Source organism: Xiphophorus couchianus, chromosome 23, assembly GCF_001444195.1.
Source record: "Xiphophorus couchianus chromosome 23, X_couchianus-1.0, whole genome shotgun sequence".
Classification (NCBI taxonomy): domain Eukaryota; kingdom Metazoa; phylum Chordata; class Actinopteri; order Cyprinodontiformes; family Poeciliidae; genus Xiphophorus; species Xiphophorus couchianus.
In genome coordinates this window covers 11,268,333-11,371,714 of record NC_040250.1, presented here as the reverse complement: position 1 = coordinate 11,371,714, position 103,382 = coordinate 11,268,333, and the positions used below count along the sequence as shown (strand labels likewise).

Here is a 103,382-nt window from a genome sequence, read left to right as displayed (position 1 = left end):
ATTGGACCTCTGAGTGATTGAGTAATGTTAGAATATGCACTTACAGCGTTTTCTCTTGTAGTGTTGTTTACCTGCTACAGAGGCAAACTCGCAGTATAATCATCATTAAATCAAACTGTGTTTTCTTATTTGTTGGACCAGACTTGCAAATGAATCAATATTAAGTGAGTATGATTGTTATATCTGTGATCTGTGATGATTTAAAATGTATCATGTACGAGTCTACATTGTAACTAAGGCAGTTTGGTACCTCAAAGAGGGAACATTAAGACAAGGACTGAGGCAGGCAGGCACTCCTATCAGTTGTAGACAGACACTGAGGAGACTATGTCCATAATGAGGTAAACGGTTTCCATAGCAACAAGGTGTCATCACCCTTGAATAGCAAGGATGGACAATACAACAAAAAAAATTCACCAATCCAAAACTATATAGCCAAGACCATTTGTCCAAAAGTTTCCAAGTCCTATGGCTTGGTGTGAAGATTTCTGAAGCTTTTGTTCCATCAAGTCAAGAAAAGTCTGGCCAAACATTCTGCAGCTCTGCTTAAGTTATGGGGTAATGGCGCAGTACTCAGCGATTGTGACTTAACAATAGAGAGGTTTTTGAAACGGCTCATTTTTCAGACACCAAAAAACATTAACTTGTTGCCAAAAAACATCTGGGTGTTGTTTAAGCGTTTGGCCTGTTAATAGAATCTGTTTAGACCCGAATGGAAGTATAAAAACATGCAAAAAGTGGATTTTACTTGAAAGGTCCCCTTTAAAACAAGATCCCTGTGTGATGGTGAAAGAGCAGATATTTAATGAATGTCCTCTATTTATGATCTGGTTACTTAGTCTGGTTAACCTACGGAAGGAAGCAGGATGGGGCTTTCAGATGCAGGTTGTGAGAATCCTCTTTGATAAATTCTCTAGGAATTGGTGGTTTATACTTTGCAGATTTAGGGATCTATGTGCTGAAGAGGTAAATATACCTAGTTAGATGTTAACTCCTCATAGCGTATATTGGGGGAAGCTTTTGAGAGGAAAAGTGATAGCCTCTCAGTTAAAGGGAACTAGAAGAGGAGGGCCGCAGCACCTCACATAATGTCATATCTATGTTATATATGACCTTAAAAGCGAAACAAGTAAGTAAAGCTCATCAGTCTGTCTGTGTGAAGATGTGGACCTACACCTTTCCAGGCAAAGGACTTGGATGTGACTGATACACTTAGCCCAGACTTTTGCAACAGCTTACCAGTGCAATAGCCTGGAGTTCTGTGGGTTTTGGTTTTGTACAGTAATATTATGTTGAATTGTAGAAACCAGCCTTAAATGTAATTGAATTCATACAATTAGTCATTTCTATGAGTAATGTGGCCAATAGCTTCCTAAATCAGGCCCGGATCTACATAGTTTTAGTCATTTGCTACTACATATATACAGTAAGTGTCAATATTATACACACTACAAACTTACCTTTGTGACTTTCACGAAGTTGCCTTGGCTTTCTTCTTTGGAAAATCAAAGTGATGTTCACAAGTACAGAACAAGCCAAAAGTCCTCCGAGCAGCACAATAAAATACAGGAACAATTCTTCTCCTAAAAATAATAACAAATACTTTACATATACTTTACATCTTATGTAACACATGTAATACTATTTAAGAGGTTAACCTGAATCTAATCTTCAGCTTAGATTCGGCTTTTTTTTTTATATATCAGTGTGTACCATTACTCTGTAGTTGCAAAGTAGAAAATGAATGTTAATCCTGAAATATTTTCATTAGTATTTGGGCATGGGTTGTCTTGAGAAAACAATGCCTGAAACTCTGTCTCTTAAAGTCACTCTATGGTAACTGTTTTCACTTTTACAAATCCATTTAATTTACAAGGCAAGAGAAGTAGTGCCATACGTCTTGCACTACGTAACATAACGTCTTTGACACAAGTTTTTGTAATTTGTGAAAATCTGTAAATTACACTGGTTGCAAAGCAATTATTATTTGTTTATTGTAAATACAACATTTCTACTTCTAGACTCTTCAGGCATGTGTGAATTAATTGCAAAGTCAAGAAAAAAGATAAAGATGTACCTAAAAGCTTGCTTGTCTCCACTTTGGTTCCTTCTCCAAACAGGATCTCCCCACAAGTGACCACAGCACAGTAGTAAGTCCCAGCGTCCGAGGAGTTTCGTATAGTTTTAGACAGACGGTATTCACAGCTGCTTCCTGCTTGTTTTCCGCAGTGTGTTTTATCAGCATAAATGAATCCTGGATTTGATTCTGACTCTGCTCTGAACCAGAACACATCATGTTCAGCTGCACACTGGTCTGTGCTTTCTTTTTCTTTTTTCTCTGAGTGAAGTGAACACTGTAGAGTCACACTGGTTCCAAGCAAACTCGACTTCATGTCTGAAGTTTGTTTCACACGAAAAGACTTCTTATTTTGAGAATCTGAGTTTGCAAAAGCAAATAAAAAAGTTTTTTTTAATAATGTAATTTTATTAGGCATGAACCCAAAAATAGCAAGAAACTAAAAATGAAGTGATCTTACTATTCACAATCAAATTTGTGCCACTAACAAATGCCAGGTTGTATGCCGCTCCTGTCTGACATAAATATGTTGCTTCATCCTCTTTGTTGACGTTTCTGATGATGAGCGAATTTATGTCTCCCACATTTTCAACTTGAAACCTTGAGTTTGAAAAGTCCTTCTCACGTTTTAAGTCACTAAAAGTGCCTCTAACGACTGTTTGGACCATATGTCCATAATTCATCTTATACCAGAAAAACAACCCATCATCATGGCCAGATGTATCACATGTCAGATTCACAGTTTGACCGAGTTCAGCTTCAGTCAGAGGGATTTTGTCAGGAACCTTTAGCATTTCAATCACAACTAAAACAAAGAAAGAACAAAATTGTTAAAACCACAGAACAGCTAAAAGGACACTAACATAGTCTACAAACGAAACAAAAACTTTACACATTTGAATAATTATCTTCTTTGAACTCACTCATTGTTCTTAGAAGAATTAACACTGACAGTCCTCTGAACATCGCCATTGTGTCTCCGTTGTCCTGCGCGAATGACGATTTTAGATGGAAGATTTAGGTTATCATCATCAACAAGATTGAAATCACGCTGATTGGTTAAAACGCAGAAGATGCACACTCCACAAATCTCATGAAAATGACCCATTTTCATCTGCAATAAAAAGTAATACATTTCACACATTACTGTAAGGAAGTACTTCAGACTTGCTTTTTTGTTTTGTTGTTCAATTTTGTGGTTTTGTAAAACAATCGTTCAAATACAAGTTTAAATTTTTTCAAATAAAGATATATTGCCAAAGGTTTGGTTAACTCACCATATACACAACATATGTTTATTTAGTAAATGTTCAGGTTAGAGAAGTCTTCTTTGAACTTGGTAAAGATGAACAATATCTATCCATTTTAAAACAGAGAAGAAAACATTATTTTCACAGTACAATGCGGTATTATATTAAAATTAATTGCTAGTGACAAATGGCTTTTAATAGATTTCAATGTCTTGAGCCACATGTCCCTGTTATGTTACTTTATTTATATGTTTGTGGTAAGATAAAACAACTGTTTCCTTTTTGAAGTTAGAAAAAAAACTACTGTATATTTCAAAGTTCAATCATCAATTTGTAGTAAAGAGAGTGACAAAGGTAATATTAAAAGTAACAGTGTCCTCCCTTAAGGTTGTTTAACATGTTTACTCAGTGCTATAATTAAAGTTAGCTAAATTCTATTCAGAACAGTTTTACTATTAAAACTATCAAAAAAGAATTTATAACAATACTTATGATTTAGGAGCTTTTTTCTTTGTTTTTAGCTGATATTAAAACATTTACCAACAATCTGAAACATTCCCAAACACGTAATAAAGTATGTTAGGTGTAGTCAGGTTGCTATAATGAAACCTGTTTGGTTTTCAGCATCGTTCATCCATATTGAAGGCACTGCATCACTGTTTGTGCAGACGTATTTCTGTTTCCCCTATCCTGAACCTATCGGAGACTATTACAGGCACAGGTAACGCCAGTGAGAAACAGTTAAATGTATATTTTTTAAAACTGAACAATATTTCAGGGGAAAAGTAGTGAGTGCAACAAAAGAGGTCACCAGAATTAAACAAAGGTTTTTGAAGTAGATTCTCTGCAACCTGACAGAAATCAAGTCTTTTACATTTGGACATTAGATTTCTTAAGTCATCAAGATGTAGCAATTCTCACCTCAACATTACATAGGTCTTGCAAATATACTGAATCCAAATGTCTGAAGAAAAAAAAATCAAAAAGACATCCCACATGTTTAGATAATGTATTGCCAAAAAAAATAAAGAGGAAATTTTAAATCAAAATAATCTCTGCTGATGACACAGATATGTATACATATTTACAATAAAACACTACGCAGTGCTGCAACACAGTTTAAAAGGGGCAGATATTGTGTTTTTCGCCCAACTTCTATGTATGTTCATACCCATTTTAGGTTTATCATAAAAGCAGCTTCATTCATGCAAACTGTACTTTGACATTTAAGAACACTGAAGGTTTTTCTTTATTACTTCTATACTAATCTGATTAAGTAATTAACAGGATATTTATTTTATTTTTTCTTATCTAAACAATCAGATCATAACTTCGTGCTATAGATCTTTCATAGATCCATCATCATTAGCTGACACCAGTCATAACAGATATTAAAGAGGATTCTATTAGAAAACATTTTTTAACTGAATCTGACACAGATTCACTTTTTTTATTTTACTTTGTTCTTGAATTTTATTTCTGAATTTTCCTCTAAGATCTAAGTTTACAGTTGCCCTTGGTCCAATTCATTCAAGATTGTCCCGAAAACCACAGGATGACTTTTTACTTCTGGTTTCTGTACTGTTGCAAGGTTAACTCATCTACTCACCTATGTTTCTGCCATGCAGAGATAGGTCCAGTCTTCCACTATTCTGAAGATCTATTTACTTTTCTACATGCTTTTGATAGTGTCGCATCTGTCTACTACAGGTAAGGGAAGCATAACAGATTCACAGAACCTCATTGCCACAATTCGTCAAAACCCATTAAGACACAGTTTCATGATATGTTCAGTTATTTTGAGAAGTATCGAAACCCTGTTCAAAGTAAGTTGGGTTTTTCCATTTACCAGTGACGCAAATTTGAAAGGAATCTTGAAAAACTATTAAAAAGAAGTGAAACCTAGCCACCTGAAATGTAGATGCTTGAATCAAATAAACTGCATATTCTCACCACACTGGGTTACATAAGTTACATTTCTTGTTTGCTTTCTAAATAGTGCATCTTCAAAGTGTCAGGTACACTGTGTTGATGAAACGGTGTGCAGAAAGCAAATCAGGTTAACAGACCTGTGCTTTGATGAAAGGTTGCTGTCAGCATGTAAGCTTGTTAGCCCCACCACTTCAGAACGGGTGTGAGGTCCTCTTATCTCTGAATCTGAGCTCTGCTGCTTATGTTAGGCAGACTTTAACAACACATGCAAAGACTGTGCCACGCCGGTAATTTGTAATGGAGCAGCTACTTAACTCATTTATGAAATGTACACCACATGTACACCATAAATGACAAAACATACTTATAAGATTACCAGAAGCACTCAGGAAAAGGAAGTGCAATTCCTGTAGTCAGAGGGTTAAATCTTGTGTCTGCTAAATACACCAAAAAAAAATCATATAATTAGCAACTATGATAGGCAGAATACTTAACTATGCCTTTCCAAGAGATAACTGAGTCATGTACTCAAAAGAGAAGTGAAACAGCAATTGCTTTCACCACAAATGTCTATTCTGTTGTTACTTAACCACTAACAACCTCCTCTGAGTACTAACACAGCCCCATCATGGGGGACTGGGGTGTTACTCCACTACAATTGCAACCCACTCTTGGCAAAACAGTAATCAAGCCTGAAAAAAGCTACTTCAGATTTGCCTCAGTTGCCACAGTAAAGGATCTGGGGTGTTTACTTGGCCTTCAAACTCCCCAAATGTCCCTCTGAAGGAAGCTCCACCCCAAAACTCACACAGTCCAAAAGATATATGAACATGTTACAGACGCGTTCCTCATTTATATCATATGTTCTTTCTGTATTGTCTGATGGACGGAAGTTCTTTTGCTGAATGAGTAAGAAGGAGGCGGTGTGACATTATGACCGATTAGTTTAAATGCATGTGTGATTGACACCCACCAAATTTGTCAACAAATGTTTATTTCAAATAAATACAATTAATACAAAGAAATAAAAAGACATGGACGGCTGACTCAATTGTTGATCTAATGCAGTTGCAGACAAAGAAAATATCACTATGGTTCCACCTCTACGTTCATATTTGAGTCACCCACTGGGGACTTTCTGGAACTGAAGGTAGGTTGACTGGACTATCAAGCTGATCTTTTCATGTCAATATACTCAAATAGCAACAAAAAAACACAATGTTTAACCGCATTTTGTCTATTGCTTTGTACTTTCTCTGAACATTGCCGAAGAGGATGCAAAACAGGTCAACTACAAGTAGATCATGCAGCGGATTGCAGAATGATTGTCTCGATGGTTGTAGGTGGAAAATAAATAATGAAAAGGACAGCTCTGGTGAAGACAATTTGCTGACGCAGGCCATGCATTATCTAAAGAAACAATTGTTTTTCACAGGGACTGCAACAATGATCCACCATATAACTTTTAAAATATGAAAGTTTGTTAAAGTTTTTTAAAAAATTGCCTTTGCTTGTTTTGTTTTTTTTCTTTTGTGCTGACCCCAAAATGAGAAAATGTATGTCAGATGGAAATTCTTTATCTTGAGGGGTTTAAATTCAAATGCAAATATGAAAAAAAAAAAATTGTTTGCATGAACCAAGGGTTTGCACTTACCTACCTGTGAAACAAGAAGCAAAGCCACATGTGGTGGCTAAGCTGCAAGATGTAGGTTGTGGCTGGCCATTTCTATGCGTCTGGCAGACCGCACAGCATGTTTACTCAGAATGTGCAACGTTCTGTGCGTCAACAGGATATGCAGCCAAAGTGCACTAGAAGTTTCGTTGAGCTAAATTTAGCAGAAACTATTGACCTGATGGCACTCTTTCCTGCAAAATGATTTTATATTATTAAAATCAATAAAACAAAATATCAACTTAACCTGTACAACTACGAAAACTGCAATTAGTTAAATATTAATTGGCATTTTTACCAAGCTTAACGAACATGTCAGTTTTGAGATTGCTCAGTTAAGGCAGGGTGCGTGTGTGTGTGTGTGTGTTCAGAGTGATAAGGTGGGTTTCAGATCAACCATGACAATGTGGCAAAACCAGTAGAGGAAGGTGGAGTATCCAAAAATTGTACTCAAGAGTACCACTAATTCAGCATGTTTTTACTCAAGTAAAGGTTGAATGGAGTTATCCAATAAATCAATCAAGTAATAGTAAAAAATTATTTTATTTTGAGGCTACTTAAGTATAGAGTAAATGATGGTAATATCTCATTTAATATTAAAAGATCACGTCATCAGAAAAACAAACATCTAAAGTAACATGTAAACCCTGGTATTTTGGAGATCAAAATGAAAAAAATACAAATATAATTACAAAATAACACATTTATGTAGATTTGGAAAAGAAATAAACATATTTTTTCATTATAAAACTTATGAAAATAATACCAATACTGACTGCAGGTGATGGATGTGTCTGACCCTAACATAATCTGAAGTTTTAAGCGTGCGTCTGGTGAATTCATGGTTAAAGCATCTTTGTTCTTCATTTAGGGAAGTTAGTCATGGTGGTCAAGCATCCAAAAATGTCATTCATGCGAAAGTAGTACTGCTTCATAATATTACTGAAGCAAAAGTATAAAGCACAGTGTGGTAAACTACCCCTCATATTATATTTTTTCCAAAAAGTAAAGTAAATGTAACTAGTTACTTTCCATCTCTGAAAACCTGTGATGACAACCCACTCCCGAATTTATTGTCTGCATTGTCAGAAGGTGAGCATCATCAGGTTAGACTGATTACACTAAAATGAAGAAAAATCTTGAGGCATTGCTATAATACGTTTTTCAAAAGATAAATGACATGGAACAGGAAGACTACCTAATAATATTGACCGTCTTATGTGAGTTTAATCAAGAAAACAAAAACCGCCATGCATGGGGTGCAGCTGTGTTGCATCAAGCAGGGCTTTGATTTGAATTATCTTTCTGTGAGGTTGCATATTTCACTTATTTATGGTAGTGGTAGATTTAGGATGGGTTTTTTTCTAAACTGACAATGCATGGAAGGCCGTTCAGAAAGCCTCGCCCCACCTGTTTAAAAGCTCGGGTGCGCACTGGTGCACAATGCAGACTAGACGAGGAACAGAAAATGGGTGGCAGAGTTTCTCAGCTCCATGGCAATCACATCCCACGTGAGCCTTTGGCTTTGTCTGCAAAAGGTCTAAGGGGGTCATTTCAAGATTGAAACTCCTGACTGAGACTGATCAACAAAATGATTAGCAACTCAGCTCTTTGCACCTTTTAAAACATGTGGGTCGGAATAGTGACTAAGCAGCATGTCTAAGTAACGACTGAAGAACAGACCCACAGCCGAATTTACCGCAATGGAAACTTCAGCTTGCAACTGTCATAGCACATGCATTGGGAGTGGTTATTTTAGTACATTCTGGCGCTACAAAAACAAAACAGCATATAAAAGCTATATTTGTTATGGCTGAAATGTAGACTTAAAAAAAACCTGATGTGAATTCACACCTCATCTTGACCACGCGACCACACTGAGGCAAACTTTTCCGTCATTGCCGTTTGTTTGCCACTGTGCTGTACTGTGACGGGTGTGAAAATCAGCTCAAGCACCATAAATTAAGTACATCAAGCTAGTCAGATTCCTCTTGAGTTGTTGTGTTGATTTGTTTGTTTTCTAGCATGAGTTTTAATAAATGGGAGACATTAGGATGCAGATCAAGGTATCTAATTAGAGTCTAAACTAAACACATTAAGTTGCAAATAACAAAGCAGTTTAACATCTTAAAATATTTAAAGTCATTGGATTTAATACATTCTTTTATGTCTGAATTTAAAATGATGTTTTATATTCTTATCAGTACCATAAAACAATAATTTAATTATAATTACCAAATTCATTTCATAATAATAATTTTAAAAGATTATCTTCTGGATGAAACTGCATTGTTCCTGTTGCATCATATTTTGGAGGCTCTGTAAGCCCAATATGCTGACTTGGTGCTGAAAAAACCTTTTGTGCCCCCTAAAGGTACATTTTATTTCTTTGTTTAGTCATTTGGAAAATTGACATCCTTTTGAGTAGTTGCTGTTGCATTTATTTTTGACGGCCTTGGGCCTAAGACGCTGAATTAGTGTTGAAAAATCCGTTAGTGCCCCCTGCTGGTAGATTTTATTTGATTGCTCCTGTCACCCTTGTGAAACTGTTGCAACCTTTTGTAGTTGGTGTCGCATTAATTTTTGGCCCCAGATGCTGAATTGATGTTCAAAAATCCTTTGGTGCCCTCTGGTGGTAGTTTATTTTTCTAAGTCTGCTGAATTATTCACATCTATTTCAGTGGTTGGTTGTTCTGTGCTGAATTGCTGTGAGCATAAATGTTTTTTGTTTATTTTAATTGCTCGTAATTAAAGTTAAATTGTTACATTTTCTATAGGTTAAACTGACTGCACATCCTTCTTCTAATCAATTTATTGCACACAGTGTTAACACAAAAGTTTGGACCTTTTCTTGCTTCTCATATTTTTTGACAAAGACATTCAGAGTTTGTTTTTCTCATAAAACAACACATTACTTCCCATGAATTGGCAGATTTGTAGATTGTGTAAGCAGCTAACTGTGGTTAGTATATGCAATAGCATATTGCATATACCCTCTTCTATAGCGTAATGACACAAAAATAAGATTTTATACCTCAGTATAAATGTTTAAATGTCAAGAATGCCGATTTTAACTGTGCTTTCATGTATTTTGTGAAATAAGAAAAGGAACAAAAATTTTCCTTCAGGTTTTTATTGAAGCTGAAAATATCACTGGTTTGATACCAAAAAACAGTTACAACATGAAAAAAAGTTGTGCCATATTTTCACCTTGACAGGAATGTTTGCAGAAGTTATCAGAGAAAGAGTTCCTGAAGTTTAACATATACAACGGATGCTGCCACTCAATTATCTGGCTGCTGATCATCAAAAGCACATCATTAAAACACTTTCATTCATTTGTTGTGTAATTTAATACTGTGTGTGGTGAAACAATGCAGATGAATGCCCCTGTTTCTACTGGAAGGCTTTTTTTCTGAACTGACAATAACTTCTGACTTGCTGGTGTTATTCGATGAAAAAGTTTGGCTCAGAATGAACATTTTTAAAGCAGAGCAAATAAATGCTTGATTTTTTTTTTTACTACAGTGGCTGTTTTGTATAATGGAGCATTTCTTTTTCTGTCAAAACCAGATTTTCCAGTGTCCGTTTGCAGCATTTATACATTCTTTTCGAGTCTCAGTGCCTCTTTTCTCTTCAAAAGACCAACCAACAGACTTCAGTAACTTTGTGTTTTATGTTGACATTTTGGGAAATGTTCTTAGTGCATGGGTCTTTAAATGAGCAAACAGTTGATTAGTAGTTTTACCTCAAAATAAAATTCAAAAACATAGAAACATCTAGAGTTTGTTGGCAGCAAATTAAAATCCAAATTTTCAGTTGGTAAATATGGTGCACAGCATTTAAAACTTAATACCATGCACATCCATTATATGAACTGACTCAACATATGTAATTTTTGCAACAATTTGATAGCCAAGCAATACAACACAATCAGAAAATTATTATTCAATAATCTCCCACAAGTTAAGCTTTTTGTCCACAGTGTCAAACGGCAAGCTTTCTGAATATCATTCAAACATGTTTTCTTTGAAACCAACTGTTTTGGGATTTTTCTAATAACTCAAAATCACGTTAGAGTTAAAGATCGTTCTTTGTTATTTTTGGAAGAAGAAAGTAGAAAAATTTCCAAACAGCCAGAAAAAGTCACTCATGAGATGGGATCATCATATTTGTTTAGATCTGACTAAACCATAGAAGAATACTTCAACTAATGGAAACTGTTTTACAATAGTGACTATATTCTCAGATCATGATTATAAATGCACCTTTACTGTTCTCTTTTTTTCCAGTTACACAAATCAGTGCCTTCAAACTCATGTACGTATATCAACAAAACATTTTACAAATAAGTTTAAAAAATTGTTTAATACTTTACATTCAAACTCAGCCCCTGGTTTGGTTTTCAGAGTAAAATGTTTGTTTTTATTTCTAGGATCAAGTTAGACATGTAAGTTAAAGCCCTCTCTTAGACAAGGCAAAAAAAAGTAAAAGGCTCAAAGTCAATCGAGAAAAAGCAAGTAGCAAACAGATGTCCTTAGTGTGAATTAACTTTTTGCTGAAACATAATAATAATAATTGGGACCACTAACCTCTACTTCACAGATGAGACTATTCACTGTCTTAAACACTCAAAAAAGGTGCTAATTCACTTGATGTTAAATAATAATACAAAAATCTTTTTCAACTTTCATCAAAAAAGTACACCATTTAGTAACAAACTCCAATAGGTCAAAATCTCGCAAGTGGCACTTAAAACATAGCTCTACTTGTCTTGTTTGTTTTTTTACCTCAAAATTGGGGAATGTTTGCTTTTGATAATTGGGGAGAGAGAATTTTATTCTGATTTCTTCAGTGTAGTGTAAAAAAAGTGTTTTCTTTATTGCTAATTTAGCCTGGGTTTGTCCTTGCAATGGAATTGCTTTTTTAAAATCTTCAGAATGTGCTTAAGACGGCAGCATGACAGAAAACTCCCCACGATACCTCCAGATTGCAATAACCAGCTATCTCCACAAGGGGGAAACCATGATCACAAACTGCAAGGACAACAAGGGAACAAGGGAGGAAATGTGCAGATGAGGAGAGGTGGCAGAGGCTTTGATGCGCCCCTGGCCATGGTTTCTGCTCCACTTGGACCCGTTTCTCTCCCGGCCTCGCGTAGGCTTTGCCGGATTGGAGACGGGGTTACGTGGGGTTTTGCTGTACGGAGGAGAGTGAGGGCCATAACCTGGCCAATCATCACTGTACCTTTCATCATGATCTCCACCCCCTGAGCCACTGCCCTCCTCACCTGAAATAATAATAAAAACAGATGCATTTATATTCAATCTGGAGGCAATAAGAAGATGTATGCCAGTAAATATGGATTTCACAACAAAACGGAATCCTTTGGAGATTTACAGTTTCCTTTAGATTTTTCCACAGGTAATGTTACGACATGATACATAATATTTTCTTGAGATTTTATGTGATCAACACAAAATAGTACATAATTGTGAAGTGGAAGGCAGAAGTTAAATGGTTTTTTAAAATGCTTTAACAATTGGGAATTATTAAAGAATCTCCCGCTCTCTTCTTCCCTCATTCGTGAATGAAGGAAGAAATGTGGTGTGCTCTTGTATTTCCCTTTTACTCTGATACTCCTCCTTTTCAATGGAGAAAAAAAATCTACAAAGATCCACCTTATTCACCTAATCTAATAGGCTTGACAAAGAGTTCATTTATAGAGGTGCTGCAGTGATCATGGCTCACTTAAATAATTTGTTCAATTTTGCAGAGGTTCACCTTCCAGCAGAACAACACTAAAAAAAAAGCTTCAATCCAGAGGTTTGATCAAAGTATACCCATGTGATAGAATGGCCCAGTCAAAGTTCAGTCCTTAATCTAATTTTAAATCTGTGGCGAGTCTTAAAAATGTCAATGGATGATGTTCATTGATGTTCTTCATCCATTTTGACTGAATTGAAAATAAGAATGGTCTAAATGTTCAATCTCTAGATGAGCAAACTCTAATGGCAGAAAATGGAGGTCTCGTGAGGAATTGAGCCAGGAAGGGTGATTACAGCTATTCTTTGTACTGATTTATTACACAAAATCCCAATAAAAACAAAAATGTGACAAAAACGTTGAATACTTCAGAAAGGTAACTAAAGGTAAACTCACTGTCTATGAAATTTATATCCTGTCCGCGTTCAGCATGCTTCAGTTTGTTGGTCACCACCTTCAGATCCACGATTAGCTGTTTGACCTTCACATCTGGACGGGCAATGTCCACCTCCACCTCTGGGTTGTTTATTTGGCTGGCGAGTCCGTTGCCTGTAACATCCGGCAGGTACCTGCACACACAAAGTCATTCACATACTTCCCATCCAGAAACCATAAATTTTGTGATTTTGAGCAGATTATTTCCTGTCTTAATCACAGCAGTGAAAGAGAAGTTTTAGCTCTCAAAGTCCAGGCTGTTGTAACTGCTGCATCATGAGAAACTACCAGATGACCATGTTTTGTTTGAGACTGAGTCATTGATGTGGCAAATAAGCTTCAATTCAAATCAAACTAACATATAATGTTACAGAAAGATTTCCATGTACATTTATTTATTTATTTTTTCACCTTGTTTATCTCAGGCTGTCAGGCAGGTTCTCAAATATTTCTTGATTCTATAGATAGTAAAGGTGTTAAATTGAACCTGAAAGGTGAATAATCAAAATTAATTCATGAATTACCAAGGGGTACATTTATATTTTTACATAGGGTCAGGTTGGTTTGGAGATTCCTTTAATAAAAGAAAGCCTAATTTTAACATTGCTATTTGAATATTTTTATTAAATGTTTTTTGTTAGAATAATTATGTTTTGTTATCATTCTTACATAAGTAGTTACCAGTTTGCTTTTCGTTCATAGGTTTAGTATTCACACCCCAGAGAGGAGGAATTTGTTAAACCGTGTGAAAGACAAAACTTTGCTTTTTCCCTAAACCTTGAAGCTGCAGCTGCTTTCTAATCTTCTAATCTCCTTAAAGGACCTGTGTGTTAGTTCATGTGTTCTTCCTTGTTTCAGAATAGCCATTATTTGATTTATCACTCTCCCACATTTCACTCTCGACTCCCTTCTTTCTCCTGCTTAATAAAAAGATAGGCTCTGCTGCAGGGAGCCAGAACGCATGGCAAACACCTTGGAGAAGTGGTTTGCTATGCTTCCTCATTCTGCAGAAGCTTGGTTGAAAACTCATAAACGTTGTCTGTGGTTCTTTCTTTGTATTTAGGTAAACAAAATACCTATCCTTTTTCCTTTGTTGTGTGATGGAAAACATACAGCTCAATCAAGCAAAAATTGAAGAAATAATAAAAACAAAGTTATTGCAATCTTTAAATAATATAGTTGGCTTTAGCAATGAATGAAACTTGATGGCAGTAAATCTGGCTGCTATTCCAGTTCTGATTAGCGTGTCTAATTTCAGTGTAGTTATAGTCTCACTGTCGCTTAATGCAGCAGTATTACTAGACTTCATTCTCCTCTCACCAATCCAAATGGACTTGTGTCATACCGTGTCTTATAATGTCAAACCTGCTATCTTGGCTGGATCTGTGAGCATAAAATCAAGCTTCCTGCAGAGAGCATGTGGGTGACTGGTGGAGGCTAAATAAAATACATTCCCTCACTCTCTCCTCCTCTGTCTATTCCTGAAAGCTTCTCCTACCTTCCCCACATTCATCACCTCCAGTCACTTTCCTCTGATCTGGCTCACCTCCCCCGGGTCTGCCCGTTCCAGCAGCGGTCCTCATTAGTGACGTCGGCAGCCATCCTCTCATCGTTGCAGATGGTGTGTGGGAGGGACACCCAGAAGCCTCGCATAGGCCTCAGTCGCTCCTTCAGCTCAGTAACCTGTGTGGAGGTGGAAGGATACCGGGAATGATTCAGACTTCGTTTTGAAGTTTCAGTCTTTGTTCGGCTGGGTGAAAGAACCATGTACGGTCCTGATGGTGGGCAATGTGAAAAGCAGACATGACACTGTTTACTGATTACACCACACGTCCTTTGTTGGACATATAATTAATACACTAACACATCAATGCTCATCCTTATCTTGTAGGTCTAAGTGAGCTCTTCTGCTTTGAAAGACCAATATGTTTTCAAAACATCAACCTTTGTTTGACTTTGCCCTCTTTTTGATTTATTGAATTTTCTGGAAGCATTTTTGATTTAATATGTTCACAGATAAAGCATGTACTGTACATTGTACATAGTTTTACTAAATGACCTAACATGCAGTACCTTACACAAGTGTTTATTCACTTGAATATCTGACTTTACAACTGCAAACATTAATGTATTTTTGGGGGATTTTACTAGATGAACCAACACAAAATTGTGCATAGTTATGAAGTCAAAACACAAGGATACCTGGTCTTAATTTCTTTTTTTTTTATTTTATTTTTTTACAAATGACAAAAGCTGAAAAGGGGTGTACATTTGTACTTTGATACCTGGTCTTCCATCTTCCCATCAATTCAGCTTCCATATTCCTGCATAACGCTCCCAATAACATGTTTAACCATTGAAATGTTTTGGATTATGTGAAGTCCTACATACCACCCGTAGTGTTCTGCATGTATACCCAACTTTTAGTGTCATTTGACCAGTACCTTCCTTCACATCTACTGAGTTTGTCCAAAATCTGAAAATAGGACTTTTTAGTGCACTCTTTCATCAATGACTTTCTACTTGCAACTATTTCATAAAGTCCAGATTTGTGTAGTGCATGACTAAGAACATCCTGTTGACAGATTTCACACCTGAGCTGTGATTTGTTTTTTGGAGCTACTCCAGAGTTACCCTGGAACTCTTGGCTGCTTTCCTGATTAATGCTCTTCTTATTTTGCCTGATAATTTTGCACTGTTTGGGTAGGTATAAAGTTTTGCCCCTGCAATTTATGTTTTTCTATGACAGATTGGACGGCGCTTGATGAGACATTGAAAGGGATGCGGTTTTATAACTTAACAAGATCTGCCTGCTGCATTCTTTCATCTCCGTGGTGCTGTTTGTACTAATGTTCTCTAACAAACCTCTGAGGTGTTCAAAGAGCAGCTGGATTTATACGGAGATGAATTAAATTACAAACAGGTGGACTCTCATTACCAAGTAGACAACTTCTGAAGGCAGATGACTATACTGGATTGTATTGGACTAAATGGAACTGAAAAAATATGGACACCAGAATGTTAAGTTTGTATGTACAAAATAATCGAAAACCATGTTTTTTCTTCTGGCTCACACTCATGTGTTACTTGGTGTCGATCTATATCAATAGCCAATAAAATACATTAATATCTCTGGTTTGAATGTGGCAAAATATAAAAACTGTTCCAGGTGTACAAACTGAAGGCTCCAATTGTTTGAAATAACAGTAGTGTGACTAAATAATACAATACAGATATTAGCATATTAATTAGAGTGCTAAGTCTAGTATTTTGCTTTAAAGTTTCTAATAATGAAAGGCTATGGATGTCCAAAGGATTCTCAGCTGCCTACAGCTGGACTAAAGCTACAATTAGTCTCTGCTGTCATTTTTTCCCCACTCACCAGCCGGTCCAGGTTGGTGCCTGCAGCTGTGGTGGGTTTCTCCTCGGGGGTGTAGGTGCGAAAGGGCTTCCTGTTCCCTCCTGACTCGCTGGGAGAACGTTTGTTCCTTGCTGGAGATGGATTCCCACAGCCTTGGAAGACCTACAAGGACAAATTTATCAGACACGTGTATGTGCAATGAGAATTTTCAGATTTCCTACTGCTACAAAGTCATACAACATTTCTGTATTTATGCAGTTACTATGCAGCTTCCTACATCATTTCAAAAGTTGACCATAAGCTTTTAACACAAGATTCTTCAACTTCAAAACTGAAGCAACTTAATGTTTGAAAATCTTAAGAGGAAAAACAGTGTGGGCTCTTGCATCCAAAAACTGATTTCCAAAGCATCAATTTAATCAAGATGCAACATTGGTCCTTCAACTACACCCACATACAGCAAAGAACCGAAATGCTCATTTTTAAGCATGGTGAAACCCAAAAGTGAAAGAGAGTAGTGAAGCTTTGCAGTCTTATCTGAGATTCAAAACAAAAACACACAAACAAAACCGATAGTAATGAAACATATTTAAATGGCACCAAATTTTCAGAGATATAAATTATAAATTAAAGGAGAAAATCTTAAGATATCACAAAAGATGGTTGTTTTCTGGAATGAAAACAGAAAATGAGGCGCTCATTTACTGCTTCTAAATCCCCTTTTCCCGATATCCATTTGGAAGATTAGACAATTAAACAAGATAAAAGTTGAACCTGGAATACTGAGAACACAGGATAATTATGTTTATGGACTCTGAAAATGTGCACTTGTTTTATTTTTGTGCAAGAGTTCCATGTATGAATTTGCAGAAAGCAGTAATCACTGCACCTGAGTTTATTAGGAATCAAAGCTCATTGAGGTCAGGGGTCACAGTATCTCTGCTGGGCGCACTGAGCAATGTTGGAACTTCCTAAGGCTTTTCTAAAAAAACATACACTGAAGCCTGAAGCAGGAAAAACAAATGGATAGTTCCCTTGAAATTTTATCACTAAAGCTAACTTTGCAATTCAGTTTGTCATATTGATGTCATTTCAGATACTAGCTTTGTTTATTTGGAAAACAAAGGAGGACCCCTCTTGCTAAGAAGGCCCGGGACCCTTCCCATAAATGACTTCAGTTCTGTTTTAATTAATCTCTATATGTAATCAACTGTTGAGATATCTTCTTCTTACCTTTCTGGAGATGCTCACACTGTTCTCCTGCATGTGCATAATGGCCTCAGAGACTTTTACAGAAATGGAGTCGGCTGCAAGCTCAAAGTTAAATGGCCCCTCCAGCTTCTCAGATACCACATAAAGAGCATCTGGCAGAAAGAGTGAGAAAAGGTTTGCGGTGAGACAACAGCAAATGTTCAGAATATGTTAACGCGCGCTAAAAATAGGTTTTCTGTAACTCATATTGTAAGAGCAAATAAATGTTAAGACAAAGGCTTGCTGTGCCTGGATGGAAACCAAAAGTACATTTTACTGGCCAAAAGGTTCACTTTACATATCTTTTAGAGACTTTTTATTAAACTGTAATAATACAAAGAGGAGAATATAAAATACAAGGTTGGTGATTGTGTGCGGTGATTTAGAATACCTAAAATGAGTGTGAGTGGTTTTTAATAAGAATAAGGGATGAAAGCTAATGTATAGGCTTGATGAAAGAGAAAAGAAAACGCAACAGCACAGATCAGTTGTGACAGACCAGAAAGGCATGAATGATTAATGGAGGAACTTATTAGGGAGAAAAGAAAGTGAAAATAAATGAGTGACAAGGGTGTAATAAAAGACCTCTAGCTTTTGGTCTGTCCAGTATAATTATGTTAATGAATTGAAAAGCTGCCGAAAGTAATTTGGCAGCTGACATTTTCTATTGTAAGAACGTTAAGTTGTGAGCGATTTAGCTGAAATCCATAACCTCCTTCACCTAGAAACTAAAATGTAGCTGAGGCCAGCATCAGCAAACCAAACAGTTCAGCAGAGCACGGCTTGCATAATGACATGAATTCCTGGAATAAAAACATTATGGCAGCACCAATATACCAAATACTGAAGATCACAAAATAAAAGAACGAGAGCTACTGCCTTTAATCAGCTTTCAATCTAATAACGACACTAAGAGTAAATTAAACACAATTAAATAAGTTCTAGCTTTAAGAAAAAAATTCTCTAAGCTGCAGTTTACTAATATGTTGCTATACAATCAGTCTGGGCTATTTGTAATTTCAACCCTTTACTAAAGCTTATATTTAATTTGAGATATTTAAGTATAGTTCTCTTTTTTCAGATCAATACAAATACTAACTAACTTTCTATAAGTTTATGTTCAAAATAAATCAGGTACATGATTTACCCATTATGATGATGCACAAAGGTATATCTGATCTCCACTTATCACCTATGAGACACTAAACTATCAGCTGGATTTGAATCCTCCTCTTGTCAGTTTAGTTTATCGAACATGACTAAAATAAACTAGTCCATGGTCTTACAGCTGACCATGCAAATCACAGCAGAAACCAATGCAACCGAAGGAACCGTCTATAGACCTCCAAGAGTGGATTGTGGGAAGGTTGAAATCTGGGGATGAATAATTTGTCAGCACTGAACATCCCAAAGAGCACTTTGGTCTATATTATTTGGAAATGAAAGAAATCAAGGTTTGGAGCCACTAGAACCTTCCACAGATCTGTCCACTCAACCAAGCTGAATTTTGATGAAGGGCTTTGCTCTTTAAATATGGTACCATAGGAGTCATCTGGTCCAAATGGAGATAAGTACTACAACATTATAAAAATAGGGTTTAATGAAGTTTCCAGAAAATAATGTGCATCCAAAATAGGTCATCTTTTAGCATTTTTATTACTATTTTTCAACACAATCCATGAAAATATTATACTAAAAAGAAAAATAAAATGAAATGCAATGATGTAAGTTTATGGGTAAAATCTGCAAAATGTAGAATGACGTTGGATCCTTGAAACCTTTTCACAAATATGTCCCATTTATATATTTGTATTGGAAAAATACCAGGACATCATGTTGCGTGGATTGTTTTTTATCCCCAGATTCACCTATGAAATTGTTCCACTCTGTGTCCAGCTCTGCCTGATTGGCTAAGCAGCCCTTCATCACGTTAAGGCACAGCGAGTGGCAGGGCCGGAGAAAGGGCAAGCCTCGACACAGGGGGCAGTACCACTGACGCATAAGGCCACGCACACACTCTGAATCGGCTGTCAACTGGAAAACAGACAAAAAACAACACAAAAACACGCCATGTCAACAGTGCAAGCTAAAACAAGGCAGGTTTGCATCAGCATAGGGAGTCTTGTGTTAGAAAATAATTAATAAAAGTCAGTCTTCCGTCATTCAGCAAACAGTTGGCATTGCTGAAAGCCAAATAATTGGCATTCAGCAATCAGTTGGCATTCAGCAACTGAATATTGCCAACCGAATATTGCCAAATGAATATTATTCAGATGGCATTGAATATTGATTGTTGAAATCAATATACAAGAGTATTCAATAATGTTGAATACTGGCACTTGCTGAAATATTGATACGTGCTCTTATGATTTAAATTAAACAAAAATAACTAGGTTAAATGTTCTTGAGAGAGCAGACCTTTTTAGTTTAAACAGCATTTAAAGAAGCTATTTCAGAAAGTGGCTATTATTAGAAATAAAATAAATTTTTTGCTTAAGGGTGAGATTAAGATTACTTGTCTTCATTACATAGTGCCACTGTACTTGCCGAGAGAAGAGAAAACTAATCTGGGATTATCACTCACCTTTGTGGCCGTATTTACCATATCCCGACCAAAAGCTAGGCCCTGAGATAGAGCTCTAGCAGCTATGAAAGCTCTGGACACCTGAAAACCAAACCAAATATTGTAATCAGAACCCAACTTTTATTTTCTTAAGACAGGGGTCTGATTTTGGGGGGGCTACCAGTACTTCATACACACACACACTCGCACGCACACCCCCACACACACCTGCACTCGAAGTTTGCGAGGAACATCTCCAAACGGCTGTAGCTGCTCAGTGTGTTTGCTGACACACTCCAGGTAGTCATCACTGAACTGATATTGAGGGTTGACCAATGAGAAGACTCGCTCCACAAGTCCGGACCAGAAGTCTGAGAAGACCTCTGTCAGACTCACACTGCCCCCTGAGGACAAAAAGGGTAATGGAAAATTGGGGGGAAATACATCACTAGATGAAAAGGTCACGTATAGGAAACATGTTCACAAATGTTTTTTAATTCTTTATTTTGCATTTAACATCTTAAGTCTGTGTACTAAAGGTCATCATACATTTGAAGTTACATAACACAACACTGAGAATAAGGAATATCACATGAGATTAATTTGGTCGAGGAGGCACACTAATTGACTGTCAGCAACTTGTGACTGAAATAACACACTAATTTAGACCTGAATTAGCTCTTCGGGAGTTCAGAAGACTGGAACACATTGTTGCTCTCATGGTGATGGAAAAGGAAATCAACCATAATTTAAACAGAGCTCAACATATGACACATAAATGCTAAAACATTATAAATATTTGCTGCCATAATGCTAGACTATAATATGGCATGACATGCTGTCTGCCTGTGAAACTTATCGGTCTCCTCACAGAGTGAGTCTGCGATTGTACAATCTGCAGTCGGGGATACGGCCTCAAATTAGCCAAACATGCTGCCTGGCAGACAAAGACGAGTTGACTAAGCAAGGGACAGCCTGCAGACGGACTTGCCAGCAAACGGCTGTCGTGCCAAAACAGAGCGATATGGCACAGAATTAGAAACAGTCTGGCATCTGTGGGAATTTTTCTCTCTTTCTTTTCCTCTGAATTCCACTCGGCATGCCAGCACTCTTCAAAAAAAAGACAAATCTGGTTCTTTACTGCTGCCCACAGAGACTGACGATTTAATAAAACAGCAGTTCAGCAATGAATTATTTCAGATGCCTGGCAGATTGCTCTTACTATCTTTAGTAAGCCTATAGCCAACATTAACATCTCTCTGCTGCTATTTTTTTTTTAATTACTTCTGAATATATATGAGACTGGGGTCAGGTGGATAGAGGAGGGAATAAACCAACCGGAATAATATCTCCGAAGCTCCACGAACAGCTCCTGGAAGACATGTGTGTTCTGAGTGAAGAGGCGGCCGTAGGTCTTGGTAAACATCTGGTTCATAGACTTCTCAGAAAGGTCTATAAGCTCCCTGAAGAACTCTGCACAGACATAGAAAGATTAACTATGATGAAAACCTCATTCACCTTTTATTTTAATACATTATAGTTGTGTATCTGTGTAGGCGGTCCATCACCTCCTCTCCATGTCACAAGATTATCAGCTTACAGGGACATCAGATCCTGAACTGCAGTAAATAACAGCGCGTACTCTATTAAAAATCTGCCTTTAAGACTCATATCCAGTCTCCCACTCCTTAAGCATCTTTATATGACTCAGACATTATATAAAAGCATGAAGGCTTAAAAAAAAAGGTGATAACAGTCCATGGCAGGTAGGAGGAGAAGTGTAAATTCAGCTGGTGAGCAGGCTGAAACAGAAACCTGCTGCACTGAAATGTTAATTCACCACAATGCTAAATTGCCTTCAGAGTAGAAACTCATTGAAACCACTTCCAGATGCATAAAAGGGGCAAGTAACAAATTTTAATCATGAAGGTCAGTTTACAGGCTGTGGTTAGGAGTACTCTGACTAAGACTAGCTAGATAGCACATGTTATAGTGAAGTCATTGTGGTTCATTTAAAATAGTTTAAGTTTACAACAGGAAATCTGCAGTGGAGGTGGAAAAAATCATTTTCATTAGCGGTAAGAAAGGGTCCGATCCAAACCAGTTCTGTTTAGTTTGGATGAATTCTGTTAGGTCTATGTAAAACCTAAACACATACAGCAACTAAACTAGGATTTGTTTATTGCTTAAGTTCATATTGAAGTCCAGATAGTTTTAAATGCGAGCGGAAGAAGAAAATAAATTCTAACTGGGTTTTCTAGTTGTAAAGAAATCCAACATTTTAGGAAATTATTTGACAATCACCGATCGCAGGAAAATCGGCACATGGTGATCTTTGACCAGACCTGACTGGTGCAGCTCTAAAATCTTTCAAATTATGTAGATTTTTGATAATGTGCTGCTGCCACTGTGTTACAGAAAATATGTTACTTTATCACATAATAGTTGTAAAATTTAAGACCTTAAGCATACTTAGAGGCCTTTAAACATTTAAACATACTTAAAGGTGTACAAATAATTAGTCTTACTACAAACATCCTAAGGTATTTAAAATGTTATATACTTAGTGAAAGTTTTTTTTTTTTTCTAGAGCAATACATTAGACTACATCAGACTAGATGGTATAGTGTTTTCTATTTTCATGATGTTTTCTAAACAAATAAAAACTATGTTTTTTTTATTTTCTACTTGTTCAAAATGTAAAAAAAAATCATATGGTAGGTACTATAAAGGTAAATAGTTTAAATGGAAATAAATGTACTTTTTACTTTTTGGTAATACAACAATTAACAGGGATATAAAACGTAATATACTTGACCACTTCAGAGTAGACAATAATAGTTGTAGTGGGATTACGAGCATATGTTAACTAAGAAAAATAGTTCCTATACCTTTAAAGCACTTTAAAAAACTAAACTGTACTTTACTTATACAAAGCCAGTGAAGTAAAAAGGATTGATGATAAAATAACTGGATCCTCTAGAGATCATGGTGCAAAGAAGGACTTTTTATAAAATAGACTCTTTATCAAACTATTATGCAACAGCACAGTGTGTTCAGTCCATGGGCGTAGGTTTGGGTATGGGCGGTCGTGACATGTCACGACCAATATTCAAGGAATATAAAATAGTCCCGACCAATTTTTGCCATATAAATAAAATTAAAAAAACATATGTATTTTTTAACAAAAACAAAATAAATAAACAAAAATCTACATTGATTAGTTTAATATTTCAATATACTACGCAGTGGTAGCATTCATTTTAAATGCTGGTGAGTTGGTGAGTAAGTTGTAAGGTCCCACCAAAACTTAGACCAAACCTACGCCCTTGGTTCAGTCAGATGACTCTTCAGTATCACTGTAATACAAACTGCTACAGGAGATCCTCTCTACATACAGCCATCAGTTTCTAAAACAACTTTAAAGAAACTTGGGTAATGAGCTACAAGAACATTTAATTTCCCTTTGGGATTAATAAAGTATTTTTGACGTGAATTGAATTGGGATGCCCTCTGGGTTTAAGAAGGTTTTTTTCTTGATTAAAGGTACAATTAAACTTACTAATCTATTATAAAAGCAGAAGTACCGCATATTGCTTAATATTATATCGTATTAGCCTCTCACCATCAAACCGGCGGTGTCTCTGTGTGAAGGTAGTCAAGAGGAATTGGCTGTTGTCTTCGGTGGCTTTCAAGAAGTCCCTCTCACTCTGAAGTGACAGAGTCTCCTCCATCTGACTGGAGCAGCAGGTATAATCCTGAGGACAAAGTCGCAGGTGCTCACCTACAACAAAAACATCCGAAGGACCACAAGGTTTGAGGACTGATGTACCTCTATTTAAAGAAAAAAAACATTAGTAAAACAGAAAATGATGTGTTCCATCTGTAATTACAATTTCATTATAGTGACCTTGCTGGTGTAAGGAAAAAGTCTATTTGTTTACTTTTTATTTAAAGAAAAAAGATTAGTGAAATATAAAATTATATGTTCCTGCTTTCCATCAATAATTACAACCACATGACCTTGCTGGTGTCAGAATAAAGTACATTTGTTTAGAGAAAAGGTCGACTCTACTTGCCATTAATAGGTTATTTAATAGGGAAATCTAATTAAAGATAATGCTGTGGAAGGAAATTGCAATTTATCTGTATGAATTATTCAAATTCAATTTTTCTTTCTTTGTCAAATGAGGTTCAATCATCTTCCTTTAGGTAATAACATGTGCAAACAACAGCTAAGAGGAGGTGGGGATAACACAACGCTCAAAGGGTACAAATCTTTGTTTATGCAGCATAATTACACCTGGCATGAATATCTGGTTGTTAATACATTGGAAAGTGTCTATCCCAAATCCTCCCTGCCTGACGTGCCTCTCGGTTTCTTTTGTTCTCTGTGTGTCTCACCATCAATCCATTCTCATCCCCGTATTTCCATTTCTAAACTGCCTCCCTTCATCCCTCACCCTCTCTCTCTCTCCTGGCCATCTGCTCCCCTGGCCCACGGGACAGCCAGCAGAGAATCAGGCAGTGATAGCCCAACACACAAAAATCAATCAATTCTACGGTTGCTTTACACCAAGTTGATTTGCCATGAAATATATGCAATGCAAGAAAACATTTTTACCCACCATTAATTATAAAAATACCTCAGTGTCTGCGTGGGAGGATTGCCAAGTAGTAATTTACATGTACAAGGCTATACCTTCAAAAAGCAGTCCATGAAGCATTTCCCCCTGTTTTTTATTTTAATCTAAAAGGCATATTTCCTTATAACCTTCTGCCAAAACTTTATATTATTCCCAAATGCAAATGCTTGTAATCCACATCAGATCTGCATCGTTTCCCGCTGATTACCTCTAGTGAACAGAGCCTGTATATGTAACTTGCATGCATGGATTTAACTGTAGGTTAGTGCAAAGACTAATTAGGGGCGAGGTTCTTTGTTGCACCGGTGTTGGCAATTTGCTCATCCCCTTAATCATCCTATTTAAACCGCGCAGAGGGAAGGAAGGGGCGGGTGTGATTTGTTTTAAACAGCATTGCTTTATGTCTCTTGAGGAAAACTTTCATCAACACATTGCGTTTTGATGATTTTTTTTATTTTTTTTTTTACCGTTTTATATTTTAAAGCCAATATATAAAACGTTTTTACACACATTGTAACTTTATTTGGGTAATTATGTGAGGCTTAGTCATGTTATATATGACTTTCATGAACACAAATTCAACTTTATTCATTCTAAGACATGCTAAGGAAAGCTGCACCCAAGTTGAGCAAAGCAGGCAGTGGGACTGTTGTCTTACCGGAGATCTGAGTCACAGGCGCGGTGCTGGTGCTGTACCCCTTCTCTGAGTACACCTGCCGGGTGTCAGCGCAGCTTCTCCCCGCAGCAGCCGCGGGGCTCCGGGTCCCCGACAGGGCAGCGATGGTGCAGAGCCAAACCAGCAACCGGGTGTCCATCCTCACAGCGGGACTCGAAATCAAATGAAGCAAACCCCAGTAGGCTGACTGGTGGGTTTATGTAAGACCAGCGTGGATCGCAGAATGAATGACTGACCCGGATAGATGCAGGTAAAAGTATAAAATAGTGACAAGATCAAAAATCATTAGTCCTTTAAAGCAGTCATGGTGCTCCTGATCAACATCCGGTCTGGATTTTTTTTTTATTATTATTATTTTTTTGACATCACTTGTGTTTCCATGGTGTCCTCCTTTTTTTTCCTTTCCTGGGATACCCGCCGCTGCGCGTAAACACAGGAGGAGAATGAATGAGGAACTCCTTGCGCTGCTTAACCATCATTTGACGCACCACCGCTGTCAAACCCACGGGATTTAACTATGGTGAGACCGGAAAAGGAATTCCTTTCAAAATAATCGTCCAAATCTTTCAAGTGATTTAATATTTTAAAATGTCATCACACAGATGAATAATGGTAATACAAATAACATAATTACAAAATAAACAATTTTCCAAATTGTTTTTCAGCATTAAACTTAGACTGATACATTAGTTGGTACATACTAGAATGGATCAAAAATTTCCAGTAACAATATTGTTATATTTTCTTGACCTCGTCATACCTCAGGAGGTAGAAAATAACATAACAGTACAAACCAGATGTCTCATATAAGCATACACAATAGGTAACTATTTTTGTTAAAATTATCTTTGGTTTTCATTCAATGAAGTTACTCAAAGTGGGCAGAGTAACCAGGCATTTTACTCAAGAGTAGCACTTCATAATGTGAAATCTCAAAAGTAGAAAGCATAGTGTAATAAAACTACTTCTAAAAGTACTTACACCTCTGGATTGAATATGCAGACTTTTGCCACATCCCAACCACAAGCATTTTTAAGAGATAAAACAATACAAAGTACAATATAATTTTGGCCTTGTAGAACAACCTGCAAAGACTCCAAGTCTTTTTGGAGTCTTTTTGGTTTTTCTACTTGGCAGCTTTAAATATCTAATCTTGGATTCAAATTGGATGGAGAGTGTCTATGAATAGCAGTTTTCAAGTCTTGCCATAGATTCTCACTTTGATTTTATGGACATTCAAAAAATTATCTTAACACACAATTATAGTTTGATCTAAAACATTACACTGTAGCTCTGGATGTATGTTTAGGGTTTGTTTTCCTTCTGCAAGACTTATGTTTTATGTTTTTATGTTTTAGGTTTTCTTTCAGGATAGGTCCGTGTTGGCTTCATCCATCTTCCCAGTGTATCCATGAACCTGCTGCTTCTCTGTTACATGGACTCGGTGTACTTATTAAATGACTTCTACAGGCGTTTGGGTTTGATGGATTGTATTCAGGGGTTTCTTAGTAAAGTTGGCTGATAGCAATGCAAACCACAGTTTTCATATTTTGTGCATGTTGGTAAGAAAGATCAAATCCCAATGAAATGCACACTCAAGGTTATTGGTTGTACCTTGACAAAATGTGAAAGTTAAAAGCATAATGTGGGTATTATTTTTGCAAGACACTGGTAATTTGAGCAGAGCTAAAATAAAGCAACTGTCTGCTACAGTTTGACACAACATATTATTTCTGTAACTATACATATTCATTGTTGCATAGCATGTAGCAAGCAAAAATGAACAATAGACGTCATATTTAGAACCGGTTTCGGTTTAATTTTATACGCATTTAAATTTAAATGCAGGTGATTTATTTTGAAATTGAAACCGGAAGCTGCCTTTCAGTGTACTTTATTTGACACTAATATGACTTCAGAACAATGGAAATTGAGAGAGAAGAGGATTCACAGCATCTGAACACCAGACTGAACAGAATATCAAATCCAAATTATTAAACAAAGAGCCCATAGTGAATATAAGGACAGAAGCTACCAAATACACGTGATACAGCCGAGTTTCCAAGAAATTGTTTGTTTAACATACAGTAACGGGAGGCTATACTAAACTAGAGTTTTACTGCACACTACCAGTAACCAATAACTGACATTTCAGACAGACCAATCAGGCTCGAGTATAAGAAAGCGCTGGCCAATCCGCAACGAGAATCTGTTCGCGGCGAATCTTCTTGCCAGCATAGTAGCGAGAAGAAAAAAGTTATCTAAGATTAAGGTATTGCTTAACTAAATATATTTTTGTAACTTATTCACTTTTACGTCGTGTGTACCTATGAGTTTTTGTTAGCTGTCCGCGTAGTGGTTAGTAATGTTGTGTCTTATACATTTTTACATTGTCAAAGCGTCATTTACCGACACTTCTGTTAGCAATTAGCTCCGCTATTGAGCTGGATTTTCTGTGGCTAGTTGTGAAATATATTATATATCTTTTTATGTTTGAGGTCGAAAAGACCAGATTGTACTTTTTTTTTTTTTTTTTTTTTAAAAACATTTAACGCCAAAAATTTACTGATTTTGTTATCTACGATCAATTTCCCGTTTTATGATATTTAAAAATACGCTAACCAGTCAATCCAAAATCTGTCGCGTTCTCTTTCAGCTAAAATGGAAACTGGAAGCTCGGCTTTGGACAGGTAAAGTTACCCGAGCCTATGCTTCAAATCTTCTGTTCTTCTAGAATATAAATTCTATAAATTTGATTATTGTTCTTAATAGGATTTCTAATTGTTTTTTATTCTTGTTGAGATTTGTCTTAATTCTGTCTTTTTTTTGTTAGTTTTGAAGAGTTGGATCGGTCCTCAGAATCTGGTAGTATCTATGAATCTCAGACAAAAGCCAGAAAGCGAAGTAAACAGTCACTTCCGGCACCCCAGGTAAATGTTTTTGTTTTGTAATATTTAATTCCTCATTAAGATTATCAGGGAAATGGTTTCTGTCCTGTCTGGAAAAGTGAATTAGGGATTTAATGGTATTTTCCAGGTCTGGAAAAGTAAAATTAGAGTATGGAAACATATTTGTACTTCCTTTTTCTGTACACCCATTAATTCATCATTATTTGGCCATCAAACTCTTCATTTTCTTACAATCTTGGTTGTTTGCAGGTTTTGTATTCAAGATCCAACCCATAAAAATATGCCTGCCTTATGTCCTGTCAAGTTTTCTATTTAAAAACTGTCTACAAAAAGAACAAAGAGATTATAATAAATTTAAAATGGAGAAAAAGTAAGGACTTTTCACACTGTGAAAATTGTTTAGGTTTCCTGTTTCAACTTTGGTATTTTTAATTTACCCAATGGAGCTATCATTTTCAGTTGTTATTAAAGGTCAAAATTGTGGACTCCTGCTGTTGTAGATGCCTAGAATAGGACACAGTTGCTCCCAGTTCACAACATATTCCTAAATAATTCTCTTTCATGTAAAGCCACCAAAGAGACCCAGGCGTAATGCGGCATTGAGAGTGACATCCAGTACCAGTAGCAGCCCCATCCCGGACCCTCCTGACCCCTCTCAGCAGCCATCACCATCCCAAGGGACATCCAGAAAGCCTTCCACTAGACGTGTGACGAGAGAGGACAGCCAGGGGATCAGCGCGAAGGATATCTATGATGCTGTGTGCTCTGGAAAGAGTGCCATGGTGGTGAGTACGAGGTTGTGAGGAAGCAAAAAGCTCACGGAGGAGGGGGAAGGTAATGATACGGACTTCAACATGAAGGGGGGGCGGTGCTAAAGGAGACATGTATAATGAAAAGTGAAACAAGCTGACAAAAAGAGAGGTGATTATGTGCTGTCAGTGGCTGACTAATGTGGCCTTAAAGAATTGCCTTTGATAAGCAAAGAGGGAGGGAGAATCTCGTTGGGTCACAGAGCCAATGATTGACAACACTGACCATCCCCACTATTGTTCTGCTATTGTCTGTTTTGGGTGAAGACTAACAGGTTAGATCCACATAACAAAAAGAAAGGAACTAAATCTGCATAGAAAGTAAATAGTTTGATACATATATGTATAAAGTTACAGTTAAGTAAAAAAAATGATACTGAGTGAATGAATCTGAAATCTATGCTGTTATTGTAAATTACTTCTGTCTGATTTGATGTGTGTGCGGCTTCCTGTCGATTCAAAGACGGTGGTGGAGGAGTGGTTGTGCAGCTACAAACAGAGCCGAGAGGAAGGCTTGCTGGTGCTCATCAACTTCATTGTTCAGTCCTGCGGATGCAAAGGTCAGAGGTTAAATGGGAGGCCAGGGAGATGCTAGTTTCTATGTTGGGGGGTCAAAGTCATAGAGATTTTTTTCTCCATTTGCAGCTCAGGTTGTCATCTGTGGTATTGATCTCTGTAACATTGACAAGATTAGATTTAAGCTAAGGGAACATGAAAATGAACGTTCTAAAATGTATCTTCTAGTCATGGATTTTATTTAGATTCTAATGTAGACCTTTTTGCTCAGGTGTGGTGAGCAGAGAGATGTATGAAAGTATGGAAAATGCTGAAATTATCAGCACACTAACAAAGGAGTTCAATGAGGTAAGAAGGAAAACAAATGCTCTGTTTATGAGTTAGATTTTGGCTAAATATAAAAACTGTTTATACATCTTTGCAAGTGAATCTTTTTCTGCCTTCTCTGCTTAATTGAAGCTGGAATTAGATTCAGAAATCTAGTCATCTCTCTGTCCCATGAGATTATGATCCAAAAGATGGCGCACAGCGTGTTTGAAAAAGCTAATTACAATCTAATGTTGATAAATGAACTCATTAATTAGTTAATCATTACTGTTTTTGTCATTAGCAGAATAAACCACAGACTCCATATTATTATACAAAACAGATTGCAGAATATTGGATGTTTCATTTGTCTGCAGCTGATTGGTTTGTGGTTTGTTTTCATCTTTGGCCAGGATTCTGTGAACTACCCACTGATCACCTCTGGTTCTCAGTTTAAGCGTTTCAAAGCCGGTCTGTCCGAGTTTGTTCGGGTCCTGGTCCACTCGTGTCGCAATAGTCTCGTTTACGACGAATTTCTCTTCCCTTCCCTGCTGGCTCTGCTCACCGGTTTGTCTGACTCCCAGGTCAGAGCCTTCAGACACACCAGTACCTTACTAGGTAAGCACACCAGTCCATCACAGGTAAAAAAAAAAAAAGTAAGAATCAGGTGAGGTACCACTTTTTTTTTTTACATTAACAAAGTAGCAGATTATAGTGAAGTGTAATTAGAAGTATGCCTAATTGGGTCTAAATATATATAATCCCCTTTAATTTGATTTGTCTTAATAAAAGTCAGTGAAAATAACATAGCCTTCAGATCTAGACAGTCTCAGAACTAAATCCAATTGGTACTTTTGGCGTTCACATACTCTCCATCCAATCTAACTGAGCTTGAGGTATTTTGTAACAAAAAACTGGGTAAAAATTTCAAGATGTACAAACCCAGCTGGGACTGCAGTGAAGATTCATTCTAAAAAAAAACTTTGGGTGCTCAATACCAAATCCCACCTTTTATACACCAATTTATGTCGGTCCATAAAAAATCCTATAAAGTAAATTGTTTTCAATTGTCAAAATGTGACTGACTTCAAGGTGTGTGAATATTTTTCACATTTTAGATTTTTAGATATAATTTTTCTGTGTTCTGTTTTAGCCATGAAGCTGATGACGGGGTTGGTGGACGTGGCTGTGGCTGTATCGGTTCAGCTGCAGACCACACAGCGGCGATGCGACATCGAGAACAGCAAGAGTCCACGTGACCAAGACTCAGGCCGACTGGAGGAACTGAAGACCGCCATCAGAGAGGTAAAACACTCAAAACGCTGACTTAGCTGTAGCATAAGACATTGTTAGATTATGAAGACTTTGAAATCAGTAATGATTTACCACAGAAATCAAGTTCTGATATGGCTAATACTCTGTGCTGTTGCACAGACTTATCTGCTTAATAAACTCAGCTTCTATGTAGCAAAATGAAATTGACCTGAGTGCTGTTTTCATCGTTCTTCAGAGAACCTTCAAAAATTACCCAAACTGATTAAAATTTGTTCAGAAATACTGTTTAATCTAACTGCACCACTGGAGTCATGTCATCAAATTAGACCATAACCTGTTTGCTTTGAATACTTAACATTAATTTTAATATAATTTAGAGCTCAAGTGGTATAAATAACAAAATTCTAAAAATTCATCACAGGATCTGCAGCAGATTTCTGCTGATGTTCATATGAATGTGAATGCCTGACCAATCAGAAAGAGGCTGCACTAGTTTAAGTTTTAGAGGAGCGAATCAAGAAGGAAACCTCTTCTCTATGATTTTTTTTTATTATTTCAAACATGAATAAAAGACAAAACTAGATATCAATTTGTCAATATCAACTGTTGAGGACTTTTAATGCAGAGGGAAATGTGATAACATTGTGATGGTAATCTTACTGTAAAATGTGACGATGCTCTAGCTTTGAAATTCATATCTTAAAGATAAATAACAATAAAAGGTAATTGTCTTTATAGTATTTGTGTTAAACAAAACGTTTTCAAACATTTCCCCCCCTATTAAAACAACTCAAGATTTGTTGAAATGATAATCTATGGAAACAACATGTTCATCTTTCTCACTTTTTCTTTGTCAGTGTTCATATCTGTGTTTTATGTTTTTGATGTAGCTGCAGGAGAACCGAGAAGAACTCTCATTCATGATGAACTCCATCTTCCGTGGCGTCTTTGTTCACCGCTACCGCGACCGACTGGCAGACATTCGTGCGACGTGTATTGAGGAGTTGGGACTTTGGCTGAAAATGGATCCTGATAACTTCCTCAATGACAGATGCTTGAAATATTTGGGATGGACTTTGTATGACAAGGTAAACACAGATGTGGTGAAACAGAAGGTGGAATACGGTTTTGTCTTTGCTCCAGAAGCATTTTAGATGATCAGGCATTGAAGATGTTTGTCTGGACCTCCCTAATGGCCAAAAAGCAGAAGAAATAAAAAATATTTTGTTCAACGTTTGACTGCAGATAAGCAGAGACGACACAAGGCCGGTTCTTTGTTTCAAAATAATCTTTATCCACACTTCAGTTACTTTTCCTTGGAGTTTTGTTTGGCAGTGTTAAATCTATTCATTAAAATTTCTTTTTTAGCCTATTTTGTGTCATGTATAAAAAGAGAAACAGCCTTTCAGAACAAGCTTCCCTGAGTATGTGCGCAGGATGCAGAAAAGCATGTTACTGTACTTTTGTTTTCTATTTTCCTGCAGCAAAGTCCAGTGCGTCTGCAGTGTGTGCGTGCCCTGCAGGGTCTGTACCAGGAGAAGGAGTTCATTGGCCGCCTGGAGCTTTTCACCAACAGATTTAAAGTGAGCCCTCCCTCTGGATTGGACTCGCGCCTCATTTAATGCCTGTTTTCTTCCTCTATTTTTCCCCCCCAGTCTGCATCTGTCTTTTCTGTCTGCTTCTTTTCTCAACATCTGTCTCCCATCTATTGTTTGCGCTTTTTGTTTTGTCTCTACTTTGTTGCCTGTCTGTGTTTCTCCACCCATTTTTTGGTGCCTTCTCTCTGTATTTTAATGCCTATTCATTTTTTTTTTGTCTTTGCACCACTTCTGTTTGTTGGTATGGTCCCATCCTTTGTCTGGGCTTGTGCCTGGTTGTGTTAATTGCCGCCAATTACCCATAGATAATAAGCCCTTCTCAAATACATGAAAACCCTCTTAAGCCACATGTGCTGCTGCAGATAAATGGTCTTTTTTCTGTCATGGCTTACATCCTAATCAGCGAGTAAGCGTGTGTGTGTGGGTGCATTTATGCATATTATTTATCAGTTTGTTTGGCTGCTGGCACGATTGTACATTTATCTCTGTGTGTGTGTGTTGCGGTGCATAACTGAATTTCTGTGTGCTCAGGAAAGGATTCTCAGCATGGTGCTGGACAAAGACCCAGACGTGGCAGTGGAAGTGGTCAATCTGTTGCTGATGATCCAACAGTGAGGGCTTTCTCTGTCTCTGAGGGTTTCTTTGTTGATGTAATGCAGGAATATTTTTAGTAGACTTTTAAAAAGACAGAATATGCCATCTTCATTTAAATTGTTTAGAGTTTTAATTCTGATCTTCAATAAAAATTACAATGATCTTCTTTTTACAGAGGATTAATAGAAATTTTACATTTGCTGCCCATAGTTTTTTTTTTTTTTTTTTTCATCTGATTTTGGAGGCAAGCCAAGTCCCCCACATCCCACTTTATAATCCATAACAACTAAAGAATTTGTTATCAGAATCTGATGTCTTTGTCCAGGAAATACACAATCAGAGCTTTGCAGGTGCATATAAGGGTGATGGCTATATAATGTCCTCTCAAAAACAAAATTCTTAGCAGTCATAGCAAGATTTCTAGCTATTTATAAAAATGTTTGATAGATTATTTCTAATGAAAAGATGAGCACCTTTTAGGTTTATAGTTGTTGCCTTTATTTTATGTACAGTCCCTCACAAATAGAAAAGAATAGAAATAGCCTTTATTGTTGCACAGTGAGGAAATTCAGGTGTAATATCAGTGAAGTGACAGGTGTTTGAGTCACACAGATATAAAAGCATAAAATATGCAAAGAAAATATGTACAGTAAGGCAAAATTATAATATAAAAAATTGAAATTGTGTAATACAATCCAAGAAATATGCAACTGAGTAGAGTTGGATGGTATTTTAAAAAAGAAAAAAAATGTGCATGTCTATTTATTTGTGCATTAAAAACAGACTACTTACAATTTGTGAAAAATAAAACCACCAACAGAAATGTTGTTTAAATGAGTAAAACTGCAAATACCAGTAGGGATGTAAACACAGGCTCTCCAATAATGCTCCTTTGTGCACTTAGGATGCAGATTGTGGGAAGGTGAATCTGAAGAGCACATAGGAGGGTTGGACTCTTGGCTGCTTCTGTGATTAGTCATCTTGTCCAGCCTGTCAGCTCAGGTGGACTGCCATGTTTTGGTATCTTCAATTTTGGGATGATTAAACAATTCTTCTTGGGATGTTTTAGAGGTTTTGAATCTATTTTGGACTCTAACCCTGCTTGAAACTTTTCCACAGTTTAATTTCTAACCTATCTGATGTGCTCCTATTTACTATTTTGTCGACTTCTGCTGGGAGTTGCTTGCACTGGTTTTTATTTAGGGGCATTAAAATAAATGGAGATAAAATTAAAAGCATATGAATTATATTTGAAAAAATTTAAACAATGTCTCTGTCCACTTCCACTTTATAAATATTAACCATTTTATGTTATCCTATCACATAGAGTACGTTAAAGTGTGACATTCTAACATGTAAATACTTTTCTAAGGCAAAGTTTTTATTTTAAGAGTTTAGACGTTTATCTTACATTGTACATTTTGAATGGCATTTCTTTTGACTCATTAATTAAATGGTTTGGAGTTGACTGCGTTGCCCATTTGTTTTGACACTTACAGCAGCACAGAAGACGACTTGATGGAGGAGGAGTCTGGCCACATCTACCCCCTGGTTTACGCTTTGCACCGAGGCCTGGCGTCTGCAGCCGGAGCCTTCCTCTGCCACAAGTATGTTCGATGTTGTAAGACTCATTAACTCCTGCTGATCCACAATATTAGCATTGATAGTAGCTCCTTTTTTTAAGCAGTTCATGTTTGAATAAGGTCTTTATTTTCCTCTGAATAAATACCATTTACTAGTTTGTTTATGTGTGACAGGCTGAAACGTGTGGTTACTACTCAAAGCCAGGATGACAATGATAAAAGCAACAATGCAGCGTTTTTTCAAATACTCATCTCTTTCTACATCCAGAGTGAGGTAGCCATTTTGTTTTTGTGATCTCTTAATTTCTGTCTCTTGCTTCTCCTGAACTGATGTTCTCAGGGTGGTTTTTAGTTCCTTTTTCCCCCTCATAGATCCCATATTTTCTTATTTTTGTAATTGAAGTCACTATGTTGTATTTTAAAAGATGGAAGCAGTTTAATCTGAATTGTTTATGCAACAGTTCCATGAGCATGGTGCGTACCTGGTGGACAGTCTGTGGACTGTGGCCGGCTCTGAGCTTAGAGACTGGGACACCATGACGGCTTTACTGCTGCAGGATTCTGGTGAGGAGTGTTAAGGGTGTGAGTGACTCGAGCTGTATGTGCAAAGTTGTATTTAACTCCATCCATTATTTCTACTTTGATATAACATTCTTTTTTTTATAGTTGCCAATGATAATATCTGTTCCGGGAGGTCATTTCTTTTCATCTCTTTGTCTTTGCCTTCTTGTTGCCAGGTCTGATGTATGAGGAGGAGGGGGCGCTCCTGGAGATCATGATTTGTGCCATCAGACAGGCAGCTGAGGCAACGCCACCAGCTGGGAGAAGTCAGGGCAAAAAGGTGTGAATAAATGTTTGCAATAGCTTTATTATTTTGTTTTCACAATCTAGTTTTGAAGCTAACTAAAATCTCATTTTGTCAAACACAAACAAAAATTGTGGTTACATTTTGTCTCCTCTGAACCTTTTTGACACATATTAGATCCTGAGCATAAAGTTGAAGAAGATTCAGGAACAAGACAGGACTCGCGTTACCACACATTTCATCCCTGTACTCCCACAGCTGCTTTCCAAGGTGCACAGCTGAACTCATTTATGATACTTCATTTGTATGTACCGTAATAGAACATTGCTTTAATGTAAAACTTTAATCTGCCTGTAGTACTCAGCTGATGCAGAGAAGGCGAGCCTTCTCCTCAGAGCTCCTCTTTACTTTGATCTGGACATGTACAGCAACACTCAGTGGCTTGAAAAGGTAAGAAAGCGGTCATAAATGGCCTCACCAGATTTGTGAAGCCATAGAAATGAATGTTTCATTTTCTTGATCCATCCTTGTTTCTCTCAGCATCTGGACCTGCTGCTGTCCCAGATTTGCACCATCATTAAGAAGCATACAGACGCTGCTGTGCTGCAGGCCTGCGCCCTGCTGGTCAGCACCCTCTGCTCAGAGAGCCACACCTTCTCCTCCCGTGCACACCTGGTTTTCGGTCAGCTAATGGACGAGCTGACAGAGTGCTTCAACTCCTACCTGAGCGACTTACTGCAGGTTCGAAAATCTCTCTGAGAAGCCCGCATACCATGAGATACAGCTTTATAAGCACCTCTATGTTTTGAAAAAGTGAAGATAATTAAGAAGAGCAGACTGGCTCTTATTTCCTCTTTCAGCCTTTCAGTCGGTGTGTTTTATTACTTAGGGTGCAGCAGATGAGGATGGAGTATACAATGCAGCTTCAGCCTTGAAAAGGATTGCTGCCTTGTGCAGGTGAGCTCATATAATAGATAAGCTTTGTATTGACGATGCTTTTCATTAGAGATGCGTTTGACTCTAAGCTTTGTGTGTTTTCAGTGCCAAGGACCCGACTAGATGGGAGCTGCTTGATTCCTGCATGGAGTTGCTGAAAAACAGGATAGAATCCTTGGATTTTGACACTGAGGTTTAAAGCAACATTTTATGTGATAATATAAAGGTTGTTCAGCTTGATTAGGATTTTACCTCATGAGAATGATGAGAGTAATGCAGTGTAATGAAATGTCAGATATGGCATGTACTGTATGTCATAGCTTCAAAGCACTACAATCGGATTTAGCTAGAATAATAATAAAGTTGACTATTGTTTTTTCCTTCGTGTTCCATTTGAGATGTGTTCATTCAAGTCTGAAGGAGTTGCAGGAAGTCTTTTTTTCATTTAAACAAATATCCAAAGAAGTTATTTTCGACTTGTTTCTGTGTGATTTCAGCTCTTGGTTGCGGCTCTGAAGTGTGCAGCTTTTCACCTCATGTGGGCAAAATTGAATGCAGTCAACCTGAATCCAGCTGAGGTGCTTGTTTCTATTTTTAAATCGAATTTACTCTGATTTAAGTGTAGTATTTTTCCTTTAACAAGCAGCCTTTATTCCGACAGCATCTGCATTAATTTAAGCCAAATAACATGGTGCAGATTACGTCTCAGCCAGTTTATCAGTCTGTCAGTGGAGAGCTTGACTGTTTGTAGAGCCATTGTGTGTCAAGCAATTCACCAGATATTTTACCAGCAAGCAAATCATGCAAAAAATCTTTAAGTCTGAAATCACAGGATCATTTTATATACCCTGACTATGCATTAATTCATTCATTATTGCATAATTCAACTCGTGTTTCATCTCTAATCTTCATGTCTTATCGCTCGTTAAAGACAAAAGCATTCAATATTATTCACCTTAGTTAATTGTCCAAGCTAACGTTCTCTGATATTGCTCAAATATGCAAGTTTTTCTCACTTGAAATACTCCCTCAAAAATACATCAATCATTAATTAATTGTTACTCACAAGCAAATATCTTTGAATTACCGCCTCCTACTTTGACTTTACTAATGCCGAAGATAGAGAGTCCAATGACGGAGACATTTATGTTTAACAATCATTTCACTGTTTAACTATAATGTTTTATATTTACAGTCTTTCTCTCTGTTGTTATACTTCTATTTCTCAACTTTTTTCCCAGGGTGACTTAAAGCATCTTAGGAAAGAGGTGCGTTTGTTTTGCAGAATCTGCCAGACTTGTTTGTCTCTGGACCAGACTGAGATAAGGGATCAGGTAAAAGCTTGATGAAAATGAGCATCATTCTTTGTGCTAACTGCACAGCACAGAAAATAAAATTAAAACATTTAAACTTTAATAGAAATTGCCAATAAAAGGTATTGACTATTGAATCAGAATCAGCTGGCCATTTAAATCTAAATCAACTGCCAATTCCGATCTACTGACATTAGAGTGTTTGTGGATCTTGAATTTTAATTGATAAAACTAGAACCTAAAAAAGTCAATTTTCTGTTTATCTTCCCATTCTTAGGCATTTGAGCTGCTGTGTGACCTGCTGCTGCTGTATGGAGCGGTTTCTGTCCGCGGTGAGCCTGTCCTCCGAGCGCTGGTTCACCTGCCGTCCGACTCTCTGCGCGCCGAGTTGGCATCTTTTCTCCTGGACTACGTCTTCAACGGCAGTGAAAATATCGAACTCGATGGTACTTTTATACCAACTCGTATCACGGGGCCAGCTCGGACCTGTGAAAAAGTTTACGTGAAAAAGAAGACTGTTTTCTCAGATCGGCCTTTGCACATTTTTCACTTTTTCATGTTTTCTTTCTGAGAATGTTTAATCATATTCCTCCCAACACCAGCAGATTCTAGTGTGGAATATATTTATGGGCTGTTTGCTTCTGCCTTATAAGCATCTGAATCCTCTAATCAGAAAATGGCCTCAATTAATCTTATATGCCTTATTTTTTAATTTTATGTAACCCTTGCTCTCGTATTTTTAGATGAAGATTTGGAAAAGAAGGTGGCTCTTCTTCACAAGAAACGCAACCAGCTGGGTGGCTACTGTAAGCTGGTCCTCTATGGCGTTCTGGACCTGTCTGCTGCCACCAATGTCTTCAAGCACTACAGCAAGGTGGAGTAATAATCTTTATTATTTGTGCTCAGCTGAGTGCTTTGCCTTCTTAGTCCTGAATCATTCTTGGATGAATTAGCTAGATTTGGAAAGGCTACTAAAACTAATTAATATCGAAGAGGATGTGTGGAAAGTGGAGGAAGGTGATAAAATTTGTTTTGGAACAAGCGAGGTGCAGAAGATGAGTCATGGCTAAAACAAGCATCCATGACGTGAACGGCGTGGATTATTTGCACCGTCAGACACTTACAATTAAAGTGCATTGACATTTTGTCATATCTGGTTTCTTGCAGTATTTTAAAAACTTTGGTGACATCATAAAGGAGACGGTGAGCAAGAGCAAGCTCATCAACCCCATACAGAGCGCCAAGATCGTGTGCCTCAGCCTGCAGCAGGTGTGCGCCTCATTTCACTGCTATATAGGGTGGGAGTGCGTGGCAGCAGATTTACAGAAAGAAAAAAGTCAAACAAAGATTGTGTGTGAAGAAAGATGTGCATACTGTACTGATTTGTACGCATTTAGGAAACTAAAACAGTTGATACTGAACATATAGTATTGTTTCTATTACAGAAAATCTCTTTTCTTTGCAGACTAATATCTAACACCTTAATGTATGAAAATGTGGTAGAAATGTGAGTTTAGATGCACCAATCAGATGTTCAGAGGCAGGTCTCCAGTCACCATTTTCATAAAGCTCTGACCTGCCTTTACTATTCTGAATCCTCTTGATGGGCTATAAATAACAATTCAATATGTTTTTTGCACCTTCTCTATAAACTGTAAATTAACTTCTTTTTAAGATGTTGTTTATTGCTAAATAAAATAATGATTTTACATTATTTAGATGATTTTTCTCTGCAACATGGGTAATCTATAAATACAGTAAAATCTTCCAGGTTATGGGACAGAGGTATTTATACTGGTAAAAAATAATTGTAGCACATCTCATATATAAGAAGCATTTTAGTTCACCAATGTCTTTTTTTTTTTTTTTGTTTATTGTTTCAAAATAAATAACAGGTGTCAGACGTAATATTTGAGAGGAAAAGCTCTTATTTACGCTTATGTGAATTGTTAAATAATTTATTTGGTTACTGTAATTGTACAGGAGTGTGAGTAAAGCTTTTATTTTGTAATAGGTTAGAATATTCTTTAGCAACTTCACACAGAGTAAGAGAGAGCAGTCTGTTACACAGCTCTGCAGCCAAACAGAATATCACTATTGTTTCAAACAGAAGATGATTAATGGGTTGACATTTGTACTATCATAATTAGCAATTAGTGTGATTAGACCGGTTAGCATTATTGTTAGAGGTCCATGTGTGCTTTTACAATAGAGTCAACGGATAATTAACTATAATAATCCAAAAATTGTCAACATCTCCTAATCCAATTTGTTCCTCAGGAGAAATAATTAAGTCTCTTCAAAACAAAATTCAAACCTCTTGTTTAGTAGAATTACAACCATTTTTTGAATCACACTTGGTATTCAGCCAACCTGAGAGCCGGTGCACCGTGTCTGTGTATGCCTGCAGACACATTAAAGGTTTCACTATAGAGCATGTTTATGTAAAGTCATGACTGTGTGTGCTCAGCTGTTCTCTGAGATGCTTACGGAGAGCCACGACCAGCAGGATTTCGCCGAGATTAGAGAGTTGGCTCGAAAGCTGGCCATGAGCTTTGGCGTCGATCTGCATCGTTCCCGCAAACAACTGGTGGCCCTGCACCTGTTAGTAACACATTTCTCCAACACACTATGTCTCTTAGCTTTATAATGCTCTAATGCAGATGGCAACATGTTAACTTGAATATTTTAACAATTTTAAGTTTGGTATCCTGAGGAGTATATTTTTATAGAGTTGCTTTTTAGTTTGTGCAATAATCTCTAAAATGTTTTTCCTGTCAGGGACGGGATCCGCTTTGCATTTCGTGTGCCGCAGGAAGGAGAGGAGTGCCCAAACATGGCGTTCCTAGAAGTCCTCAGCGAGTTCAGCTTCAAGTTGCTTCCACAGGACTGCGCCCAGCTGTGAGAACCCCAATGACAACTCATCTGCATTCATACACACTTAATTACTCTCACATCTAACAAAGTCTGTCTGCGTGTCATTCTATGCTGTTAATTGGGAGTTTCAGCTATTTGAAATGTTGCCTGGGCTGATTCAGCTCATTCTTCAAAAATGTTTTGTTCTATACAGCCTTCCTGCTGAGAACAGTTATTTATATTAGGAACAACAGGTGAATTCATGCAGTGTGTGTGAGACAGCATGTGTTGTAAAACAAGGTTTTATTGATTTAAAAAGGCTAAATGTCATGTCAACCTGTGTGAGTTTTCCCTGAATAACAACGTCCACACCAAAGAGTGATGTTTTCAGAGTGACCTGGTAGTGGTCGGGAATGATGCATCCACTTAAAAGAAAATTATTTGTTTTTTGTTTTACCAGTTTTACACTAATCGGGATGGGAAAAGCTGAAATGTCTGCTTATAAGTCAATAACAAAATAAAACACTTTTTCTCACCTAAACTCCAGCGTTCCAGGGATGCCTCCATTGGTCTCAGGTTTAGATTTACTGCTCCTCTTGTTTCTCTTCAATCTGCATTCTTACCAAAATCACATCAGACATTCAACAAAGAGTCTTCTAGTCTTTGTCCTTGAATCCTGTCGCTCTTTCATTCCCTCCCAGAACCCAGTTTCTGAAATCTGAGTGTCCCAGTGCTGCCCTCTCCTGGCCGTCAGTTGAACTGTATCGCCGTTCTTTGGTGTCTCGCACCTCCAAGTACAAAGATCCAGCTGAGGGAGGCAAAGCCGACTCCTCCCTTGACACACCTGTGACCAAACGCAAAAGGATAACAGCTCAGGGTGGCACTGACTTATTATTTTAACAGTAGTATTTAAAGAGCAAACGTTTTGTAATAAAGTAGTCATAAAATGCTTGTTGGTAGACTCTTTTACTTGTCGTTTGTCTTGTCCAGGTTCAGCGTCTAGCACTGCCAGAGGTTCACTGTTGGAGAGCAGCAGCATCCAGAGCCACCTTCACACTCCTGCCCTCACTTCGACCGTCCTGAAACAGAGAACCAAGCGGGCGGCTGCCAAGAAGCACAACGCCACAGTGTTGGACAGTGGGAGCATCCTGACTGAGCTGGAATCGGAGGATGAGTTCTCCTGCGGGTGAGTTGGATTTTATTATCACAACATCTGCAGCGTTCACCACATCTGTGTCAGACTGCTGGGAGTTACAGTTGGGCGTCTGCCAAAAGCAGCAATTTGGTTTCAGTAAATGACTACCAGGCTTTTTTCCGACCAACAGCAGGCTAGTCTGCGCTCCTTTCTAATTTAATAATAATGTTTCCAGGCAAAAAGGAAAGTGGATATTGAAATAAACTGAGCTGTATGGAATATAGAAATTAGGTTACGAATTCCAGTTGTTTTTTTGTTGCTCCTGCAGGTCCAACATGCGAAAAGTAAAGCCAACCAAACGTGGAAAAGCTTCTTCTGTGCAGACGTCTACACAGCAAGAAGATCTGGATTCTCACCTCAATTTGTAAGGCTGACGTTTGTTTATTTTGGAAAATTCTGTTTGTAGCCAATGAAAAAAATAATGACTCCCATTATTGTTACCCAGGCTTTCACTGATTGAGGATGACATTTCAAAAAGGGCTGGGAGCGACATTTCAGGAGAAGAGGAGCCTGAGATAGAAGATTACGAAAGTGACAAAGGATCTGAATTTACACTGGTAAAAACATCAATGTTTTGTAAATAAGTCAAACTTATGTTTTTATGTGTATCTCTAAGGGTCTTTTCGCACCTGAAGTCTGGTGCACTCGGTTAGATTGGAGTCCAAAACTAACATTTGCTACATTTTCAGCTGGTGTAGTTCGCTTTCACACTGCCTTGTGTCAAACGAACCAAATCCTTCAAAAGTGGCGTCAAATTTTAGCAGTTGTAAGTTTTCTCTTTTGTTTTTGGTACAAGACCACAAGCCATTTATCCCTCTAGCACTAGACTCACACATTTGTTTTGATTGTATTTACCCAGAATGCTATGCACTGTAGTCTGCTTCTTACATTCGAACTACACCAAAGTTCACTTCAATCAAACCGATACCTTGGTTTATAAGCGGACCATATTTTGCTTTTTTTTTTGGTCCACATCAGAGTTTGAATATGCATTCACACATCCCCAAATGAACTGGACTTTCTAGGAAAATGCACCAGAGTTTGACTGTAGTGGAGTAAACAGGGCTGGTGTTGCTGCACTTTAAGAATATGTAAGTAGAATGGAAGATAGTCGGTTTGAGCTAAACGCCATGGTGCTGCCCTCAAACTTAATACAACACAGATTAAAGTACCGTTTTTCAGGAGGGTCTGCGTCTCTTTCTAATGTTCAGAATCATGATGTAGAATTTTCCCGTGAGGTTTGAACTCTTCTTCTAGCACCGTATTACGGCAACTTGTTTTTGCTGCTTTGGTTTGTGTAGAGGTGGAGAAAAGGGCATGCACCTCAAAATTTCATCCAGACTCAGTGACGCTGGTTGCCTGGAAACCGAAAAGAAGCAGCACATCTTTTCAAGCTGCAGTGTGAACAAAGAGTAAAGCTTTCTGCTAAAGAAAAGCCCTTATATTAACTGATGTAGAGGAAGAGTGGAAGTGGCGGTGAGCAATATTATTGTAAATGCACAAGATTTGAGGCGCTTTCAGCTCTTTTGTCTAAATAAATGAAGAGCAGTGTCAGATGCCTGTGGCACTTCTCCTAAAAAATAGAATAAAAAAAAACAACTTCAGCCAACAGAAATCAGATCTGCAGAGCTATCTTTCCAGCTAGAGCTGTGCTAAACCTAAAATTATTATGACTTGGACACAGGATTGGATTCCTTGCAGTGTGTGGAATATTGTTTGCTTGGAAATGAGGAGAATCTGCGTCTGATAACTTATTTTTTCCCCCCTCCAGCCATCAACACGTCACACCTCGGCCAGCTTCCTTGATGAGCTCTTTGACTGAGAGCTCATCTGAGAGTTCATCTCAGCATTTCTGCATGTTCTGAGTTTGCACCAATCATTTCTGTGAAAAGAAGAAGAAAAAAAACATACATTTTCCAAAATTTGTTAATCATACCTGCTAAAGTTTGATTCTGATTACTATTTTTACAATTTAGAAAAAGTTCAGAGTACATTTTTAGTTAGATCACTGTCTGCCAACAGTAAGCTAAAAGTTTTCACCTATTTTGTCGGTTCTGCCACTTCTTTGTTCAGCACTTTTGTTAAATAAAATGATTAATGTTACAAACTTGTGCTGAATGTTTCTGAAAATTTCCTTGACAGGTGATGCAAATGTATTTCCAGACATTATTTCAAAAATGTCGCTGCTGTTTTTTTTTCCAACATTAAACATTCATATTATAGTTTTGTATTCAACTGAGGACAATTCAGTCGAATTGTCCAAAAGTTGTTGAATTCACCTAAATTAACCTCTCACATTTTGTTGATTTAGTTTAGATATTAAAAAAAAAACAAGGAGACAGTTTAATATTTTATTATAAACTATATTTTGGCAAAAATCACAGATGAATGCAAAAGAAAAGTATGAATTTATTAAGTTCAGCCTATATTTCCTCCAAACATATAACCCAGTTTTCAAGATTAGTTGTCCTACTGGAGTCATATTTGTGTATCAAATCCTATTATCACATTTCGCGCCCGTTCCTGTGGTCATGTGACACTCTGCCTCCTGCAACTTTCGCGCCATTGCTAAAGCCCGCCTCCTACCGCCGAAAGACTCGACGCGATTGGCTGCTGTGGATGTCAGAGTGGCGCCAGTTCTTGCACAGCGACCGGGGAGAAGTGCTGGCTGCATGTGAATGAATTCAGGGCTGTCGTGTTAGAAAAGCAGTCAACTTAATACATAAAACTGCACTTTTACTCTTTACAACTGAAGGGTATTGGAGTCTCATTTCACTTGACGCTCAACGCTACAAGACATGGCTCGTAAGGATTATGAGGCAGAGAAAGGTAAATATGTGCAGGTCTTACAGCAACAAGTTGGCCCATGAGGACTAACTCCTTATAAGATGTTTAAAAATGTAAAATAAATGTATGACTGCGCGACATGGAAAGATATTGTTTAAGTTAGTTCGAGGTGTAAACGTTATAATTTTGAAATAACGTTTACAGCAGGGTTCTTATCAAATACTGTTGGTTTGTATAAATGTGTATGAATCTGGTTTTATAACAGGCGCAGTAAGAGAATGGTGTTTTTTAAGTTTTTCCATAAACTTTTCGGAGCTTTTTTTCCCCCAGCGCTATTGTAAGTAAGCAGTAAGCATTGTCTGTAAGCTTGTGACTGCTCGGTGACCCGGATGGATCCTTAAACAAAGGAGCAGGCGCCACTGAGCAGCACATGTCCGACCCATGCTTTCAACGGAGTTTAGTCCGACGACAGTCGGTGTTCGTGGACAGCTTGCCATCTTATTTGGGGAATTCTTCCATGGTTTCGTCTGAAAACACAAATTATGTGCAAGGGCACGTGAATAAAAGTGCTGCAACGTTTGTGAATCAAACACACGCGTTGACTTTACAAATAGGAAGGATTTAAATCTGCGAGTCAACAGGCCTGTGGTTTATAAGCGACACTAAACAGGATTTTCGGGGATTTTTAGGAGCCCACAGTACGTTTCCCTGAACAAACATTGATAACTGGATGTTTTCCCTGCTTGGCTAACCATTGAGCTAGCTCTTGTTCTGATGGTCAATGAGCCATTTTGTATTTAGCGCTGCGTTCGCTGACGGCCTGGTTTGAATCAGCTGCTGAGTTTTACGCTGACTTATAAGGTCGATTCATGGTTGTGTTTAGCTTCGGAAATATTGTGGGGGGTTTTTGTTCTTTTTTCTTTGCTCTTTATTTGTGTGTGTGTGTGAAACAAAACGCACAACCTTTTTTTGCTAAACCTCAAAAAAACGACAACGACTCTAAAGTTGGCGTCTGATTCGATTCTTCCGGTTTTGCAGAACTTTAAAGGGCTATTTCACAGTTTTCACGCAAGTGTCACATCTCAAAAGCTAATAATGATCAATCCTGGACTGAATCTTTCTATACAACCTGCACTTTCTTCATAGATTATGAAAACGATGACCCTTAAATGTTATCAGCATCACATTGGTCAGCTTACTAGTTATGTGTGAGGAAATGTGATTCAGATATCCGTTTACTTAACAATTGCACTGGTTTATTTCTCTTAGAAGTTGAGCATTTAAAACGTTCCAGTCTCCAAATGTAGTTGAAGGAAATGGTTTTATTATGGTGGTGGTGTCTGTTTTGCCAGCTGACCCTTATGAAATATAAGATTGTCTGATCAAATCAAAAATCACTGGGATGTTGGATAATGGTTTATTTGAGTCACATAACATTTCCTTTACATTGGATCATGAGAGGATTATAAAAAGGTACTTGAACTCGCCAGCTACCAAGTGAACTACAAAACCTCCCCAAATGAACTGATATCCCATGGAAGTCTCCTTCTTTTCATAGCCAAAATTGTAAAAGTACAGAATTGTGAAATGACCAGCACAAAGTGAGTCACCTGAAATGGCTTTCTGAATACACAAAAGGACAAAAGATCCTGCTAACTTAAGTTTTGCTAATAATAATTGGCCTGGAAGGCGATCTCTTGTCCACCTTGGTTTATTTATGACTTTGGCAATAGAAAGTGTTTTTTTTGGTCCACCTTTATTCCAAGCTACTTACTGATTCCTTAAAGATGCATTTTTGCATGTGAAACCGTGAATGTATGTGACAAAAATCAAGAAACTAATTTTGAACTTAATTATTTATATTCTTTTCACTTTACATTTAAGTTACCTTATTAAACTGGACTCTTATTGAATATTGCACATCTGAGGCAAACCCAACATAGACCAAATAATGCAATACAAATTTTAAATCAGTTGCTTTGTGAAATAAAACTTTTTTTTAAAATGCCAATTTTATTTTTAAATTGACTCGCTTTGTTAAATAGGGTCCAGCTTCAAAATTACAACTCTTAGGTGATTCATAAATGGAGGAATTGTTCTAAAAATATTCTATATTATAAATATATTTATATTCATAAATATATTTTATTTATATTATTTATCTATATTATAAATTATATTATAACATTCTAAAAATATAAAAATATTTTAGTTTAGGTTTTGGACTACAACTGATCACTCAACCCAAAAATAGTGGAATAGCCCTTTTATTACTGACTTCAGCGACGTAAACTACCTTGTTAGTAATTCAAATTAAGCTTCGACTTAAATTAATAGCCTAGAGAGACTCCCCTTGGTGCCTAAACCGAAGAGTACAGGAGTCGTCAAGTGTCTGAATTAAGCAGCAACATCTAACTGCAGTAACGCAGGTTAAACTTTAAGCCAACGGTCAGAAAGCTCCGGCGTTAAATATTAAATCGGCGCCTCCTCGCTGTTTGGTGCGGTGCTTTGTAACAGCAGCGCGGCTCTGCTTCTGGGTCCAACCCGCAGCTAACCTCGGCTAACATTAGAAGATGGCTGGCCGAGGTCTGAAAACAACAAGCGGGACTGTTTTCATGTGCGGAGGAATCGCGGAGGGATACCCCAGTGACGGGGCACAAAAAGCCATGTGCTGCTTTGTTTACAATAACATCCTCGAACATGGAAATTAACCAGCAGCGTTGCGAATTTTCTCCCGCGGCGTCAAAGTAAGTGGAGTATATTTAAGTGCTATTCTAATAGGAGTTTGGTTCCTCCTGACGCGGAAATGAATATTGTTTTTAGTTGTGGCTCTTTTGAGAAGTGAGGGGATATTTCCTAAGAGAAAGGGACACCGAACTGAGCGCGCTTGTTGTTGTTGTATTTACCTACTGGCCCTGGAGCGATTTGCTGCGCAGCGCCAGTTTATTTCACTCTGAAACTGTGATAGGAGATCCATCCAGGTGAATTATGCTTCACACTGAGCCCCAGCAGCAGTTTATGCTGTACTGTAGCAGTAGTGACTCATCGAGATTACAGGATGCCATGTTACTCAACAAAAGGGGGGGGGTCGGCGCAGGACAACAAATTAGCTCCCAGCATGTAGGCCCTCTGCTGTTGTTGGGAATCAAGTATTTCTCCTGTTTTCAACTCAAAACATCTGATTTTTTTTTTTCTGTGTCTTTAAATAAAGCTCAGTTGAAAAGATCTTTCTTTGCAGGATGTGGTGGATTTTTTTGTAAGTAAATTAAAGCTTGTGTGTGATCTGTTTTGCAGAGAAGTGCAAAAGGTTCCTGCAGGAGTTTTACACAGAGGATGACAATGGGAAGAAGGTGTTTAAATATGGAGTACAGCTGGTGAGTATAGTGTTGTATACAGAATGTAGACCTAATTTTTGTCCATTTCTCACAATAAATGGTATTATACTTTGTTCCAAGACTTTGTTTTTTGTCCTAAGAGATTTTAATTTTCCATTATATTTCTTTTTCTTCAGTTCCTAAACCAAAGTCTTCCAATTTTTAGATGAAACAGTGGTCCCATAATTTAAAAAACATATAAAAGGTAAAACATAAACCAAAATATCACCTGAAAAAAATGTATTGTTCTATTGGGGAAATCATGAAATCTTTTAATCACCAGGTCAGACCATGCGGAAAACTGTAAATTGCCTATGATAAAGTCCTTTGGGGGATTTCAGGAAAATAATTTTTGATGAAAAACTTACGCAAGTCTAATAAAACACTTAAAGGAATAACTTCCATTTAATTTTTTTTAGCGGTTAGATATTTTAGTAATGGTTTGCTTCCAACTTGCTGATTTTGAACAATTAAGGTTGTTTTGTTTTATTATTATTATTCTGTATAAATGATCAAATGAGGTTGTAGTTTGGATTCCCAGAGAAAATTAAGAATCCCTTATCTGTTTTATTCTTTTTATTTTTTATTATATATTCAAGATTTTTAAAAAAAGAAATTGCGTCAGTTGTGTTTTATCATCTTTGTTATTCGTCACTTATTGTGAGAAGTTTGTCGACTACGATTTTCCTGGACTATTTCACAGTTTAAAGTCTACTGTGATGTAAATAGTAACTCCTTTTTATGTTTTGTTGACATCACAATCTCGGTGTAGCATGAATGCAGGGGAGGTTGAATGCAGCTCCCTTTAGGTTATAAAGTTGGAATTTTCTTGCAATTGTATGATAATATTGGGTTATTTTTAATTCAACAGTAATTGAATCAATTTTAATAGGAACGATATTTAACAACTTTTTGCAAGACAGAAACGGCATGTTTGAGTAGACAAGCTGCTTAGATGTTGTCTGAGGAAGTCTGGTTCTGTTGGAGGCGGTGATGAGGGTTTAAAAAGTGGGTGTAACTGTGTTTATCGACTCATCTAATTGCTTGTCTGCTCAGGTGGCTTTGGCCCACCGGGAGCAGGTGTCTCTCTCTATTGAGCTGGACGATGTGGCAGAGGAAGACCCTGAGCTGGTGGAGAGCGTCTGCGAGAACGCCAAGCGCTACACGGCTTTGTTTGCTGACGCCGTCCATGAGCTGCTGCCAGAATACAAAGAACGAGAAGTATGCCGTTTTTAAGAAAAACACTTTATAAATAAAAGCTTTGCCTTTCAAATTGACTTTATTAAGTGGGTGATATTAATTTTGTTTTTCCTGCATGTATGTAGGTGGTGGCCAAAGACTCTCTGGATGTGTATATCGAGCACAGGTTGATAATGGAACAAAGAGGTCGGGACCCCGCTGACACCAGAGACTCCCGTAACCAGTACCCACCTGAGCTCATGAGGAGATTGTAAGTAGGACCACATTAGGCTTTATTTTATATTTTGAGCTCTTCCTCATGAGCTCTGATCTTTTTTTCTACAGTGAGCTCTACTTTAAAGCTCCCAGCACGTCTAAGCCCAAGGTGGTGCGTGATATTCGGGCTGACAGCATCGGTCATCTGGTCGCAGTTCGAGGCATCGTGACCCGGGCTACTGAGGTGAAGCCGATGATGGCTGTGGCGACGTACACGTGTGACCAATGTGGTGCTGAAACTTACCAACCGGTAAGGTTTGGTTTATTGCTCTTAACACCAAAATCTAGCAGCGACATTATCACAAAACTGCCACTGTAACGACTTCTTTGTGTTCATCAGATCCAGTCTCCCTCCTTCATGCCCCTCATCATGTGTCCCAGCCAAGAGTGCGTCACCAACAAGTCTGGAGGTCGGCTTTACCTGCAGACCAGAGGCTCCAAATTCATCAAATTCCAGGAACTGCGTATTCAGGAGCATGTAAGGAGTTTCAGAAAGTTGATTTAGAATTGGTTAAAAAAAAATAAAATAAATAAACGGCAGCAGATATCTTAAAACCTGCAAAAAAGGGTCTGAAAGGATACACTAGACTGAGACAAATCATGTTTCATATACAATCATCAAACATAGTTCTATATTTTTAACATCTAAACTTTTCGATAATTTGTCTTAAACATGGTTTTTCAAACCTTTGCAGTTTAATTACCCATTGACCCCTTTATTTATAGGTTGGTACTCCACGTATAATTGCAAGGGAAATTTCAACACTGTAATTTGTGTATAATATCATATATTTATACATTTCTGTAACAAAATGTATTTTGGTCGAGCACTGAGCCTTGTTGTACGCCATGGGCAACCTTCAATAAATCAGGCTGCGTTAAATACTGTTATCTTTTAGTATTTTAACAATTTCACAAGAATGTGATTTTGCTTCATTGTGATAGCAACTTTTTCACCAACAGCATCATCTCAGAGTCAAATGATTCCACAACCAACCCAAATTATTGTTTCAATTACTGCCATTACTCCTGTTATGGTGGAGCTGTTAGAGGAAACTGTATTCTTCCAGAACAGGATTTGGTCTTTAAATAAAACATCTTCAGTAATCTCCTCTTTTGACCTACGAAAGAGGAGATTGGTCCATAATTGGATGTGTCGCAGCGTCACCAAAAAGTGATTTTGTGCTGTCTGATATCCTACAGAGTGACCAGGTTCCTGTTGGCAATATCCCCAGAAGCATGACGGTGTACGCCCGCGGTGAAAACACACGTCTTGCTCAGCCTGGAGACCATGTGGCCATCACAGGGATCTTCCTCCCTCTCCTGCGTACAGGATACAGCCAGGCTGTGCAGGTAAAACCAATGGTAAAATCACTTCAGTTTGTCTTCATGCAGATGCATTTTATTAAATATGTCCCAAAATGGCCGCTGTAGGGACTTCTGTCAGAAACCTACCTTGAGGCTCACAGCATCACGCTCATGAACAAAACGGAAGATGACGAGCTCGGTAACGAAGAGCTGACCGACGAGGAGCTTCGCAACATCACAGGTTGGGATCTGGTCACCTGGTGCAACATTTGTTCCTCTCCCTGTAACTAACGCACCTGCTTTGTGTTTTAGAGGAAGGATTTTATGAAAAGCTCGCTGGCTCGATTGCACCGGAGATCTACGGGCATGAAGATGTGAAGAAGGCTCTGCTCCTCCTGCTAGTTGGAGGAGTGGAACAAGCTCCAAAAGGCATGAAAATCAGAGGTTAGCAGAAATCAGCCCACTCAGAAGGAATGTTGTTTGAATCTAATATAGGTTTGCGCTTCAGTTATCCCCATAAAAAGTCGTAATAATGGCACCGTTGTTGTGTTTGACTCATTTCCCCTGAAGGCTGCATAAATATCTGCCTGATGGGCGATCCAGGAGTCGCCAAGTCCCAGCTGCTGTCCTACATCGACCGATTGGCTCCTAGAAGTAAGTCCCATCTCCTGTTTAATATTTTATCTACTGAGGAATTTTCTCTCTATTAAGGCTTTCATGGTGAAATATTAACTTTCCATGTGGCGTAGAGCCTGTTCCTGCTAATCTTCTACCACTAATGAGCAGCCACAGCCCAAGATTCTCATGGTAAAACCTTGAGTGAATTTATTACAGTATTCACACAAATTTAAAATGGATGTATACCATTAAATTACATTTTATATAATGAAATGACAACGTTATAGTTGCCTGCTATTTTTTCCTTTTTCTTGGTATATATATATTTTTAGCTTGGTTGGATATTTAGAAAGTGTCTCAACCAGGGAGGGGCAGTCTTGATTTACTTTACCAAGCAACTTTCTAGGGCTGAAATGATTAATCATGATGAATCGATTATTGGAATAACGGTCAAACAATTTAGTAATTGATTAATTGTTAACTAGATTATACACTTAAAAGGTCATTTGCTTAATGAAGGATACAGTCAGAGCAGAAATTAAACCAAAAATGTATACATTTTGCATTTAAAAAAAAAACAACTTTGTAAATGTTTATTTTATTATTTAGAAAATAAATTTAATTGTTTGCATTTTTTAATATATTACTAATATTGTATAAAAATAGGTTGAACTAGTTAAATGTAAAATCTGCAAACTGATTATTAAAATGATCTTTAGTTGCAGCTCTATATGGTTTCTAAGTTTTATTTGGTTAATTCAGCCCAGATTTAGTTCCAGTTCTGTCTGTTACTTCATTGCTGCTTCTTCTGGTTTTCAGGTCAGTATACGACGGGTCGGGGGTCATCTGGTGTCGGTTTGACCGCCGCCGTCATGAAGGACCCTCTGACTGGTGAAATGACTCTGGAGGGCGGCGCCTTGGTGCTTGCTGACCTGGGCGTCTGCTGCATTGATGAGTTTGACAAGATGGCCGACGCCGACCGCACGGCCATCCATGAGGTCATGGAACAGCAGACCATCTCCATCGCTAAGGTTCTACTGACGCTAACCAAACTTCAATCTGAAGATGAAACCGGCCTCGTTTCTAACAGCTGCTCTTCTGTCCAGGCCGGCATCATGACCTCCCTGAACGCCCGCTGCTCCATCCTTGCCGCCGCTAACCCCGCCTACGGCCGCTACAACCCACGGAAGAGCATCGAGCAGAACATTCAGCTGCCGGCGGCGCTGCTGTCGCGTTTCGATCTGCTGTGGCTCATCCAGGACAAACCGGACGCCGACGCCGATCTGCGGCTGGCGCAGCATATCACATACGTCCACCAGCACTCCCGCCAGCCGCCGACTCACTTCACCCCCATCGACATGAAACTCATGAGGTGAGCAAAACAAGTATGGATAAGATCCCCATCTGATCCAGGATTTAGTAAAGAGTTAAAAGTGATTATTATTCCTCTCAGGCGCTACATCGCTCTGTGTAAGAAGCGTCAGCCAGTCGTGCCGGAGGTGCTGGCGGATTACATCACCGCCGCTTACGTAGAAATGAGAAAAGAGGCTCGGGTCAGCAAAGATACCACCTTCACCTCGGCCCGTACCCTCCTCTCCATCCTGCGCCTGTCCACTGCGCTGGTGAGGATTACCATCACTCATTAAAAGCCTTCTGCACCGCCCAACACTCGCGTTGCATCAGAAAGTCGGTTCTCACATCTGTTGTTTGTTAAATGTTCAGTCTGGAGGGATTTTGCTCCTCGACAGCCCAGTGTGTGATAAAGTGCTTACAGTGCAGGTAGTGATGATTACCTGGTCTACTGCAGTGTGAGCACTTCTTTCCCACACCGGACCAACTCTTCAGAGGGTTTTAGTCAGACATGACGTCCTTCGAGTTTCTGAGAGCTCCTAAAGTCTCCTTAATAGGATTTGATTATGTCATTTTAAAACATGAGTGGGGTAGGAAAGTCTTTGAGTTTCAACTTTCCCCCCTGTTTTTTTAATAGGGAGAAGATTTTCTCACATTTTTTTTTAAATATGGTTTTTAATTTAAACTTTTATTTTGAAGTTACCTGATTTAAAAACTTTTCTGTTTAACACATTTTAGATTTTCAGTTATGGATGGTTTACCTGAGGGGGGAAAAAAGAGCAAACTAAATATTTAAATGGAGCCAATTCACAGTAAATCTCACCCTCAAGGTACTTGGAAAGAAAAATGAGTGCAAAGTATAGTCGGAATCAATACGTGCTTTAGATTACAATTTTTTACGTTTCTAAATGATATCAAAACATCAGATAAGTTTGGGATATACATTTTAAAGCATTAGTTGGATAATATTGTAATTCCTTTCTTTTGTATTCAAAATCGCCTTCAGTTTCAAACTTGAAGCAACTTTTTCCTTTTTTTTTTTTTTTTTTTTTACAACCTTTAAAAACTTTTATGTCAGACCTCAAAGAACAAAAAAACATTTTAAGTGTCTAAATTCATCTAGGTGCCAAAAATGTTATTTAGAACTACACTATTAACACTCTGCTAAAATAAAAGATAACTTTGTTTATTTTCATAATTTATGGAAGATGGTGACAATAAAACCACACCAGGTTTAATGTTTTGGAATCAAATGTGTAGAATGTTCCTGAACAAATATGGAAATGTTTTAGGAAAGGTAAAGAATCTCAGTTCATTTAACTGTAACGTTTGTACATAAATTTTCACCTGGACTTGCTTCGGTCTGCCTCTGGTTGTCAAAAGTGCTGTTTGTGCAGGTAGTATTCATCCTCCTCCTGCAAAACCAGCACTTCAGGTAAACAGGTGGGCAAAGTACTGCATGCAGATGGCCACTAGGGGGCAAACTGCCGCCACACATCAGCTTGATTTAGTAAGTTTTGGTGACTTGTACTGATATTTTATTCCTTCAGCAGCTTGTTCCCCAGCCTGGTTCTGGTCAGCTTTGCAGGGTGGGCAGTCAGCCTGTGTTCAATCAGAGCAGCTGTGCAAACCCATGCAAAACTGACCATGGCCTGGACAGCCGTCATCACCCTCCGCATGGAGTCTACAGATGTTTATATCGCTTTGTCTGTTTTGGATTTTGTTCCCCACCTTCGGAGAGACTAGCTGGTTTTGAGAGGCGGAGACTTGGGCAATTGCCGGCCTTTCCAGAGGGCATTGCACTTGTCTCGGTCTGACAGTGCCGGCATAGCGCAGCTCACACGGACGTGGACCCACATTAATATTTTGAAAGGGTTTTGTTTATTTATTTATTTATTTTTCTAACTCGCCTGCACTTCCCCGCTTTTCAGGCCCGGCTTCGGATGATGGACGCTGTGGAGAAGGAGGACGTCAACGAGGCGATGAGGCTGATGGAGATGTCAAAGGATTCTCTACAAGCCGACAAGTCCGGCACCACCAGGTTGGTGTTGCGTCACGTCGTCATGTTGGGGGTTACTGAGGTGCAGGTGGCGGGACGTATGCTGACCCAGAATCCTCTTTTATGGGCTGCTTGCGTTTTGATCACAGTAGCTGTTTGTGCTGGCGGAAGCTGTAAAACCTTTCTGGCTTTTTATGGCTCTTCATGGAGAGACGGGCTTTTCAAGCAACGTGTTCACACTTTTTTTTCATGTTTGCATCGCCATCAGGGTTTGAATTCTTTGAAAACAGGAAACTTGACTCTTTTTAGACTCGGGGCAAATTAGGAAACTTTTAGTGAAGTTCTGGTTTAATGTGTAGACCAGAAAAGACAGATTATCCTTTAATTTTTTTTTATAGTTTCTTAAGACTGGATCAAGAAATTGGAACATTTAGTTTGGACAAAAGTTTTTGCTTATTTCACAATGAAGTGCTGGACTAAAATTTGTAGTGCTGCTACTAATATTTTTTAATCTGTCAGATTTTTGATATAATTTAGAAACTTTCATCCAAAAAATAAATTTTATTAGGTTTAACGTTCAAATTTGATTCATGTGGAAATGGACTTTCCATATTTCACCAGTAACATATGCTAAACTTTGATTTAATTTTTCTTTTAGATTTTAACATCTACACACTTAAATGTGATTTTAAGAATTAAATGACATCAAATTGATATGGCCGTCTGCAGACTTGTATGCAGGCAGATTTGTTTTTCAGTTGAATTTTCATCCAAACGTTTCCAGACCAGTTATTCAAGGGGGAAATGTAGTAGTAGTAAAATTCAAATGTCACAATTCATTTGCAGCAGTATTGTTTTTGTTTCTCTTCAGTAACCTCTGGATGTTTTCCATTCTGCTACTCGTGCATATCGCCTGTGATACGGCAATTCGCTTCAAATCCTCAGAGCGTCGAAACTTCCCGTTTACCGTCTCCTGTCTTGAAAGACGCTTTACAGCTACAGAATAAATATATCGCGATGTTCTTTGAAAAACCTTCCTCGATTTGTAAAGCATGTTGTATCATAAGATAGACCTGAATAAGTTGAGATTCTAGAAAAGTCATGAACTGGAAGGTGCATGAATCAGAAGCCAACTTCGTCATTGCGATGTTTTATGAAATGTTTTTGAAAAACCTGGAATAAAACATTACTGCTGTTGCTGGGTTTTTATAGGTAAATGTTTCTACTTGCTGAGGGAATATCTAAAAATTTATTTTGAGGAAAAGAAGAAAAAAAAGACAATTTGAAGTGGAAAAACACTAAAGTTCAGTTTGGAGCTTTTATGGCTTTCAGATTATTTTTCACATTATATCGTGGCTTAAAATGAGTTTTCAACATCTTCTAACATCTGAACCCTCTCCCTCTGTAGGACCCAGCGTCCGGCAGACGTCATCTTCTCGCTGGTGCGTGAGCTCGCCACAGAGGGCGCGGCGGGCCGCGGCGGCGTGATCCGCATGGCCGAAGCGGAGCAGCGCTGCGTCTCTCGCGGCTTCACTCCCGCTCAGTTCCAGGAGGCATTGGAGGAGTACGAAGAGCTGAACGTGTGGCAGATCAACCAGGCCCGCACCAGGATCACCTTCGTCTGAACTGCCGCCTTCCACAGGCTCTGACCCGCTCTCTCTTCCTTCTTCCTGCATTTTGTAACACAAGTCAGGCAGAACGTGGACTTTCGCTTATGCCTGTCTGTTTTGAAAGAATTTGTGCTCTTGAGGTCCCATTGCTAATGTTTCAGAAACCTATGAAACTGCTTGTAAATATGTATGTCAGAACATAGTATCGTGTTGTATCTGCAGTTGACAGAAGCATCTAGTTCACATTGAGAATTTCTGTATATTGTATACATTGTAATGCAAATAAAGTTAATGTTGTGCCCTGTATTTGAGGAGAGTTATAATAAATGCTTCAATATTCTGCCTCGTGTTCACTTTGACTTCTTTATGCACATAGAAAGTAAAATATTAATACCTGGTTCTGTTCAGTTAAAAAAAAGTTGGTTTTTCAAAACCAACTTGAAAAGATGCAACTAGTACTTATTGTCAACCTCATGAAAAATCATTTAAATTTATTTGACTCGGGAAGCTCAATTAGTTGTCACAAAACATTCCTGGTTTCTTCTTGAAGAAATTGTCTTCCAAAAGTATTCATACACTTTGTACATTTTCACATGATGAGCAGAAACTGAGAATTATGTGATAGACCAACACTGATGAATAATTTTGAAATGGATGGGGTGGGAAATAAAAAAAATTCCATTTAAAAAAAAAGATGCTTTTAAATGACTCAACTTTGAAGTTACAGCTTCAGATTTAACATGTCAATTATCAAGGTCTGGACTTTGACTAAGCCATTTTAACACAAGTACAGTGAGCTTTGATCCAAACTCTTAAATTGTAGCTCTATATGTTCAATAATTGCTAATAATTTAAACTAATATAAAATTGCACACAGTGACCTTTTTTTACTGAAAAAAAGGGTCACTGAAAAGGTAACTGATACTCCAAGAGTATCAGAGTTCATGCCAGACTTCAAGTTATTTGAAAAATGTTGTGAAACCATTTATCATTTTCTTCCACTTCACAAGTATTTGCTTACTTTGTGTCGGTCTTTTACCTGAAATCCAAATAAACATACAAGTCTAGTTAAAAATACTCTTTCAAGACGCCTGTGTACTTGGAGTATTCACTGCAGTAATTGAGATTACCAGATTTCTGCATGGCTATGTGACTTTTCCATGGTAGAAAAAACGGCAGGTGATAAACTAGTCAGGTTTATATGGAATGACATCTCTGTGAAAGAATGCTGCACAATGCTAAGCACTTAAAATGTAATAGTGAACATGCTGAGGCAAAAAGTGTGAAAATGCAGCTGTTTCGATAGCTGTCCTCAGATGTGGAGCTGCTGGGAAAGCAGGTGTTCTTAAACTGCAATAACCACTTGGAGGACATAGCTATGTTTTAAAAAACCTGGAAAACTTCTTTATAAATATACCTTTATGGTTGTGATCTATGGTTTCGTTTACAGATTTTTTTTTCTGCTGAGGCATTTTTTCCCTCTGTGCTTGTAGTTGGTCCCAGCAGGTGATGATTTCCTTCCAGACCTAATGGGGTGTTTCCATTTGAAGTCTTGTTGTTTATGGCCTTGGTCCAGAGGCTTTTTATTCCTAATTGGTGCTGAAGGGGGTTCACTTTAAACTTTTTTTTTTTTTTTAAGAGGAGGAGACAAGATTTTGGTCTGAAAGTTTGGGGAAATCCAATTGGACAGAGGATAAAGTTACTGAAAGGAGGACAGAGGGGTTTGATATTTAGCCCACCCGGTCCAGTTGGACCAGTGGAGACAGCCTCCTTGGCCTGGTAAGTGGAACATTTATTTGCATCATGAATAAATTTGCAGCTACAATATTCAGTTAATTGTGTTTAACCTGTACTTTAAAGATTAGGAGAAGATGTATCAGGGTTTGTTTTTCTTTTTCTGAAAATATGTTAAATACAAACCTACTAATATGTGCTAATTTCGTAGCATTTTTTTTAAATAGAATTTTTTTTAAGCCAATCCAATACGACAAGGATCAGTAAGTTGATCATTGTATAGGCTATATATAAATTGCACATTTTTGAGCCTTTTTTTTGTTTTGTGGGCTGCAGGTTCAACATGATTTCTTTATCCTGCTTGCTGGGGCCGCTATGCGGTCTCCTCTTTCTCTCAGGTCAGTGTTGATTTCTTTGACTTTGCAGCTATTTTTGGAAACTACTATTCAATAATCAATAAACGTATTTCCTTTCGCAGGCCTGTTGGAGGCCAAATCTTTGCTCAGTGCCATCAAACAGGAAGGTACAGATCCTAAGTCTCTCAAAGCATTTTAATTTAAGCAGTCTTTGATCTTTTTTTTTTTTTTAAATATTATTTTCATAAATTGTGGGGGGTTTTTCTAACAGAGATGGTGCCTTTGAGTGAGGTGAGCATCCACTCGGAGAAAGCCAACGAGTTCCTGTCTCACTCCAGACCGAAGCGCAACGCGGCGGATCCCAGGTGGTACCGAGGAAACCCGGACTTTCAGTCGTACTACAGATACTACAGCAGCATCGGGCACACCGAGGGGGTAACAATCTTCCATAATAATGCCAAAATCAAATCAGTTCTCACTAGCTTTCAATTTATAATGTTTCATTTAATATCTTAGTAGAAAAAACGCCAAGCAACACCTCATAAACTGGCATGCTATGTAACGTGTCAAAACCAGAATCAAGTTGTTTACAATGGAACAGAATATTTCCAAGTCTATTATTTTATTTGCTCACTTTTTCTTTTCAGCTAAAGAGAAAAAAAATTAATTCTTCTTTTATTACGTGTTGAGTACCTGCCATTTGATTTTTAATTGTCACGTGACTGACAACCAACCCCAACAGTAATTTTTGCCTAGCAGCTGTGCTAGAAAACACCTAGAACTATTATAACTATTGTACTTTTAAATGCTAGTAAGTGTTTAATTCTAAATCTGTTGTTTAAAGGCAACTGAAAAGGAACACAGAAATAGTCAAAAGTTACATTATGGTGTGAAAATCACAAAAAGTCCTCTCACAGTGTCAAAGTGCTAAAAATAAAAATGTATTTAGTCTGAGACTTTTGCTTGGAGATTCACACACAGACAGCTCCTTCTAAGATAAATGTTTCAAACTCAGGGCCCGGGGGCCAACTCCGGCCCGCCATAGCTTTTTATGTGGACCTCTGTATTTAAGAGGAAAACATAAACAGAACCTTCGAGATAACAGTTGTGTTCTTAAATAGTATTTCAAACAATCAAAGCAGTTTTTATCCCTATACTGCCAATTTACATCAAAATAATCAAATGAATTTTTTTTTTTATCTTAAGCAGTATTTACTGAATACAGAGGCAGCTATTTATTAATATTTGAACAATTTGTTAATGTTTTTTTCTTTTTCCCAACACATCCTGGTACAACTGGCCTTATGAGAATATTCATGATCTTGATATGACCCAAAGTGAAAATGAGTACGACACCCCTACCTAAGTGGTGGGATTAGCTAAGTTCCCATTGACTTTAAAATTGCACAAATTGAAATTACTAAAAAAAATTTGCTTAATTGAAAACATGACAATTAAAAAAATTAAAGTTATTGCACTACAATGAGGTGGTTTTTCGGCTGTATAAAACAATAGTGTATTTTGCAATGCTATCAATGGAAATACTTTTTTTTTGGATCACACGAGTCACGTGATCAATAACCGGATGTTACTAGATGAAGAAGATGACAGGAAGTTATTTTTTAATGCCTTATTGCATGAACTAACCTATTCACATGAGATTTTAATTGAGTTTCTTATCTGATGGAAACACCACAATTGCAAAATGTTATATTCACAGAATATCAACAAAGTTTTCTGCATATTTGTAGGTTGTGACAATCACACTGATCTGTCCTTTCTCCTCTCAGCTCTATGAGATCGACAAGCTGCGGATGCTCTACCAGCAGATGAGGTACCTGGAGCACGCCTATGGGCCAAACGCCTCCTACTTCCAGAGCAAACTGGGTGTGCCAATGATCATGTGCGACCCAGTCACAGACAAGAGGTGCAAATACGCCGCTCCTCCTCCACCACCCCCGATGAAAGGAGTCTCAAAGCCCATCAATCCTACGGAGGCTCCACCTCCTCTTCCTCTCGCTCCAGCCATTTCCCAGGCTGATGTGCTTTTCCTGTGCAACAACAAGGACCCCCTCTGCAAGCCGCACATCGTCTACTTGCCCACCGGCGCCGTTCCGGTGCTCTGCGACCCTCGGTACCACCCCCACTGTACCCCGCAGAAAGCCCCGCCGCCCCCGCTGGTGGTTCCTAAGCAACCTCATCATAAGAAGCTGCCTCCGCCTGCCCCGGTTTTGGTCAAGAAGTCTCCTCCTCCGGCCCCCCCACCCTTCAAGGGTATGGAGTACGACTGCGATCCCTACTGGGACCCCGACTGCCTGATTGACAACCCTCCAAGAGCTATCAAGGGGAAGATTATGGGCCCCCCACCCCCACCTCCTCCTCCACCCGAGGAGGAAGAAGAGGAAGCTGTAGAGGAGCCAGCGCCTCCTCCGCTCAAAGAGAAGAAACTCAGCTTCCACCCTTACCCCTACTTCCACCACCAATCTTATGACCCCAGGGATGAACTGTATGACCCGCTCCGCTTCCAGTACCCCCAGCCAGATGATGCCGCTGACGAGCCTGCTGACGAGTGAGCGGTCCTCTCACTGGCTGAGAAAAAAAAAAAAGTCTCATGTTTCCACGGACTTTGAAACATTTATCAAAGAAATGTGTTGATATGATTAAAAAGACATCTTATTGTATTTATCATCACTGTCACAACGTTAAAAAAAAAAAATGCTGTTGTCAGCCAGTGTTTTAGTAAAGAAGCAATAAAATAAGATAAATTTGGTTTTCATCAGTTAATGAGTTGAATTTCGCCTTTTAAAAAGGTGCAAAATGATGGAAGAACAAGGTTTGCTCCTCCCAGAGCCACATGGCAGCTAAAAACAAACCTTGTAAACGCTTAACACACAAGCAGGGGGTCATTATGTCGGCTTCTGCTGTGCATTTAATACCCAAACAAATGCTGACTCAGGTTATCCATGTTAGTCTCTATGGCTTCCTGTGCTGCCACGTTTACCTGCCTCCTTCAACCCCTCTGCAGGCAGTCACACAGCAGGAACGCAACTTTAAAAAACCCCCCAAAAACCGAGTTGACTGTAAAACTTTCAAAGCTCCTGATAATAAACCCACAGCTTCACATTACAAAACTTTCATGGGCTTGTTTAAAACTGCAGACCTATACATTTCTGGGGTCTTTATAATTACTATAGTAAAAGCCCAAAAGAATTACCTTCTGGAAGAAGACACAAAGCACCATGAAAAAAAACAACATTTTATTACATACAGAAACGTGAAACAATAAAACGAACCGGGTAAAATAACGTCCATGTTCAGCGATCTCACTGCTGTAGAGAGGTTTTAAACTGATCTGAGTGGTTTTTGGATAGATTGAAGGTGGAAAATCTTTTTTTTTATTTAAACACAAACAAAAAGAGAGAACAGAAAAGAGTGTTTGCCTCCCTGTCAGCTCAAAAGAAGAGTCCTCTCATCCTCCGGCCGATGCCCTGCCTGTCGTACAGGACGTTGAACTTGTTGATGAACTGGTTCATACTGTTGCAGGTCTTGGTGATGGTGCCTAAGTAGGCCATGAGCCCCACATCGTTACATTGCTGCAGGGAAACAGGAAATGAAAAAAGTGAGATACGGCAAAAAGTGTTCATCTCTGAACTTACTGTACTTGTTTTGTTGAACAACACTAATTTGTTGCCACCATTTCAAAAGCCTTAAAATGTTATTCTGTCAAGCCATGAATTTTCAGTAAAACACTAATGCTACGTTCACACGGCAATCAAATCCAACTTTTTCACAGCAATCTGAACGGACCAATTCTGACCTTTTCACCCCCACCCAAAAAATCTGATCTGTGCCACGTCTTTATGTTTTACTACGTTGGATCTGCATTCGATAGTTTTCAAAAGTCAGAAGGGCCATGATGGTTTTTATTCAACACTGAAATGAGACATGCATCACAATTCTGCACCAGAAGAAATCAGATGGGGGTAAATACAGACATAAATAATGGCTGAAAATTATGATTATGAACTTATAAAAGAGCTCTGTCACTGAAGCACATCACAGACCACTGCTGGTTTGACAAAGCATCCTAACAAACTTCTCTACAGAAGTTACAGTAAATGCTCCACAAAAGGCCATTTCAATTAGTTTTGCTTTTTTTTCCGTTAACTTCCTTTGTCTTGTTATAATCTTCTGACAATAATGTTGAATTATTTCTGTACACAGAGTGCTGCTGTGTGACAACTTTCTTCTTCAGCTCCTACAGGCTTTCAGAAGTCTGACTGCAGTCGCATTTAATTAGCAGTATGAAAAACCACGCAAAAAAGTTGCTTCCAGTCAGAAGATATATTTTCAGCAACTATGTTGTTCCTCTAGGACAATGGTCAGATTTTGTTTTGAGTTGCACGATAACAGAAGATCTTGCAGTGGCATTTATATTGGCAAATACTTATATATTAGATATCAGATGCAATATTTGCCAATTTTCTTTTTTCCTTTCATTCTAACCTCGGGTTCCTGACCTTCTTTGACCTTTAGCATATTGGGAAATCATTTATGTCCAGTGTAAGCATCTGCAGGCATGAGACTTTGTCCAACTAAATATTACATCAGCATATAAATTAGAAGTTGATAACATTTGGACTCCAAACAGTCCTTGCCATAAGAAACTTGCACACACTGATATTGTACAGATGCAGCCTTAATTTTGTTGTGTAAAAAAGTATTTGACCTTTTCCACTTAGTCAGACCCAGCGCTTTGCCACTGGACCGGAGGAACGAATCATTTTTGTGCCAAATTTAAAACTCTGGAGTTTATTTGTGCTTTGATTGGTTGAATGAAAAATAAGAAAAGTCAGCGTCACAATAACACAGCCTGTCTCCAATTTTCTTCACAGTCATGGAGTTTTAATAGGTTAATGCGCTACTTACTGCTCATCATTTTCCCCTGAATCCATAAACCCAATTTCTGACTCAGCTCTATAAAACTGTTGGTCTTTTAATATAATCAGGCAGTGTTAAAAAAAAAATTGTTCTCAAAACTCATGTGTTTCTCCTGGTGCAAATGAAGTATCAGCTGACTGACGTGTTCATACTAAGAATTTTGCCTGTTACTTCATAACATAGGTAGTTGAATAAGTGAACCCAAATGCTTGTTAAAAAAAAGAAGAATCCTCAGTTATGGGGATTACATACATCATAGAAGTCAGTTTTGAATTTTGTGGTGCTGAGGACCGGCAGTCTGTGGCAAAGAGCGTTTGCTTCTCGCAGGATCTCGTGGTTGAACGGCACCTCTCCTGTCACACAAACACAGAAGAAAGATCAATCCAGTGAGATAACGCTTCAGGATGTAGTCTAAGTGCAACTTAAAATTAAGGAAGTGTTTTTGAAAAGAAAAAAAAGGAGCAGAACTATTTGGTAACAGCTGCTTGATATATATATATATTTCTTTCCCCTTCTGTGCCTCATAAATATGATTGCTTACCTGCTTCGACGGCTTTGACGTACTCTAGAATGATCTTTACTCGGCTGTGGAGCATTTTTATCGCGCTGTGCTGGGCAATAAGGTGTTCAGCCACTAAAGCAGAAAACAGAGGGACAAATAAGTGTCAAAGCATCCAGTTACTCAACTATAAAATTAATTTAAATGACAATATGTACCATCAAATTGATCTGAATGAGAAGGGATTGTATATTCTCATGTAATCTGTGCTACATGTACAAAAAAATAAATAAATCAAGACGCATTTGTTAATCAAGCCTGTCTACAAAAATAACCATATGAATCTTTGATGTTCGATAAACACAGATCATTTCAAATGTGGATGTTTGTCTAAACACCCCTTTAAGAGTCAATATGGTCTGTTTCGACCAGAAGGCCTGTCATGACACCAAATGTTCCTCGATGATAATTTGTCCCAGAAATTATTGCAATAATTATTATTGTAATAAACGATATTGTTTGAAGACCATTTTCTATGAATATAATGATAATTGCACAATAATACAAGTTTGCCCTCTCAAATACCAATAAACTAATTTTGTTAAAAATAAATCACTAAACACTGGAACTGGAAGATATTTTAAATAAAATAATAAATACAAAAGAACAATCATCAAATAAAATTTAACAAAATAACTTAATAAATAAATTGGAAATAAAAGTCACGCACAACCAAAACCATAAGTGAAATGGATTATGAAGTCTCTGTAAACACAGTTGCCCTTTAAAAAATATTAATCATTAGAATGGAAATTATCAAGCACCAATTAAGTGATTTATGGCGATAAGCTTACTTACCAGTCGAATTTTCCCCAGTTCCTGTGGCTGTCATTCGAGCCACATGGTCAACACCAATTCTCTCTGCTTCCTCTGTGGCTAAAGTGTATGTCAGCTCAGCAAACAACATGGTGGCCTTGTTAAAAACAACAACAAAAACCCCATAAATAAATAGGAAATTAAGTTAATATGGTAAGAAAAAAGCATTTCGACTGAGCTGGGTAGGAAGTCTTACCTCGCCACTGATGATGTCTATCACAGATTCATAAACGCTAACAGGAAGCTGAAGGAAAAAAACAAAACAGAAGCGACGGGATCAAAATGAAATCCAGCCTTGAACTGGAAATGCAGGTAGACTTACGTCAGTGTGTTTGGTCATCGGGTTAAGTTTGAGGAAGAGGGGGCTCTCGATGATCTCACACACCTGGTGCAAAAGGAAAACAGGAACACATAAATAAGGTTGTTTCATCATTTTGATCACTGAAATTAGCCTTAAACTGCTGCCACTGGCTTTTATGTTCACAAACCTGTTTGTGGACGTGAATGTCTGACTGGTCTGGAGGGCCACCTGTGGTGTACCAACCTAGGAACTCCATGTCCTTGAAGACCTGTTTAACTGAGGGACATAAAACTGGTGTCATATTTTAAAAGTTTTTATTGCTGCTTAAACAAAAGTTCTACAGGGCTTTGTGACGGGCACACCCAAACATTAAATCTGTTGTGTTTAAGACACTTTGCAACTGATTTTGAGGTAAAGTCAGTGCCATTGTTCATTTGGAAGACTCACTTACATTGAAAAGTAAGGTGTAAGGCTATGTTTTATTGGAAATTTAATTCAATTTCGTTACATTAATCTGCAAAGAAATGGCTGGCAGGCATAGAAAAATGTTAGTACCAGAGGGTTGAAAGATGAAATAGAGGATTATGGTCATGATAGCTCACATCCTTATTTATTTCTCTGTTTTGTGAAAACGGGATTTTCCAGAAACTATTGTAACCTGTTTCATTAGAATGGAACATTTCAGTTCTTTCCAACTCATGAAGTCACTTGGTTTAAGACAAGTTTTGCAAACATTTCTGTCTCTCCTTAGCAAGTTACCAAAGTTGGAAAAATGACTAGAAATAATGCTTTCATTTTATTTATTTCCTTAAATAAGATTACAATTTTAACATGTGAAAATGTTAAAATTCAACATTTTCACAAACGTTGAATTTATACTCCTTGAAATTGTCTTATGCTATTCTATATTTGTGAAACTGTTCTCTTTGGGATTGATAATGAAATAATTGATTCTTACATTGTTCCTCCTTAGTGTAGTAATACTCCTTGTCGATGTGCACTTTCTCATCTATGGTGTGAGACATTAGTTCAAAGGAGTTCATCACCTCAATGTTTCTACCCTCCTGTTTCCCGATCAGAGCGCCAATCACTGAGAAGACAAAGCAGACAATAAACAACAGATGTGTATCTAAATTAATGCTGGTATAGACACATTTTTATTGTTTTTTTTAAATATAAATGCTTGTCAAGATATGCCAAAAAAAACCCCTAAGATGGTACTGTCTTTATAAATGCATAATCATATGTAAAAGAGTAAAGAACTGAAGTTAAATCACACATACCCTGCATTGGTCGGCCCTCCTGGGACCGGATGCGTATCCAGTGGTCTGATATGTTGAGGATAACCAAAGGGTGTAAGGCCACAGAAACACTCCCAGTGACCCCTGAGGCCATAACACTGGGGCTGGCTGCAAATATATGAAGAAACACACAAGGTGGGCTTTAGCAGGAAATTGTCTAAAACACACAAACATTTACAAAAATGGACTATCTAAGCAAAAACAACACCAACAAAAGAATTAATAATGGCTACAGACAAGAATGAAAAGCGATCGGCAGAGGAGGCGGTGCCAGTTATCAGATTATCCAATAAACCTAAACCATGTGCTTTTGGTGCTTTTCACACACAGATTCACATGTAATCAGATCAATCAAACTAAATATAATTATATAGAGATTTAAATTTGCTTGCATTCACTCCAGTCTGGTCCTGGTGATAACTAAGCACAGTCAAATTTAGTTTATAATTGTTTAACCCACTAATTAGCGGACTTAGATATAGGCCATCTGAATTGCTTCTGTTACTTTATCCAGATCAACCTCAACTTTAAGTGTCTGGCAATTATTCAGTGTGTTTTGGCTGTTGTTTTTTTAAACTGAATTTTATCTTACCTTAATTAGGCCTCTAGTTTTATCACACTTTATAACAATTTAATTTTTTGTTGATTAAGAAATGCTTATTGTAGTTGCCTAAAACAATTGCACAAGTTAATTGACTTATATTTTATTTGCTGAATTATTTTATTATTTGTAATCTTAGTTTCAACATTTATTAGAATTTTAGAGACTATGCTTGTCAGGATTTTTATGTCTACTTCTAGTGTCTGGTCACCAAATCCCTGTTTATACCGAGGGGTTTGCATGTCACAGTAATAATAAAAAGTAACATCATCAGGCTGAATTGTGTAATTTAAAACACACACACAAAGACCTACTAAAGACATGTTCCAACAAGAATACACTAAATATATGTTGACATTAGGTAGTGCATGAGCAATGAAGTGAATAACACCGAACCAGGGGGGGAAAAATGCATTTCCAAACTGTTCAAAAGGTATCTACTACCAAATGCATTGTTAAAATTACTATACACAGATTAAATACTATGCGTGCACTGTGATCTTCAAGTGACATTTTTGTTTGCTGACTGAAATAGGCAAACAAAACAAAGATTCATTTAAATGTTGTCGGTGCGGAAAGATTAAGATTCACGCAATAAATTCAGACTCGGGAACAGAGTGAATGAGAAGTGGCTGCTTAACATTCAAAGTGAAAAATAACAGAAGACAGAGATGTGAACGTTATCCTGGTTGTGTCAGCAACCTGAAAACACGACAAAATCTCCATTTACGATCACTTACAACCAAAATACACAACACGTGATGCAACCTCCATGGTCATTCATGTCGGTGCGAGGTTTATGTGGTGGGTTAAATTATAATTACTTGCCTGTTCCATCCACTTCCATTCCTCCACCATTGCTGGTCGCCATCTTGTCCGGTGTTGTGTCGACAAAAGCAACGCCGTCAGGGGAAGATCATTTCAAGACGCTCGTTTTCCTGTTTACGTTTGTTAGCGTGTTCTCGCAAGAGAATGGACAAAGTAACGCGTGTTTTCCAGTGCTACTAAATGCCTTATACTCATATCAGTTCTCTAACTATCTTGTCAAATAGTCTATTATTAGAAAAATGTATTTTCTCTGAGCTACAAGAGAATTTCCGGGTGAAAATCCTAGGAATTGAGCCACCATAAATATATAACATAATGGAATGCGTTGTGGTTTAATTGTTAGTTGGAAAGCGCAAGTATATTTACTATTTTTTGAATTTATTGAAATTTATTTATTAACAGAATTTATTGAAGAATACAAATGTCTTAAAAAGGCGCTTCCGGTGACAGAATTAGATGCTTACGGTTGGTGGACCTTTTTCAGCACAACACCGGTAAACCGCGCAAGCGCAAGAGATTGTTCGCTTAATGAACGTTAGGTGGCAACACTTCCTCTGCCAGTCTTCTTAAATGAGGTGCTGTCCTTTGCTCTTTTTAAAATACTTTTTTTCCAGTGTCATTTAGAGAAAGGCTGCATCGACCGAGTCGCTATTGTACCAGCGGAAAATAATACATAGTTGTGATTTCATCACCAGTTTAGGTCACTCTGTGTATGGGCAGCTGTTTCTTGGGGATTGCTGATTTAGGCGCAACCCTTGTGCGTCAGGATATAGGTCCGTGTTGAGAGTTTTGTTTACAAAATGGATGAATTTAAAGGCTGTAATCTTGACTACTTTCCAGAGAACATTTTAATTGACGTACTCTCCTACTTAAGCGTCAGAGAGCTCGTCAGAGCTGGGAGGTAAGTATTTTTGCTTGTGAAACAAAAAGCTGCTTTTTCTTTGTTGTGACTCATTCAAATGAGGTTTTCTGTTGTTGCTTTTGTTTTTCCTGTCGTGTAGAGTGTGCAAGAGATGGAAACGCCTCGTTAAAGACCAAAGACTGTGGAGAACAGTTGATCTGACTGCATGGAAAGGGGTAAGAGTAGATTTTTGTTTATAATTTGTTTTACAAAAGTATTTACGTCCTTTAAACTTTTCCACATTGCCACAAGCGTCGATGTATGTTAATTGGGATTGTATTTCTTAGAACAATACAAAGTATTTCATAATTGGGAGGGAAAAATTAACGGATATAGGGATCTCAAAACTTTCCACAAATAAAACTCTGAAAAGGTTGGTGTGAATTTGCAATCTGCCCTTTTTACTCTGACATACCTGAATAAAAGCCATATTGATGAGGACAAGCTTTTAGAATGAGTCTACTTGAATGTGTAGCAGTGACGTTTTAGAAAACATTAGAAACGTTTACGTGACTTGTAAAAGCTGTGACCAAATAAATTGCTCATATCAATGTTCAATTCAGAATGTAAATGTATTTTTCTTTTCCCTACTGTTTTGTGTGATATAGAATATACCATATTTAAAGTACATTTCTATTTTGTTCTTTTACTGTGTAAAGCCCAAGTTATCATGACTAGCACTATACATCTTTATTATGGAAAATGTTTGTGAAAATACTAATTTCTTTATTTTCCAAAAATGCTGTGTGTGAAGCAATTTTACATAGTGTTCATGTTTGATGCTATTGTCTACAGATACTTTATTATCCTCCTATGTCACTTTATGTGTTTGGGCACCTATGCAGTCAGTGATAGAAACTAATTGTTTTTTTTCTTTCCACCTCTCTCACATCCATTCATGGTCTGTCCTCTGTGTATTAGGTGACGTCCCGGATCCTTTGGTTCCTTCTGCGTCAGTACCTGGGTTGTGGACTGAGGTGCCTTCGCTTGCGTGGTTTGTTGCTCTCAGCCCGAGGCGGCACCTTTCTCTCCGAGTCTTGGCTCAAGGCTTTGTCCACCAAATGTCCCCGCCTGAGTAAACTCTGTCTTCTGCATGCTGATCTCAGGAGCTTACCAAACTGCCAGATCCTGCCCCGATCTTTGCGGGTGCTGGAGTTGCGTGGCTGTGAGCTGCCTCGTAGTTTTTTCAATCAAAGCTTGCCTACTTCACCTGGTCTACCTCATGAACGAGCCGAAGCCACATGTAGTGTTGGTGCTCAACAGAAAGGACGCTGTCAGAAAGGGAAGGGGATTGCTTCTCCTTCGGGAATCGGTGTCGAGAGGTTGGTCCTCAACAACGTCCCATCTTTTACAGACCAGCATCTGCAGAATCTGGCATCCTGGGAGAGGCTCAGTCGCCTGGAGTTACGCGATACCTTTCGTGTAACAGCAAATGGACTTAGGAGCTGTGCAGCCAAAGAAGGCCTCTCAGGGCTGGAAGGGCTTTCAAGACTCAAATATCTTGAAATAGGCATTACAGGACGACAGGGCTACCAGTTACAGATGGCCTCCCTCGGACTGGGGGCAGGGTGGCTTGGACTAGAGGAGCTGAGTCTTGGTGGGAAGGAGGTGGGACCGGGCTTGCTCTGTGCTAGCCGTCTGAAGGACCTAAAATGTCTGCATCTTTGGGCCTGTACACTCAGTGAGCTGCAGATCGTGCGAAGCTGCAGGATGCTCCGCGGGCTCCGCCAGCTGGAGTTTTTAGACGTTACATTCCAGCCTCGGCAGAGTCCTCCTGCAGAGGAAGGACAGGAGCAGGAAGGTGGAGAGGAGCAGCAGAATGAGGAGGGAGGTACTGGTGGAGAAAGTAATGATGAGAACAGAACACTGGATGGGACTGATCCCTTCCCAAGTCTGCGCCGCTCACTGGCTGGTCTGTTGCCATCATGCTCGCTGGTTTTTACTAACTGCTCTGTTCAGATAAATGTAGATTGAATCTATTCAAGTGGCTAACAAGCATTTATTCCCTTTACAAGACAGTTACTGGGAGATTTTGGAGTTTCTATAGACAACATAGAGCACATGACAGGGTCTTGCAATGACTATAGACTATAGTTTAACAGTTTGTGAATATGTTTTTACAAAATTTCTCAATATAATAGAGAAAAAAGAGCTAGACCATCTTGATTGGATATGGCCTCCATTGTAAAGCTCTTAGTTTTGTTACGCCTAGTACACATAATTTGGTATTTCAAGCAGAACAAGTTCTAACATTTACATGCAAAGCCACATAAAAATAGAAGCAAAGAAAATTATTCTAAAGAAACTTTAGATTTTTCAGATTTCCGTAGTTAGATCTTTAAAAGATCACTGTTTTCAAAACTTAGTGATTTGCTTGAACACTTTGATGAATCAAAATTTTTTAGCTCTGTTTCTGAGCTGCATGTTCATCAAGTAACAGTTAAGTTTAACTACAAGTATTATCTTACTGTTACTATATTACCAACCAGTCGGTTTAAAGTAACTAAAATTATTACGCAAGGAAAAACATGTTTTCACATTGAGGAAAAAATAAACCATTTGCAGAACATCTTAATGTAAGACAAAGCAGAACATTCACTTGTTGTCTGTCAACAGACATGCAGGTGTTTGATTCAAAGTACTGAAGATGTCGTAAGAAAAAATCCACCTGTTTCCTGTTGCCTAACTGCTTTCTAACTTTGTATACACTCAGAAAATCATGTATTTTCTCATGTGAAGGGTGGTTTAACGTTTTTATGACTATATTCTTTCACTGAGCTGATGTGACTTTTAAAGGTGATGAGTACAAAATGATATCAATGTTTTTATTTTATTATCAACAAAAATCATGGAAGATTTGGAGTAAGGATCTAAATAATGTTGCATTTGACTTCAAATCTTGTAATAATGAAATTGTTGAAAATATTTTTTTGCAAATAAATTCTGAGTTATAAATGGTCTTTCTTTTTTTTTTTTTTTTTTTTGAAAATGTCAGTTATTTTGAACCTTTTCTTTAGGTAAAGCTTTTCTACGTTGGTTGGTTTTAACTTCATGTTAAGTGCCAAGAAAGAATATTTGCCTCCTTGTAGATTTCTTCTATTTTGACTTTTTTTTCCCATTGAAAGATTTTCCCATCATGAAGCAAAATTTAACACCTGACAAACATTACAAGAGCAAATGCAACACAATTTTTAAGTGCTGATTTTTTATTTTTAAGCAGAAGAAAACATCCACAACAACCGCCATTTAAAAAAAAAAAGATAATTCCACTCTTCTCAGCATACAATTTATTGTAATAAAAATAAACGTGTTCAATCAGTCTAACATAGAAATTTAGCCACTTCGAAAGCTATTTGAAATATAATATCAATGATTTCCTTATAACATTTTGACATTAAGAAAGAAATGAATTAAAATGAACAGAAATTTGTGGATCTCATTTGTTCAGCATAGTAACTCAATTTGAAGTCTTGGTCACATGAAGCTCGCAGCTGTTAAAGAATAATCCGTACAAATATTAATATAAAATAAAGGATAATTTAATTAAATCAAGCGTGCCTCATTGCTGTAGTGTAGTAACACAATTCTGCATTGATTCTTAGTGTATAGGTCACGTGAAAGCTATAAATTTTGGAAGGTCTTTTTGTTTACATATTTCGACCAACTCTAATGTGTTGAAGGTCCCTAATCCAAAACAAACACTTTCTGGAGCGAGTACACAGGTCTCTCTAACCGGCGTCGTGACAAGCTTGGCACGATAAGCCATTGCTGCCTCTAGTGAATCACAGAGACAATATCTGTAAAATATCCAAATTAAAACTAAATTTACTGCAGGAGTACAACCACTAGGAGAGTACAACCGAATATTTAAAACGAAAGGGGAAGGATTTGTCCAATCAAAACGGTTTAACGTCGTCGCTCTAACCCCAACAACTCCACCTCCTTCCCATACAGCATGCGAGCACAACTTAGGGCGGGACAAATGATATTACGGACCAATCACGCACTTCCTTCCTCTAGCTGTTCCAACCAATGGGATGGATTTGTGTACAAAATGACTAACAAATCCTATGCGAGCAAACAGACATTTTGAAAACGTTGGCGGCCTGAGTGGTTGTAAAGTCAAAGTTGGACTCTCAACGGTTTTAAAATTAAAACCTTTATTTGTTTCTGAAATGCAGGTAATTATTACGTTTTTACATCAATAATTAGATGCAAGTCGATATAATTTTCGTTTTTTTGGACAGCTTTTCGGAATATGTTGTTGAGGCAGTCTTTAGCTAATTTTAGCTTCGTGTCTTCAAACAAATCACGTTAGCAGGAGGCCACATTGTACACATAAAGTGACCTATTTTCAGCTACACTTTATATAAATGAGCAAACATGATGTAAAGTGGTGATTAAAGTAAACTCTGGAGTCTGAAATATTAACTTAAACGTCAGCGTTCTTCAAAGTTTTTAAAGTAAATCTTTGTTTAAATAGGCTGGATCGTACTAACAACATTTTGCCAGTAATTTCCAACGTAATACAATCCTGACATTTACTAAAACCCCTATATTGGTGAAAAAAATCAAAAAGTGGAAAATTTTAGCTGTAGATGGATTTGACTCGGCACTCAAATATGTATTAAGGTAAATTTCTTCAGAATCGGGGACCAGTAGAATCTGATCCTTTTTTCCTTTGTTTACAGAATAAGGAAAATCATGAGCCCAGGGGTCTTCAAAGACAGGTTAGTGGTAATTCTCCATTAAAAAAAAAAGTTAAGCTCAACCTTCATTGTTGAAACATGGGATTCAATATGGGTTGAAGTAATAACTTTTGTTGTAAGGTATGATTGTACCCTGTTATCTTTTTACTCTGAATTTCAGTTTGCACCCCTGAGTGTGACTGGACCACAACGTGTTCTTGTGAAGCCCAAAGTTGATTCAGAGAAAAGTTATGTTACAGGTAAGCCTTTCCTTATATGTGCTAAATCAGATTTGCATAAACTCACGTCTGTAGTAGTTTTTCATGATTTATTGCTTTAAGGTCCTGGGAGAGAATGTGCCAGTTCATCTTCAGTTTCACCACCAAGGTAAGTTCATTTAAAAAAGCATCTTATCTGTTTATTTTGCTTTATGATGATAAACATTTTGCTAATTTATATCAGGAAACTTACAATTGACAACTTCGACATTGGTCGACCTCTTGGAAAGGGCAAGTTTGGCAATGTCTACCTCGCAAAGGAGAAGAAGCACCAATTTGTTGTGGCGCTGAAGGTGTTGTTTAAGTCCCAGATGGAAAAGGAAGGTGTGGAGCATCAACTGAGGAGAGAAATTGAAATTCAATCACATCTGAAGTTAGTAATTCAGGTTTTGTCATATTTCGTTTCTGTTAGACTTATTGTATTTTGTGTAAATTATATAAGTGATTTTTCTAGCACTTTTGGACAGCTCAAACTTATAAATGGTCACAACAAAGATTAGAATATTATCTTTGAATGTATTTGTGTAAATATTTATCACATCACTAATGCAAACCTATAAGATATTGGTTGCACCACTTAAGATTAGTTATCGAGTTTAATTTTGTAGTAAAACACTATCTTTGTGATGGTTATTTGACTATACTGGAAACATTTTAGGTAAAAATTATGACTACAATTAAGTGTAAGTTTTCTTCAGTATAAAGCTTGCAAAGTCAGTCATGCTTTTACCACATTTTATGTATTTTTGTTATAATTTAGAGAGACCGATACGAAATAGAGTATAAACTTCAAGTGGAGGGCAAATTATACATAAAGTTTAATTTTTTCTTCTTTTTTTTTTCCTTTTGAAATTATGTTGATGAAGTGTGCGTTATTCGTCTTCCTCTACTCTTATTCGGTGCAAACGTCTCTTGAAGTTTTAAGATGGGCTAGCTTATGAAGCAGTATCTAAAGCCATGGGCATTTTACAGAGTTCTGTTTTATCTATTTTCTGAATATGGATATATTATAGTACAACTGCACATAAAATGTCAGAAAACACTGAAGTGCGTGGTTGTAATTTGAAACAGGTTTTCGAGTTGGACTGAGTGGATAACAGTGACAGATTCTTGTTTTACCATTCTTTTTACTTTAAGGGCATATCTTATTTGACCATTTTTACACGTTAAGTATGTTTATTCAGTTTTTTTTTTCTCTTAGACACCCAAACATCCTGCGTTTCTACAATTATTTCCATGATCGCAAGAGGGTTTTCTTGATGCTGGAGTATGCTCCACGTGGAGAAATGTACAAAGAACTCCAGAAGTATGGACGGTTTGATGATCAGCGCACTGCAACGGTAAAAGCTGATTTTAAAAAAGAAAAACAGAAGACGTTGTCTTCAATTCCTTGTATATTTGTTTCAATGCATTAATCAAATGTTAATTTAAAATTCCAGTACATGGAGGAGATATCTGACGCGCTGATGTACTGCCATGAGAGGAAAGTGATCCATCGTGACATTAAGCCAGAGAATCTACTTCTTGGTTATCGTGGAGAACTGAAAATAGCTGACTTTGGTTGGTCTGTCCATGCACCTTCTCTAAGGTAAGAATCTAACATTTCTGAGAACTGTTGGATTATGCTGCCCCTTAAAGTAACTTATTTTAGCTCTTCATGCTCTTAACTCTCCTTACAGACGTCGCACCATGTGCGGGACATTGGATTACCTTCCTCCTGAGATGATTGAGGGACACACTCACAGCGAGAAAGTGGACTTATGGTGCATCGGAGTCCTATGCTACGAATGCTTAGTTGGCAACCCGCCCTTTGAAACAGCGAGTCATACAGAAACGTACAAGAGGATTACGAAGGTTTGTGTTTCTTTGCAGGTATAACAAATTTAGACTGCTGAATTCAGTAGTTGTGCACAAAAAAGTCTGGTTACTTTGGTAAATTAAGTGCTTCAAGAAGACATTTTGCTATATTTGGCTTCAAAGTATGAATGATTCTGTATAAGGTTATTACAATATAACCTTGAGTAAACTAATTATGGTAATGTGGTACTTTCAAATTTAAAATGTGTCTTTATTTAAAAAATGACAATTCTACTTCCTGTTAAATATATGTTGTATGACAGTATTAGTTTTAAATACCTTGTTGTGAAATAAATGAAAACCTAGGTATTTTTCACCATGTTGATCAGTTTTTTTCTTCTTCTTTTTTTTCTTCTCAGGTGGATCTGAACTTGGCCAAAGTCATCTCTGATGGTGGACGGGACCTGATCTCAAAGCTGCTCCGCCACAACCCCATAGACCGTCTGCCTCTTCAGAATGTTATTGACCACCCATGGGTGAAGGCCAACTCACACAGACTCCTTCCACCCACCTGCCCTGTGAAGAAGCCCTGAACTCCCTAACCTGTGGCCTGTTTTCTGAATGTTTTTTACTGTCCTTCAAAAGACTCTGCACTAGTCTTATCACTGCCATGATTCCGGCGCATTTTGTAACTGGGGATACATTATACTGATAAGCAGTGGATATCTGCCTCATTTAGCTGAAACCTTTCAATAAGGGTTTTTAAAATTAAGGTTCACTTCTTTTGCTTCTAAGTGAAAATGCATGTTTATTGTAATTGATTAAATTGCACCTATTGTTTGCAAATGTAACAACTTTTTTTAATACAGATTTTTTTTTGTTGGTATTTCTACTATTTACATTGGTGGTTTAGTTGTTCAGTGTATTGCTTTTAAGATGTTGTATACTGCCTTTTAATAACAAGTACTGCTATTATTACTATTGGCTCATGCAAGTATTTTCTCCAGATCAAGGTGGGGTTTTTGTAGCTCAGATTGGAAAGCATGCATTATTTTATCTCCCGTTAAAGTCCTTAAAATTATATTCTTTACATTAAACAAGTTTGTACTATGTAAAAAGATGTTTTTCTTTTTAAATGGCACAGACACCTTTACGTGTGCCTTTGCAACACATGTAAAGGTTAACAGATTTCTTTTGTTTTTGTGCTTAAATATGTTAATCAACTTTGAGCTTTGTATTTAATATAGCAGTTCCAAATAAAGTTTAGTACTATTAGTGACAGTAATTATAGACACGTGCCGGCAGTCATCAATTGTCCTACGGCTATTCATGACAGCAGTTTTTCGCGGCTGTAGACCATGAGGTAGCGTGGCCGAGCGGTCTAAGGCGCTGGATTAAGGCTCCAGTCTCTTCGGGGGCGTGGGTTCGAATCCCACCGCTGCCAATTAATTTTTGTCCCCTTCGATTAAAACTAAAAGGGTCGAGGATATAATTTTGCTAGAATTTTAATTTTTCTTCAAATATTTTCACGCATGAGTGTTTTGCTGTTTGACGCTCTGTTAAGTCAACTGTAAAACCCATTTATTAGCCAAGAATAGTACACTTTTATCAAAACAGTATTTAACGTACCGCTGTTGAAATGGGGCAAATTTACTTTCTAACTTGGTTGCTGGCTTCTCAGAATTGAATTAATTTACTGAAACATACCTTCTTTTCTTTTATTAGTAGACAGAATTTGTCGCCACTTGGGGGCGCTCTGGGTTTAAAACATACACATTGACAGCAGAAAAAAATATTTCCACAACGGTAAAGACGTTGTTACATTAACAATCATCAAAAAAAAAAACATTTAAAGTGGATGAGTGATAAATTAGAAGTGAAGCATAGCTTCACTGAAGTTTTAGTCGTCATTAAGAGACAATGCCCTTTTAGTACATTTGCGATATTCAGCTCCACAAAGGAGAGGTTAAAGAGGCTTTTGGATACTTCGATAGAATCGATTATAGCTCTGATCCGCACTGCTTTATTGAATGTCTGAAAAGTCATACAAATAAAAACGATGGCTTTTAAACCTTAGTGTTACATTCAACACAGTTTGTAATAGACAGTAGTACCATTAACAAAAACGTACTAAATAAAGAAAAAAATCTTTAAAGGATCCTTCAAAAGTTTTGAATTTTGTTCTTTATCTGAATATTAGACTTTTATTTTGGTGGGGAAAAAACCATTACCAAGTTCTTCCGGCTCATTCTCGAAGCGCTTTTCTTCTCGTGGACGTCACATCCCCAAACAGATAGCTTGTGCTCTTAAAGTGGGACATCCCCTGATGTTTATTCAATTTCTGTCCTATTTTAACCCATAAAATAAAGCCAGGTTTCACCGAAACATGGCTGGTTTGCCTCCGGGGGACCCGCAGCTGGTCTCAATGATCGTCAGTCATTTAAAAACACAGGGACTCTTCGACCAGTTCAGGAGGGACTGTCTAGCAGACGTTGATACAAAGGTAACGGTCGAAATCACAACTTCCTCTGTATCAGTGTTTATACTGCTCATGAAAAGATTATAGTTTAAGTAGATGTTGTGTCGTGTTTTATTAGTATTTTCAATCCGTAGCATGTTTACTAACTATGTTTTGTGAGTTCCCCAATGTGAGCTATTTTTCCCCTCATTGGATTTGTTTCAAAATGAGTCTGCAATTTAATTTGAATCTAAATTTGTTGTAAATGAAAAATACGAGATTATTAAATCCTTACAGCACAAACCACCTTGTCACACCGTACTTGTGACAACGAGTTTCTTGGGGTCCTCAAGCAACCGTTGTCAACATGCCCACTTTGTAGAGGACTTTGTAGCTTTTTGTTTGTCTCTGAGTAGATATTTGCGAAATACTTGTGATTGATGTTTTGCAGCCAGCTTACCTGAACCTGAAACAAAGAGTGGACAACTTTGTCTCCAATCACCTCTCTAATCACACATGGAGCCCTCATCTGAACAAAAACCAGTTGCGAAACAACATCCGGCAGCTCGTCCTGCAGTAAGGGGAAAACTGTATATTTTTCTTATATCTTTTTTAAAAAAAAAACCCACTGTCTTCTTAATAATCAGTACTTTTGAAGCCAGATATTTACCATAAACACATGCCAGAACGTTTTAGTCACTTTTATTACTTCTTCAAGGTCAGAAACATGCCGGTACATACACTAAGATTACTCGACACAATTTTCCTTAAAGTGCCACGTTTATCTGAAAGTATAAACCACATAAGAATGGACACGTTGCTGTTCAGGCAGGAGGTGATGGCTACTATGTTCAAAGAATACACTTGTTTTTTACAGGACAAAAGGAAAAGACCTCTTGAAAATCCTGGCTGAAGCTGCTAAGAGTGTCATTATCCACAGCAAAGAAAGTTAAAACAGACAGCAGCATAAGAAAAGAATATTATGCAAAAGTATTGAAGCAACATCTCAAGAGCCATTGTGTCTTCCTTTGCATAACACTAAATTAGTCACAAAGTGGCGTAATGAGAAGAAAATTAGTTCTAGCATTTAAGAAATCAAAATAATTTAGATGATTTAAAACAGGAACACTTTTGTCTGGTTTAATCTCAGACAGTGAAAAAAGAGCAGTGGTGTGTAGTTTTTATTTTATTTTTTAAAAATGGAATCTTTGTTAATATCTGGTTTCAGTTACCGGTACATGTGTATATATGATTTTCTGACACTTTTTGTATTTGTTTCCCTCACAGATCTGGAATGCTGGAGCAGGGGGTGGACAGGATTGTGGCCCAGGTGGTTGATCCCAAAGTTAATCACATCTTCAGGCCGCAGGTGGAGAGGGTGGTCCGTGAATTTCTGTCTCCGGGCAGCTGCTCCGAGGAGCCGCCACTTCCTCTGACACCAGCAGAGATCAAGACGGACAGCAGCGTTCCTGAACAACGTATGTAACGTTTCATATATTCCCTTGATGCTTTCTATGACTGCAGAATAATGTCTTTCTGTTTATTCTACTACAAAATTCAGAAATTATCTTAAACACATATTGATTTGTCCACAGCTTCATCATCAGCTTCAACTCCCAGCAGCAACGCCATGTCCATCCTGGATACCATAACTTCTCTTAATCAGGAGGCAAACGTCAGGACCAGCTCAGCAGCCGAAAGAGGCGGTAAAATCCAAGTTCTGGATGAACCCATGGAGCTGGTGGAGGAGAACGAGCAAGACATGGAGGTTGTTGAAGAAAGTGACGATAGCCAGGAAGGAAGGTCACTGGAGGAGGCAGTGGTAGGAGAAATCCAAACAGCAGAAGTGAAGACAGAAAGCTTAGAAGAGCAGATGGAAGTAAAAGAGGAGGTTAAAACTGAAGAGGAGGAAGCAGGAGCTCCGGCGCAAGCAGAGGAAAAGAAAGAAAAACCTACAAGCAAAGTGAGTGGGAAGGTCTCAGATGACAAGTCTGATGATGAGGCAGTGAAATCTACTAGTCAAGCCAAGCAGAAAGCCAGAGAGCGGATAAAAGAGGGTGAGCTATTTTTTATTTTTATGTTTTATGAACAAACAGCTGCATAATTCACTGAGTACAGTGCATTTGTGTTAGTAGAGATATTTATCTTCTTGTTTTTGAATCGAAGTTCTTAATAAAGCATTTCATTTTGAATCAGACTTGATTTTTTTTAAGAAGGGTGTTTCCACTGTAAACATAAAAGTTTTGGACATAATTTTTAAGTCTTATATTTTAAATGTGTTCATTCATTGATTAGTTTTGGAAAGTTAAAGAAAAGAAAATAATTTATTATCAAATCTAGCTATTTTCCTACTATTTTATTTCTAAGATATCGTTTATATTCTTGTTTTTGAAATGATAGAAATATTACAGTCTCTTCCTGGAGGGGTTTATAAACCTTGGTGCCTTATTCCAAGGTAACCATTCTTATGAACCAAGTAGGTAGATAGATATATCTGTGGCTGATCTGCAGTAATGTGGGCCCGAGTTCAGTTATTGTAAGGAAGGAAGAGGTGGGTCAAAAATCTTTGCTGCCGCTCCTACCTCTGGTCATGAGATATGGATGAGGACCAAAAGAACGAGATCAGTAGTCCATAAACCAATATGTTTTTTCAGGCTAAACAAAGATTTGAAACGATTGTATTTATTTGGTTTGCAGAATACTCTTTGGAGGACTCAGACCTCGAAGGCCTGAGTGACATCACGGTGAGCTCCGTCCACACCAGCGACCTTTCCTCTTTCGAGGAGGAAAGTGACGTGGAGGAGCAGCTCTCCGATTCTTCCGAAGAGGGCCAGCTTCCGTCAGATGGTCTTTGCCTCCAGTTTTTCATTGTTGCTACAATTATTTTAAACTTTTTATAAAGAATCAAAGTCAGAGTTAGAGCTTTTTTTTTGTTCTAGTTTGATATTGATTTATCTGCAGATGACGATGAGAAAGCGGAGAGGAAACACACCAGTGAGGAAGCGGAAGGCGAAGACAGGGAACGTAAACCCCGCCGTAAAGCATATGTCCACAAACCCTTCCTCTACTCTCGTTACTATAGTGACTCGGATGATGAGGTTACTGTGGAGGAGCGTCGCAGATCTGCTGTGAGTTCACAAAAATGTGGTTTAAATGACTAGAACTTTTGTTTTTTATGTTGATAGTAAATTTTCTGCACGGTCGCACAAAGAAAATGTAAATTTTGGATTTGTTGATTTATCAGGCAAAAGACAAAGAAGAAAGGTTGCTGAAGAGGCAGCAGAACAGAGAGCGGATGGAGGAGAAGCGCAAACAGAAAGCTGTGCAGGCTGAAGAGCAAGGTGTGTTTATTTGGATCTTTGTCTTGGAATGATGCATAAAAGTAACATTCTTCATACAATTTCAACCAAAACAGACAAATTGATTTTTTTTTTAGAACGTCTGTTATTTCCAACTAATTAAACCTCAACCAGGGCTTCAATTAGGTCAATGTTACCCCCAACAATTACTTGTACACTTTTTATTTCATTCCCACATTTTCTAGTTAAATAGTTGAACTTTTTATGCTTTGCCACACTCCAGTTACAAACTTCAATGCATTGTAGTGAAATTTTCTATGAAGTGGAAGGAAAATAATACATGTTTTTGATTTTTTATTGAAAGTTTTGACCTATTAAGTATTTTTGGTCTAGTTTCTAGTGCAAACATCTTAGTACACTTGAAATAATATAAACTACTTTGTTGTAAGTAAATAATTCCTCAATATTGAAAAGAACTAGTTCCATATACTTTGCCTTATAAGAGAGTTTTCCCCATGTTATAAGTGCAAAAAATCTGCCAGTTGAATTAGAACCTTTTCATCAATATGAAGTTATTATTGACTTATCACAAACTCTTATATCTTGCTGAACAGTTACTATAAGTTACTTTGGTCTTATTTCAAGTGTTCTAGGATATTTGCACTAGAAATTAGACCAAAAATACTTAGTAAGATTTTTTGTGTTGTCAATGTAACAGAAAACACAACATGTGGAAGAAAGCTAACACCTTGTTATATCATAGCTTGTTCATGCATCTGAATGCCCTAGTCAAAGTTCAGACTTTTATCTCCAAGAATCTGTGAGAAGACTAGAAAATTGATGTTCACAGATGCACTCCGTTCCAACCAGAGCGTGACTGAGACGAGCTAAATTCAAATATTTTGCAGGTGTCTTAAAGTGTTGAATACCATGTTGTAATTTCCCTTTGCAGTGTGAATCTACGGCATCATTTAGCATGTTTTTATCTTTAACAGACAGCAAAAAAGCAAAGTGGTCTGACGCTGCTGGCGTGGAGAGCCCCAAGGCAAAAGAAGCCCGCAAAGAGAAGAAGGTCCTGGAGAAAAAAATGGCGCTCAACAGGAAGAGGAAACTAGACTCAAGGTGTGTTATTAGAAGCTCCACTTCTAAAAAAAGCAAGCGCTTTAGAAGTTTTTTGAGGATTTCTAAACTTTCAAAATGTTGAAAATGTCTTCCAGAAAAGAGGGAGATGTTTCGAGCAAGAAAAAAGGAGAAGCAGGAGAAATATCCAGGAAAGTGGTATGAGAATGCCAACAGAAAGAGGATCAAACATGTTTGTCATTTGGATGGGTGAGCTGTTACAAACCTCCACTTTGTTCTGTTGTTTTGAAATCCAGGAAGTGAAACCCTTAACCTCAAAGACCCCACAAGCTAAACTAGTGAGACATCTGTCCGAGTCTGCATCGTCTGACGACCGGCTTGGGCGGACGAGTGGCGGTGTCTCCGAAGATTCCTGCGACACAAAGAAGCTTCCTGACAAAAGCCAGACTCACTCCTTCATCCTGGATCTGGAACAAGGCTCCCAAGAGGCACTCAAGCATCGCTCGTTTGGGAAATTTGACCGTCTGCCTCGCAAAGAACGCAAGGAGAAGGAGCGCAGTCAGTCTGATGAACGTTCCAAGCTCAAACAGAAACACGAGAAGAAATCTGAGCATCCGGTGGATGAACCTCTGCAGAAGGACAGCAGTGCTAAAGTTTCCTCCGAAGAAAAAGTCGAAAAGAAGCTTAAGGTCAAAACTGAGAAAAAAACTTCTGGAAGTACTCGAGAAGGAAAGGTGATAGAAGACAGCACTGATGAAGGAGGGGCTAAAGATGCCAGGAAGATAAAAGGAGGGTCTGTGGAGAAGGAGAAAATAAAAGAAAAAGAGAAGAGCAAAGAAAAGGAAAAAGCTAAATTGGACAAATCTGCCTTTAAAAGTGATCTGAAGCAGCTGCTTCGCCCAGATTCTGCAGGATCCTCTGAGGATCGCTCTGACAAGGAGCCTGGCCCTGACACCAAGAAGAGAGAGAAACACTCCAAGGAAGGGTTGAAAAGGTCAAAGAGTCACTCTGAGGACAGACCAGGAGACAGACCCAAATCTAAGCTGGACAGTGAGAAAGAACGGAGTAAGGCAGAGAGCCAGAAGACACAGAAACCAAACACTGAAGCTGACAAGGATCCTAAAAAAGTTAAGCCTGCAGAAAAAGAGAAGAGTGCAGAAAAACCAAAGGTAAAATCCAAAGAAGAGGGAAAGTCTTCCCTCTTAGTGAAAACGGAAAAGAAATCTCAAAGTCCCGACATCAGAAGCGCTGGAGGATCTGCTGTCTGTAAACCTGAAGCAGCAAAAGAGAAGAAAAAAGATGGAAACACTAAAGAGCAGAAAAAAGTGTCTGAAGATGCCCCGCATGAGAAACCAGAGCTTAAAATTTCTAAGAAGAAGCTGGAGAAGAAAGACAAAGTTCCAGAAAAGAAGGGCGAGAGTCCAGAAGATAAACCACAGAAAGACGACGAACTGGAAACCTCTGATCAATCCGCCAAGTCTTCAGCCGTCGAGATGGAAGATCCACCGAAGAAACAACATCCTCTACAAGACACGAACACCGAGTCTGATCCTGTTGCCGCCACGGTCGCCGCATCCTTCTCAGACGACACCTGTGACGCTTTAAGTGACATCACCCCCGAGCCGTCCGAGGGAGAAACGGAGTCACGGCTCCGCGAGATGTTGGGGGTACCGGCCGAGGCCGACGCCCTCCTGGCGCTCATGGACGTCTGTACGTCAGCCGAGGCCAGGCTTCCAACTGCAGACCTGAAAGAGGAAGTGACTCCTGAGATGGAGCTGCAGGACGCCGACATGAAGATGAAGGAGGCCGCTCTGACGCTGCTCTCCATGGATCCTGACAGCACGGTTTCATCCACCCTCATTGTCCAAGACATGAGGGAGGAGTCGCCGCGGCGTTCGCCGGATCCACAACAGATTGAAACGACTGCAACTGAGGAGGAGAAGCAGCTCACTCCAGTGGAGCTCAATCAAGCAAGTCAGCAATCAGCCGCCGCAGAAGAAGACGCTCTTTTCTCTCCAGAGGAAGCGTCTCTTCAAACTGAGCCTGAAACTGCTGCATCTCAACAAGCTGCATCAGGCGAAGAAGAGATGCAGCTCTCTCCAGTGGAGGTAGTGCCGCAGGTTCAGCTTCATCCCACTGAAACTTTGCTAACCGCATCTCACCAGACTGCGACAAGCGAGGAGGAGAATCCACCAAACGCAGCAAGTGGCAATGAAACCATAGCAACAGCATTTCCACAAGATGCTGCGGCTGAAGAGGAGAGTCAGCTTTCTCCCGGTCAAACAGAACCAGAAGTTGAGCTCACAGTAACTGAAGCCGTGGCCGCTGCGTCTCCACAAACAGAAGAGGTGGAGCAGCCCTCTCCAGTGGAGGCAGAACCTTCAACTGAGCCTGTTGCAACTGAAGACTCAGTGGATGCACCTCAACAAGCTGTTGCACATGAAGAGGAAAGTCAAATGTCTCCAGAGGAAACTGCATCTTTAACTGAGTTTGCTGCCTCTGAAGCGACACCAGATGCAACTCAACAAACTGCTGCTGCAGCAGAAGAGGAGGAGGAGCAGCAGCTCTCTCCAGTGGAGACAGCACCTTTAACTGAGCACACTGAAACTGAAAATTTACCAGCTGCATCACACCTAGCTGCGGATGAGAACCAGTTCTCTCCAGTTCAGACGGCACCAGAAGCCGAGCGTCCTGCAACAGAGACGGCATCGGCTGCCTCTCAGCAAGCTGAGAGAGAGAAGCTGGTCTCTCAAGTCCAAACAGCAGCTCAGGTTGAGATGAGTCCCACTGAACCTTCATCATCTGCGTCTCAACTTACTGCTGCAGGTTTGTAGAAATGAACAAATCGTTGAATCTCAAAGTACCTTTTTTTTATTCCATAAAGTAGTCAATGAATACAATTTGAAAAATATTGACAAGATATTTTTCTAATGCTATAAGTAAAAAAAAATCTGCCAATGGAACTGATCATTTTTGTCAGTATTAAAGAATTATTGACTTAAAACAAGTTCTTATATCTTGCTGAAAAGTTACTTGTAACTTGCATCCGTTTATAAATGACTCAGAACACTCAGAATCCAAGATGGACACAATTGAGTCGGACATGTCGGAGACGGCTCCACCGCCGGTAATTAAAGATGCTAAAATCACCTAAACATTCAGTGATATTAATACTGTTATCAGAGAAAAACTACGGCTGTGTTTCTCTACAGGAGGATGAATCCACTTCAGAAAAAAGTCCAGCTCATTTTGAGGATGAAGTAATGGAAGCTGCTGAGATTTCAGCAGACAGAATAATAATAGCAGCACCAGCAGACAAAGATGAGGGTAAATTCTTAAACATGGTTTTTATTTTACTTTTTTTTTTGTCATTTAGATCTTCTGAAAAATGCTTTCTGTTTGACAACCTTTTTTTTTTCCATCAGCATTGTTGCCTGTTGTTGAGCCAGAAACGGGAGAAATCACCAGCAGCAAAGGAGAGAGCTTGGCTTCTGACTGCACTCAGCAAATCTCCCAGATCCCCAGTGAAACTGGTGAGTGCTGACAGACTGATGTTGACTTGAATGTTCCAGCTGCCATTTGGTTGTTTTAACCTTGTCTTGTCCTAAAGAACAAGAAGAACAAAGTGTTGCAGTCCTAGAAACCAGCAACGAGGTGAGCAGAGAACAACGCTACGGTGAAACAAATATAACTTAGTTTGGTTTATTTCAAGTATAAGTTCTGACACTTATTAACTTTTAAATTCTAGGCTGTGAAGGGAGAAGAGGAGGAAAACCAGACAAAAGATGATCAGTGTAAGGTTTCATCAAATATGCTTTTTTTATTGAGTCAAAGAATTATGTTTAGCCACTTATTTTTAATTATATACATTTATAGCTGAAACTGAGGCTAAAACGGTGGAGGAGGATAGTGAAAATAACCAGAGAAGGACTGATAATCATAAGAGAAAATTATTCCAGTTTCATCAAATGCATTCTTTATTTAAATAAAACAAATAGTAAGGAATTATTTTCTTTTATTATGTAGGTGAATCTGAGAGTAAGACACCAGAGGAAGGTGATGTGGAGAAGGTAAGTCATAGTCTTTTTATTAGCTCTAAAGTTCCCTACAACCAATCACATTCATTATTTTTATAATTTATTTATATTTCTCTGCTTCCACTTGGTGTAGATGGAAGTTGACATATCTGACAAAACTGAGTCTAGAGAAACAAACTCAGAGGCCAAATTAGTCAAACAAATCAGTGAGTCAAATGTTTATTTTTCTATTCTACTAACATCTATATGTAAGTGTGATTTTCTCTTCCTCTCACAAAATATTCTTCCTTTTGCAGTTAATCTAGTTTTGCTGTCTGCCTGAATCTTGCAGGTAATGTCTCGAGCACAGACAGTCAGGAAGATGGGAGGAGCTCAGATGTGTCACAAAAGGTGTGCTGTTTAACATCCAGCTTAATATTTTTAAGTGAAAATATTTGTTTGGTGACTCAGCTTTCATCAGGAACAATTTTGTTTTACAGGAAGAGAAGACTGAAAGAAGAAGAGGACGTAAAAGAAAGCTTTCAGTTAAAAGTGGTGCGTTTAGTTTCATATATTGTTATACTTTAATCAACCTTTAAGATGCCAAAGCTTTTGTTTTGGCCACATTTGAAACCTTTTTAATTATAGAAAATTAATTAATACTAATGAGGTAGATCGCAATATTATTCTACGTGTCTTTAAGTTAGCGTTGGAAAATGTCAACTCTAACAGAGCATCACTCTACACCACCGTTCTCTACAGGCTGTATGATGATCTTTTTCTGAAATGTTAGTTTCACAACAAATGTAATGAGACTCACTAAAATCCAGAAGATTTTAGTGAGACTCATTACTCACTAATGAGACTCACGGTGTGTTACAAAATCCAACAACGGGAAATACAAGGGCATCACTGTATGCATCACAACAGAAAATTCCTCTAAATAAAAATGTCAACAGTGAATGTGAGCAAAATAGTGAAGTTCTGCTGTTATTTTTCACACAGTAGATGGCACCAAGGACGAAAAGGATGAACAGCGGTCTGTTGAGGCAAGTATAACCTTGATCAGATTTTAGCTTTATTCTCAAAAAACGTTGGGCTTAAAGTATTTCAATAAAATCTTAAATCATTAGGAAAGTGACCAGGAGGTAAAAACACCTCGCAGAGGGCGATCTTCCAGAAACGCCGAGCAGCTGGAGAAGGAGCAACAAAAAGAAGCGGAGAGATCAGAGAAGACGCCGGGTCGTAGAGGAAGACGTCCAGGAGCCGTAGCTAAAGAGGCAACAGATGGTGGGTCGGCCATGTTTGATAAGGAAGATATTTCAAATTTAAAAATGATGACATTACAAAAAAACACAATTTTGATGATGAGATATATATTTGAGATTCTCCTGACCTAAAAAACAAATTGTTTAAAATTCAGTACCGTAATTTCTCTTATTAATGCCTCCATCATTCTGTGCTATTCTTTGCCCCAATAATAAGGAAGTGAAATGATAAAATGAAGCGTGATATCTCTTCTCTCTGATAGTGTTTTTGTGTGTTTTTAACTGTTGCAGCTGACTCTGTTAGCAGGTTGACCTATGCTGGAAGGACTGGGTAAAGTTCGATTCTTTGTTCTCTGATGTTTTTGTCTAAATTTTTAACTCTAGATAATCAGGGGAAAAATGAAGCAAAAGCCGAGGACAGTGCTGGTCAAACAGCATCGCTCGAAGAAGCGGAAAAAGAAGAGGTTGGTTCAGAATATTATGTATTTATGTGGAGCTGCAGCTTTTATAGCAAGTGTTTTGCACATCATAATCACATAATGCATAAGAAATGTACTAACTTTTGAACTGCAAAACTTCAAATACTTTCATTTCCTTAAAAAAAGTTTTACTTTGAACCTTTTTCAGAGCCCTGAACATAAATGTGAAGCAGAGAAAAGTAATCAAAGCGAAAGTGAAGTCAGCCTGCCTTCTCCTGCTGCAGACGAACGTGAAGTTACTGGAAAGTCAGACTCCCAGGAGAGCGGGGACACGCGTGAGTTTGTTTTACTATCACAGTGGGGCTAATTTTAGTTTATTCGGCAAAGTGAAGCTCTTGAGTTGAGAAGGAAACGCTGGTAGCAGTACAAAATCCCAGAAAATAAATGGCTGTAATGTGTTTACTTTAGAAAGTATTCCCTCCTCTTGTGTGGAAATGTGTGGATTCAGGCTGACTGAAAAGCAAACTGGGCTTCTGCAGGCGCTGAAGTTGCTGTGTGTGAAGAATGAAAACTGTGTTCCTGGGGACATAAAACTTGATTTTTTTGTAACTAATCAGGACTTCTTTTACTCAGACCACAGACTAGAAATGTCTAATTATTCAAGTTGTTTTCACCCATCTAATCTGTTGATCTTAATGTTTTGATTATTGATTAATCTAAATGATTCCTCCAATAAAATATTGATGTCTTTAGCTTTTCTTTATACTAATTTTAAGCATAACTCAAAATAAAATCTAAAGATTTATAGTTTACATGGCAAAATATAGTTTATACATTGCAATCTTTAGCACAATCAATGTAAAAGCAAACTGAATTCTTTATATGATTCCAAAAAAAGCCTTTGTTGTCATTTGGTCAAATATCAGAGCTGAGATGACACATTTAATTTCTCAGGATAATTCATTTGATTATGATTTATTAGACTCAATCCAAACTAGCAATGTAAAGCTATGACAGTCAAAATTAGGTTCACTGCAATATATTAGATTTCCCTTTAACTAGCCAAAACGTTTAAGATAATTTATGCCACATTTCACTTACATGTAAAGTAGCTTGTTTCTTTAGAAACAGTTTTTGCTGTTGAGCCTCAGAAATCTAAGATTAACACAATTCTTCTGATATGAGAAGAAAAAAATAAACAATACTGTCAGAAACCTCAGTGAGAATTATTATCGTTGTATGATTTTGACAAATATTCAGTTATTAAATACAGTTTTAAATTAATTAGCTTTTATGGCTCAGAGACATTATCTGTAACATCTCCAAACTTAAAAATTAACAGTTGATTTTTGCAGTTTTTTGCAAAAAACCTTCAAAAGTCAGTTTGCAGTTTTTTTTGGCAGTTCTTGGTTATAAAAGTTTATTTTATAACCACTAGCAAATCTTTGTATGAGAGGATTTTTGTGAAGAACAGTTTGCTTGTCTGCCATTGCACATCATACAGTAGGCCATGTTTAAATTCCAGGTAAACAAGGAGTGAAGAGGAAGAGATCAGTGGAAACAGAGGAGTCTGGAGAGGTGAGAGAGTTTTTTTTCTTTTTACTTTTGGACCAAACTGCTGCTGTTGCTTTTCAATTTCCCCAATTTTCAATTCTGCAGGAAGCTGAGGCTCAGCAGGGGCTGGCAGAGGATGAACAAGAACAAAGTGAGGAACAAGATGACAAAAATGAAGGTGAGAAGCTCATCATTAAAAAGAAATAAACAACCTGATTATTAGCATGGATTGGTTACTATGGTGTTACGGATGAATCCTTATAAAACATAAAACGTTTTTTTTCAGCACTGTCCACCTCTCAGAGCCATTCAGAAGATGTGAAAGAGCAAAACTGCAGTGAGAAGAAGCCAGATAATGTATGTTGGCAATGAAATAGAAACTTCCTATTATTTTTAGCTGAAAATTTTAATACATTCTGTTATTACTACTTCTTTTATGTGGAAATCTATTTTTGATCAGTCTGCGGAGCAGCAAGACCCAGAAGCAGCTCCAAAGAAACGGAGGGGACGGCCACCAAAGGCAGCTGCCGCCGCCGCCGCAGCCACCGCAGACGATGCAGGTTAATAAAGAAGAAAAATAAAAGAGCAAAACATTTTAAATATTTTTTAACTCTATTTAGGTAATCCCTGCACTCCCTCAAAAAAACAAAAAACAAAATTGGGTTTGATTTTTCAAAATCTCTACTTTGATTTGCCTAATAACTTTGATAAAGTTAAGCTGTTTGTGTTAAATGATTTGCAAGACAACTATAAAATGACTTTTGCATGTTAAAATTAAAATTTTAACCATTATTTCTACAGTTAAAAAGGAGAGTAAAGCAGATGAGAAGGAAAAAGAGCAAAATGATGAAGAGGGGGAGGAAAGCGACAACGAAGAAGACGGGGAGAAGGGAGCTGCAACCAAAGCAACGACTCGGTCTGCAGCTCGCCTCGAAGCTGAAAGGTAATTTTAAGTTTTCTCTAATAAGTTAACTGTAAAGATCAGCCTCAGCTGTGGGTCCTTTTTCTTAAATCTGCTGGAAAGAGCTAAAGCAAAAACGAGCCCGTTCATCTGTGGTGGTACACAAATATCTGATCAGTGAAGGTCTTAATATCTTCAGACTGAAGAACCCATTGACGCCGTTTCATCACATTTAATGAGAGCAGGGAAGATTTAGCACTAAAGCAATAATTTTGTTTTATTGCTCCTCAGAAACAAGCCAAGTAAACCCTCCACCCGGGCGAGTCGACAGAGCGGTAAAGAGGAGACCACAGCTGGCACACGGTGAGTTCGTCTCATTGAGGTTCAGCAGCACCAACGAGCTTTCAGGAGCAGGCGACCAAAAGTGACTGCAACCGGATGCCGTTTCTCCCTAAAAAGAACATTTTATTCAAAAGCTTTCCTGGAATCTAGCGTTATTAGTTCCCAGAATGAAAAGAATAAATCTGTCCCGTGAACTGTAGGAAAACAGGTTAAACCCGCTTTAATACGAGCCGAATTTTTGATCGGCTTTCTAATGCTTTTTGGAGTCTTTCAAGTAAGAAGTTATCCATTCCTGTTTTTCAAGAAAAAAAACCCCAAAAGATTTCTTCTGAGTTTTTCCTGAATTTTCTCTCAGGGAAAAACCCGCTAATCTTAACAATTATTTGACACATTCATCTTAAAGTTCAGCTTAGAAACATCATTTAAAAAGTTCAATACTTTTTAAAAAAAAAACCTTTTTGTTCCAATATTTTTCCTGATTTATTTTATTTTTGTCATAATTTTTTACATTAAAGTTTTACAATAATCCTGGAGTCGAGACCCATTTAGCTACAATCAAGATGTCTGACATTTATTTTTTCTTTTTATTCAAAGAATAAAAAGAATACTATGAATCTAACATGTAATAAATTTATCATAGAAGGTGTAGAATAACACCATTCCATCAGAAATGCATACAAAGTTCAGGATTTTATGCAAAATAACAGTTTGTTCAGGGCAGTGGCATTATTAGGACATCACTTGTATTCGAACAAAAGTTTAAAATAAAAACATGAAATAAAGAGGCTGTGTGTTATTTCTATTGAATGCGCAGTAATAAGGCATGTTTTATGCAGTACTAAGTCTACATTGAAGACCACAGCATTAAAACCACATATTTCATTAAAACTAAAAGTAGCTTTATTTCCTCACATCAACAAAGTCATAAAATAATTTTTGCCATTGAAGAAACTTTACGATTCTGGTTGTGATTGGAAAGATTGTATTTTTATGGTAAAATGCATTTTGATCATATGATTCTTTGTGTCTTTAAAGATTTTTTTTTCTTAATTTTTAATTTCTACAGCAATAATTTTGCTTTAGAAATTAAGCAAAATTATTGCTTAATTTAGAGCAGATTAAATTTTTTTTGTCACAATTATCTTTGTTTACCCTCGATCTGAAACGGCTTCTTTGAGGGAGTTAGTTTCCGGCAAAACTTATTATTGTTGTTTCAGTCCATATTTTTGGTGGAAAGTCTTCAGTTTGTATTCATGTAATACGTACTGAGCAACTTCTTCACAAATAACCGTTGAATTAACAAACGTACCTACACTCTGTCCTTGTTCCCCTCCTGCAGCGGGACGAGGGCCCAGGGTTCAGCCAAGGGGGGCCGTAAACTGGAGGCTAGCCCCCCTGCTGTGCGAACACGGGGAGGACAGAAATCAGAGGAGCCCCCTTCGAAGAGAGCCAAACGCTGAGACCTCAGACAGCGGTGGAGCAGCGCACCCACTCAGTGTTGTTTTTACTCTGCTTATTCAGAGACTTTCGCAGTCAGTCGGCATTTTGAAACTGTTTGTGCTTCATTGACCGTCAGTATCGAAACCCTCTGGATGTTATTATGCACTCTGCTCTGATGGCTGAGTGTAAACCAGAGGATCAGTAAGGAATCCCTCAGAATGCCTTCTGCTGCCCCATGCCCATATGGTTCGGATCACACTCATCATTCCACGGTTTATTCAGTAATTCCCAGTGAACCGGAGCATTTCAGACCAATCAAAGGCCTAATGTGCAGCCGAGCTGAGCTTTGAGATAAAGAGGCAGCATCAGAATTAACTGTCAGTCAGCAGAGAGGCCACATCTCAGTCACAGACGTCTCAGTTACCCTGACACACACTTGGTGCTAAAGGCGTCTAATCTTTGCTGTGCGTTTTACTTCTTGTTATTCATTCTGTGAATGAAAAGTAAACAGATTTCCCATCACTTTTTTCTTTTTTTTAATATAGCCACTAAAAAGAAGTATTAGTAAAAGAGAGCTGCAGGAGTTTTGATGTAAACATTGTGTTTCTGTTGGCATTTTTGATAACAGCTGCTGCAAATAAAATACTATTTTTATGCCATAAATCCCAATAAACACATTTTGTTTCACGATCGTAAAGTAGTCAGTAAGAGATTTGTTTTGGTTCTTATGTATATCCACTGTTTATTTTTATTTTGTTTTTATAATTTCTTAGTTGTTTTGTTTTTATAATAAATTCTCATCTGGACCTTTTTTGTGAATATCTGCAGGTATTTACGTAGTTTCCGTTTTGTATTTATTGTATTAGCTTAAGAGACAGAAAATATAAGCAATCACTCTATTCACAACATTAACATATCAGTTTATGTTTGAAATTGGGTAGGAAGAAGTGTAAACTTATTAATTTCTATCCAAGTATCTCAAAATCAAAGTTGTTCCCGTCTCATCATGTTGAAGGAACCATCAGGCATCCTACTTGTTAAAACATTCAACATTGGTCTTTAACATGCCTAACTAAGCTCATGATGAAATTACAAGTGACATTTTCCTACAGCAAAAAAAAGACATTATACAACAGATACAACCATGAGATATACATCAAACCTTCAACTAAATGCCATTTTTAGTGAAATGTCTTTAAATCTTATTTTAAACTGGGTGATGTTTGGACATTCCTGTATTTATAGACTGAAGCTATTCCCCAGTATCACTCCACAGTTACACTCAGTCGAGTATTTCTTTTCACACATCAAAGATCGCCTGATTAACACATAAATGTCTCAAGTAAAAATCAAAAGGGGCACATTTATATTCCATCCCACTTAACAGATATATTGATGAAACATCTTTCACAGTAACTACAGCTGCTTGTTTTGGAGGCTGTTTCTCCACCTGCTTTTCCCCCCCAATTCTCCTTTGCAAAGAAAGAGCAAATATTGATGCATATTCTCAGCGGGATTCAGATCTGGGCTTCAGCTAGGCCATTTTAACACATTAGCTCTAGGTGTGCATTTAGTGTTGCCCTGCTGGAAGGTGAACCTCAAGTTTTATTTTGACTGTAACAGGACTCTTCCTCTATGTGTTTGCAGTGTTTCCTGCATGACTTGTGGCAGGCAGATTGCAAACAGGACTTCTTAGGGCCCTGGTACAACAACAGTTTTCCTCTTTCCACTCTTCCATAGCGGTTGGACTTTTAGAGGTGAGAACTGCGGTTCTTTTGAGCTCCTACATGGTCTTGGATTTCTCTCTCATTGTCCAGCCTGTATAGAGTTAATTTCCTGCCAAAATGTTGCAAACTAATAAAACATTATAAACTGTTCTCAAACACATAATATATATCTGTTGTAGAATTACCTAAGTCCAGTTCTAATAAAACATATGTCAAATAAAATAAAAATGTCTAGAACATATTTTATTTGTGTGCAACATTTTGGCAGGAAATTAACTTTGTAAGCCTGTCTGGTTAAGTGGATAGCTTTACATGCTAAAGCTTAAACTCTGCTTTTGAAGCTGTAGTAGGTAACTTTATTTAATTTTTTAAAGAAAGTTCTTTTAACATATTTGTTAGAATTATCATTGTTGTGAATATAGGACAAATAATCTGTGAAAAAAAATTAGACCTGGTGTTAACTGAATAAAAGCACTGCTCCATCAGAAACAACCAATCAGAGTCAGTAGGTGGGTTTAATGCTGTCAGTCTCTACGTACTGCACATCCCCCTTCCTCTCCATCCCTTGCTCTCTACTACTGCTGCAGCTTTTCCAGGTCAGCAAAGCCTACCATGAATGCTAAGGCTAGCTATCCCCTGATGGCGGCTGATGAGAGGTTCTCCTGTAACTGTGAGTTACTTTGCTGTCATTGGTGCAGAGAAGGTACATGAGGATGATTGAAAGCGCTGAGACCTTCCTCTTGGTTCTGATTGACTGCTTTTGACTGGAACTGGTGTATTTATTCAGATGGAAATAGTAGCGCTGGGAGGAGGTGAAGGAGCTCAATCGTTTTCACACATTATCTGTCTCATATCTTGCTGTGATGATATAGTGACAGTCTTAATAAATATGTAAAAAAATCTATTTTCGTAAAGATTACATACTGTAGCTTTAAACTACATACTGCAGCTGTTTCTGATGCTGTTCAGAACAAACCTCTGAGACTTTCACATAAGAGCTGGATTTATACAAATGGACTCTCTTTACTGATTCGGTGACTTCTGATGGCTATCATTAGCACTGGATTTTATTGAAGGGTATCAGATTTACAGGGGCCACTGACTACATTTGCTTGATAAAGTTAAAGGGGGGTTATTGTTACTTTTATGAACATTCAGTTTTTCTCTCTTTGAACCAAGCTGCTGTGAGCAAACATTCTCCTGGTCTTCTTTTCCTTTTCTTTCTTGAATCTGTGAAAAGATCAAACGGCAAAGCTGATTTATTTTTATTAATTTGCCCTCACTGTATCTGAAACATTATACTCTGTGTTTCCCCAAATGGATGTGCTCTGTGCCGTGTGTAAATAAGCAACGACCTTAGCCAATCACCTCTGTGAGGAGGAGAAGAGAGGACATTCCTGCCTGCTAATGGAGGATAAAACTGACAAACTCTGAGTGAAATATTCCACCGTCATTAACACATTAGAAGCCTTTAATCGCTGCACCTGAACCTCTGGGATCCAGGAGGGAGGGGATGAAAAGCCAGAATTGGACGTTTTTTCCAGCCATTCCTGTGGGCTGCTAGGTTTTTTAGTCATTAAAGGTGTACCTCTCTCAGGTATTTCCTGATTCTGCAATCCAAGCTCTAAAATATCAGACCAACAAATTAAATTAAAAGGCTTGGATTAGGTTTTACTCGGCTAAAAGGTTTGGCAGACAAACACTGCACCTTTCACTCACTCATGTCATTACTGCAAGTTATTTACATTGTAGTCCAAATTTTGGGGGGATTTTTTTCTTTGTCATCCTTGCCAAAGAAGGTTTTCTACACCTATATTTAGGGCACACAGACAGATTTATGGGCCACCATTTTTATAAATGGATTATAAAAGGACCTCACAGCTAGAAAAGGATTTAAAGGGGAGCATAAAAAGCAGCAAACCGGGACCAAAATATAAATCAATGAATTTAAATCCTTTTCTTCAAACTGGAGCTACTTTGTAAATGTCGATTCCATTTTTACCCATTCCAACCACAAACTTCTATGAATTTTGCTCAGATCCTAAGCAATAGACGGGGGTAGGGCACGCTCAAGTCCAGTCCTCGAGAGCAACCACTCCGCAGTTTTCACATGCATCCCTTCTCCAACACGCTTGACGCATGTCTTTCTGCTCTGCAGAGGCCTTCTAATGAGTTATTCATCTGAGTCAGGTGTGTTTCAGAAGGGACGCACCTGAATGCTGGAGGATGGTAGCTCTGCTGGACTGGACCCAGGCAACCCTACAATAGAAAAGGATACGTGGATCTCAGTATTTTAGTTCATACAAAACTGAACTAATGTGGCATTCAGCCACACTTTTTAGTGTGGCATTCAGTGAATTCACTACTTTCTAGAATCATCTTTTGGTGCAATTGCAGCTAAATAAAAAAATGCCTCTACACTTTTGCATTACTTGAGACATAAAAACCTGCCCAAGTCTTTTTTTTCTTTGCAAAATAACACAAAATCAGTCATGTTGGACGTAAACGTTCTGTGAACATCCATTTTAAGTCTTGCCACAGATTCTCAGTTGAGTTTTTGCCAGGATTTTGACATGTAGATGAATATGTTTTCATCAAAACCATTCCCTTGTGTCTTTGTAAGATTTGGCTTGTTAATTTCCTAATGAAAACAACAATCGCTGCCACAGTCTGAAGTATTTTTAAACCTCAAACAGCTTTTCTTCCAGGACTGCCCTGCATTTATCTCCGTCCGTCTTCTGATCAACTCCGACCAGCTTCTCTGTCGCCTCTGAACAGAAGCATCTGATAGCAAACTTTACTGTGATGTGTAGCTTCATTTCAATGAAGGTTTTCTTCTCACCACTATTTCAAAATTACCAAATTTTTGGAGTGCAAGACAAATCATTGTCCCTGTCAACAAACTGAGATCTCTGCAGCTCCTCCAGTTACCATAGAGCTATTGGCTCGGATTAATGCTCTTTTCCCCTTTTAATTCAGAACATACATAGGTATGCTCTTTCCATTTTCACCTGAACTACAACAATGGAAACAAAAGACAAAGTACAATATTAAACAGGTACAGAAGAAACTGTCTCACAGCTCTTTCCCCTCCTCAGCAGGTCTGCAGATGGTAACTGTATAGTTTATGCAGCAGAGCTGTGAAAAGATGGCGGTTTCGCATGGCTGTCAACTAGAATCGAGCTAACTTTTGGTTTGAGCGCCGGGGATCCCCGAAGGCGACTGCAGGGGGAACAGAGGGGCTCTCTCCTGCCCCTGTTTCTCTGCTCTGGGAGTGGTCTTTCCTCTACTGGGGATTTGCCCCAGCCCGCTGGCACTAAATGCATTGCTTTAACATGGACCCACTCCTCTTACAAAACATAAAAGTTAACAGGTGTTTAATGTCAAAAGAGTTTAATACACCAGTCTTAGAAATAGCCAGCGACAGGCAGCAGGGAGGAATCGTGACGTTGAGGTTTTTAGCTTCTTTTTTTTAAGAAGTAAAGAAGCACAGAAAAATATGTTAGAATTTTGTTTTCTCACGGCAGTGTGGACTGATGTTCTTTGCAAAGTATCTGTAACTTTTTTACAATCGTGTAAACAACATGTGTTACTTCTTTGCTTCATAGTTCATAAGAAGCATATTATTTAGGCTTTTTCTTTTACTGCTGCTGGCACTTTCAAATGCCATTTTCAGCTATGTTTTCTATTAAAGCCATTTTCTTTTAAAACACAAATTTCTTGTTTTATTTTACTCTAGCCAACTCAATATGCAGAGTGCAAAAAACCTATTCATGGAATAGATTGAATTCAAGCAAGGAACTGTGCATAAGATGGAAAATGAGCCTGAAAACACCCTGTAATAAAACATGGTGTATTAAGCTGCGGGGGATGGAGGGACAGAGAATCTCATTGGGATTGATGAGAAGGTGGATAGAGCTAAATACAGGCTGCAAACAATTTGTTATTTTTAGATCTATATTTAGATTTTAGAATAAAGGCAAATCAAGAATTTTCTTGAATGGGCTGTTCCAAATTTATGGAAAAATACAGGAGAAAAAACAGGTAGTCCATTAGCAAATAACAAAAACATTACAAAAAATGTATTTTGTAGCATAAGTGTTATTTATTGCAGAGTCTATTTATAGAATGCAGGAAAATGCACAGAGATCTTGTAAAATGTTCATATTTTATTGCTTTTAAATTGAGAAACACTGCAGTTCTATATCAATTTTGGGCACCATTATTAAGAGACTCTTCAGAGGGCTTGAAGGGTCATATGTGGTTCCAGAGCCATAGGTTGAAGACCCCTCATAAATCCACAGCTGCAGTGGGTTAGATTAAATCATATTCATCTGTGACAATATCCCAGTCAAAGTCTAGACCTAAATTCAGTTGAAAATCTGTCAAAAAAATTTCTATTTACAGAATCTCATCATCCAACTAATGTGAGTTGAGTTACTTTTGCAAAGACGAATGGAAAAAACACATATGCCAAAAATATTAATTTGGAAACATTTTTGAAAATGATATAGGATTGGCTTTCTACGTTACAGTTATGTTCTACTTTGTTGGTCCCTCTAATATGCATTGCATGTGGTTGTAATGCGACAAAATGGTAAAGAGTTCACATGATATGAATCTTTTTGCAAGCCACTGTTTGACATTCACAGATTAGATCAATTCTGCAGCGTTGTTAGTCATGAATATATGTTTAGTTTTCTCCTGTTTTGTTAACTCTGCAGTAACATAAAAAGGAGGTGAGTTAGCTTCAGCAAAAAATGAAAAATGACCAAAACAAAACGGAGACAAATCTTCACCTGTCATGTTTCTGTTTTGGACAACCTGGGCAGGTTTAAACTTTTTTTTTCTTTCTGCATTCCACAGAAAAGGTGATTAATCAGCTTCACAAACTTGGTCCCTGAATTAGCAGATCAAGGCTGCTGTTCCTTGGACACTTCTGAGAGAGATAAATGCAGCGCTTGCATTCTTGAAACAAAAACTGCAGCTGCTGTCTCTGACTCCCACTTCACTGTGTGAAAAGAAGAGAACCTTAATATCTCAAGAATTTCTAAATGGCCCTTGAAGTATCCATAACCACATCCACTCCCGCGCCCAAGAGTGATATTTTTTTGCATGTGACATGAACCCGGTGAAAGGATTTGAAGGACATCTTTATTTAGGCGTGAGTGGAGGAGAAAAGAGCCCTGAGTAGGCAGCCAAAGGCCCTTCAGAGCCCGGGAGGCTTTTATGATGTGCTTCAGCTGCATGCATTATGTGTTGCATGCCAGAGTCTGATGGGAGCTCGTTTGTCAGCACGACGGAGGTGAAAATAAACTATAAATCACGCCTGTGTTATCTACACACATTAATTGGACTGTAACAGTGAGGAGCTTCTGCTCTTGTGTCTGCAGTTCTGCAACGATTGTTGGGCTGCTTTGAAAAGCTTCCAGGAGACAGCAGATCCTTCTCTCTGCTTGAGTCTTGCTTCCATTTGCTGCTAAGTGTTCTGTCTCAAGTGCTTTGCCATTTTAAAGCTTGGTTGCATGCAAGGATCATTATTTCTTTAAAAAAAAGAGAGAAAGAAGCTTTGGTTGTAGCTTCAGCGACTAAAACTGCACTTAGAGCTGGCAGTAAGCCCCCACTTTCCAGTGCTGAAGTTGATCAAGTGTGCGATCAGACATCTGATGAGAAATCTAGAGGGCGTTTGGGAGCATTTACTGCAAATGACTCCTGGCACTGCCCTCTCTAATATTGCTCCATCTGATCACAATTTGGCATCAAAAGGAAGAGGGAGGCTTGGGTATAATTTGGTGCATTTCTCCTTTTTTTTAAATACTGCACAAGAGGAAAAAGAAGAAAATCAAAACCTGTCATAAACACAGCATGAAGAGGGGAGGAAACAGAGACATTACCAGAGTACATGATGTGCTGCTGCATCGGGTGAGATTTTTAAAAATCAGAGGATTAAAGTTAACAGAAGTGACAAGAAAACATGAGTCAGGATGGCAGAGGTGAAAGTAATGGTGTAATTTGCCATTAAAGTTTATTTCTTTACTGGAAGCGTGGCAGGAATCTCACCTCAAAGTTAAAATGAATGTGAGCAGCCAAAGAATCTGGAAATATCAAAGGATTCATGTCATCAGTGGTGGTGGTGGGGGATAAAATACACAGTTTCCTGGCATTGCCATTATGAAATAAATGTCTAATGTTTCCAGTTTCATTCTACTGTAGACGTTTCTTATTCCTACCACCAGAGGGAGCCAGCACACACAAAAGACCCAGTTGGTTCAGGTTTAGTTTGAAATGTCAGATTTCTGGAGAAGGAACCTCAAGAATTTCTCAAAAGGTTTGGATTGTTTATATTTTTTCTCTCTGACATATATTGTTGACATTTTTGAAATATTTTAAACTTATTGCCTAATAAAAAAAAATATGTCATTCCAATGTAAAGTGCTTTCCTAAAAGATGCGGTATCTTTTTCCGGAAAGATAAAATTAAATAAATTGAAACATGACAGTGAATAAATAAAAAAAAAAATGCTTCATCTTAGCAATTGTTCGTCGTCTATTTCAACTACAGAACAAAAAATATTACTGATACTATACTTATCACATTTTTGGATTTTAGTAACACAAAAAGTAAACCACAATAAATTGTTTAAATTGCTAAAATGTCATAAATGGAAAAAAGAAAAGAAAATTCTTCGTGGCCATTTAATAAATATATGCAAATCATACACATTATTATTAATAATAAAAAAATATGTCATCACAAATCTCACAAAAACGTGTATTTAAATAAGAAAAAGTTGATCATGAAGCTAAAAGTTTCATTTATCTTTTATTGCTCCATTTAATTTTCAACATAAATACACAGTGTGTTCCTTAAAATACTTCAATACTGGAAGATAAATATGTAGTCGATGTTGAGAAATATCAAAATTTGATTAAACGGGTGAAGGGAACCATTTCATTTAGAAATTAATTCATATGTTTTCCATTGAGAGTAAAACACCGCTGGTTGGTCCTATCATCTGATTAGATAGACAAGAGAGCAGCGACATGTTATCATTGTTATTTTAAATATAATTGATTCACTTTTTAAGAGAAAGGGGAATAATTGTTGGATTTGCTGCAGTAAAGCAGAGGAACACCGTGACGTTTTTTAAATTCGGTTTACATTGAATGGATGCCCTCTCCAGAGAAGAAGAAGGAGAAGAAGAAGAAGAAGAAGAAGAAACCAGGCTGCTGTTTACATTTCCTGCCACTTACTGCTGCTCTTCCTCGCAGTGAGGTTCAGATCAGCAGTGCTCTGCTCCACATCACCGGGATGGCCTCACAGTGTCAGACATCTCTAGTTATCCTCCACTTTTCCCAGTTTATAAAGCGGCAGCGGGTCAGGGAAGAGGATTTTAGGACAAGAAAAAACAAGAGTGTAGCATTTAAAAAAAAAAAAAAAAAGTGTACGAAGGACAAAGGAATGACCAAGAAAAGGAAAGAAAAAAAAGCATATTCCAATAGTGGTCAGTAGAAAATGGGTGCGATGTTGGCCTTGGACGGGATGACGAGTTCCTGATAGAACAAGGGCAGGGTGTGTGAAAATCTCCAGATGTATCTGCGGTTTGTGTTTCCCACCAATTTCAGTTGTGATTTTTATGTTGCGGCGACAGACTTTTTATTCCCAAGGAGCCTGCAGTCCCGAGACAATGACTCACAAGTCTATGCACCATTATAATTCGTGTTTATTCCACACAGCAATCCAACGTAATGTAATTATTGTTTATATGAGAAATCTGCCGCTGATTTGGGGTGAAATTTTCACCGTCTGGGATAAAATATGCAAAGTTAGTTTTACTATGTCTGGTCAGACAAGACATTACAGACTTAAAGATGTCCCAAAAATAAATAAATAAATAAATAAATAAATAAAAATCAGAGAGGTATATTGAGTGGCCACTAGATGGTATGATCTGTCGGCTTTGGACGAGCTGACCTCAGATCATTGTCTTTGTAATTCAGCATAAATTCAAACTCAGCACGTCTTATTATCTATTTACTTCCCTTAAGTTATATGCAGGCTACGACATCAATGTGCTGCTGACTTTATTTATGGAGGGATGCGTGTTTTTTCCCCCCTGGGATTTACGCTTCAGAAAACAATTTCAAATATTATCTAAAAGACGAGCAGCAGGGATAAATTGTTTGTAAGTGTTAACATATTTTTTGTTATTTACAAAACATTTGAAGAACACAGGCGGTACTATTTTGTCTCTTCAAATGATTTGTGTTGTGCACAACGGACAAACAAGTGTAAAATATATACACTTTAATTTAAAATGGTGTTATTATGATCAATAATAATAATAATAATAATAATTATTATTATTATTATTTTATAATTTCCCTCAGTTTAACTAATACATTTCATTTTAATCAATCAGGTCCAGGTTCTGTTTGTATGTGTTAATAAAGGCTTAATAACCAAAACTTAAATGTGACAGAATAACTCTATAGATAACAAAATAATAATAACAATAATAATAATGAAAAAAATCATTGGCCTCCAAACATGAGGCCAGAAATGATTCGCCTAAATCAAATGTCTTTCCAGAAAGGCGTGAATGAAGCAAAACATTTGGATCCTAATTATGCGGTCATTTTATTGTGCACTGCGCACTTAAACAGGGAAAACCTGCGGTTTGCAAATGCGCCTCGCTTTTAATCAGACGCGTCCTGCTGTAATTTGGTGGCGGTTTAAGCTGTGAAAGGCGGAGGGTGGAAGGTCCTGATGTGGATCTTCAGGACAAATATTCAAATTTCTAGATTCCGGGATGTCGCTATAGGCAACATGTCATCTATTTGTATATTCTTATGTTGATAGACTATTAAAAAATTATTTTTCTTCTTTCTCAAACATTTTTTAAGCGCGCATTTTTACGCATCTTTGGGTCACCACATATGATCTGACGCT

At 38.0% G+C, this 103,382-nt stretch overlaps 8 protein-coding genes and 1 non-coding gene across 11 annotated transcripts; 7 read left to right on the top strand and 2 right to left on the bottom strand.

The window, feature by feature from the left end:
• Positions 1 to 10,048: 10,048 nt before the first annotated feature.
• gpc2 (glypican 2) lies at positions 10,049 to 26,099 on the bottom strand. Its single transcript, XM_028009738.1, has 11 exons — positions 25,612 to 26,099; positions 23,933 to 24,091; positions 21,646 to 21,780; positions 20,536 to 20,711; positions 20,329 to 20,409; positions 19,613 to 19,778; positions 17,727 to 17,857; positions 16,515 to 16,655; positions 14,679 to 14,815; positions 13,094 to 13,266; positions 10,049 to 12,221 (listed from the first exon to the last, which is right to left on the bottom strand). The coding sequence occupies exons 1-11, from the start codon at positions 25,766 to 25,768 to the stop codon at positions 11,935 to 11,937; spliced, it is 1,743 nt and encodes a 580-aa protein (XP_027865539.1). The 5' UTR covers positions 25,769 to 26,099; the 3' UTR covers positions 10,049 to 11,934.
• A 1,544-nt stretch (positions 26,100 to 27,643) lies between these two features.
• On the top strand, positions 27,644 to 44,427 carry stag3 (STAG3 cohesin complex component). Its single transcript, XM_028008202.1, has 32 exons — positions 27,644 to 27,901; positions 28,286 to 28,319; positions 28,463 to 28,559; positions 29,108 to 29,323; positions 29,811 to 29,907; positions 30,135 to 30,211; positions 30,583 to 30,787; positions 31,323 to 31,474; positions 32,335 to 32,532; positions 32,929 to 33,027; positions 33,574 to 33,653; positions 35,136 to 35,243; positions 35,394 to 35,493; positions 35,681 to 35,783; positions 35,957 to 36,060; positions 36,202 to 36,294; positions 36,382 to 36,474; positions 36,565 to 36,765; positions 36,914 to 36,981; positions 37,066 to 37,153; positions 37,458 to 37,538; positions 38,202 to 38,294; positions 38,551 to 38,719; positions 39,017 to 39,147; positions 39,441 to 39,542; positions 40,744 to 40,877; positions 41,055 to 41,174; positions 41,831 to 42,006; positions 42,120 to 42,315; positions 42,593 to 42,688; positions 42,770 to 42,881; positions 44,096 to 44,427. Exons 2-32 carry the CDS (start codon positions 28,291 to 28,293, stop codon positions 44,144 to 44,146), a joined length of 3,669 nt encoding a protein of 1,222 aa, XP_027864003.1. The 5' UTR covers positions 27,644 to 27,901; positions 28,286 to 28,290; the 3' UTR covers positions 44,147 to 44,427.
• A 695-nt stretch (positions 44,428 to 45,122) lies between these two features.
• mcm7 (minichromosome maintenance complex component 7) lies at positions 45,123 to 57,167 on the top strand. 2 transcript variants are annotated; one of them, XM_028008223.1, is made up of 15 exons: positions 45,123 to 45,153; positions 48,406 to 48,485; positions 49,542 to 49,706; positions 49,811 to 49,935; positions 50,010 to 50,190; positions 50,281 to 50,418; positions 51,144 to 51,293; positions 51,375 to 51,489; positions 51,561 to 51,692; positions 51,819 to 51,902; positions 52,686 to 52,897; positions 52,973 to 53,238; positions 53,320 to 53,488; positions 55,148 to 55,257; positions 56,624 to 57,167. In XM_028008223.1, the coding sequence occupies exons 1-15, from the start codon at positions 45,123 to 45,125 to the stop codon at positions 56,838 to 56,840; spliced, it is 2,175 nt and encodes a 724-aa protein (XP_027864024.1). In that variant the 3' UTR covers positions 56,841 to 57,167. The 2 variants fall into 2 exon arrangements, with proteins under 2 accessions (XP_027864024.1, XP_027864025.1); XM_028008224.1 differs by lacking the exon at positions 45,123 to 45,153 and adding an exon at positions 47,711 to 47,858 and having other exon boundaries at positions 56,624 to 56,840.
• Positions 57,168 to 58,510: 1,343 nt separating this feature from the next.
• Positions 58,511 to 61,694, top strand: and4 (actinodin4). Its single transcript, XM_028008227.1, has 5 exons — positions 58,511 to 58,604; positions 58,896 to 58,957; positions 59,038 to 59,082; positions 59,187 to 59,350; positions 60,706 to 61,694. The coding sequence occupies exons 2-5, from the start codon at positions 58,903 to 58,905 to the stop codon at positions 61,486 to 61,488; spliced, it is 1,047 nt and encodes a 348-aa protein (XP_027864028.1). The 5' UTR covers positions 58,511 to 58,604; positions 58,896 to 58,902; the 3' UTR covers positions 61,489 to 61,694.
• A 461-nt stretch (positions 61,695 to 62,155) lies between these two features.
• cops6 (COP9 signalosome subunit 6) lies at positions 62,156 to 68,415 on the bottom strand. Its single transcript, XM_028008228.1, has 10 exons — positions 68,263 to 68,415; positions 66,816 to 66,941; positions 66,491 to 66,622; positions 65,720 to 65,808; positions 65,554 to 65,616; positions 65,428 to 65,475; positions 65,214 to 65,328; positions 64,398 to 64,490; positions 64,109 to 64,209; positions 62,156 to 62,508 (listed from the first exon to the last, which is right to left on the bottom strand). The coding sequence occupies exons 1-10, from the start codon at positions 68,303 to 68,305 to the stop codon at positions 62,368 to 62,370; spliced, it is 951 nt and encodes a 316-aa protein (XP_027864029.1). The 5' UTR covers positions 68,306 to 68,415; the 3' UTR covers positions 62,156 to 62,367.
• A 126-nt stretch (positions 68,416 to 68,541) lies between these two features.
• On the top strand, positions 68,542 to 72,123 carry LOC114138801 (F-box/LRR-repeat protein 12). The gene is made up of 3 exons (XM_028008225.1): positions 68,542 to 69,163; positions 69,264 to 69,339; positions 70,085 to 72,123. Exons 1-3 carry the CDS (start codon positions 69,063 to 69,065, stop codon positions 71,135 to 71,137), a joined length of 1,230 nt encoding a protein of 409 aa, XP_027864026.1. The 5' UTR covers positions 68,542 to 69,062; the 3' UTR covers positions 71,138 to 72,123.
• A 1,082-nt stretch (positions 72,124 to 73,205) lies between these two features.
• Positions 73,206 to 77,211, top strand: aurkb (aurora kinase B). Its single transcript, XM_028008226.1, has 9 exons — positions 73,206 to 73,344; positions 73,855 to 73,893; positions 74,033 to 74,111; positions 74,193 to 74,238; positions 74,314 to 74,502; positions 75,331 to 75,469; positions 75,569 to 75,717; positions 75,809 to 75,983; positions 76,346 to 77,211. Exons 1-9 carry the CDS (start codon positions 73,234 to 73,236, stop codon positions 76,517 to 76,519), a joined length of 1,101 nt encoding a protein of 366 aa, XP_027864027.1. The 5' UTR covers positions 73,206 to 73,233; the 3' UTR covers positions 76,520 to 77,211.
• Positions 77,212 to 77,288: 77 nt separating this feature from the next.
• Positions 77,289 to 77,370, top strand: trnal-aag (transfer RNA leucine (anticodon AAG)). Its single transcript has one exon. It is a non-coding gene; the product is annotated as a tRNA-Leu (tRNA).
• Positions 77,371 to 78,189: 819 nt separating this feature from the next.
• On the top strand, positions 78,190 to 93,400 carry bod1l1 (biorientation of chromosomes in cell division 1-like 1). Of its 2 annotated transcripts, none has more exons than XM_028008222.1 (31): positions 78,190 to 78,429; positions 78,836 to 78,960; positions 79,672 to 79,862; positions 79,980 to 80,441; positions 81,082 to 81,231; positions 81,346 to 81,512; positions 81,629 to 81,725; positions 82,679 to 82,805; positions 82,901 to 82,961; positions 83,060 to 85,589; positions 85,829 to 85,890; positions 85,976 to 86,090; positions 86,189 to 86,296; positions 86,374 to 86,417; positions 86,512 to 86,557; positions 86,640 to 86,702; positions 86,790 to 86,833; positions 86,934 to 87,006; positions 87,132 to 87,190; positions 87,280 to 87,334; positions 87,788 to 87,828; positions 87,913 to 88,069; positions 88,432 to 88,511; positions 88,675 to 88,801; positions 89,992 to 90,044; positions 90,126 to 90,198; positions 90,307 to 90,377; positions 90,481 to 90,580; positions 90,822 to 90,963; positions 91,213 to 91,284; positions 92,603 to 93,400. In XM_028008222.1, the coding sequence occupies exons 1-31, from the start codon at positions 78,313 to 78,315 to the stop codon at positions 92,721 to 92,723; spliced, it is 5,733 nt and encodes a 1,910-aa protein (XP_027864023.1). In that variant the 5' UTR covers positions 78,190 to 78,312; the 3' UTR covers positions 92,724 to 93,400. The 2 variants fall into 2 exon arrangements, with proteins under 2 accessions (XP_027864023.1, XP_027864022.1); XM_028008221.1 differs by having other exon boundaries at positions 87,785 to 87,828.
• Positions 93,401 to 103,382: the final 9,982 nt, after the last annotated feature.

Excerpts from the sequence above, each read along its gene's own strand:
- and4 (XM_028008227.1), top strand. The coding sequence starts at position 58,903 with ATGATTTCTTTATCCTGCTTGCTGGGGCCGCTATGCGGTCTCCTCTTT. Across the intron at positions 59,083-59,186 it reads CAGTGCCATCAAACAGGAAG|AGATGGTGCCTTTGAGTGAG; the intron begins GTACAGATCCTA and ends TTTTTCTAACAG. Across the intron at positions 59,351-60,705 it reads GCATCGGGCACACCGAGGGG|CTCTATGAGATCGACAAGCT; the intron begins GTAACAATCTTC and ends TTCTCCTCTCAG.
- gpc2 (XM_028009738.1), bottom strand. The coding sequence starts at position 25,768 with ATGGACACCCGGTTGCTGGTTTGGCTCTGCACCATCGCTGCCCTGTCG. Across the intron at positions 20,410-20,535 it reads CTCGCAAACTTCGAGTGCAG|GTGTCCAGAGCTTTCATAGC; the intron begins GTGTGTGTGGGG and ends TTTGGTTTTCAG. Across the intron at positions 12,222-13,093 it reads GGATATAAATTTCATAGACA|GTGAGGAGGGCAGTGGCTCA; the intron begins GTGAGTTTACCT and ends TTATTATTTCAG.
- cops6 (XM_028008228.1), bottom strand. The coding sequence starts at position 68,305 with ATGGCGACCAGCAATGGTGGAGGAATGGAAGTGGATGGAACAG. Across the intron at positions 64,491-65,213 it reads AACTGGGGAAAATTCGACTG|TGGCTGAACACCTTATTGCC; the intron begins GTAAGTAAGCTT and ends TTTCTGCTTTAG. Across the intron at positions 62,509-64,108 it reads TCAAAACTGACTTCTATGAT|CAATGTAACGATGTGGGGCT; the intron begins GTATGTAATCCC and ends GTTTCCCTGCAG.
- LOC114138801 (XM_028008225.1), top strand. The coding sequence starts at position 69,063 with ATGGATGAATTTAAAGGCTGTAATCTTGACTACTTTCCAGAGAACATT. Across the intron at positions 69,164-69,263 it reads GAGCTCGTCAGAGCTGGGAG|AGTGTGCAAGAGATGGAAAC; the intron begins GTAAGTATTTTT and ends CCTGTCGTGTAG. Across the intron at positions 69,340-70,084 it reads ATCTGACTGCATGGAAAGGG|GTGACGTCCCGGATCCTTTG; the intron begins GTAAGAGTAGAT and ends TCTGTGTATTAG.
- mcm7 (XM_028008223.1), top strand. The coding sequence starts at position 45,123 with ATGGCTCGTAAGGATTATGAGGCAGAGAAAG. Across the intron at positions 49,707-49,810 it reads CAGAATACAAAGAACGAGAA|GTGGTGGCCAAAGACTCTCT; the intron begins GTATGCCGTTTT and ends GCATGTATGTAG. Across the intron at positions 55,258-56,623 it reads GACAAGTCCGGCACCACCAG|GACCCAGCGTCCGGCAGACG; the intron begins GTTGGTGTTGCG and ends CTCCCTCTGTAG.
- bod1l1 (XM_028008221.1), top strand. The coding sequence starts at position 78,313 with ATGGCTGGTTTGCCTCCGGGGGACCCGCAGCTGGTCTCAATGATCGTC. Across the intron at positions 79,863-79,979 it reads CAGCAGCGTTCCTGAACAAC|CTTCATCATCAGCTTCAACT; the intron begins GTATGTAACGTT and ends ATTTGTCCACAG. Across the intron at positions 82,962-83,059 it reads GAGAAATATCCAGGAAAGTG|GAAGTGAAACCCTTAACCTC; the intron begins GTATGAGAATGC and ends TTTGAAATCCAG.
- aurkb (XM_028008226.1), top strand. The coding sequence starts at position 73,234 with ATGCGAGCAAACAGACATTTTGAAAACGTTGGCGGCCTGAGTGGTTGT. Across the intron at positions 74,239-74,313 it reads TCTTCAGTTTCACCACCAAG|GAAACTTACAATTGACAACT; the intron begins GTAAGTTCATTT and ends AATTTATATCAG. Across the intron at positions 74,503-75,330 it reads GAAATTCAATCACATCTGAA|ACACCCAAACATCCTGCGTT; the intron begins GTTAGTAATTCA and ends TTTTTCTCTTAG.
- stag3 (XM_028008202.1), top strand. The coding sequence starts at position 28,291 with ATGGAAACTGGAAGCTCGGCTTTGGACAG. Across the intron at positions 35,494-35,680 it reads CTTTCTACATCCAGAGTGAG|TTCCATGAGCATGGTGCGTA; the intron begins GTAGCCATTTTG and ends TTTATGCAACAG. Across the intron at positions 42,882-44,095 it reads AAGGATCTGAATTTACACTG|CCATCAACACGTCACACCTC; the intron begins GTAAAAACATCA and ends TCCCCCCTCCAG.